We start from the raw sequence: 144,179 nt of genomic DNA on the forward strand, positions 1-144,179 counted from the left end.
GTTGTCTTCACCTTTATAGGAGTTATGAGATTGATCACTGTTCGTTGTCTTCACCTTTATAGGAGTTATGAGATTGATCACTGTTCATTGTCTTCACCTTGCATAAAGTACGCGGTAGTCCTACGGTGTCCCATTTGTACTAGAAATAAGTCATTCCCATACATCGACGACGAGAGACCTACCATGTCACTTTCTAAAATCATTGAATCACTTTGCAGGTGAAATTCTTTTTCATTTAGTAATATATATCAAATACCATGACTAGTATCCCAAAAATTTGATCCGTTTTATTACAAAAATGTTCAAAAACTCCAAAATATTCATGTGTATGTCTTGTTTTGTTAAAAGCCAGCATCATTCTGCTTGAACAAATAAGGGTATTTACTTTTGACTGCCCCTTCTGAATCCGCCACTGTTATCCACAAGATACCTTGAATTCAGCCATCCGAGACTTTATTACATAACCTGCCTGATGATGCTGAGATCCATATTGTTTATCTCGGGAAAGGGGATGTTATGATTTACACTAGGACTCCAAAATTTGGTATTTAATTGTTTTTATTTGGGGGTTGTGTTGGAATCCAGTCCTGTGTTTCCATCAATTCAAATCAAACCTTTTTCTTTTACAAACTTTATTTCTCAAGCAGCTCTACTTGGAGTTAAATTAGGAAAAACACAAAGAAATCAATACCAGCTGTCATACGCAATTTAGTCTTTAAAATGTTTGTTTACCTATATCATGATAAACTTCAGATAGCATGTATGTTATATTCTAAATTAATGCAATATATACTTCTTTCGCAAACTGAAAGAAATTCTTAATACATGACATTTGAAATTAAACATAGATCCAATCCAATATACACACAATGCAAAATGTTTGAATCAAAATATTATTTCTATATTACTCATTATTCATCCTTCACCTACAATGGAGGAACACCACATCAAAGTATAGCAATACAATAATGAAGTATTTCTTTCATTGCAAAAATGTGGATCGGAAAGACCTTCATAAGGGTTTTAAGAAGGATATTGATAGAGTAAGCATGGCTGAATGAAGTGTGCATTTATTTTAGAATTTTACCCTATTAGAATAACTGTCTCTGGATGAATTACAACGGGGGAAAACAGCACAATTTGCTATTTTCAAAATCTGTAATGTAAGTGAGTAATTCATTCATTTATAGTAACGTGATCCTTTTAAGACATTATGTAGGTAGCTTAGAATTAATTAAAAAATCTGGTGCATCAGACCTATACACCATTTTGAACACAAATCAATGCATTAATCAGTAATGTACACAGAGCTTTACCAAAATTTCACCATGCTCCTATTATAATATCGCATTGCCTAATGTCAATAAATGATAAATGACGAAAATTTGTAAACTTCACAAAAATTCATATATCTACTAAATGAAGTATCTTTGCAGGGCTTGGTGATAGACACTAATTCTACATCACTGAAAACATGTCACAATGACAAACCTTTGATATTTTTACATATATACTTTTTCACATTAATCGCCCGCCCCTATTTCTTTGAACAGGGTAATATTGGACATAGACTTAGACTATATATGGAATTTTATTATAACGCAAGACCATTAAATTCTGCAATAAACTGCAATTTTTAAATGAAAATGATGAATTTGAATAATCGAAGTATATACATTTAAATTACATTTATTTGCTCCTACTTGAAACTATTCTCGAGATCTTGAATGCACAACATTTGGAAAAATACTCACCAGATTTGTGTGCATATGTCAACTCATATTAGCTTCATTAATGTAGATATAGAATCTACAATACACGTTTTATGATAGACTCTATGTACATAGCAGAAGTCTCGAAAGCTGACACTTAAAGGTCATATGAAAGATTTGATATTAGTGGTATTTTACTTATTAATCACAAAGATGGGCGTGAAAGAAAGTTAAATCGTGGATAATAATTTGTATAATTTGCATTGATATGAAATTAAGCCGTAAACTCGTTCATTGAATGAATTTGTTATCTACTAATCGTTCTCGAAATAAACCCGGACAAACCAGCCAACACCTACATCAAAGAGACAGAAAAAGTATGGAAGATGAAGAAATCCTAAATAGTATTTGTAATGTACTTGTAAATTCTTACTCTCGAATATTATTTTACTGTTCTACACATACATGTACATAGAATATATACCAACTCTGTGAATCACAACAGAAACAAAAAATAACTAGTTCTAATTGTAACGGAGATCGTTATGGATGTTCCCCAATATACATAATGTACCATCACCACTAAAGAAGCGGTGCCATTGTGCTTCAGCACAACAAATCATTTTACATATACAGTTTTTATTGTATGAACCTATGATGTCTATATCATTCCACTTTTTCTTTCATAAGGGAATTTATCGATTATCTAAATATCTGCCAATCAAAGCAAAGCACATGCGCATGCATATTGATCATTTTGACCAATATATATATCAATATGATTAATGACCCTGTTGTTCTTGAGAAGTTTTTTATAAGATTTTTATAAGATTAATCCTATACATCACCATTGAAAAACTTTGATACGCTATTTTGGTCCCACACTACCCAAAAAACCCGATTAGGGGTCATTTTCAGATGAACTTTATGTCAGCCAATCAGCGTGTCGGCTTTGAAATCGTCGGTGTTCACAATTCAAGGAAAGTGGCTGGGATTGTTTGGTATGAAAGAAAACATATCACAGCTAGATGTGACGTCACAATGCACCGTTGACGTCGACTGGCGTTATATTCCTCGCGTTATTTAAGTAAACCATCTTGAAAACTACTCAAATCGTACCCATCCCTATTTATACATAAATCGGAATTCACAATCAATTCAATTTGGGTGTATTTCATATCGTACGTTTTGTTGTTTGTTTTAATAATAATAACATTGAGAACTGAGTCGTCTGTAGCATTATTAATTTGTATACAAGAAGTTGCCCAAGTGACGGACAAGTTTTTCAACTTCTTTTTCTGAAGAGTTCCAAAATTTTATAGTTCCGATATCTCGTATTGTTATGCCACTCTTTACATATTAATTTTGACTACGGATTACTCCATTTTTCTGGTCAAAATATAGGGTTCACGATGCGTTTGATGGGTTAACATTGGATGTTTTCTCCACCTCGGTGTCTGATTCTACCTCTGGTGTTTCCAGGGACCCGTGTCTGTATTTTAAAATCATTGTAGAAGTTTTCAGATTAATCGCTGATAACAATTCATTACATCTTGGTATTGATACAAAGTCACCTTCTGTAACATTACATTCACTTAATTAGGTTATAACAATACTAATATATATGCAAGACTTATGAGTCTGATCTTTGTTCACCATCTTTATCTTTTACATAATTGAGAGTTGTTTTGCTTTGTATCTCAGTTTTTCTATGGCTTAGAACTATCAAGGTGTTGTTCTCTTTGCAAATATGCACTGTTACGTGTGTGGCATACCTATAAGCAATTTGAATTTGGCGTTCAACGATAAAGGCATTGCAATATATCGATTTGAATTACATACATCTTTACAATTTATCTACCGTCGAAAACCAATTAAACGCACTGACAATCGTGATAAAAGGGGAGATAATATGTCATTTACAAATCCATATTGATGTACGACATACCCCTTCCATATTTTTCATTTCAATTTGTAGATTGGGGAACTTTGAATCTGACTACAGTTTCCGGATTAAAGCAGAGGGGGGAAAAGTGAAAAGACACTATAATACTTGGCGAGGCGAAAATAGTTGAAAAAGTTAAACGATGTTCAATTTTACTCTGAAATAAGTCATGTTCCATATATATCTTTGATAATTTCACCTGAAATATGCATTTAATTCCACCCTGTTCGCTGTTGAATTGCCCACATTTCCTTGAACACGAGTAAATGATAACCGTACTTAGTGATTTGTGCTGTCGTAAGTTATTCTTAAAACAGACCGAACTAAACAAAATCATCAAACGTCCTTTGTCATTTATAACTGACGTTTCACACAGCAGATTATGCGTTGATCCAGGAATTAATCCCAGGAGTCAACCTCTGTCATTTTTAGGAATGGGTTTATAAATAAGAATTCAAACATACAGTTTCTATTACATAAAATATATGCAAGACCCATCCCTTTTTGTCTATCAATAATTAACACTGTTGAGGGATAGGTTCCCATCTGGGCTAATGCTGCTCTTGTAATTAATCACAGTTTAAGAGGTGGAATAAATTGATAGTTTAGATGAAAATGACATGGAGTGATTATGGAGTACATATAATGCTGTGTGTATTTTTCAATCGAAGGAGGGGTCAGTATCTTGATCCATACTGCATCCGCTCTTGCAACACAGTAGGGGTTACATATATATGTAGATAACTATTGTTTTAAAATGAATAAAGAGGATGGTGAAGCTGAAGTCATCCCGTATGTCAAAACATTGAGTTGTTAGTTTGCTGCTGACGTCTATGCTCAATAAAATATTTAAGCATGAAGCAGATAAGGAAGACTTGGTTGTGTCTTTTATTTCCAGTACACTGAGTTGTATTAACTCGACGTATGAATGAGAATGCTATTTGTTTATAGTTTACACGTCGTCGATATAGAATGGCAAACTAACAACTCAACTTTATGACAAACGGGTTGATTTCAGATTCTCGATTATTAACTTGTGGATCACAACAAGATATTTTTCTCGAGTAGAAGCGTTTGAATAATTTCTGCTTCATGAAAATATAGAACAGGTCAGCTAAAAAAGGAGCATAATTCGTGCCCATGGGATTCAAAGACTGTTGGAAGACCTGATCACCAAAGACTACGAAGATATTGTCAATGAGAAACACCTGCATAATTATAAAGAATCCCTGATGTGTTCGTTCCTCATAATGAATTAAAAACTAGACTTTTTGATATCATAGGAGTTCAGAATCTTATGTAAGGTGACATTTTTGGTGGAAAATAACATCTAAAATTATTCAAATTCGTCATCCAAAAAAAGACTCCGATGCAGATGACTGACTTGAAACAAAACAGTAATGAAATAGTTCAGTTAAAGATTAAAATGTTAATATTGTAAATTAAAGATGAAGATAACGAACAGTGATCAATCTCATAACTCCTACAAGCAATAAAAAAATTAAGTTAAAATAAAATTGTGATTTGTTTAAGTTCATTCAACAATGAAAGAAATCTTCTCAAACATGATTTATTTGTGTATTGTAGTATGCACTTTTCAAAACATTGAATACTTATGTACCATTCGGAATAAACAAAAGGGACATATTGATGTCTTGTATGCTTAACCTACTAGGCACCTTATCCCACCTCTGGTATATCCAGAGGTTCATATTTGTCCAACACTCTATTTTGTATAGCATGTAGGAGTTATGAGATTGATCACTGTTCGTTATCTTCACCTTGCATATAGGAGTTATAAAATTGATCACTGTTCGTTTCATGCATAGGACTTTTTCCATGAACTGATTTTAACAATCTATATGCATATATTGAAGTATTTATGATTACATGTAACTACTTACGTAACATTTCTCAAGTTTGTATATCACTCAGGCGAGAAGTTGACTGCTTTATGAACAAACATTTCTATAATCTTACTGCTTACCATATATCTAATTGTTAATTTCAGTATGAGTCTCTTACCTTTTCCGAATGTTTTTCCCGCTATATCAACTATGACGTTAGTTTTCAATTGTAATACTCATTGTCACGTCATAGTCCTTTTGAGCTAGGTTGCTATGATAAATAAGCCGGACTGAAGTCATGAAATACAATTATTTCGTGCAGTTTCGCCAATAGGTATTGTCATTTTGATTTATTGTTCGTTTCATATCGAATGCAAAACAAGTAAGTCATCAATATTGTTCAACATTGAAGAAAAAACACCCACTTGGACTAACCTGGGGAAGGGGTACATGTACCTTGCTTGACTGAAATGAACCCTTAACATTAAACCCTAGGAAACGATGCTGTTACACTTTCTCATACGTGAATGTATGAATGAATGTATGAATTTATTTTGCTGATCAAATCTCTCAGAAGTTCCTATATAACGTATACATGTATCTAAATATTTGTTTATTTCGTAATATACATGTATATTCTTAAAGACAATAAATTATTTGATGTATGCATATGGCGGTTTTGTTAATTTCAGTTAAAGTACTAGTGTATCATATAGATTGATACAGCCCAGTAGCTAAGTACTTCGTTACTGGCTTGAAAATACGGATGTATATTTAATTGCTGTTATAAAATTTAGAAATTCATTTCAAAATTAAGGATTATCTCCCTCATGCATAGCTCTTATCCTTGGACGAATTTGGCTCCACTTTTTTGGCTATATTTAGCTCTAAAACTTCATAGTTATTTCGGATATCAAACATTTCGGTTGAGCATCACTGAAGAGACATTATTTGTCGAAATGCGCATCTGGTGCATCAAAATTGGTACCGTATAAGTTTTACATATGGAATATTTGTACATACTTAATGATAAAAACTTACATCTATTAGCTACAATAAATCAAAAGTATTTGACACACACTCTCCGGTTTCGAGAATCATTGCTTGATGTTTCAATTCTGTCATACCAAATGTAAAATCGTGCACAACGGCTCTCTCCCAACCGCAATATTTTGAAAGGGGAATTAATATGCGTTTCATAAATGTACACTTCCCATCCACAATAACAGGTTCTTCTTCTTCCGTGTAGTAAATATCGACATACTGAAAGTTTTGTTTTGATGTCGCAGCACAGTATGTTCGAGAAATATTCAATCCAGTCGTTGGAACCGTTGTGTTCTTCGCTATGAGCAGATCAAAAGCCCCTTCACACCTTTCCTCGCCAAATTCATTTGTTATCTTTCTGCCCTCAGGATGTTTGCCTTTTTCGAAAGGAGCATAACCCTCTACGCCATATGAAAATCGCATTTTTCGACAGGATATTGTGACAGGATAATACCCAAACAGTACAGCACCTTTGACAACTGTTAAGTCGGAATCTTGTGGCATAATGATGGTTTTCTCTGGAAAGGTTCTCTTCAATTCACTCTGTAAAAGATTTGATCCGCCATATCCACCCACCAATAGGACACTTTTCACTTTTGAATTTAGTTTGATCACATTTAATATGTGCTCCTTGATTTTTCCTATGGATTTATCGAAAAATGTTTTCATTAAAGAAGGGCTGATTTTTAATTTCCCCTTCTGTAAGGAGACTAATTCTTTGCCATAAAAGCTACTTATTTTGTTATTCAGCGTTTCGAAATCACAATTTTCCAATAAAACAGCAGGCAGTTTGAGCCTAAAGTTTTCGCAATATTCATCCGACACTATTCGCTTTTTATTTTCAAAGCCCCTACAGGTGATAAGATATTCTTCAAGGTCGTTATTTTTCAGATTTTCAATGGCCTCTTTTCCGAACAAGACCTCGAGCATTTCCAAATATTCCACATTGACACAGTCACCACCGTAAGGGCCCCCACTTGCCGAGTAAAGTTCTGTCAAATTACCATCCTCATTCACCTCGTGCACACCAAAATCCGCAGTGCCACCTGATAAAACAAAACTATTCCATTTTTAATCTGTAGTAAATAGTTGTAAAGATATCGACAAAAACATTCAATATATAACCAAGAAAAGCGTATAGTAGTAGAGGCCACCAGAGTGTCCGTTCTTTCACGCTAATTGGTGGACATTTCGATGTAAGAGGAGCTATCACATCCAAGGATGAATCTAACATAAAGATGATGAAAACCCTTACTATTCTGACGATATTTCCAGAGCATCATGCTGTTGATATGAATCTTAAGATGACGTAGCGATGCCTCGGTGGTTAGAGCGTTGACTTTGTGTCGGAGATCTTATGAGTTTTAGTCCTGCTCATACCATGGCAGTTTCAAACTCAAGACGTAAACATAGGTAGTGGCTGTTCTCTAGCCAAATGTTCGTCATTTAAGTAGTGGGGGTCTTTCAGATTAGACTTTCAAAACTGAGGTTCCTTGCTGCGGCAGGTTTTGAGAATCTTTCACCCACCAGCTTCAGAGAAATTGATATGGCGTTTGCGGGCGTAGCATGGACATTACTTTATCGTACCCACGCCTACCGTGAGACATGACCTTCAAATTCGTGTTTAAGGTTATATTCAAAAGACCCCTGAATTTCACTTATAATGCCGGACACTTGACAAAGGAACAGTTACTACCTAGTACTTAGGTTTATTAACGTCTTAAGTTTGACACAGCTTTCGTATCTACAATCGAACTCGGACCTTCCGGTTGTGAAGCGAGCGCCCTAACTACAGATGCTCATAACGTCAGGGTACCCTTGATATGCATAACACAGAAAGGCTTCTACTTCGAATTACAGCGATATGACTGGATCACAGAATCGTCCACTTCTGTTTCATACTTAGATATTTGTTTGAAAATATATATAAGCCGAAACTAGCGACTCAACTTTATGATAAACGGGATTATTTCAGCTTCTCCATCGTCAACTTCCCATATGTTTGTAGCAATTTTCCATTATAATCTGCACATGGTGTTTAAATCTCTCAATTGATTCGATACGCAAGGGATTGTTCTGGGTATGATCAGTTGTTTTTTAAATCGAGGCAGGCTACTGAAAAACAAATTGATGGTGCAGGGATTTCGACAGTCTCGTTTAAAGTCAGCATATCGCAAATTCTATAGTCGTTATAACAAACTAGTTTGCCAATACAACCTAGATTGGGTCAGATGCTGTCTGACTTGTTTCATACCGATTGTTAGGCCGTTCTTGGTCCACTGATTTTGACTACGGATAGCTCCGTTTACTCCATCAAGACATAGGGCTCACGGCGGGTGTGACCGGATGAGAGGGGATGCTTACTCCTCCTAGGCATCTGATCCCACCTCTGGTATATCCAGGGGTCCGTGTTTGCCCAAATCTCTATTTTGTATTGCTTATAGGAATTACATTGTATGAGATTGATCACTGTTCGTTATTTTCACCTTTCATCATACAGATGTAACTCCCCTCAGTGGCATTGACCTTTGACCCATGACTCCAAACATCTATATTCTTTTGATTCTTTCAAAAATCACCATCGGAAATAAGTGTGCAAACTTTGATACCTCTCAGTGCCAGAATATTCTTTGGATTTTGCCTATAATGTTACACACTTTTACCCTACATAGAAGAGCATTTGATATATACCCATCGCAACGTTGTGGGAGGATGATAAGGGCAATACAATGCAAAGTGACCAGATTTCTGAACGAATTTAGATTGTGAAAATCTGTACTCACCCCAATCTATACCCAGAATGTAAAATATAAACTGAAATATATAACAGTACACTCCAGAAACTCAACTATCTAGAAGTAGTTTATTGGTCAATTATATGTCATTAAGTTTTCATGTAATCAATAGATACCTCCTAGATCAGCAACTAAATACTGGTGACCTGGGGTTTTAATGTTTGACCCTTCACCACATGGCATGTTTTCTGCTGTAACTTTTAAGCAATACACAGAAGCAGCTTCCGGCTCTAGAGCTAACATGAGTTGATCGCTCGGTATACCAGCCTAAAAGAAAATAAAAGAACCAACTAGTTTGAAGATGTTCAGACAGCAGACACACTATCTCCTACACGGGTAACCTTCAAATATTATGTCGATCACATTGATAACCTACATTCGTACAAAGAATGGTGACCCCTAGTCCACGCTATCGATCGACGGCTTATCTTTGTCCACAACAAATCAATATTAGAAGTTGATTCGGCACAGTTGTAAATAAATATTGAAAATCAGAATGACACATTCCATAAAAAACAATCATTACTGCTAGCACTTTCTCCATGTCTACATGGTTCATCAGGCAGTTCAAATATATAGTTGCTAAACAATTTTTGTATATTTGAACTGCCTGATGAACCATATAGACAAGGAGAAAGCGCTAGCAGTAAATGATTGTTTTTATGGAATATGCCATTCTGATTTTATATATATATATATATATATATATATATATATATATATATATGAATTTGTTAACTTATTACGTTGGTTTTCACACCTTGTCTTTGTTGGTAAGGCTAATTGCAACCTCATTGTAGAAATGAATTTATTTTCACATTTGGCAATTCAATTCATACACCAAGTTCCAATTCAAAAGACGAAAATCTTCAAAATTTAAAGACGTTAAATATCACAGTCAGTGGGTTGGATGATAGTAAATTACCGTTCCTGTAGTGGATAGTGAATTCCAAAACTTCATCAAAACGCTAACAAAGAGAGATATATTGCAGAATCCAGTAAATGTTCTACCAAACCCTTATTTTTACTCCTCATGAAGATTTTAGATGCTGGAATTGAGAAACCTCAGCCATATTGTGCCACAACATATGTAACCTTTATACAAGAAGTAGTGTAAATCAAATGTAGATTCTCAGAAAGTCTAAAGAACATTTAGTAAATTTGCTGTCACAAAACTTTTCCAAAATGAACATCATCAAAATGTAGTACTTTACACCACGCTTTTTCTATCAAATTGTTTAATGACTAGGCTTTTTGAGATCATAGACACTTATACGAGTATCTTCAATAAAAATGGTATTCGGAAATATTCATATATTGATTGATTGATTGTATATTGTTTAACATTTCTCTCGAAAAATTTTCACTCTTATGGAGACGTCACCATTGCCGGTGAAGGGATGCAAAATTTAGGCCTATGCTCTTCTCTTATGGCCATTGAGCAGGGATGGGTCTTTATCGTGCCATACCTGCTGTCATACGGGGCCTCAGTTTTAATTCGGTCTCTTACGAAGTACCGCCCCATTTAGTCGCCTATTACGACAAGTAACGGGTACTGAGGACCTATTCTAACCCGGATTCCCACGGGATTTCATATATTGAAATATCAGTCACTGAGGAATAACTTTTTATCAAAACATCTCTCTGATTCTATGCGCGGATACATGTACACTGAAGATGATAAATTCAGGAAGCTGGGGTTCCTCATTCACAATATTTACATAGTCTTTGGTGATCAGATCTTCCAACAGTCTGTTGGAATTCCCATGGGCACAAATCATGTTCCACTATTAGCTGACCTAGTTTAGTATGTTGATAATGCTGAATATATTCAAAGGTTTCTCCATGAGAAGAAAACATATATTGTGGCCTTCAACTCGACATTTAGATATATCAACGACGTTTTATCTATCAACACCACGCCTTTTCATTCATGTGTCGATTCGATATCATATCTCAGTGACCTTGCAATAAAATACATCACAGAGTCTTCCAAATATGTTTCATATTTGGGTATTTTATCAAACATGGACGTCAACGACAACGGCAAACTAACAACACATCTTTATGACAAACGAGATGACTTCAGTTTCTCCGTCGTCAACTTTACGAGAGATGTCATATTTATGTAGCAATATCGGCTTCACCTCGGTCAACAATGGTTTTTCACGGGGTGTCAATTTCACATATTATCTTACAAAACGTAAAAGTTTTATAATACCTCCTGCAAATTTGTGCGAGAAGATCAAAAGCAGACGGTGTATTACGGAAGTTTTTCTAGACCACGATGTGTCAAACAATGGTAAAATGTATATGAAGACATCTTAGTTTTAATATTGTCAATATTACAACGTATATAGGATAAGCTGCAATAACCTTACAAACAATTGCCGTATCTTTAGGGAAGATACAGTTTATAAATAAAACATGACACCTATTTACTTCATGATTGTAAATACTAGTACAGTTATACAAAACTTATCATACATGCCATTTTTATTTATTCATCTATTTTTGGCACTCATATTAAACTCACCTCCTCGATCCACTCCTTTTTATATGGAAAGTATATGAAAAAGCAGCGGATCGTGAATTTCAATCCTACTGTTCTTTAAGAGTAAAATCAAATATTATATACAGCACAGCAACTACAGACAGATGTCAAGTTGTCTTGTTTTACTCTTTTGTATGTACATGTATGTACTGTTTTACTGTATGTGCATTCGCCCAGACTGTATGTTGTATTCTCAAGCACACATACAATTCATATAACACACCACAACGTTGCACACAGATGATCTATAAGCTTACCATTACGGACGCCTCTCTCATGAACTGCTTGGCGGAGTCAGTCCATATAGCAGGGATTGTCAGAATAAATTTTATGTCACCCATATCCACACCTGTCCCTCTCTCGGTTAAAGTTGATACCAATGCGTCTTTCAGATACTTTAGAGACATTGAGAACACCAAAAGGGCAGGGACGTTTCTTGTAGAAACATCTTGCAATACTGTGTCCCTCCTCACTGGCTGAATATATCAGATAATTTATTAGTAATATCTTTTACACACGTGTACTTAGAAATAATCACTAATATTGATCAAAGAACAAGTTTTTGGCAGAAATATACCGCGTTTTTTAAACTCCATAAAACTTAATTGCGTTAAAAGCCTAGGATCTGCTCAATTCAATGGTATATAATCTATGTACATTCAGATTAATAAATAGAACTCCTACGCTGAAAACGACGGCCATATTTGCAAAGCAATATGTTTTTCTAACCCGACGTCATAGTATGTACGGGTACGGCAGCGCATTCGCAATTGTCATTAATTTTAAAATGGATTTACTACCTTTGTTATGTATTTGGCATCGCGTTTAATCAGTTAAAAAAACTAACATGAAGTAGATAGAAAAGTAAATGGATAACTTCACGAAAATGATTTATACAACATTGATTAAAGCGGATTTTGTTGAAAGGCACGGTTTATCTCGAAGATAAGAAGAGCGCACTCATTAGGCAAGGTTGATTTAATTTAGGTTTTCGGCGACGTTTTTCTGTTTATCCCGGACTAATGAAGGTTGAAAATTTACCACTATTAATTTTACAACTATTATTACACTCCCTGTATAAAAATGAACAGGCATAATCTACGTCCTGAATATGCAGGCTATGTCTGTCCGCTTTTCTAAAGAGAATAGTATTAATAGTGTGGATTTTTTCTTCCGAACTGAAGACCCCGTAAAAATAAGACCATATTTTGATATCTCTTGTATACATTATATAAACATCATTGAATATATATGTTATTAAGGTGCGCAATTTCATTTTTTCATAAGCGAACGTGCACATAGGATTTTGCTACATGTAATAGATAGCAAACAAAGCGTTATAGTTGTGAAAGATTTGATCATGATAACAATATAAAAGGATATTTTAAAGTAAAAAAAAAATACGCAAATTGCTGCGACGTATTCATTGAAAATGTCATTGTGTTTATGAAATACATTATTCATGCAAGTGTATCAAAGGAAGCGAATTAATGAGATTTTCATAAACAAAAATGGTAATATGAAACAAATTCGCAAAAAATGAAATCTTCTCACGACGGGTATGACAGGTCCACGGGGGGGTGTTTACTCCTCCTAGGCACCTGATTCCACCTCTGGTATATCCAGGGGTACGTGTTTGCCCTATTCTTTATTGTGTATTTCTTATAGAAGTTCGTTGTTCGTTGTCTTCACCTTTCACCCCATTAAACTTACTTCGAAGCTGTAATGCTAAACACTCATCCCCTATAAACAACTTTTAGAAAAGAATGCCGGAGGAGAAGTATGATAAAATGAAATGCAGATAAAGGAAGAAACAAATGAGAACCAGAGTAAGCAATTTGTTTGTCACCGGATTTTAAGAGAAAGGGAATTCGATGACCATGTCCGCTTGCACAATCGATCCGTTTCGCATTCGCGTTAAATTCAAACTGATATATGTTCAACGAACTCCAGATCCTCATTCAAACACTCACCCATCCCAAATCGTCCCTCTACTCGTGTTTTTAAGTGTGAAATCATGATCGATAACTGTGAAGCGTTTCTTCGTTATTTAGTAACTTTAGCATTTTCTTTGTAAATATCATTGGTATTTGTTTACTTTATCACACTAGGCAAGTGGCTGGCATATCTGTATATTTTGCATTCATCATTGTTTAACACTGTAAGATTCGGGCAAACCTAATCTCGGCTGAAATTCGGCTCAGCTGGATATTTGGAAGCGAACAGCAGTGTCACCTAAGTGCACATTAATTGCTAGAACCGGCCGAAGCTGGAAGTAAATTCGTAGGCATGAATTATGATGGACTGCTCCGAGATTCGGTGAAGGCGTCAGTCCAAATATTCAGCCGAGTCGAATCTCAGTCGAGATTAAGGCAAACCAAGTACGATCCCGTTTGATAATAGACCGCTCGGTTTTCGCACGTTAAAGTACGTAATTGAAGTCATGCAATGTGCCATTATGTGGGAGGGTAATGTTAAGGACTTTATATAGTCTTCTATTGGTCGATTCTTGGGCTTATAAAGCTCTATCAAAACTGGCAAAGACATTTTTGAAAGCATGGGATGGGACTCTATTTGTATTGTCTAGCCATTTGAAAAGAAAAATAACTTTCAAAATATGTATTAACATAACTTCAAGGTAAATTAATGTTTGCAATAATTTCATGTTTTAGCATTCATAAAGAAATGCTTTTTTCAAACTTTTCTATGATTATACTGTTTGCAAAATACATGCTTTAAAAAATATTATATTGTACATGTATATGAAATGTAAAGCATACTGAAATATGTTCTATTTCAATGTCAGATATACAACTGTTCATATCTTATTTTTATTACTTTTATAAGGTTTTTAGAATATTGATTTTAAGTAAGTTGTCTCAAAATACTTGATGAAAGCATATTGATAACCAATCAATCAACCAATCAATCAATCACTGCTTTATTCTCATAAATGTACAGCAATACATTACAGAGAGGAGGTTGGAAAATGCAGAATACTGCATATATATAAACAAAATGTACAGGAATAAATATTTTATATTACTATGTATAAAGTGGAGAAAGATTTATTCAACCTGTTTCAATAACTTTTCAGGTGTGATTCTAAGGAAGTACAATGTAACCGAGAGGGAGGTGCAGGACAAGGTGGTTAGCGACCTTAAGTTTGCCCCAGCAAGATTAGGTGGAGGAAGGGAAAAAGCATTTGAAAAACTTTTAAACACGGATATTTGATTTATACATTCCATGTGTATAGGCAGGAAAAATAAAGTTACATATCTGATTATATATGGGTGAGGTTTTTATTTTGTTGATTAAAAGAGTTCTACACACTCCATCAATAAAGGCTTTACTGTTGTCAATTTACAGGAATTCTGTCATGCGTGTTGTGTCATAGTAAATGAAAGTACTCTTCATTTCCCACCATTTGTACTTAGACAAGTTATTTGTTTCAGGATTTATTGTAGATCTTCAACAGAATCAATTCAAAAAGCTATAATTGTAATGTTTATCAAATATTGAAACTTCAACATTCAACATTGAAATGACAACGTTTATTCATTGTTAAACTTCAACGTTTAATCAATGTTGAATTTAAATGTTTATTCAAAGTTGAACTTCAACGTTGATTAAATGTTGAACTTACATGTAAAGTCAACGTTGATTCAACGTTTATTCAACATTTAGTGCCTGCTGGGTTTGTGCTTTGCTTCTTAACGTCAATATCATGAATATTTTTGATGAAACATCTATTTTACAAAGACTTATAGGGGGTAAAACTACCACTACCATCTGTCTCCTATAGCCTTCAAATATGACGAAAGTACAGTCTTTTGAAGTGTTTTATAAAACTGTCCTAAATTTGAATAATCAAACATTTTGCGTCGTTTTATGTTTTGGGCACCTATGGACGGCAAAAGAGGCAAAAATACCAAGTACAGTATGAATAAAAGAAAATTAACACTTTTAAAATTTCAATGATTACAAAAGCTTAATGAATATGTCATTAAATGCATGATCAACAGACCTTTATGCGATACAAATATACATAAAAGCAAAATTAATATCTGGTACGTAACGAACAGGCCCAAGTGCAGAACGACCGGTTATCTTTGCAGAGGGACTATAATGGGGTTAAGGTTAGGTAAGGAGTAGCTGCAGTGTTGTAGCTCTCGGACAAAATATTGTGACGGAACAATATTTTTTTCCAGAGAGGTACAGTTCTGCAGCTTGATAAGTGATTGCAACAACCAGGAAGCCGTTGTAGAAATACAGAAGTTTACTCGTAATTGTTGAATATCCCTCATTTTTTAAATGTTCATGGAACAATGAACATAGTTATTTCCCTTTACCAAGAATGTCAGATCTTCCAATGCTTCCGGGTTGAAAACTGTAAAAGGCTACTGATAGAGACGGACCAGAGAAACAGACCGACGATGAGGAACGTGTAACTCTGATTAAGAAAGCTGTCTTCATTGCTTACCTTATTATACAACTCCATTTTAAATTTTTCAAAATAGTAAAACTCGTGATGTGTCTCGTCGGTACACAACTCAGCGTACTTATTCTCTGCTTTAAATCCAAATGAATGAAAGGTTCTGTCTGGATTGAGAAGTAAGCAAGTCGGTGTCCGATAAGACGCCAAGTTTGAATCCCCAGTGTACCAAACACCGGGAGAGTTAATCTTCAGGGGGTCATTCCGAAAGGAATATGCGAATCCGCTGTAGGTGGTGCCGAAATCTATAGCAGCAACCACTAAATAGTTTCTCTCAGAATCTGATCCCATGTGTAACACTGCAATATACTGTCAGTTTATCTCCCTGTTATTCATTCCGTTTTTGTCCTAGGCCTTTGATAAGAAACTACCAAGCATGTTGTGTATGCACTATATAAATAAAACGCTACGAGACATTTATTAAAATCGGGTACATACACAGGTAAAAGCTGCAGAACGCATAACTTATGTTTTCTAGATTGTGTTGCACCGAGGCGTGTCTATTCTGATGTATGTTCTTTTCTTTTTACACAGAAACTATTTTCCTTTTGTATGTTACTGACTGCATAACAGAAATTCAATCCCCCGCCATCTACACAGTACAATGGTGAAGTATCTATCCGCGTAAAGGCCATGCAGGCGGGTATATTCTCCAATATTTGGCCAATCAGGTTTTTTTGTATAACATTGCTTTTTCGAATGTTACATGTATTCATAGTTTTAGAAGTGTACATAAGTTAGTTTTTCTGGTAGCAGACGAAGTATTTAATTTTGCCATTAATCTTTTTCAAACAATTGTGAAGTCAAAATATTATGCAAGTAAAGTTGGTTTGAATGTTGTTTTACGTTTTTCACTAAAATAGAGACGTCACCACCTTGAGCGAAATGCATCACATTTTGACCAGGATGCATTGGGTTTACGGTCGTAGTTGTGATGTTTCTCAACCGCGCCAACACTTGCTGTAACACAGGTTGGTAGTGTGGTCGAAGAACAAAGAACACGTTCGTGCGCACATGTTCTCGTCGTTCGCGACTCTAAGAACGGAGCACGAGAGCAACGGGAACGGCGACCTCGAACGCACTCTGAGTTAGTATGAAGGGTAGCAGAGTTAGCCAAGGATTGCCGATTGCGACCGGTCAATTTATAGCATTAGTGAGATTCGCGTATTCGGCTCGGCTGAACAAATGGACTGACATCGTCACGGAATCTCGGAGCGGTCTTTCAAAATTTGCTTTCAGCTTCGTCCGGTTCTAGCAATCAATGTGCACTTAGGTGCTGTTCGCTTATAGATTGTAGTTCCCGCGGACTCTTACAATGTAGGTTGCTGTTGGCTTAATATAGATTGTAGTTCCCGCGGACTCCTACACAGTGTAGTTTTTATGACTCAGTAAACCCGGATACTCTCTTTAGAATTTAAAGAAAGAATTAAAAAGATGAAAGGCGAACATCACTGTCATGATCGTGTGCAGGATTGGACAAAACAAGATGGCAGACGGCATTTCCAAACAAAGGTAGGCTCTTAAAACTCTTCATTTTACCGACTTATTAGACGACGAATTTATGAATTTAAAACACTGCCTGGCCAGGGAGGCATCATTAAGTTGATTGGTTGTTGGAATTCTTACTCATGTACACGTACAACTCTAAAATTAAAATTCATTGATCGAAGTTGACGATGTTGCCTCGATAGAATTCGAAGCGGGCGAAGATGTTTCTAATCATGTTTTCAGGCATTTTAAGAAAGATACTTTCGGTAAAATAGACTCTGCACATATCTTTTGATGAAAACTTGAACCAGTGTATGAGATTTGTCCCTTAAATTGCCTTGGTTAGATAGATATCTTGACTTGAACATTTGCTAATGTGCAGGATTGGACTGTGGTCGTTTCCACGATAAACATGCCGGATTGGACCTCGATTTTGGTTCAGGATTGGACCCTTTCTTAAATACATGCATTTTTTTTCTTACAGATCCAGTCAGGAGCGGACTTCTTAAAGCATAAAAGCTGCAAGTGAATGAAGTGTGTTCTATTTTTTGTCTCCTACTAAAACCATGGTTTTGACAAACCTAAGAGAGCACGTGGAGCAAGGAACTATCAGTAAGCCGGAAGAGCCAGCTCGAAAATCATTAAGTGTTTGAGAATTTCACCGCGCACATGAATCTAAAATTCTGCCACACGTTAGAAGGAGCCTTGTTCTCGAAGATCAACATGTTGAAAAGTCTTCATTTTGCAGAAGCAAATACATTTATATTGTATATACACATGTACCGTATAAGTTTTACATGTAGACCATGTTCGATTCCCAACCACTTAACATTTGTGATATCTGCATGGAATTATTAAAACTGAGCATGGTTTGACGTATAATAATCTCTTCAGGCATGATGGTTTACATTTCACAAAGCTGTTCAATGACAATAAAGACTATAAGATGTTGAGATGTTCATGTTTTCAATACTTAATCATCTGTCCACATGCACTTGTTCCTTTCATATGTATGCTTCTGCTGGAACCAGTTTTGATTGTTAAAGCGGGATTTATTATCTTTTGAAAAATGTCCCTATCATTTTAATTCTAATAATCTTGAGTGCGTATGTCGTGCAAGATATCGAGGCCAACTCACTTACAAGGATAATTACTTACGGTAAAAGTGTTTGTTGGAATGTAGTAAATATCAGTATTTTTGTATTTAAAAACCTTTCGTTTCTTGTAATTACATTGAATTCAACCTTAGAGTGCATATACTGATGAAAGAAAATAAAAAGGATATTTTCTCAGAAATTCGCAATATCACTCCTGTAGCTGAAATATGAACCTAAATGAAAAGCAGTTTTGTCCATGATGTTTTTTCTTCTTCAATATTTGCTGCTCAGATGAGAGGTTACTCTTCAATACAAATTTTTCACTAGTTGTTATCAGTTCAATACAAACGCAATAACATTGAATATATTTAATAACAAGTAAAAATTAAGAACACTTCTGGTTCAATGAAATAACAAATCAACATGTGTAAAATGCAATGCAAAAGATTAGAAGTATCTCTGTAAAACAAAACATAATACCGTAAAAATAATAATCGTTTCATAATGTACATAAATGGATATATAAAACTGCTGCCATGGTATATGTATGCACTTTGTGTATTCAGAAAACAATGTAATTTTTTTCACTTCATGTTTCTTTTATAATGTGCAAAAGCGTGTGTTGCACTGGTCACAAACGAAGACAATTTCTCTGATTGATGTTTCCTTTTTACATGCCTACGAAATTCAGAATTGGTCTTGAATTCCTCACCACCAATTTCGCACATTCGAAGTGTACCCATCTCATGGAATGAAGTTCTAGGGCTTGATACCTGAAACAAAGGAGAAAATTTATATAACAGAGTTTGGAAATAGGGAATATGTAAGCGGGTTAATTGAATTCAGGAAACGTCGAATTTATATTGTTACAGAGGATTATAAAGTTATGATAATTTCTCACGTGTTTTATAGGTCAAAATGGTCTTATATATCCTTGATACGAACAGTCAACGTTACATCTGTCGTAAGCAAAGATTGATGATTCATGTATAGATCTGTTATATTGGTTCAATTTGAAGGAGATAGCGAATGAATATTTTTACAGTAGCAATTGTCGTCGTTGGGAACTTAAACGACGATGTAATTTGATAACAGTAAAAAAAAAAATTCAAAATACACCATGGTCATGTTGGAAATGTCTGAGAATCTAATAACTACATTAATCAAACTAAAATATGATAAAGTGAAGTCGAGATTCGAAAATATAAAGGATTTTGAAAATAAAGATAAAAAGAAGGTCCAATCCTGAACCAAAATCGAGGTCCAATCCGGCACGTTTATCGTGGAAACGACCACAGTCCAATCCTGCACATTAGCAAATGTTCAAGTCAAGATATCTATCTAACCAAGGCAATTTAAGGGACAAATCGCATACACTGGTTCAAGTTTTCATCAAAAGATATGTGCAGAGTCTATTTTACCGAAAGTATCTTTCTTAAAATGCCTGAAAACATGATTAGAAACATCTTCGCCCGCTTCGAATTCTATCGAGGCAACATCGTCAACTTCGATCAATGAATTTTAATTTTAGAGTTGTACGTGTACATGAGTAAGAATTCCAACAACCAATCAACTTAATGATGCCTCCCTGGCCGGACAGTGTTTTAAATTCATAAATTCGTCGTCTAATAAGTCGGTAAAATGAAGAGTTTTAAGAGCCTACCTTTGTTTGGAAATGCCGTCTGCCATCTTGTTTTGTCCAATCCTGCACACGATCATGACAGTGTTTTAGGTCACTTGAGTTTACTCAGGTGACCTAAAAATCAACAGCGTAGTGTAAGAGAGGTGCATGAAAGGTGACAATAACGAACAGTGATCAATCTCGTAACTCCTATAAAGGTGAAGATAACGAACAGTGATCAATCTCATAACTCCTATAAAGAAGATAGCGAACAGTGATCAATCTCATAACTCCTATAAAGGTGAAGATAACGAACAGTGATCAATCTCATAGCTCCTACAAAGGTGGATATAACGAACAGTGATCAATCTAATAACTCTTACAAAGGTGAATATAATGAACAGTGGTCAATCTGATAACTCCTATAAAGGTGAACATAACGAACAGTGATCAATCTCATAACTCCTATAAAGGTGAAGATAACGAACAGTGATCAATCTCATAACTCCTATAAGCAATACAAATAGAGAGTTGGGGAAACACTGGCCCCTGGATATACCAGAGGTGGGATCAGGTGCAAGCTCTAATGATATATATACATGTAGTTACTGCGTAGTCAGGGATTTACCAAGTTGTTTTTATTATTATTATTATTACATTGTATTATTATCGTTATTCTTCAAGAAAAATTATATTCGTTGAGAGCAACACTGGAATGTCATCTTTCAAAAATGGTTATAGCTTCTGAATACTTTTTTTTTTATTTGTTTGCTATCTGATGGGTTGAAATATTGATGTTTAAATACCCAGTATCCTGCAACCCCGAATTTGCTCCACTACCAAGTTCTGCAAACCCCCTTTTACACAGATGGTGGTAGGTACAATGCCATTAATAGATTCTAAGAATGAACTTTTGAAGTGCATTATAAAACAGATTGTTAAAACATTTTAAAAGTGTGCGTTAACTTTGTTACAGATATCATCAGTAAGTTGGACATCAAAATAGTAAAAAATATCATTGAATAAGTTTAAATAACAAATATATATCTATCAAGTTGTGACTACATAATATTGGTCATCATTTTCACTGAAAGTCTGCATAGTCTTATTTTTAAATCAGTCGATTAATATTATTTACCATACATCTAGAAAAGATACATGTACATTGGAAATAATCATTCTTCCCTGCCCTAATTCAAGTCATTTTCACTACTGTACATGCAAAGATCGAAATGAAAACCTCTCATTACTTTTGGATTCGGAAAAAAACCTTTGATACGATTAAATTTATGATACCAACACCACGCTAGGAAAGATTGATCTTGAGCTAGATTTTTACGTTGGGTTAAATCTAATACACATCAAAAGGATTGGAAACAAGTTTTGTTTACTTACCAGATTCTTTCCTCAAATAAAACAATTTATTGCCGTGCATATAAATCATTACAAAGTTAAATGACATACGTGGTGTAACAGTGAAGAATGTTACATGAACGATTTCAATCTATAGGATTCATCTATAAATTTGTGTACAGAAGCAAACATGTCGAAGTTTGAATTTTCTTTACTTCAAAGAACAAGGTTTGGATCTAAAACATTTAAGTCAAGTACAAATTGACGGTTGAAAATATATTTCGAACATAACAATGCTTTTTACATAAGAGCAAAGTGATGGTATGCATCTTCCATAAGAACAGAAAGAACTATCCATAATATTTGGCCTAAATAAAGCACAATGAAGTGCACAGCTGCGTTCGAGCTCTCAATTTGGAGTGAATTATTTTTAGAATACGTTTGTCAAATGAAAAGTAAGACGGTGATTGTGGGAACCACTAAGGAAAAGTTTGCAATACGTTAGATCCCAGAATACCATTAAACTGCATACGAATCGATCTGCAATGTGTAGTGGCTAAATTTTACAGTTCTATTAAAAATATTCAAAACAATGGACTTTTGACATTCTTAGAGAATCAAGAGTTTCTGAAAAGACAGATCATGTCTAAATAATGTGTTTAATTTAAACAGTGTGACCCAGAATAGAAAGTGTACATTTGTGGCATCTTTTTTTTTTTTTTTTTTTACTTACAGAGCATTTGATTCGGTTGACAGAGAGGTACTATATAATATAGGTGTTTAACTAGTAGAAATGAACGGATGGTAATTTCTACCACGCAGTCAAATCGTTACACAAAAACACGATCAAGTGTCAGCTTAGTCGAAGGATACACGAACTGGTTCAGTTGCAGTACAGGGGTGGGGCAGGGTGACAATTTATCCCCCACTTTATTCGCGCTTTATATTCATGTAAACAATCTTGCTGTTCTGCTAACGTAAGGAGTCCAAATGGATGTTTATAGTTTGAGTATTTCAATGTAAGCAGACGACATCGCTTTAATATCTCAAACTGAGACTGGTCGACAGGACGCACTGGATACTGTTGACTCTTGGTGTCAGAAATTGCGCCTCCAAATAAACCCGGACAAATAAAAAAAGAACCATTCTTTAGTTTAAGAAAAATTAAACGATAAGAAGCAACTATGCATTTAATCTTAGAGATAAACATTTGGAATTTGAATCATCTTGGGAGTAATATTTGATGAAAGACATGACTCTAAATTGAATGCTGGAAATCTTGCAAAATCCGTAGGGCGTGCATTGGGATCTGTAATTTCAAAAATACATCCTACGATAGACGTTAGATTTAAAACATAAAAATATCCCTGTGACGTACTAGTTCTAGATTATTGTAGTGAAGTATGGGGTTATACAAATGATCATGGTCCAAAACAGAGCAATTCGATCTTTCCTCGATTTACACCGACCCTCCAAGGAGAAATTGAATGGTCAGCATCGTTCTGTCGACATCAACTGAACATGATAGTCAGATACGTTTTTAGAACCATATATTGACGATGGACGAACCATTAAAAAGGTGTTTACCTGGGATCCAACCCGGCTAAATCGGTCAAACTTGACCACCCTTATTAAAGCCTTAAACGATTCATTAGATATGAAGCAACACTAATCAAGTCGCCGACGCCAAATTACGTCAGAATCCTCGATTTATATTAAAAAACTCAGAACATACATTCTCTGTAAAACTCAATACACTTAAAAATATGTGGAGGTAGACTTCCCCAAAATCGTGTGACCAACTATGGATGTGGAGTTTTACCACCAACATGACCGAGAATCAAAACCGGTAAATATAAATTGAGAACAGGTTATGTGTTCCGTGTGATTGAAATGAAATAGAGAGAAACACATTTGGTTACACTGTACTTGATATAATAGGTTAAGAATGGGTCCTTCAAAAGAATACAAGTACCTCAATTGATAGTATCGTTTATCTACAAGACACACCAAATCTCAATATTTAATTCCTACAAAATCAGACTATATCTTATGTCCAGAGATGATTGACCTTTGACCTCAAAATCAATAAGCTATCTACTTCTTATGTTGAACCAGTGAACCGCGTTTGACGTCTGTCAAGTAAAAGGTTTAAAGGTATTGAGCAGACAATGTCTTACCATGTCCAGTTTGTCCTTGACCTTTTACACCTTGACCTACAAATCGATAGGGGTTATCTACTTCTAAAGAGAAGTCAGTGTACCAAGTTTTATGTCTTTTAAGCAAATAGTTCTCAACATATTCAGCAAACAATACTAGTATTTTATTGTGTCTTGTTTGACCTTGATGTGCTCTCTAGGGGCAACCACTGTACGAAGTTTGGTAACTGTCAAGTAAATGATTTAGATATTGAGTCATTAAGACTTGGGTCTTCAGATTGACATACCAACTGACAGGTGTTAAACAATATTCTCCCTCCTTTTGAAAGGGGACATAAAACATATGAATTGATGATTAAGCAAAACATAAAAACATCAGACATTTTTAATGAGCTAAAGCTATGCTTTATGAGTTATAATTTACTTCAGAAAATAATAGCATTGAGATATAAATAACATATACTAGTAAAACACAATCATTTATACATTAATTCTTGCAAAGAATCTAGCAACCCATTTTACCACTCCTGAAGTTAAGTATATAGATAAATATAGATATAATGTAAAACATGTAATAATGTGTACATACAATGTACGGAACAGAAGAGAGGAACACAAGACAGACCATATCAAGGTTCAGACCTAGGCCCCTTAAAATCTTGTAAGTTTTATAACATAGTGTGCTAAATCCGGCCCTTTACTAATCGATCCTGGCAGGCTGCCAAATCCCTCCCGTTCTTCTCTCTGTTCCGTTTATTTGAATAGGACTGATTCATGAGAAAAAAATGTAATAAGAAATACCAGGTGGGTTACACATGCATCCAAAACCAGTGTCTCTTGATCACACTATAGTCAAACATTCTATAAACTCGGCCACCTGGTGGAGAAACCCACTCCCGTCACATTAATCAATTACACCCTAATTATACAATCATTTCATCCCTCACATTAATCAATTACACCCTAATTGTACAATCATTCCATTCTATTAACAACAAGTATCATAGAAATTTTTTGTTACAAAGCTTGCCATCTTTAGAATAACCTTACACAATAAAACGGACATGAATGTGTCATATGCTTTAAGTATTTGCATCTCATTTTTTCAATAGGACACAAAATTTTAATTTCTAAAATGGTAAATCTCATAGAAAATAATTTTACAAAAAAGTATCTAGAAACTTTTTACGAGTATGACCTTGATGTGGGCGGGGTATTTGTACTGAGAATCAGCAGCATCGTTTCTTCCTGACATTAATACTTCAACCTCAAGAAAACAGTGAAAAGCAGATGTTTAGTGTGTTGAATAAAATAGATGTCACACAGTAAAGAACAAATAAACTAATTCGCTTTGAATTATCCAAATTCTCAGAAAAAATACACTAAGTTTACTTTGGATGACTAGTAGCTACAATCAAATTTATTGTAATATGTGTAGCAAAATGCTTATCAATGAAAGAATAATTTGCCAACATATTCAGGAATCAATCAAGGTTCATTTTATTATCAGTAAAAGGCACCTTTCCCCTTTTGACAAAACTGAATATTTCTTTACTTCAACTCATCTTCCAAGGGAAAAAACTGTTAATAAATGACAATGAACATTCATTTTTAATATGACCAGCATATGTAAAAATATAATATATATAATTTGACATCATATAATGGGTTACCTTGTAACTCACTCCACTATATACCCGATCTTACACATCCTTTTCTTCTGACTTTGTCAATGTAACCAAATTTCTACTGTATCTCACATGTAAGGTCACACCTAGTACTTGATATTTTCAAAAATAAAATACTGTATATTGACATTGTTATATTCCTTTCATATAAACTTTTGAATTTTAAAAGTTTATAACTTTTCAGCCTTCAGTTTTCTTCTGGTCCATTTGAACAGATATATATATATATATATATATATATATATATATATATAAAAAATTTCTTTTATATTCCTCAAATTTGTAGCTACTGAACATTCTCTTCATATCTTTTTATGTGTCTGGAACACTTCCAAGTTCAGCTCACACTCTTTTCTCTCCCCCCCCCCCCCCCCCCCCCCCTCCTCCTAGTGAACACTGTTAAAATGATACTTATTGCATCTCATGAAGAAAGACAACTTTTCTAAGTATAATATTTTTTATAACTCCTCCTTCGAGCCCGTGTCTTCCTCTTTATCATTTTCCTCCTCAATCCCATCATCTGTTTCATCCTCTCCCCCCTCCTCTTCCTTTTCTTTATCTTTCACTTCCTGTGATTCCTGCACTGGCCCCGGCTCTGGCATGGGAGTGTTCAGATCTTCCTCCGAGCAGTATTCTGTGAGGAGTTGTGAAACATTAGACACACGTTCATATAAATTCAGACTACGAATCATTGTCGGATATCCACGGCTGATCACATCTACTGATGAATAGAAAACAAGATCAGCCGTGGGTATCCGAAGATCACTTTGAATATAAGTGTTTATTATATACCCATTTATAATCCGTGATTTGATACTGTTAAATTCACGGTGTGGTTCGACTTTCTGGATCACCACACTGTAGTTGCATAATCTGATTCCAAGACATGTTTCTCTGAGATTAATGATGTCATAATGAATTAACAGTCACGTTTCTTTATGGAAAATGATTGACCACATCACAAACAAAATTGCGTAGACAAAAATAATTTCACTGTATGTTTGGAAAACATTCAGTATCTTATAAAAATGTTGTAAAACTACATATTAAAGGGGGTATATGATAAATTTATCATTACTACAGTAACTTGATCCGAAGAGTTGAATCATGTCTTGTTGACAGGCGCGGATCATCAGATCAAATGAGTTTGATCGGGTGATCCACGCCTGTGAATTTAACGTGATCTGACTCTTGGATCAACTTACTGCAGTAATACAGAATACCGGAACCATTATTTCGACTCCGATTCTGGCGAGGATTGAATATTTAGTATGTCCAACGAGATCACATTTTCTGCATTAACTTGGGCTACTTTTCATGAAACAAGTACATGTACATGATACTATCAGATATAGTGAGTCTAGGCACTTTGCATCATTTTTCAAAGTTGTGAGGTGGGGAGCAAGTTTTTCAAAGTTGTGAGGTGGGGAGCAAATGGAGAAAAAAGTTGCTGTCATATCTGTATGAGAATTCTTTGTTACATGTACCAAGAAAAGTAGTTCTGCCTTAAAAAAAAAAAGGGGGGGGGTGTGTCACAATTCATCGATTCATACTTGCTTTTTCACTATTGTACGTGTCCAGAGATTTATGCATAAATTGTGATTATTTTTTATACATCAAAGATTTGTATCATTTCATAGCAGTCGGTTGTTCAAAAAAATCTCGCTAAGTAAATACCTACATACGGTAGAGGAAATATAAAATGGTTTTGTGAATTGTTTGTTTCGTCTCCAGTACCAAATCAAAAATTTAAAGTATGTTTTTGGTACTAGGGTATTCGCTAGCGACATTCTGAAACAAGAGTACCGCAAATGGTACATAATACGCCCGTGAAATGCTTACATAGGGTGTTTTTCTTGAGCTATAATTTGTATAACTTTGCCTCAGATAGTATCAGCCATCATGAGGCTGTGACAAACTTTCATATGAACAAAGGGTCTTAGCTTAAAAATCGAGATTTCCTCAAAATGGACCAAGTTCAACAACCTGTAATTTTTTCAAAAATGAAAGAAAATCAAAATCTTTCCCCAGATGCACATCTTCAATACCCATACAAACACTCCACAAAATGAGATGGTCCTTACTTGAAAACTGTGGGTGGAGTTGGGCGGACATATTATGTACCCTCCATAGAATATTACCAAATAGACTAAGTTCAACAACCTGTAATTTTCTCAAAAATTGTAGAAAATCAAAATCCATCCCACATGCATATCTTCAGTACCTATACAAACACTACACAAAAAAAGAAGGTCCTCATTTGAAAACTGGGGGAGGAGTAGGGCTGACAAATTATGTACCCTCCATAGAATATTAATTTCCAAATAGACTAAGTTCAACAACCTGTAATTTTCTCAAAAATTGTAGAAAATCAAAATCCATCCCACATGCACATCTTCAATACCCATACAAATACTCCACAAAATAAGAAGGCTTTCACTTGAAAACTGTGGGAGGAGTAGGGCGGACAAATTATGTACCCTCCATATAATAATTATTTCCAAATAAAGCGGCAAAACTCCTGGGAAAAAGGTCGAAATGGATCAAAATTGCAGTATGATCTAGAGTGACCCACAAAGAAGGTACACAGCAAGTTTCAGCATGATATGTGAAAGGGAAATGAAATTATAAAGAGAAAACCCCAAACGGACAGACATCGCTGTACCATAATACGTCCCGTCTAAAGACGGGCGTATAAAAATAGAAATGAATTGTCTTTAGCATTACTAATTTGTATGTAAAAGAATTGCCCCAGTAACGCATCATTTTCGTAACTTCTTTTTCTGAAGAGTTCCAAATTGTTATAGTTCCGATATTCCATATCATATATATTTATCTGGAAAATGTGTTACTATTTGCTGTGTAAACAGCACAAAATGTTATAAAATCATCAATCGAGCAGAAATCTTTCACACAGCAAAACAATGACAATAAACAAGATGTAGAACTGAAGTTGCATTCCCTTCTACATGTACATATGTACGTACCTGCCAACTCTCCACAGACTTTCCGTTCCACTTCCTCAAGTTCACCATGTCGGAAGGCTCTAATTATCTGGTCTTCATATTCCTCTGCTATTGTTTCACACTGAAATAATGACGACGAGGTCAGAAATTATTCTACGAGTCGGTTCACACTACAAAGTTAATCCTGATTGGTTAGGTAATACTGAATAAACTCACAACATGTTCACTCTGGGTAAACTTAACCCACATTGAAAGTGGATGAGGTTAACCATCATTGTTAGCCAAGGGTTTTCGGTCCCCTACACTCCCGCGCAGAGTGGACCAAAAACCCTTGGCTACCGAAGATGTAGGTTAACCTACTTTAGCAGTTATTTAGGCCTGAAGTGGGTTAACTAAAATTGGATCAAGAGCAGTGTGAACTGTAGTGAGGTGAGAAAAACATACACTGTACAATACATCAAAGATGAACTTCTACTGCATGCTCACATACTAGAGCATTAATTCATTATGTCTTTGTTGCAAGAAACTAATTTTCTACCAACTAAGTAATGAGAATGAATTCATCACATACAAATCAGTGTTAGAGGGAAACCATGCACACTTCCGTAACAAAGACTAGAGATACCACTGATTCCCTTACTGTGTGTGTTAGGAGTTTCATGCCCTCCATCGTTATATGAATATCTTTCAGCACCAAAGGTTTGCCGTCCCTGGACACCATTCTCACGATACCTTTCTTTCCCAGTGCATTTTTGGTATTTCCATATGATCTGAATTTTTCACAGATTGTTTCAAAAACTTCTGTCAAATGCACTTCCGATCTCGCTAATGGTACCTACATGTATATCATGTATATGATGAAAAATACAAATAGCAAATTAAACACAAGGTTTCATCACTGCATCATTTCTCAACTATAAAATCTGGTGGGACAATACATTGACGTTTTACCTCCACTACTTTCTGGTTTCCTTTCGAGTCCACTCTAAAGCTGCCCACTTGAACTTTCTGTTTCGAGTTGACCGTGGAAATACTGTAGTTGACCTCATCTACCAGTGCTCTACACACTGTAAGTACCAATACATGTACCAATCTAATTAAAATTAGATGTTAGATCCGCTCACATACTCGCTACACTTAGTGTAGCGAGTATGTGAGCGGATCTAACATCTAATTTTAATTAGATTGAGTTCAAACTAACAAATTATCAGATAAAATATATAGGTCATCACACTTTTTAAGATGCAAGACATACCTAAACAGAATCATATATCACCGTCAGAAAATTACAATTTTCCTTAAACAGCGTTATCAAAATTTGATAAAAACTGGTTATGACGATATAATAGCATTCATAACAATTTCATAAAACCGTTCCCTCACAAAAATATACAAAATGTCTGTTAAAATAAAGGAAATCTATTGCATAATAGACTTGATAGAGAAATCAATAAAAACAGAGTTATTGCCCTTGGATTCAATATTTTGAAACTTATCATTGATAGAGTTGACCGTGGAAATACTGTAGATTCTTAATCTATAACTTAGATTTTTAAAATATTTTATTTTTAACAAGATTTTTTACAATAACTATTGAAAAAGACTCCAACAAAAGGTATGCTCCTATCATGCATAAATCTAAATAAATCATTGATTTTGCAAAATATGATGACATCACAGGAGGGTGGAATTACTTTAATTTGTTACAACTGTTTATCAGATAGTAAAAATAATGACATGTACCTGCACAGTACAGCTCATCGTCTCTTTTTGATTCCACTGTCAGGAAGGATATAAGGGATATAAAAAGGAGATGCAGGTCCATTTGATTTTCTGTAAAACCAGTTTCAATAAGTACAGATCTATGGAGGTATATCAGTGCCACTTCAATTTTAGCACTTCTGTTTTACATAACATTTTTGGTTCTGTTCTTAATTTCAATTCAATATTTTTGTTTTTACAATCTTATTTTAATATTTCTGTTTTTATTTTCATTCTATACTTTTTTAAAACATGTAATATTTGTGGTTTTCATTTCTACATTGTATTACAGTCTCTGTAACCAAGACAAAGACTTATGGAGAGAGGAGGTTTGACATGGCAGCAGCGACACCCTGGAACATTCTGCCATGTGGACTTAGAAATGTAAAGAAACTTGACTATTTTAAAAGAAATTTAAAGACCCACCTATTTCGTCTTGCTTTTAATGTGTGATCTGTGATTCTGTTTTTATGTGTATTTATTACTTTTTCCCTAGAACATTTATGCCAATAGTGTTTTAGCTTTTGACTTAACATTTTAGAGTACTTTTTTTTTTTTTAGATACTTAGCATTGTGTTCTACAAAAAAAAAAAAAAAAAAACAAACAAAAAAACAACAACAAAAACTATCGATCTGAATAATATTGTTTTATTTTGCTAATTTTATAGATGTAAGATTTTGTCATACTGAGACTGATACTGTCATTTAATTTCATTTCATTGTTTTTATTATTGTTGCTTTCCTCACCGCTATCCTTGCAAAGCGCCTTAGAGCAATTTGTTTTAAATAAGGTGCTATATAAATTTTATCTATTATTATTTCAATTTCAATTCAACAATCTTAACATTTTTGTTTCTGTTTTCTGTTTTTACACTTTCATTAAAAGACTTTCGTTTCTATTTCTATCTTCATTCTATATTTTTGATTCTGTTCAAGTGTTGTTTTTTTTAACAATTTTTAAAATATTCATTTATATAATTTTTTTCACACATTTGATTCTGATTTTAAATTTTTGTTTCAGCAATAATGCCATTTCATTTTTTTCCCTCTGACTTTACATTTTTGTTTTACTATTTCATTTATTAATAATAGCATTTTTGCTTCTGTTAATAATTTCTACTTTTTTGTTTCCTAATCCAAGTTCTTAAAAGTTATTTCTAAAATGTTTTTGTAAAGTGATTTCTAAAATGTTATTTTTAAAACCCTTTTAAAGTTATAATAGTTCTCAATCAGAAAATTTTTTTTATTATAAAAATGTGCTAATACAATTATAGTTTTGTATGTAACTTTAACTATAGTCATCGATGAAATTAAATTTATCAAAATAAAGATTTTGGTTCTATTGGATATAACATTATATAGAAATCAATACGAGAAGACAATAATATATATTTTACTTCATTCAAAGCCTCTGGATAGGTTTACTAACACAATATCAACCACAAAAGTTTATAAATCTTTTTTTTTTTTTCGGTCAATGAAATAGTAAATCACTGCAACAAAAACTTTCGACACAAAAAATGAGAGCTCTTATAACTTTATTCTGAAAAGGTTAATCCATTTGGTCATTTTTAAAATTGACAGGGAGAGATCAAGGGCATAGCATTAATTGCACCTTATCTCTGAGAATGGGTGTAATGTAAAATGACTAGTTACAGTAGCTGTTGATATACTGACCTCTGCAAAAATTAACCCGTTGTTATCAAAATTTATTTGTAAACTAAGACATTTAACAGCAGCTATTAGTTTTTATGATGGACTGCTTTAAATGTAGTTTAATACATGTATCTAATTGATATATAATTTCTTTATAAGTTTACCCCCCCCCCCCCAAATACAAATCTGTTAGATAGTTCAGAAGAATTAAATAGAAAAAAATAATACATGTAATATATATTTTATCCAATATTTCTGTCATGTATTCAGGTTTATTTATTAGATTTAGTAAGTATCGTAAAGTTGAGTTTTGTCTGATGACTGATGTGGTCAATTTTGATTGGTGAATTTAAGAAACTTTCCCACAGACCTATCTGCAACATGTAGTGCAAGTTTATCTGCTAATTGATAAAGTTAATTTCACAAGTCACATCACACGTTTAAATGAATACACCATCCTGAACAAAATTCACTTACAAAACACAGTGGACTGCCTACCGGTCTTACCGTCGCGTGTTTGTGCTAGCTTCCACTTTTATTTGTTTGTGCCGCTTAAATCATCAAAGTATATCCCAATCTTATACATAAAGTCATAGTCATCGAATGTCTTAACAGATAGATTCTTGTTTCATGATAAAGATTTTGATACAGGAAAATTATTTTCATTTTCAAAGTGAAGATTTTAAAAATAGATATATTTGACTTCTTAAGCGGCTTCAATTTTTGTACTTTCAGTTTGTCCTCGTAAGGTACAAAGGCAAGTAAGACCATGTGCACCTAACAATGTTTGAGTCGTAATGACTTGCTAACAGTCAATAGACTGGTCAATGTACCTGTATATATCGACAATAAAATGTATTTTCGTCATAGCAGTTTCTTTTTACAGTCAAAGTGAAAAACAGTTAAAATATACCTGTGTTCTATTCTCCAGGTATTCCTATCTGCACAATGTAACAGGACTGCGAAGAAACAAATGTTTAAAATGAAAGGAAATTTCACGTATTGCATTTACCATGCAGCAAAAGCACGTTCTGTGTTTTCAAATATACACTCCAGATTTGCTGTCATTAACAAGCAAACAAAACGGGGCAAGTTCAGGTAAGTGTCATTAACAGATTAAGTTCAAGTTCATTTATTTTCACTCACACAATCCATCGGTGGTACAACGAATAATAAAAGATAATGGTAAGTCCTCTTAATTGATCGTGAATACACAAAAAACTAATAAAAGAAAAAACGAGCAAACAAAGGGGGGGGGGGTTCCTATAGGTAAGTGTCATTAACAAGCAAGTTCAGGTATGTGTGCCTTTTTTCATGAGAAATGCAAGTTTTGAAAAGTTTCAGTGATATCCATGGCAGTAAGGTATTCTAATACACTTGGCCACCAATACGTCAATGACTGCATTAATACATGTATACTTAAAACATCCAATGCTGGTTGTCTAGCAGAACTTGATAGACTACCACTTTGGTCCAAAATTTCATTCTCAAGTATCAACCTTTCATCAAACATAAAACAAAGAATCATTGACAGTGCACCCAGGAGCAATCATAAAAAATCTTTGGTTTAAAAAAAACTTGAATTTTATAAAAAAAAATTATATACAAGAAAAAGAAGTCCATATGTTGATTTACTCAGAAAAAGATATGAGAGATCCTCTCTTAGTAGAATTAGATTAAGTGCACATAAACTTGCAATAGAAAGTGGTAGATATAATTCCACATCAAGGAATGAAAGATGCTGTAATGCTTGCAATACTGGTGTGATCAAGGATAAAATTCATTTTCTTTTTCAATGTAAATCTAAGCTAAGAAACACCTACCTTAGAAACATTTATGATACAACACAGAAAAATATTACTCTGTGCAATGAAAGATACATGCTACAAATATATTTTAACAGTGATATACATATTAAAGTCTTAAAAATTACTGTGAAATTTATTATAGACTGTTTTGAATACAGAAATACTTTCGACTACATAAAAATTATGTAAACATTATGTATTGATGTTCAATGGGCCTTTGCCAATTATTGTAATTGTGTTTGTGCCAATAAATATTTGTATTTGTATCTAGATCAGTTCTGCGACATGGTCCATTGCAAGGCATGATGCATATTTTTATTTCTTAACGTTTACAGTTTTGTCCTGCCCCATAAGACGACACATTCAAGATTAGTACCAGAATTTATACAAAAACCACCATATGCAGTCAATGGAGTGGTGAGCCCGAGGCCCTTAGAAATTGAAATCAAAACCAAGGAACAAATTGCTGTGATGAGAAATACATGTCGACTGGCAAGAAAAATTCTAGATTGTGCAGGAAGACAGTTAAAGGCAAGTGGAAATCAAAATCAGTTTGTTCAATATTGTAAAAGAACATGCTAGTGTAGGAAGTGTATTTTTTGGGATGATGAACCTACAAATTCAAATTATGAATGTGATTTCAACAAAACATCATCTTTAATCTTTTTAGTCCCTTTAGAAATTGAACCAGCAAACATTTGACTATAAGGAAATGGATAATTTCAATTTTGCAGTACATGCATAATTTCAAATTAAGTACCTAAATGTCTCAGTATTACCATCTGTTGTATGTAAACACAAATTAACATCTAGTACATGTACCTAGACATTTATTGTATGTAAACACAATTTGACATCTAGTACATGTACTTAGACATAGGATGTGAATGGTAACTGTATGATCATGGCCATTTATTGATTTAGTTTGATTAAATTGATAAATCATAAGAAAATTTAGAAAAGAAAGTATAAATACCAAGATAGACTGATAGAAAGTACAAAAACAATGTCTGGAAGAGTGGAGACATTATAAGAAAATGAGAAAGTAAATCAAAAGATTTAAATTTTGGATGTTAAATTCTTTTTCTTCTTTATGACATTCAGCAAGCCTTGAATGCCTTTTCAAGATGTAAAGTGATAGATTTAAACTGAAAATCATGTATAGATAATACTGGTATTTTAACAGGTTGGAATGACAACAGATGAAATTGACGAGTTTGTTCATCAGATGTGTGTAGACAATGAGGCGTATCCATCCCCTCTAATGTACCACAACTTCCCCAAATCAATTTGTACATCAGTCAACAATGTAGCTTGTCATGGTATACCTGACCTCCGACCTCTTGAGGATGGGGACATCGTCAATGTTGATGTCACGGTGAGAGTAGCAACCATGACACACCTCGGCTAATCTGTCCGTCTGTCATTCTGGCGCTTTGTTTTTGTCATGCTTGATTTGATATTTGGTACTTTGCTTTATTATTAACACAACAAGTTACAGAACAAGTTGAAATTTTGTTCTGGTCCATGAAAGTTTTTTTGAGTATCATCAAGGACTATATCCTTGGACTTGAAAATAAATGCAAATACTCAGTTTTTACTACTTGTGAATCTGGAAAATGAATGTGTCATATATGGCTTTTATTTCATGGGACCTGGTTATTCTTTATGTACGAATATTCACACAGAATATCAAAATTCACACCGAATATTAAAATTCACACAGAGTATTAAAATTCACACAAAATACTAAAATTCATACAGAATATTAAAATTCACATAGAATATTAAAATTCACACAGAAAATAAATTAAGATTCACACAGATTATTACGTATGACTGATGAGGGACATGTATTGCTATGCAATACTTACAGAGTTTTGATTACTTTTGCAGTTTTGAATTTCTTGGCTGTCAGGTGAGCTGATAATTATTTTTTGAAAATTCAAGGAAGCATTTTGATTTTGATTTGGCAGATTTATCTATGAACATATTTGATTTGCAAACATCTCCAAGCAGTGTATATTCATGTTTGTTTTAAACAAACAGGTATACCCCCACCCTGGCCTGGTCATTGATTTTGTGTTTCAGAAACACATCATGTTTGATTATGAAAACATACAACTATATAATTTTAACCCCCCCTAAAATAAGTACTGCATGTTTGTAACTTGTAATTCTTGTAATGCAGATCTTTAAGGATGGCATGCACGGTGATGTCTCTAAGACCTACATGATTGGCTCAGTGGATGAGGATGCCAGAGAGTTGGTAGAAGTAACAGAACAATGTCTGAATGCTGGCATATCTCAGTGCAGACCAGGACAAAAAATAATAGCCATTGGAACCGCCATCAGGTAAACATGATTAAGGTATTCCCATCCAGCTGGAAGATTTCCTCAGGGTTGTGTTGAAGAATCTGAAAGTTTTCTTACAGTTAATCATAACACTTTTATGTGCATATTGAATACATTAACATCTATCTGCATAAAGTTATTGTGATCATAAGAAAGGGTTTAAATGGGATATATTTCGGATTCAATATGTTTAAATCATGGCTTTTGATCAAGATTCAGGTCCAGAATAATTGAATTTGATATTGATTCTTTTTTATAAAACCAAAGCTGCTCTGACATGTGACCCAATGGCCTTGTGGCTTTTTAGCATAACTGAGCTGAAAGCTCAAAAGAGCATGTCTGTTGTTTGTCCATCCATATGCCTGTAAACATCTTTTTCTCCAGAAACACTAGGCCAATTTCAGTCAAACTTGGCATAAGTCATCCTTGGGAAGGGGGATTTACGTTTTTGAAATGAAGGGCCTTGTCCCCTTCAAAGGGGAGCTAATAGATAAAATGCAAAACTAGGATTAGGAAATATTCTCAAGAATCACTGAGAGAGAAAAGTTATATAGATGAAAGCTTCCTAGCAGAATAGATTCAAGTTTGTTTCAATCATAGTCCCCAGTGGTAGGGTGGGACCACAATAGGGGATTAAAGATTTATATGCAGACATACTGCATTCTTCTCAAAAAAAATATTTTTATGAATCCCGGCCCTGGGCCAGAAAAGTTGAAATTTACGTGAAAGCTTCTTGACATGGTATAGATTCAAATTTGTTCAAATATTTATAATCTTCTTTTCAAGAACAACAGTACCATGATTAATAATGTTAGTACAGATTCAAATTTGTTTAAATTGTGGCCCCTTGAAACCACAAAAGAAGAATAAAGTTTTAAATGGGAAGATACAGAATATTAATTTAATCAAATTATTTTCAACTAACAGTGCCACATTAAATCATATCAAATTGCAAATGTTTCCAAGTTGTGTAGATTTTAGGACTTCTGCACCTCTAGGGCATTAGGAGTAGGACAAAAACTACCAAATATTGACCAAATTTTAAAAAATCTTCTTCTCTACAATTGCATGTCTTTAAGAAAATCTAAATGCATAGTGATGTAGAGCAGGAAATCCTCAACCAAAATTATGAATTTCATGATCCCTTGGGTAGAGGTTCTGACTCCAGGATGGTGCAAAACTTGGTATATGTACTGTATATTTGTAAAACGTGTGATAAATAATATCTTCTTTAATTCTCTTGGTACTAAATTGAAACTAATTATATATTTAGAAGGAGTAGATAGTCCTGTATCAAAATTGTAAATTTCGTGATCCTAGGTGTAAGGATTTGGTTCCAGGGGCCAAAACTATTAGAGTGATTATTGTCTTTATCATTTGAAAGACTTCCTCAAGTTAGCTGATACGGTATAAAAACTAAATGCATATTATGGATATGCAGAAAAGGATATACATGTACTAAAATTGTGATTTTCACAACCTAAGGGTTTTGACCATAGGATGGGTTCAAATTAGTCATATTGTGTTTTAATCTTACACATATTATGTAAAGCCTTTCATTAGTATAGGCAATTTTGGGGATGATTGATTTTGATTATCCTCTTCTTGTTAGGTAACACATAAGGCTTCCAACAGGGTCCGACAACCAGCTCTGTCCTTTGCCTTTCTTTCTAATTCACCCCAACTGTATCCCAACTCTTTCATCTCCCTTTCAAGTGTCCTCCTCCATGTACCCTTTGGCCTTCCTGGTTTCCTCTTGCCAGCCGGTGTCCACCTCAGTGCTCTTTTTACATGCCTGGTGTTATCCATTCTTATTATATGTCCTGTAAATCTTCACCTTCTCTTCTTAATTTCATCATTGATGTTGTTGATTCCTGTTCTTTCTGCGAGTTCGATGTTCGATACTCTGTCTGTCCATTTGATGTTCATAATCTTCCTTAGTAGCCCGCCTTCTACTCCTCTCAGTTTCCTTTCAATTTCCCTGTTTGTTCTCCATGTTTCTGTGCCGTATAGCAAAACTGATCTTATGTTGCTTTTATGTAATCTTATCTTTGTCTTGTAGAATATTTTTATCGACTTCCAGATGTTGGACAGTTTATTAAAGGCTGATGTTGCTTTTCCTATTCTAATAATATTCACTTCCTTCATCACTTCTCCATCACTATTAAGAGTGCTGCCAAGATAAAAATTTTGGGGATACAATGTATTTAAGTCTGAACACCATATCTTGTTTTATGCTTTTGTTGAATACATGTATTAGAATTTAGCTAGATATTCAGAACAGGAATTTTGTTTAGATTTCATAGCGCTTTGGACTACTGATACTTTTAACTAATACTCTTGTGACTGATGCCCTATCACTAGTGGACTAGTGATACTTTTAACTAATACTCAGGTGACTGATAAGGCCTGTAGGTCTCTTGTTTTATAGCCCCATTACTGTGTTGGGGGCATATTGTTTTGTCATGTTTATCTGTCTGAAACTTTAACCTTGTTCACAACTTTTGAATGGTGAGTAATAGGGCGATCATATTTTAAATATGTATTCCTTGTGTCAAGTCTTTTCTTTAGGTCTTTGTAACTCTGTGACTTTGACCTTGGAGTTTGACCTACAATAAAGAAAACATATTCAAAGTTCCATGAACTATTTAACATAGGGTTTTCATACTTTTTATATGGATTCTCCAGCACAGCAAGTTTGTAGTTGAGGCATATCTCTATGTTTTGTGAGTTTAAAGTTGAGACATCTCCATATTGTGTGAGTTTGGAGTTGAGGTATCTCTATGTTGTGTGAGTTTGGAGTTGAGGTATCTCTATGTTATGTGAGTTTTGAGTTGAGGTATCTCTCTGTTATGTGAATTTTGAGTTGAGGTATCTCTATGTTGTGTGAGTTTGGAGTTGAGGCACCTCAATATTGTGTGAGTTTGGAGTTGAGATACCTCTATATTGTATGAGTTTGGAATTGAGACATCTCTAGGTTTTGTGAGTTTGGAGTTGAAACATCTCTATGTTGTGTGAGTTTGGAGTTGAGGCATCTTTATGTTGTTTGAGTTTGGAGTTGAAACATCTCTATGTTTTGTAAGTTTAAAGTTGAGACATCTCAATATTGTGTGAGTTTGGAGTTGAGGTATTTCTATGTTGTGCGAGTTTAAAGTTGAGGCATCTTTATATTGTGTGAGTTTAAAGTTGATACATCTCTATATTGTTTGAGTTTGGAGTTGAAACATCTCTGTGTTGTGTGAGTTTGGAGTTGAGGTATCTCTATGTCATTTGAGTTTTGAGTTGAAACATCTCTGTGTTGTGTGAGTTTGGAGTTGAGACATCTCTATGTCGTTTGAGTTTGGAGTTGAGGCATCTCTATGTTGTGTGAGTTTGGAGTTGAGACATCTCTAGGTTGTGTGAGTTTGGAGTTGAGGTATATCTATGTTATGTGAGTTTTGAGTTGAGGCATCTCTATGTTGTGTGAGTTTGGAGTTGAGGCATCTCTATGTTGTGTGAGTTTAGAGTTGAGGCATCTCTATGTTGTTTGAGTTTGGAGTTGAGGTATATCTATGTTATGTGAGTTTTGAGTTGAGGCATATCTATGTTGTGTGAGTTTGGAGTTGAGGCATCTCTATGTTGTGTGAGTTTAGAGTTGAGGCATCTCTAGGTTGTTTGAGTTTGGAGTTGAGGTATATCTATGTTATGTGAGTTTGGAGTTGAGGCATCTCTATGTTTTGTGAGTTTGGAGTTGAGGCATCTCTATATTGTGTGAATTTGGAGTTCAAACATCTCTGTGTTGTTTGAGTTCTGAGTTGAGGCATCTCTATATTGTTTGAGTTTAGCATTGAGGTATCTCTATATTGTGTGAGTTTGGAGTTAAGGCATCTCTGTATTGTGTGAGTTTTGAGTTGAGGCATCTCTATGTTGTGCGAGTTTGGAGTTGAGGTATCTCTATGTTGTGTGAGTTTAGAGTTGAGGCATCTCTATATTGTGCGAGTTTAACGTTGAGACATCTCTATGTTGTGTGAGTTAGTACATATACAACTGCTTTATTCATGTTAGTATATACATGTTTACAACTGCTTTGTTCATGTTAGTACATATACAACTGCTTTGTTTTTGTTAGTACATATACAACTGCTTTATTCGTGTTAGTACATATACAACTGCTTTATTCATGTGAGTACATATACAACTGCTTTATTCATGTGAGTACATATACAACTTCTTTATTTCTGTTAGTACACATCGGTGATCTGTTAGTGACCGAGTATAACTACTTGTAAGTGTAGATATGGACACTTCGTTGTAAAGTCGTTATCAAACGGTTTATGATTCGCAACAAAGAGCTGATAAACGTTCCTTCTTCCGTTCCCCAGCCTGAAAGTGTCTGTTGGGGTCTACACAGAGAAGTTAAAACCCAGTGGAATGATTAGATGATTTCTATTTGATCAGTCTATATTGTGGGTCTGGTTTTCAAATCATTTCATTTGACATCTTTTTTCGAAATTAGAGCTATCTATCATTCACATTACTCACAATTAAGACAAGATTCTGGCAATATGCTGTCACAGAAAAACTGTGTTGTATTAATACATGTACACCTCCTTTGTTACAGAAATTTAGCAGAATCTCGCGGGTTTTCCGTCCTCCCAGCGTTCTGTGGACACGGAATTGGGTCAGACTTCCACGCACCTCCAGAAATCATGCATATCCGTAAGCTCTTCATTTATTCTATAAGAAATATGTCTGTGGATTACACTGCACGGGATATGCTTACTTTCATTTCATTTAGTTCTTTATTATGTAATATACATGTATTGCTTCATAAACTTCTCTGTTATGATGAATTGATTTCTATTATTAGCTTTAAAGGAGTACCAATCCCATCACGTCATAATTGATTTCTATTATTAACTTTAACGCAGTACCAATCCCATCACGTCATAATTAATTTCTATTATTAGCTTTAACGGAGTATCAATCCCATCACGTCATAATTAATTTCTATTATTAGCTTTAACGGAGTACGAATCCCAGCACGTGACGATGAAGGAGGGAATGACATTTACAATAGGTAATGGGTTACACTTATTTTGCTTGCTTAGACTGCCCAGAGCAAAGTTCATAATTAAGTAGATTATATGCCCTCATATACTGAAGAACATGATTTTAGCTGTTCCTTTCACCCTGCAATTGAATCAGTACTTCGTAAATGTAATTTTGTTGTCTTGGATAATTTCAAATGCAATGAATGCTACCGTATACTTTTTTCCAGAGCCCATTCTGTCAGAGGGAACCGACATGGTAAATATTTTGGAGGACGATGGATGGACGGCGGTAACAGAGGACGGAAGTCGGTCCGTGCAGTTCGAGCACACTGTTTTAGTAACCACTGACGGGTGTGAAATATTAACATTGTCTGAGGAAGAATTGTAACGAGACAATCTAAATAATGATCATGTAAAATGAATTCCGTAAATCTGAACAGAGAGACAGTTGCTCAACATCAGTATCAAGTGGCATACTGTCAGTACTGCTTTACTTCAGTATTAAGAATGTTTTTTACAATTTCAAAAGATGCTGTCGATTTGCTTTTTAAATGAAGAATTTATCTGTATTTAGAATATTTTATAAAATTTACGGATATTTTTCGAAAACAAAGTATGATATGTGTGTAAATGATAGATTTAACGAAAACAACAAAGGGCAATACATGTCACTCATGGAAAGAATTTTTTTAATGATTTTAAAAAGATATTAATTCAGATCATTACACAGAAATCAATAGAAAGGTTTTGAAATGGTCTACCCATTTCAAAACCTTTCTATTGATTTCTGTGTAATGATCTGAATTAATATCTTTTTAAAATCATTAAAAATATTTCCTTCCATGAATTACATGAACACATGGTAAAATCCCTTTAAAGTGAATACTTTTATAATGAATTCACGCTTACAAAGAAGCAATTTGCACCGTGTACAGGTCGATGACCGTCTTATGCATGTTTATCACGCCTCAGTCAAAATGGTTGAAATCTAATTGGTCAGATCTTGGTCACATGACGCCGCAAAAAAAAAAAAAAAAAAAAAAAAGCCGTATCATGCGAGAAAAATCCGTATTGAGCAAGTAAATCATTGTCGGGTTCGACTTGCAGCCGTGACAAAATTTTGGAAAGTAATGACCCTGCAAAACATTAATTAATCACGACCTTAGAAATATACATGATACAGCAAATGTTTAGATTGGAGTCAATATAATGATATAATTATGATCTTCATAACACGTATCTATACGTATTCTCTTAATATAAAATATCTGAAACATAAATTGAATTCATAAAGTGACCTCTGCTGAACCTTTCTAACAATTAGAATTAAGCTATAACGTTAAAACTATTTACACTTCATATTTACACTAATTATAATAAAAGTATTTAACTTACCGAAATTATGGACTTGGGGTCGTTTTGATGTTTTACATCTATTACATGTGTGTACTGTGCTAATCTAAATTGAACATGCAAATTGTTAGCTATAAGCAACCTGGATAGAATTACTAAATGAACCTCCAAAGGAAGACAGCGCAATATAAATGAAAGTCAAACACACCCTAATGCTGAATACATTAAGTCCACCAAACTCCTGTTAGACCACTACTACTTTTCTATCAAGTGGCACGGGACAAAGTGTCTACTCCCTAAGAAAACTAGTAAAACCTGTCCACCAGTCCAAGTCATGTGAACCAATCGCTCACCATGATTTGGGCGGGAAAATAGTTAATTAAAGAGACACTACAGCTCATTTTGCGCAAAAATCATGAAATGACAATTTTCCTAGCGCTTTCTCAATTTTTGTTGCATTGTTGAAAGTATGAACTTTGCGAAAATAACACTTATCTAAAGTTAAAAATTATCGTTTTAACGTAAAAATTAATACTTTTTGATGGCCTATACAAAAAATATCGAGTCTCCTCCTTTCAGTCTTCAGACGCATGCGCATAGACAGTAAACAGTGCAGCATGTCGTCCAGTGAGAGAAAGTGTAGTTGATAGATCTAGAATTTTGACAGATTCTGTGAGAAAAGAGGTAAAAATAGAATGAGATAAAACTCATACGTGAAATAAAATTTACCATGGTATCAGTTTGACCGTTGGAAAACAAAGAGTTCGGAGAAACCCATGTAACTCAGTGGCGGATCTAGGAATTCCGAACGGGGTGTGAAAGTCAAAGATTAGCCACAGTAATCGGCCATTCTGGTGCAAAATTTGGATTTTCATTCAAAATCTGTGGCGTAAAATGGGAGGGGGGATCCTGCCCCCCCCCCCCCCTAAAAATATAGAATAGATAATTCAACACAGGCACTTTTAATAACTTTCTAATTAAAGATATTTATAAAACTTTTATCAATGCACATACTTTGCATAATTACACATGTATGAATGAAGATAAGATCAAAAATTGTAAAACTTTGTACATGAGATTTCTGCTTTTTTACATTTACACCTACACACTCACCTGTAAAACACGTATTTCGACAGAAGCGAGAGCGAATACACAAGAAGGAATGTCACGCTATGCGCATGTGCAGAAATCGTCCAGTGTTTCTCAGAAGCGAGTCTCGTTTTGTGTGTACACATGCATGAAAGATGGAGTCTTATTTAGCGTACAAGACATAACTTGTGCACTGGTTGCTGTGATCTAAGTATAAAAGGTAGGTTCTACGCTGATTGCTGCGTTTCCCAAACAAACGGTGGGTTCTTGATGACTTGGGATGACCAACAGCGCCTTATCCCCAATTATTGCTGTACAACTTTTGTTAAACTGTTGCAGATATTTTGATATTGCTGGAATCCCAATTTTTTCCAATGAAACCACCTTTTTTTGCATTATTCACACATCTTTACTTGAATATTCAATGAAAAAACCTTACGCACAAAATGAAATATTTTCAAATGTACATCTTTTTATAAGGATGAGACCCGCAAAAACGAGGTCCCGTGTCACAGCAGCAGGTGTGGCACGATAAAGATCCCTTCCAGCTCAAAGGCCTTAAGCGCCGAGCATAGGCCTACATTTTGCAGCCTTTCACGGGCAGTGGTGACGTCTCCATATGAGTGAAAAATTCTCGAGAGGGACGTTAAAACAATATAAAATCAATCTTTTTTTTTTTTTTTTTTTTTTTTTGGTGTATGAATTGCATATTTACTTTTTTTGTTTAATGAAATATTAGAAAATTCCACAGAAACACAGCAAAATCATTTGCTGAGTCAAAAATTTTGGGTAGCCTACACTTTATGTCCTTTAAAAACAATTGAAGATCCCATGCCGCGGTAGGCGTTGGAACGCTAAAGAATCCTCACTGACACGACTGTAAGCGCTAAGAATAGGTCTAAATCTGTGGTACTTCACCTAGTACAACCGAGGACGTCTCAATATGAGTGAAAATTTCTTGAGAGGTTGTAAAACTACAAAACAAGCTGAAGTACTAGTATGTCTACGATTATTTTTTGCTGTTTGGTAACGGTATTATTATCATGAAATTTGTGACTCTAGAATGAAGGTCAGGGTTAGGTTTAATTCCCCACGGGAGAATATCTCATAGTCCTAGATATCAAGCAGGCAAACTGTATGATTATGATTAGCAATGTGAAATGTATGACCTCAGAATTCAGGTCCCAGGGTAGGGCTTAGTTGATCATATGTTGACAATGAAATATATTTTAGAATATCTTTACTCCTGAATATCGGGCAGCCTGTTGCGTGATTACCGAATGACCAATGCTTGATTGATTGTATCTTGTTTAACGTCCCACTTGAGAATTTTTCACTCATATGAAGACGTTACCATTGCCGGTGAAGGGCTGCAAAATTTAGGCCTATGCTCGGCCCTTACGGCCTTTGAGCAGGGAGGGATCTTTATCGTGACAAACTGCTGTGACACGGGGCCTAGGATTTTGCGGTCTCATCCGAAGGTCCGTCCCATTTAGTCGCCTTTTACGACAAGTAATGGGTACTACGGACCTATTCTAACCCGGATCCCTACGGGAGAAGGATCAATGGACCTTCTTTGAAAACTGTAAAACTACAAAACAATATTTGACCGTTTAGAACTTGAATAGAAAATCTTATTTTGCTGTGTTAAGTTGTACAGGGTCTATGGTAGAATTATCAGTTGTGTATAGTAGTTATAGTACTGAGTATAAACATGGAGTATACACGCCCACTGTCCTGAAATAGAATAATGGTCGATATATACACATGTAATACTGTATGTTATCGTCACGGTCTCGTTAGGTCATGCCATTTAAGATAAGAAATCTCGAATATTAAGAAATCTCGAATATTCTATCCAGTGGAGCTCTAGCAGTGCTACTTACAACAGGGAAATCGGATACAGCAATGACAACTCTTGGGCTAATTTCTGTTCTTGTCTGGTAAATTAGATGACTTGTCAATTTAGATCTGATATTCGCATGCAGGCATCTGGTAAAATTAAGACAATTTTAATGAAAAGGGGTTTGTGACATTCTCTTGTAAATCAAATTATGTCATAAATATATGAAATAGTAGTGTGTTGGATTAATATGTAAATTTGCAATGTGGGTGATTAATATGTAAATTTGCAATGTGGCTGATTAATATTTAAATTTGCTGTTTGGCTGATTAATATGTAAATTTGCGATGTGGCTGATTAATATGTAAATTTGTAGTGTGGCTGATTAATATGTGGCTAGTTGATATATAAATTTGCAGTGTGGCTGATTGATATGTGAATTTGCAGTATGGCTAATTAATATGTAAATTTGCAGTGTGACTGATTTATATATATTTTGCTGTGTAGCTCATTAATATGTAAATTTGCAATGTGGCTGATTTATATGTAAATTTGCAGTGTGGCTGATTAATATGTAAATTTGCAATGTGGCTGATTAATATGTAAATTTGTAGTGTGGCTGATTAATATGTAAATTTGCAGTGTGGCTAGTTGATATATAAATTTGCATTGTGGCTGATTAATATGTGAATTTGCAGTATGGCTGATTAATATGTAAATTTGCAGTGTGGCTGATTTATATGTAAATTTGCAGTGTGGCTGATTGATATGTAAATTTGCAGTGTGGCTACAGTTTTGGGTAATACTGATTACAAAGTGCGACTGTTTGGCCATTTTCATCACAATGTACAAGCTGGGTCTCAAACCGTTGGAGTCCTAAACCAAGCCGACTTTCAGCGATTGTTTCATAGTCTTGGATCGAATAGTTAGTAAACAAATGTTTTTTAGATATACAAAATGCCCATGATAATTCTCTCCTCCATATGTACCGAGCTTTGATATATTACATGTAGTGCATTATATACTAAAACTTAAACTATTGAATCTATTTATCTCTAGTGCATGATTTTGAGACAGCATGGAGGTCCCAACGCCTGCCTTGTGATAATGGCGCTAGACTTTTCTTCTCAGAGATGGACGGAGACAAAAGTGGACACATCGATACTAACGAGATCACATATTTCTTTAATTTGTTTGATGCTAATGGTAGGTGTGCTGTTCTTTTCTGTTTAGGTAATATGATAGCGTAGCCTGGATACTAGTTTAGCCAGCCTATTGAAAAAAACCCAGTATTTTTAAAGGTCGTAGTACTATAGTAAAAAGTATTGTCAAAGGTCGTAGTACTAGTACTATATAGTAAAATGTATTGTCAAAAATTGTAGTACTATAGTAAAAAGTATAGTCAAAAGTCGTAGTACTATAGTAAAAAGTATTGTCAAAGGTCGTAGTACTAGTACTATATAGTAAAATGTATTGTCAAAGGTGGTAGTACTATAGTAAAAAGTATTGTCAAAAGTCATAGTACTATAGTAAATAGAATTGTCAAAGGTCATAGTACTGGTGCTATAGTAAAAAGTATTGTCAAAGGCCGTAGTACTAGCTTAATTCCACGTGGTTGGGTTAGGGTGACCTAATTCCACGTGGTTGGGTTAGGGTGATCCAATTCCAAGTGGTTGGGTTAGGGTGACCTAATTCCACGTTGTTGGGTTGAGGTGACCTAATTCCACGTTGTTGTTCTATTTTTCAGAGGACCAGGAGGTTACCCAGGACGAGTTCACAGCGGCCTGGTCAGTGTTGTTTGACGAGTACCTGCATACCCATCAGGTAAAGTGCTCGCATCACGGTGGAGACGACGACGACAGAAAGTGATTCCATTGTACAAAAAGCTGAAATAAAGCCTGGGAACTATTATCAGTATACAGTGTGATAACAACAAAAGACTCACGGGCCTTATTGGTCACCCGAGTATAAGCGAAAAATTATCACTACCCCCAAGGGCTATGAAATCTAGAAAAAAAATTACTGATCTGAATATCTAATCTAAATTTAAACATTCACCTAAAGTATAAAACAACAAGATGTGTTCTTACAACTTCAATGCCCTCATAAGTGCATACACTGATGAAAGGCTTCATGTAATATAATAGGTGTATTAACATTACAAGATATGACTAATTTGGACCCATCCTAGAGTCAAAACCCTGGGTTGTGAAATTCACCATTTTTTTTTTTTTTACATCTTTTTCTGCTATTCCTTAGTATGCATTTAGATTTTATACAGTGTCAGCAAACTTACACATAAACACTATATACTAAGTTTGGCCCCACCTTGGGGTCAGAACCCCTACCCCTGGGATAATGAAATTTACAATTTTGGTATAAGCCTTCCTGCTTTACATCTTAATCATTTAGGTTTTCTTAAACATGTCCGGTTTTAGAGGAAAAGGTTTTTGAAGATTGGTCAATTTTGGGCAGTTTTTGCCCTGTCCCTAAGGTTCCAGGGGTGCAGGAATCCTGAAATTTACAATTTATGTCCCCCTTTTTCCAAAGATGCTTCTTACCAAATTTGAAAAGAATTGGTATCGGAGTTATCAAGAAGTTAAAAATGTCTATAGTTCACACATTTGATAACTGACCATTTGACCCCACCCTAATACCCATGGGATAATCAAATTGACAATTTTGGTAAAAGACTACCTGCTCTTTTTAAATACCCATTTAGTTTCAATATAGTGTAGCGTTTTCGCTACTGCGAGGGTTTTTCAATTTCAACACTCAACTCCTGGTAGCGGAGTTATATCCAAAGGATCGACAAAAGTTTCACTCTGGTAGCGAGGAAAAGTTTAACTCTCGTAGCGAGTTAGATCTATAGTGACCTGGGCTCGGTCATATAAATTACCTAGTAATAAAATGACACAACACAAGTGTAAAAGTTTCATTACTTTCATTTGAATTAAACATTGATTTTCTCATAACTTTGAAATACAACAATATTTCTAAAATAGTCACTTGCTAGAATATATAACTATATAAGATTTCAGGTAAATTCCAATAAATATAAATTATAATTCCAACTATTTCCAATTAAGAATTTCTATAAAGTTTACCTGGACATTTCTCTTTTCTAAAAACAACACGTCCAAATAGTTCGAATGAAAAGCCAAAAAGTGAATTGTCTTGTTACCGTTGACCCAACCGGACGTCAACCCGACCTATAGAGGAAGTATTTGGTCGACTCAAATATGTACAAATTATCGCGTCACCGGAACAAGACAATGTGAAAGTACAAGTAATAAACAAACAAAGTAAAACAATACCGCAGAAAGAAATGATCACATACGAGTACAAGCATTTGAATAATTGTCACTACAGTTCTTGGTACCTGTAAAAAGAGAAACTTTATATATATACATATATAAGTATTCTAGGAAATATAACAAGCACATTCGTAGATCGACAATAGGAAATTCGTTACAATAGTATCAAAAGTACTAAAGATGGTTTTTTTTTTGTTTTTTTTTTTAACACATAAACACTATATTGTAAGTTTGGCCCCGCTCTGGGAACAGATCCCCTACCCTAGAGATCATGAAATTTACAATTTTGGTAGAGGCCTTCCTACTCTACATCACTAAGCATTTAGGTTTTCTTAAACATGTGCGGTTCTTGAGAAGAAGACTTTTGAAAATTGGTCAATTTTGGACAGTTTTTGCCTTGCCCCTAAGGCCCCAGAGTGACACGAATCCTGAAATTTACAATTTATGTCCCCCCTGTTCCAAAGATCCTTCATACCAAATTTGAAAAGAATTGGTATCGGAGTTATCAAGAGGTAAAAAATGTTTATAGTTCACACATTTGATAACTGACCAATTTGGCCCCACCCTAATACCAAAACCCCTACTCATGGGATCATCAAATTGACAATTTGGTAAAAGACTACCTGCTCTTTTTAAATACCCATTTAGTTTCAATATAGTATCAACAATACTAAAGATGTTTTTTTACACATAAACACTATATTGTAAGTTTGGCCCCGCTCTGGGATCAGATCCCCTACCCCAGAGATCATGAAATTTACAAGTTTGGTAGAGGCCTTCCTACTCTACATCACTAAGCATTTAGGTTTTCTTAAACATGTGCGGTTCTTGAGAAGAAGATTTTTGAAAATTGGTCAATTTTGGGCAGTTTTTGCCTCGCCCCTAAGGCCCCAGAGTTGCAGGAATCCCACAATTTACAATGTATGTCCCCCTTGTTCCAAAGATGCTTCATACCAAATTTGAAAAGAATTGGAATGATAGTTATCAAGAAGAAGTTAAAAATGTCTATTGTTCACACATTTTAAAATAACTGATCATTTTGGCCCCTCCGGATATCAAAACCCCTACCCCTGGGATCATCAAATTTACAATTTTGGTAGAGGCTGTCCTGCTCTACATCAGCATGCATTTAATTTTTCTTACGCATGTGAGGTTCATGAGAAGAAGATTTTTGAAAATTGGTAAATTTTGGGCAGTTTTTGCCGCGTCCCTAAGGCCCCAGGGATGCTGAAGTCCTGAAATTTACATTTTATGTTCCCCTTGTCCCGAAGATGCTACATACCAAATTTGAAAAGAATTGGACTGGTAGTTATCAAGAAGTTAAAAATGTTCAATTGTCAACGCACGACGGACGACAACCAATTGCAATAGTCACCTGAGTCTACTCTCTTACACAACGCTGTTGATTTTTAGGTCACTTGAGTTTACTCAGGTGACCTAAAAATCAACAGCGTAGTGTAAGAGAGGTGCATGAAAGGTGACAATAACGAACAGTGATCAATCTCGTAACTCCTATAAAGGTGAAGATAACGAATAGTGATCAATCTCATAACTCCTATAAAGGTGAAGATAACAAACAGTGATCAATCTCATAACTCCTATAAAGGTGAAGATAAATAACAGTGATCAATCTCATAACTCCTATAAAGGTGAACATAACGAACAGTGGTCAATCTGATAACTCCTATAAAGGTGAATATAACGAACAGTGATTAATCTCAAAACTCGTATAAAGGTGACAATAACGAACAGTGATCAATCTAATAACTCTTACAAAGGTGAATATAATGAACAGTGCTTAATCTGATAACTCCTATAAAGGGGGAAATAACGAACAGTGATCAATCTCATAACTCCTATAAGCAACACAAAATGGAGATATATTGTTGATATCGAGCCACGGTCGTTTTACTTAAGGTAGTGTTTACATGCTGTGTAGACTAAAACTACTAGTTCAAACACATTCAAAATAGAAATTGTCGATATCGATACGATATCGTTGTGAGCATGTCAATATCGACATCGTGGGCAGACATTATGATGAGTTTACTAAGACTATTCATTCAAAAACACTTAATAGAAATTGTCGATACGATATCGTTGTGAGAATGTTGATATCGACATCGTAGGAAGACATTATACATTTATTGCATGATAGTGAGGGAGATATGAAGATTTATTCATCCAAGAAAAATCATATTCCCCGAGGCCAACGCCCGAGGGGAATATGATTTTTCTTGGGTGAATAAATCCTCATATCTCCCGAACATTCATGCAATAAATTGTTTATTATACCGAAACAAAGCAAGACCACAAAATTGCATTTGAGATTGGAGTCCGCTCATTTATACATTGTACATTTATGTAACTGAGATTGCCCTAACGGTAACACCGCGCCTCAACGAATTAGAAGGTACAAACAGCGAAATACAGTGATATGATAACCAGTTTTTGTTTTACCATTCTCCTTAAATGCTGATTTACTTGCTTGTTTTTGTATCAACCCAAACCAAGCGATTTAACTGTGTATCAAAGACCTGTATATTTTGTGCCTTACGAACTATGGAAGTAGAATGACTAGGACTTATTGTGACGTCACAATACATTTCGTCGTCTTTGACGTTAAATTTATGGAAAATGCACGAGGCTGCCCAAGCGGTAAATATGATAGGGAAATCAAACTCCCCGTCGAGGCCTCATTACGTCACCTACGAATAGACCTCTCCTATGTGACGCACCACAATATACAGATTTGTATATTGTGAGTCCGCGATTATCACGCAGACAAATTACACTAAAGAAGTAGTTCGCAGTTAAAAGTTTGAAGATATTAATATTAAGAGCATTAATATAAAAGTATGGATTTTATTTTAAACATAAAATGATCAAAAGATCATTAAAAATTAGGGAGACTCTGTTCAAATTATTGTGTACAGTAATGAACTTGATGTTTACGTTCTTGTTTTGAAAGTTGTTTACGTTTGACGTTATGTTTTTTCGTCATTCTACAGTGACGTCACCGTATACGCGGCCTAAGAAATCGCTATCCCATAATGCCTAAGTGGAAGAGTTTGGTTTGTGAGCAAACGAACTCTGGTGGAAGTTTGATAGGGAAATATGATGTTTGAGAGGGAGATGTGAAGTTTTGTTATCCCTGTCATGTGACCGTCCAGACCAATCAGATTTCGCGTTGCATAGAATTCTCATACTGAGGTATAATAATAAGTTTTGTCATCCCTGGCATGTGACCGTCTAGACCAATCAGATTACGCGTTGCATAGAATTCTCATACTGAGGTTTAATAATATGTTGTGTATACTTAAAACATTAATTCAAACACATTTAAATTGAAATAGAAATTGACGACATCGATACGATATCGTTGTGAGAATGTCGATATCGACGATATTGAAATCGGATTAAATCTTGGACATGAATGTGATTTACCTGACCAGTCGACAAGGGGTGTTTCCTCCTCCTATGCACTTGATCCCATCTCTGGTATATCCAGCGGTTACCCTACTATTAATTTCGTATTCTTTATAGGAGTTATGCGATTGATCACCGTTTGGTATTTTCACCTTTTCAAAGTGTTAGCGACTTACAACTTCATAGTGTTTACTGCGAGTACTATCCCAGTGTATAATTAATTTGTTAGTGAGTCGTTTGATGTTCCATTTGAGGATTAAGACGTCACCAGCTATATATTTATAATATGTTGACGGTGCTACCGTTTGAGCGAGCTCAGCTTCAAGTCATGTATGTATATACAATGTATTTTGTAATGTGCATGCTCTGATCAGGTTCAATTTAAGCAATACATATTTGCCAAATACTCATGATATGAATTTTCTCTTGGGGTTTTACACTAAAAATCATTAAAACATGAATGTGATTGAAATATTTTTATGTTATATATACATTTTATTTCTACTGCTTTCACTGTGACTTGCTTAACCTTTGATGCACGATACTGTTCTGAACTGTATGGTCTCAGCAGTCGACTGCCTCTACTTTCCTTTTTTATCTCTCAATCTTTTCAAGTTACTAATTGTATGATAAAAATGCCAAAACCTTTCAAGTTTCTAAAACTGTGTTTAAACAGCACTACATGTACCTTTGAACATAAAACGCATTTCAATATAATGATAATTTAAAAATAAATCGATAAATTCAACTAATGGGCTGTATGGTTATCATGAGGGAGGGGGGGTCATCATGGTTTGCATTACCGGACATGTTAAAAGGAAATGGATTCAATCACTCATTATATTTTTAGTCAAAACAAAAACAACAAACAAACAAACAAAACAGAAAAACCAGATTTTTAAAAAATGTTTTCAATCCGACCGAATTCCTTTGATTTTTTTGTAATTTTTTCAATTTTTTAAATAGCACTAATTCAGTACCTGTGCTCCCTCACATATTCTAACCATTTAAGTTAGTCTCCCTTTTTTATTGTTAGAATAATAAATTCATATTGAGAATTTAGTATTTTAATCAGATTTGTGGTTTGCAGTCGATTATACACAATTTGTATTCGATACCATATTACGTATGCCTAATGTTAACGTATATTCAATATTGTCCCGGTAGTATGACTTTTACAGATGGAAATAACAAGTACGTATTTAGATCCGCCACTGTCAGTCTTATTATGACGTACGTCAAAACGTAGACATGACGTCACACATCATCTTAGCCTGCCTTTTATAAACATTGCACTTCGTTAAACATTTCGCCTAATGGTGCACTGAATTTTGGAGCTAGGAGGCCACAAGATTAAGATGATAATCCACGTAAGTTCACAATCATATTCCAAGATGTGACTCTGCGAGATCTCAACCATTTTTGACAAGGGACTTTTGGGATTGGCGTCAAAAAGTTTTCCTTGTTAGAGGTTTGGATTAACTCGGATTATTTCCCGTGCTCTAGTCATTAAAGCTCCCAGTATGAGCCAGTGCTTCGCGCTGGCTCGCTGCGCTCGCTATTACGTGTCAAATTTTTACCTATGCACTCAATGTCGTAACACGACACTGAACTCCGCTTTAAATGTCATATCCGAAAGGTTAGGGAGCTTAATGTGTAGTGTAGTGTACTATGTTCGATATGTACAACACTGTGAAAGATGTACACTACAGTAACGAACTGACATCGATTTCATAACTCCTATAAGGTAAACAAACGTAAACGTAGGGTAATCACAGACTCCTGGACACATCAGGGGTTGGGTCAGGGGCCTAGGAGGAGCAAGTTTACCCTGTTGACCCGTCACACCCACTTTGAGCCCTATATCTTGATCAATTAAATAAAACGGAGAAATCCTTAGTCGAAATCATTATGTAAAGAACAGGTAAGCCTTTTGATTTTACACTCCTCCTAATATTACATAAAATATTTTCCGTTCCTTTTTCTGTTTCCCGTTTTAGCTACACCCCGAATATATGATTTTATATCTATATTGATTCCATATTAATTAAAATTTATAATAATATATATCTTACCGAATGGTATTCGTGAAAGGTGAAGATAACGAACAATAATCAATCTCATAACTCCTATAAGCTCGTATGATAAGGTACTAAATCTAATTTTTTCATCATTGAAAGTTCTCACACCTCAGCAGTCAGAGATAGAATGAGATGTTTAAAAACCCAACAAAAATATCGTATGGTTTCTTCACGGATCACTGGATGTGGACGGAGCTCATCTATGGCTATTGTTATTTACCTGGAATTTACCTTACCAAGACGTCAGGGTGTAGTGTATACAGTTTTGATACACACAAGACCTGTCTCGGGGACCTCTGCAAAGTTTCTGTGGTCATAGTGTTTGAATAATAGTTGTATTCCTAAGGGTAGCTGACACACAGTCTATACTCACCCTCCTCTCTCTCTCTCTCTCTCTCGGTCTTTGACTCAATGAATAATTTCTGTTATAAATATAGAGGTATCATAAATTGATGACATAAATTATTTCAATAAGTTACTAGTTTTAGAAATTAATGTGCAAACTATTGTTTAATTTCTGATTGTGTGATTTATAATACATGTTTAGAGAGGGGGAAATACAATTATATTAAGATTGCATCGTTCAGGGGTCTTTTTAAAAACAATTGAATTACGAGAATATAGCAGTTGTGGACAGGTCAATGCTATCAAACTCTAGAATACAGGGCTTCCCCAAGATCCAAAGAATACATGTAGGTACTGGCTGTTATTGTTATCAAACACCTCCCTGGGCTCCCTCCAGACCAAAGTTTTTGCAGATGTCAGTCCACCTGAGATCTATTGTTAAATGTTTGATTGACAGGTGGCTTGTAATTTGGAGGTGTTAATTCAAAATTGGGTCTTTAACGTCTTCCAGCTTTCAACCTTCTCAGACACCAGCTTTTTGAAACACTATTTGATGCTAACCGATTGACCTGAAGGACCACATCAATAGGGAGGCGAATTTCATTCATATGTGACAACTTTCACATGGGGTTTGAGATGCTTGCCAATTATACAATTTATTAGCATCATAATTAAAGAGTTCGGTTATGCAATGTTTCGTTCTATTCGTCCTATTTCGTTATATTTTGTTCTAATTTGATTTCAGTAGGTTTCGGTAGGTTTCGTTTTGTTTGATGTAGTTTCATTTCGAATTTTACAGGCTCCCGTAACGAATGACCAAACAATAGCTATGAAACACGTCAGGCAACATTCGACCCAAAGATAGATTGTGTTTGCAAATTAGATCATCATGACATTCAACTATCTAGGCTTTTGAATCCCTTTTAACGCCAACTTATTTGTCAGTAGCCTGCCTTAATTTGAAAATTGATCATACGCAGAGTGTGCTCTCGATGTAAGAGATGTACATGTAAACACTGCATAATTAAAGTGAGATATAATTCCACGGTGTGTTATAAGTGGTTGCAACCTAACTATGTGTTATATAAGTTAGTTAAAACTTAACAGTGTTTCGAGTAAGTGATGTACAGCTCCACGGTTTATACTGCGAGTAAGATAAAACCCCAAAGTGTAAACTGTAAGAGAGTTCAACCCTACAGTATATAGTATAAAGTGAAGTATGTACTCACACTGTGTAGTGTTAATGGAGTACGACTCCATAGCACCTGTACGGTACTTAGTATAAATGGGGTGTCCTATATAGCACTGAGGAGTACCGGTATTAAGTTGAACACCAACCTAATACAACTACAGTAGTGGAATTATCCCATTCATCTAGCTTGGTAGAGTGGAATAACCTTGATATTTTCATACGGACGATTACATTGTATATATTATGACAGGTTCTAGACAGTGTATAGTTGAAATGAGATAGAATTCCAGTGTATAATGATGAACGATTTTACTCAGGATAGGTTGTAGAAAACCACAAATAATTATAAAGAAGAACTTGATACATTGTCAGAATGGGTTAAAAGCATAAGAGGGATATTAAAATCCCGCATTAGACACATGAAAACAAAAGTACGTACCATCTATCCTTCTGTGTTTAGTAAACCAGAAGTGATAAAAGAATTAGATAAGTTACATGAGGAATATGTTTTGGTTCCACCTGACAAAGCTAGAACAACATTGTCTTTGTTTGTAAGGCTCATTATTACAACTGTATTTTAAACGAACTTGGCATTAATTCCACTTTTGGTAATCATACTTATACTCCAACTACCCTTTCAAAAGACGAAATTCTTCAAAACCATGCTTCAGTTTTAGACACATTTAATATTCCAGTCAATGGGTCGAATGAATATGAGTTACCGTACCTATACCGGATTCCTAAACTACATAAACACCCTTACAAACAAAGATACATTGCTGGATCCAGTAAGTGCTCTACCAAGCCCCTATCTTTGCTCCTTACGAAAATGTTAAGAGCTGTGAAGGAGAAACTTCAAACTTACTGTGCGACTACATATGCCAGAAGTGGTGTTAATCAAATGTGGATTCTAAAAAATTCTAAAGAACTTTTAGTAAACTTGAAATCACAGAATTTTTCCCAAATCAATAGCATTAAAACCTATGACTTTTCAACACTATACACGACCATTCCTCACGATGAATTAAAGACTAGACGTTTTGACATCATAGACAGTTGCTTCTTCAACAAAAACGGAAAACGGAAATATTCATATCTAGTGATCAGTCATTCAAAAACTTACTTTGTTAAACACCACTCTGATTCCACGCACAAGTACTCTGAAGTTGAAATAAAAAATATGCTAGAGTTCCTCATTGACAATATCTTCGTGGTCTTTGGTGATCGGGTCTTCCAACAGTCTGTTGGAATTCCCATGGGCACGAATTATGCTCCTTTGTTAGCTGACCTGTTTTTATATTCATATGAATCAGAATTTATTCAAAAACTTCTACGTGAGAAGAAAAAAATATCTCGCTGTGACCTACAACTCGACTTTTAGATATATCGGTGACGTTTTGTCTATTAACAATGACAGCTTTCATTCATATGTCGATTTGATATACATGTATCCCTGTGAGCTCGAAATAAAGGACACCACAGAGTCGTCCACTTCTGCTTCATACTTAGATATTTTATTGAAAGTAGACATTAACGGCAAACTGACAACTCAACTGTATGACAAACGGGATGATTTCAGCTTCTCCATCGTCAACTTCCCACATTTATGTAGTAATATTCCATTATCACCTGCATATGGTGTTTATAAATCTCAACTGATTCGATATGCAAGAGCTTGTTCTGGGTATAGTCAGTTTTTAAATCGAGGTAAGCTACTGACAAACAGGTTGATGGTACAGGGGTTTCAACAGTCTCGATTGAAGTCAGCATTTCGCAATTTCTATGGCCGTTATAACGACCTAGTTTGTCAATACAACCTATCATTGGGTCAAATGCTGTCCGACGTGTTTCATACCGACTGTTAAGCCGTTTTGGCACACTGATATTGACTGCGGATAACTCTGTTTACCTGGTCAGGATATAGGGCTCACGGCGAGTGTGACCGGTCAACAGGGGATGCTTACTCCTCCTAGACACCTGATCCCACCTCTGGTGTGTCCAGGGGTCCGTATTTGCCCAACTATCTGTTTTGTATTGCTTGTAGGAGTTATGAGATTGATCAATGTTTGTTATCTTCACCTTGCATACAACACAGTGCGTGCTAAGCGTACCAACAATTTGGAATTACATGTGCATCTGCATTAATGCATATCTGCAGCTCTTTTGGAAAATATTTGGTCATACCAGAGAGCTACAGATCCATCCCTTTTACAAACCTTCGATTTACGGCGCAGGTCACTGTATTCTGGCATCATAATATCACAAAATTCCTTGCATATTTTCCTAGTATATTTTTGTCCAAACATTTATCAAATTCCCATATGAACCGAATAGTCGCAAATTCAAATGATTTCGTTTTTAAAGATACCCATGTTACGTAGCAGTGAATTCGAACCCCGTTGATTTTTATATCTATTCATGCTATCCAATATGAAGTACGTATTCGGTCTTCATTTATAATAAACACGAATATCGGACGTAAATATTGAAAAGTAATCCTAGTACGTTATGAAAGCTATCAGTCTGGCCCCTTTTCCCGATGATATTTTTCAATACTGACATATAAAAACAGAACTTAGCGGAGATGGATCAGGAATTATTTCATCTAAATATTTAACTAACAAGAGGCCCACGGCATAGCATTAAAGAAGATCTATGCTATCAATAACATTTTAAAAGACATTCAAAAATGGTTTCCACATAAACATTATATATACCAAGTTTGGCGCCGCCCTGGAGTCAGTACGTTTACCCCGGAGATCATTTTCAATTTACAATTTCGGTAGAGGCCTAGATCTTTATTACAGACGTGAGGTTGTAGGGAAGATGCTTTAACATTGATCAATATTTGTTCCATCCTTAAGGCTCCGGGGGTGCAGGATTGATGAATTGATTGAATATTGTTTAACGTCCCTCGAGAGAAAACGTCACCATTGTCGGTGAAGGGCTGCAAAATTGAGGCCTATGCTCGGCGCTTATGGCCTTTGACAGGGACGGATATTACTCGTGCCACACCTGCTGCGACATGGGGCCTCGGTTTTTGCGGTCTCATCCAAAGGACCGCCCTATTTAATCGCCTTCTACGACAAGCAAGGGGTACTGAGGACCTATTCTATCCCGGATCCCCATGGGAGCTGGGGTGCAGGAGGAATATATGGGGATATTAGATCACATCGACTTTACTGTAACAGAAATAGCACAGACACTCGACGTTTTAATTAGATATATATAATTTAAAAAATTGTCTTCCTGTAAACATAATATTCACAAGGTATATTACGCCGCCATCTTGATTTTCTGTTTTACCAGCTGCATCGCTTGAAAATTTTGGCGAAAAGTTCGAATTAATATGATAATTAGACCCCTACCGTTTTAGGCAACTATGTCAAGGTCCTACCTCTCGCATCGTCATGGTGAACTGGAAATAAAGTCCATTTATCGGCTATAATCAACCGTCAAATATCGTCTACTGCTTCTCAAATGCCTGTGAGAAATAGTACGAGTATGGAAAGGAACCGGAACAACTCAATACTCTTTGGACAACTAACATTTCTGTACATTGCCTCGGTTCATCGCTTATTCATGTATGTACAGATATGTCACGAAAAGGTTTCCGTATATCAAGCTTGTGTCAAAGTCAGCCGTAAATTGTAAACGTCAGCCCTTCTCGCAAAAGTCCACTACTAATATGTCATTGAAATATACCGTACTGACGGCGACATTTTTCCGGAAGCATTATGGGTAGTCTCCATAATTTTTCAGCTGTTGAAGAGCAAATCACGTGACTCAATTGCGTAATCATTGGAGCGAGCTCGTCGCGACGCGAGCTTCGCTCGCTACTAATTTGGGCAATTTGTCTTTCTTAGTTGTCGCATCTTTCTTTGGGGATTCGGAACTGGGAAGTGCGTTGGGGTAGTTGTTCACTAATTCTGCGCCAAAGCCGGCTCTTCTCCCACCTGGTACTAAAGCAGGGGGCAGGTATTTCAAGGGTCAGTGGATATTCATAGAAAATAATAAGTTGCTAAAGATTAATTCGTGGGGCTCCCAGGTAGTTCATAGCCGGGGCTACATCCACCTCTTACATGTACTAAGGGAGGGGATGCTACAGGCTGGTGCATGTTGGACAAATGTAAGAGGGTCCACTTGCTCTTTAAACCAGATAGCACGCAGGATATATGTGACATGCGCAGAGATCTATACCCCCTTAGAACGTGGTCACTCGTTCAGGTTCGGACACCTATGTCCACATAGGACTCCCTGATGTTGCCCCTACTTTGGTAGTCAAACTGGCACACTGGCCGCCTCCCCAGTTCCCCACAAAAAAATACATGCGACCCTTTCCACCATATATGTAAATTTGCATGCTGTTACTGATTACAATTAATAAATATTAAACTTGTATCACTCTTGTTATTCCAGCTGCTAATCAGCCTATGAGGGATTACAGGGCAGCCAGCTAAGCTTCGACATACCTACTGGGTTTATTCAGACATTAGACCAAGATCAACTATTCAATTGCGACTGGTTGTGCTGTACATTAAAGTCTAATTTTAGCAGAATACCTCCTCTAGTTACATTTAACATACCCTAGATAAGGTCATGGTCATGAAGCCAATTCTTTTATTAATTACTTACTTTCTTGGACACTACGGTGTATAAAGGAAAGCTAATTGAAGCAACTCGCATCCTGCATTATAAAACGTACATGTACATCAAACCGAAAAACATGTTCCAGTATTTGAAATGCAAAATTGCAATAGTCCTTAATTTTTATAGGATGTACTAAAGGTGAAACCATAGGCCATGTAAAAAAAAACCCCAGAGAGATGGAGAAGTACATGTAAAAGAAAACCTTGGAAAACTACATGTACAAGAAAGCCTTAAAAACTTTAAAACAAACCTTAAAGAGGGACTAAAGCGATAATGAAATAAATCAAAACATACAAGTGGTATTCAGTTAATTGTGCCACGCTTTTATCAGATGCAAATAAAAGCAAAAAGCAGGGAAAACCCCTTGTGTTTGTCACCAAATACAACCCTAGCATTCAAAAAATAAAACAAAAGCTTTTGAAATATTCGCACATCCTCCAGAGAGACAAAGACGTTTTCTTTTCTTCTGATCTGCCTATTGTTTCATAAGCGCAATATAAATTTAATGGATATGCTCAAACCATCAATTATAGAATCATCAAATTGCATAATAATTGTAAAGTGCAAATGGACTCATGATGAGGTGGATTTGCATGCAGCTAAGATTCTATCTATTCCACAATCATATCAATTATTTCAATATCATAACCTCGTATCACACCGCCAAAACCTTTAATTGGTGTAGAATCAAGTGATTGTCGAGGTACGTGGCTGATTGGGGTCATATATTATCTTACTTTATAAGGTAAGATCATTTTAATTCTTGATGAAAATATTGCAATACATATCGCAATACAGTTTAAAATATCGCAATATGTCGTAATACGAAATTTCCAGACAATACCCAGCCCTACTGATCAAGATATAGGGCCCACGGTGGATGTGACCGGTCGACAGGGGATGGTTACTCTTCCTAGGCACCTGATCCCACCTCTGGTGTGTCCAGGATGTCTGTGTTTGCCCAGCTCTGTGTCTTGTGTTGCTTGATTTATGAGATTGATCAAAAGTGAAGATAACAAACATTGATCGATTTCATAACTCCTATAAAGCATACAGAATTAAGAGTGGGCCAAACACGATATCCCGTGGACAGCAGAAGTGGAATCAGATACATATGATCAATGAAAGTGAACTAAAATGCTGTTTCACCTTTAGAGAAAACCAATTGAATTCCGATTTTCTGAGTATTATAATGCTGAGATAATTAGAGCTGTTAAAATGCCTCGCTTTGGAAACATTGGTAGAGACAGGGGAATTTTGCAACATTCTTTACATTGTGAGGAGAGTGATTACATAAACTGTTTCTAAGTTATAAATAAAACCAAGGAAAAGTGACACAAAATTGGTACAAAGATTAAAAGGTATAAATATATTTATTTGCTTTAGAAATCCATAACTTAGAAAACCCTACACAGAGACGGAAGCGGTACAACATTCGACACAAGTTTTGCAGTAAATGTACATGTGACGCACGGAAATTCTCAACTCATTTCTCACCTGAAAAATAAATTCATGCTTATGAAACATGCAGAATAAATCGTGATATATTTTAAATGTTTATGAAACGCTTTTGAAATATCCTCATACAGCGTGCTTCCAAGAATTCCAAACTCTCCTATAGTTTCCCCAGTATTTCTCAACTTTTGTGATCGTATATCATTTTAATGAGAAAGAAGGGAGCATGTATTGAATATTACTGAAAAACATTTTATATATACATGTATCATCAATTGTCATTCATGTGCCCTTATTATTTATCTATTATCTACAATAATTAAAACTGTCAATTTTAATTATCTCAGTAGTCTTTTGTTATTACCTTCTTATATCAATTATTATATATACATATTACCAATACATTTAGTACTTTTTGCTCCAAAAATAATTTAAGTTTTCCATGAACATAAGCCGTAGAAAGAGTCTCTAGAACTAACATCATCTGCCATATTTCTCAAATATCACGCAGTTATGAATACATTATACTGGTTCAACACTTCAGAAGAGGCCCAAAGGCCTTAGCGGTCGCCTGGATACTAGTGAAAAGTATCACTGCTCCCAAGGGCTATGAAATCTAGAGAGAAAAAATCCTGTTCTGAATATTTAAGCTAAATTCTAATGTTCAGCAAAAGTATATATAAAACAAGATGTGTTCTTAAAACTTCAATGTCCTCAAAAGTGCATACACTGATGAAAGGTTTTACGTAAAATAATATGTGTATTAACATTAGAAGATATGATTGATCTGCACCCATCCTAAAGTCGAAACCCTGGGTTGTGAAATTCACCATTTTTTGTAAATCCTTTTCTACTCTTCCTAAGTATGCATTTAGATTTTAAACAGTATCAGCAAATTTGAATAAGTCCTTCAAATCATCATTAAAATTTCCCAACCTCCCTGAAACAAACCCTTTACCCCTAGAATCATGCAATTTACAATTTTGGTAGAGGACTATATACTTCTTCTCAATATTTATTTAATTTTAATTCAGTATCAATAGCACTAAAGAGGATGTTAATTAAATGTTTTACATATTTTATACACTATATAGTAAGTTTGGCCCTACCCTGGGATCAAAACACCTACCCCGGGGATCATGAATTTATAATTTTGGTAGAGGTCTCTCCTGCTTTACAATTTTATGCATTTAGGTTTTCTTAAACATGTGAGGTTCTAGAGAAGAACACTTTTGAAAATTGGTCAATTTGGGGCATTTTTAGCCCCGCCCCTAAGGCCCCGAAAGTGCAGGAATCCTGACATTTACAATTCATATCCCCCTTGTTCCGAAGATGCTTCATACCAAATTTAAAATGAATTGGAATGGTAGTTATCAAGAAGAAGTTAAAAAATTATATTGTTCACACATTTAATGACCGACCATTTTGGCTCCACTCTAATACGAAAAACCCTACCCCTGGGATCATCAAATTTACAATTTTGGTAAAGGATTACCTGCTCTTTCTAAACATCCATTTAGTTTCAATGTAGTATCAATAGTACTAAAGAAGATGCTATTTGTAAACACTATATATTAAGTTTAGCCCCAATCTAATTAAAATCAGATCCTAGGATATGCTCACAATCGCTGTAATACTTACGCAGAGTATACGGCGCGGATCTAAGAAGTCTGATTTTAATTAGATTGGTTTAGCCCCGCCCTGGGATCAAAACCCCTACTCCGGGGATCATGAAATTTACAATTTTGGTAGAGGCCTTCCTGACTCTACATCATTATGCATTTAGATTTTCTGATACATGTGCGGTTCTAGAGAAGACGATCTTTGAAAATTGGTCAATTTTGGGCAGTTTTTGCCCCGCCCCTATGGCCCTAGATATGCAGGAGTCCTGAAGTTTAGTTGAAAATGTTCAATTGTTAACACATGATGGACGATGACGGACGTCAACCAATTGCAATAGGTCACCTTTGTTTACTCAGGTGACCTAAAAATACTCTTTATATGCGATTTTGAGGAAATGTATAATAATTTATTTCGATCAATAACAAATAGATAGCTATCGCACATGTTTACCAATCTTGTGATATTCTTGAGTACATGTTATCGGACTATGCATCTTTAAATTAATTATAGAATGGAATATTCTATGTACGTTTTGGATTAATTTGACTACATGCATTACATAGGAGATAAGAATTCTTCCAGAGTTCTTGAACTTCTTGACTTTGCACAAATAACAACCACACGTGTCCTCGGAAGTTCTTATTTCAATCACAGAAATGGCTGAGTAGTAACGGTAGGATTTTAAGCAAATGTTGAATTGTATAGGTGAGTCTTGATCTATCAACACTATCTTGGTGGGTTGGGGTTGCGGACATGATTAAGTGCATACTTCGTGAAATGGTTACCCTACTATCGGTGGACCAGCTTGTAAATGTATGTCATCTATCGCAAGGTCACTGCTGTAGTGGTGCGCTGCAGTGGCCTCGAACACCAACTGCAAAACAGAGAATAAAAAGAAATTGATGGACTCTTTTTCGTTTAAAGAGTTTGTGGTACATGAGGTAGACTATTAAACGATTTCATTGTTGTATCAATGTAAGGAATCACAGACAGGTCTAGTTTGTTGGGTATTTGAGGTGAATAATAACAATAGAAACTTGATAACTTGCATAGCGGCGAGGTCGTTATATATGAATTATTATCACACTTTCCACTTTTTGACTACTGTTAACTCTGTTTACCTGATCAAGATATAAAAATGTAGGGCTCGTGGCGGGTGTGACCGATCGACAGGGGATACTTACCACTATTAAGCACTTCATCCCACCTATGGTATATCCAGGGGTCCGTGTTTGCTCATCTCTCTATTTTGTATTGCTTATATGTATTTTATAGTTATAATACATTATGACCCCTGGGTCTAGGCCTCTGCTGGTGGACTGTTAGTCCCCGAGGGTCTCTACAGCCCAGTAGCTAAGTACTTCGTTACTAGCTTGAAAATACGGATGTATATTTAATTGCTGTTATAAAATTTAGAAATGCATTTCAAAATTAAGGATTATCTCCCTCACGCATAGCTCTTATCCTTAGACGAATTTGACTCCACTTTTTTGGCACACTGTTTTCCCCTATATAGCTCTGAAACTTCATAGTTATTTCGGATTTCAAACATTTCGGTTGAGCATCACTGAAGAGACATTACTTGTCGAAATGCGCATCTGGTGCATCAAAATTGGTACCGTATAAGTTTTACATCATGACCCCTGGGTCTAGACCTCTGCTAGTGGACTGTTAGTCCCCGAGGGTCTCTACAGATCAGTAGCTAAGTACTTCGTTACTAGCTTGAAAATACGGATGTATATTTAATTGCTGTTATAAAATTTAGAAATTCATTTCAAAATTAAGGATTATCTCCTTCACGCATAGCTCTTATCCTTAGAAGAATTTGACTCCACTTTTTTGGCACACTGTTTTCCCCTATATAGCTCTGAAACTTCATAGTTATTTCGGATTTCAAACATTTCGGTTGAGCATCACTGAAGAGACATTATTTGTCGAAATGCGCATCTGGTGCATCAAAATTGGTACCGTATAAGTTTTACATCATGACCCCTGGGTCTAGACCTCTGCTAGTGGACTGTTAGTCCCCGAGGGTCTCTACAGATCAGTAGCTAAGTACTTCGTTACTAGCTTGAAAATACGGATGTATATTTAATTGCTGTTATAAAATTTAGAAATTCATTTCAAAATTAAGGATTATCTCCTTCACGCATAGCTCTTATCCTTAGAAGAATTTGACTCCACTTTTTTGGCACACTGTTTTTCCCTATAATAGCTCTAAAACTTCATTGTTATTTCGGATTTCAAACATTTCGGTTGAGCATCACTGAAGAGACATTATTTGTCGAAATGCGCATCTGGTGCATCAAAATTGGTACCGTATAAGTTTTACATTATAGGAGTTATGAGATTGATCACTGTTCGTTATCTTCACCCTTCGTTGTAGTTAATCATCGCACATACCCAACGAACTAGACAGTGGTTCCTTATCATGTTTCAGTAAATATTAAAGGTATAAAATTGACATATAAAAATGCTGCCTGATACAGCACATGGCATGCATGTAAGTGATATATTTACATGCAGTTGTGTATATGGAGAAATCAACATATTGGAATGTCAGGGTTACTTTTATCATAAAGAAAAACATTGGAATCGTACAAGCTAATGTATCAAAAGTAAATTTAAAACATATGTAAATCCTGCTTCACCTTCTAACGTTGCTAAAATGTTTAACATCTACAGCTTTTTGAGATTAAGGCATTCTGTAAATTGTAATTGTGACACTGATGTAGCCATGACGCTTTCTATGAAAAGTGAAGATAACGAACAATATCAGTAATCTTTCATGTACTGTGGTCAAAATAAGAATTTTGTGTCTGTGTCTGCTTTATTCTCAAGTGAGTGCAACTATGACCTGAATAAGAACGCCAGTTGTATATATATATATATATATATATATATATATTGGGATAAATCTCCGATATAATCTTCTAGAGTGCTCGATGTGGCCTCACGGAACTACATAAATTCTCTCTCTCTCTCTCTCTCTCTCTCTCTCTCTCTCTCTCTATATATATATATATATATATTAGAAGTTGATTCGGCACAGTTGTAAATAAATATTGAAAATCAGAATGACACATTCCATAAAAAACAATCATTTACTGCTAGCGCTTTCTCCATGTCTGCAAATATTTGAACTGCCTGATGAACCATGCAGACATGGAGAAAGTGCTAGCAGTAAATGATTGTTTTTTACGGAATGTGTCATTCTGATTTTCAATATTTATATATATATATATATATATATATATATATGTGTGTGTGTGTGTGTGTGTGTGTGTGTGTGTGTGTGTGTGTTTTACTCATTCAGAAATACATATATTTGAGTGAAGATTACTCGTATAAAAGAATGACAGTGTTTTAAATGTTTTTGTGAGAGCGGCCGCAGTATTTCGTCGTCAGCGTCACGAAGATATCAAAATATTAACATTTCTATACATGTTTGAATCGGTTGATTTCATGCTTTGGAGAAAGACACATTATGCATCTTTCATCACAAAATATTCATATTGTTGGCAAAGAAGCACCACAAGAAATCACAATATTAAAATCATTTGTTATGGCATTTGGTGTAGTAATTGACGTTAATCGCAAATATGTTTAAAGTAAAGCTGCATATTTTGTATATTGATTTAATTTGAAATACACAATTTTCGATTTGCGTAACTGAACGAAATATTTCACCATTTCAGCGACACCAGTATTGTCTGATAAGAACTTATGATTTACACTTTATGGACTGTTTAAAAATCTATTTACTGAAACATCAAGACATTCTACCAACTAAATGAATTATAAATCTAGGCAAAAAATACGAACCTTGTAAAAACCAACCGGAAGCGTTACACTGACTTGTTTCCAAGACGAGGTTTGGCGCCCTGACCTTATAAACAGTTGTTTCTTGGAGCCGTCAGCGTTCTCTCTGTATAATGTGAGGTTTCCTATTCCGGCTCCATTCATATGATACCAGAATGTTAAATTTCTAGGCTTAGTGACCGTGATGTGTGGACTGAAGAGACTGGCTACCCAGCTGCTGTTGAGGGATTCATGACCCTTCAGTAATAGATAGTAATCAGCTGAAGAAAACAATTAAAACAATATGAACAAATAATGAATAGCTCACAGGCAGTTATATCGCTTGTGTGCGAATTAATTATTATTAAAAATTAAATTTATAGAATTCTAAATATAGGGTACCCAAGTTTGCCGATGAAACAAATAACAAACGTAATAGTATAACATTCTACTTGGTATTTTACCTGTCCCTGGCACTGTACCACTAAACAGGAAGTTTGTGAATTACAACAAGCAATTACATAGAATGTGCATCATTCTTACCCCGATTCATAAATTGATGTCCGTAATAGCTCCAAGTGACTGAAAATTGCAAACTTATCTGCACTTTCACTTTACACAGCCATTTTGAAAGGTGACCGGTGCCAATAATTATCCAAAAGAACTAACGCCAAACATCTGTGTTAATGTGCTTAGGATGAAAGTAGACATGAATGGTTTTTCAAATCCCCATGGGCACGAATTCTGCTCTTCTATCATCTGATCTCTTGTTATAGTCCTACATGTATGAGGCAGGATTCATTCTAAAACTACTTAAGAAGGAAAATCTCTTATCATGACCTTCAACTCGACATTTAGATATACCGACGACGTTTTATATATTAACAATAATCATTTTCTACGGAGAAGACTTGTATAGGCAAAGTCTGATCCTATCATGAATTATCATCATAAAATACTGTTTACATTGATAATCATTTTCATTCATATGTCGATTCAATATATCCCAATGAACTCGAAATAAGACACCACAGAGTCCTCTACATCTGCTTCGTACTTAGATATTCATAGAAAATATATATTAACGGCAAACTAACAAATCAACTTCATGACAAACGGGATGACTTCATCGTCAATTCCTCATATCTATGTAGCAACATTTCATTATCATCTGCATACTTTGTTTATAATTCTCAACTGATTCGATACACAAGAGCTTGTTCTGTGTATGATCAGTTTTTAAATCGAGGCAGGCTACTGACAAACAGGTTGATGTTACAGGGGATTCAACAGTCTCGTTTAATGTAAGCTTTTCACAAGTTATATGGTCAACTCTTAATTTTGTAGTTCTTATTGGAGTTATGAGATTGAGACTTGTTAATAGCAGAATTAATGCATTATATTTAATTATCATTTATCAAATTAATATTTGAGTCTCTGAAGTATTTTGGGTCCTCTCATAGAGGAACCGGTCAAAATGGACGTGATAAAATGTCGGGTGTGACCGGTCGACAGGAGATGCTTACTCCTCCTAGATACCTGACCCCACCTCTGATGTGTCCAGGGGTTCGTGTTTGCTCAAGTATCTATTTTGTATTGCTTATAGAAGTTATGAGATTGATCACTGTTCGTTATCTTCATTTTTCATGTATGTTGAAGTGCAGACCGTTTTACAATTTTCAGTCTCTTGGAACTATTACGAAGTTCAGGTAAAAAATTCAACTCAAAATGATATATAATGTTGCACATACTATGCAATTACTTGTTGCAATTCACAAACATTCTGTTTAGTGGTACAGTATCAAGACCCAGCTATACATCAAGCAAGAAATAGTAGGATTTTCCGAATTAATTTCGTCATACAGTATCCTGGGAAGCACAGGGAATTTTGGGATGAACTTGGGTAGCAACGTAGAATGCTTATGTACGACTATACTAGATTACAGATTTGAAATTTATACCATTTGGTTTATTACTTTTTTAATGGGCGAACTTGGGTACCCTATATTTAGAGTTCTTTACCTTTACTCTTTAATAATAAATTCAAACCCAAGTGATATGATTACCTGTGAGTCAGGCCAAATACACTGTATGAAAATTTCTGTTGAATACATATGAAAGGTGAAAAAGTGATCAATTTTATAACTCCTATAAGGAATACAAAATAGTTGGGCAAACACGGACCCCTAGACATACCAGATGTGGGATCAGGTGCCTAGGAGGAGTAAACATATCCCTGTCGACCGGTCACACCCGCCATGAGCCCTATGACTTGATCAGGTAAACGGAGTAATCCGTAGTCCTGGTGATCAATGAAACCAAAATATATATCAGCATGTAGTCATTTCCTTACTTGCATTTTTATGGTCAAATTCTGGACCGGAAGTTAAATCCGGAGATCGTCCATACCATCTGTGCCAGTCAAAATCGTCACCTTTAGCTTGCTGCCATGAACACATGCTTGTGCTAAAGGTACAGTCAATTGTTAAAGCTATAACGGGAGAAAAAAACAATGTGCAATAATTCTCAGTGATTTTGTATCCCTTTCATCGTAGGCACTGCAATAATGATATAGATAACAAAAAGGCTAAACTAATTTTGTTCAAAGAAATGACGATCTATACATACTTGGTAATTGGAAAATATGTATTGATGTAGTGGATGGTTTCATCGAAGTCGTTGTTGTAAACCATGGACTGTGTGTTAATTCTAAAATTACGATTATGTTTTGAAAATATTTCCTTTTTATGAAGAAGTTTTAAATCAAATTCTGTTATTCTAAATTATCCCAAATTAAAAACATCCATGAGTTATTCTTTACCATATGGCTCCATGGAGACTGATATATCATCAATTGCTATGTCAGAGGAATAGTGAAGCCTGGTTGTTCCTTGAAATATAACCTGCATCAAAACGAAGCTCGAAGTACAATGCGGGTGATAAGGAAAATGATTGACTTGGTTGGATTTTAATGATACTAGTAATCAATGCTTTTTAGAAAACTGTTTTAGACATACATGTACATAGCATAAAGTTGTTTTGATAGGAGGAACTTTAAAGATAATGACGAATTTGGAATGAAATAACTACTATACATGTATGTACAAACGTTTTAATCTACTTTGTGTAGCGATATTGTACTTTCCTATTATCGGTCTTTCTTTTGTTTTTCTTTCTTTCTCCTTTTGGAAGGAAGTCCTTTGGTTATTTCCCTTTACTTTTCGATTACAAAGTGCACTTTCTTAGTGCATCTTCTAGAGATAAACAGAGTTGTTTTTGAGAATGAATAGTGGAATGATATACCATAATGAATAAAATATAAAATAAATAATTTTTCTTTGTATTAGGATTTGCAGTCTCGACATCATATATAAATTCAAGTTTAGGATTGGCTCTGAATAACTACATTGTATTTTCATGCTGTGAAATAAACGTGATATGTACCCAATGACATCATTATTTACAGAGAGGGCAGAGAAATACAATGTCTTGGCTCTGTTCATCAAATAGAAACGCAACCTTTCCTCATTAAGCAACTACCCCCATTTGTTGATATAAAGAAATAAAGCAAAACATACAAGGAAGCTATAAAATTAATTCAATGTTATTTTAGATAAAGAAGAAAAGGTCACTGGATCTTAACAACAGACGTCTGTTTATGTGTAGGATTTAATTAATCACAAAATAAATATTTCTGTAAAACCACAAAAGCGTCGTAATTAGCAATTTGTCAACACTTTTACCGCAATTTCTTCTTCAAATCTTTTTAACTTTTACCTTGGAGTTTTCTGTAAATTCGTTATGTCATGAAAGAAATTTACCATTTTGTGTGTAAGAAATTGAAACAGGTGTTTATCTAAAAGGGACTTCTCAAATTCAAAATTATTTCTGTGAACTTTTGGCGTCATTGCATTGCACTGGTACACTATTAAGTGCGTCTTGTTCATAGCACGTCGACAAGTAAAAAGTCATTATAATAGTTATACGTACAATGTTGGGAAGTTTCAAGAATCTAGATCGAACATCAACCACAAAACCTTCTTTAACAAGAGGCCCATGGGCCACATAGCTCACCTGAGTCACCTTGGCCCACATTTAAAGATTTTCCCTATATATTCGCATATGGAACTTTGTTCCCTATATTGTGGCCCCAACCTACATCAGGGGGGCCATCATACTAGTAAACTTAAATCTGCACTATATCAGGAAGTTTCCATGTAAATTTGTTTACTTTTCTAGCCCAGTGGTTCATGAGAGGATTTTAAAAGATTTTCCCTATTTATTCCTTTGTGAAACTGATCCCTTATTGTGGCCCAACCTACCCCCGGGAGCCATGATTTGAACAGACTGGAATCTGCACTATGTCAGGAAGTTTTCATGTAAATTTGTTTACTTTTCTAGCCCAGTGGTTCATGAGAGGATTTTAAAAGATTTTCCCTATTTATTCCCATATGAAACTTTGATCCCTTATTGTGGCCCAACCTAACCTCGGGAGCCATGATTTGGACTAACTTCAATCTGCACGATGTCAGGAAGCTTTCGTGTAAATCTCAGCTCTTCTGGCCCAGTGGTTCTTGAGAAGAAGACTTTTTAAACGATTTTCCCAATTTAATCCCATGTGAAATTTTGATTCCTATTGTGGCCCCAACCTACTCCCGGGGACCATGATTTGAACAAACTTGAATCTGCACTATGTCAGGAAGCTTTTATGTGAATTTCAGCTCCTCTGGCTCAGTGATTCTTGAGAAAAAGATTTTCAAATGACCCAACCCTATTTCTGCATTTTTGTGATTATCTCCACTTTGAAGGGGGGTATGATCCTTCATTTGAACAAACATGAAATCCCTTCACGCAAGGGTGCTTTTGGCTAAGTTTGGTCGGAGTTGGCCCAGTGGTTCTGGAAAAGAAGTCGAAAATGTGAAAAGTTTACAGACGGATAGACGGACAGACGACGGACAACAGGCGATCAGAAAAGCTCAATTGAGCTTTCAGCTCAGGTGTGCTAAAACCATGTTCAATGGAAACAGTTGCTTGTCAGGTGACCTACTGGTTCAGTTTATATCAAAGTGTCGAAAGGACACGAATATACTACACACGATGAGACTTTACAATAAAATGTTGATTTGGAAGAATGTTGAACTTTTGGTGGATTTGAATCTCTTCCAACACTGAAGCACTTGTGTTGAAATTTGGTAATCGAAATGTGAAAAATTTCTAGAGTTCTTTACAATTGGTCTGGATTTTTTCTATGAAAAAAAAATATTGATGATTTGGAAGAAAGCCAAAAGTTTGGGGCCGTGCACAATTTAAAAAACAATATTCTCAGATAAATCTACCATATCCAAAGCAGGAAATTATACCATGTACTACATTCCTTGACGTTTCAGGAAAATCCAAGAGATCACTATCTTCATAATTCAAAACAACCTTTTACATATATACATCTTGCCATACAAGTGATGCATTAACCTTTAGAAAAATATCTTTTACATATCTGGGTAAATTTTTAAGCATTTAGATACGTCAACAGCTTTAGATCAATCGCCGACAAATTTTGACCTTTCACGTTTGATATCGAGCGCTTGGTAACGTAACGTATGCACCTGATCCCATCTCTGTTGTCTCCAGAGTTGGTGGGTCCGTGTTTGTAGCGTACAAAAAGTTCCTTCAATATTTTATCCCACAAGAATTAAAAATTTACGTATTAGAATTCTTTTTTAGAGATTCCTACAGTATTACACGCACTTCTCTTTCCAATATTAAACCTTTCCGTACAATTTTCGTAAATTCAAGTAAAAATATTGGATATTTATGGTTTCAGAGATGGAGTTCCACATAAGTCAGGTGAGAAAAGGTAAAGATAACGATCAGTGATCAATTTCATAACTACCACAAGGAATAAAAAATTCATAATTGGACAAACACGGACCTCTGGTCATACCAGAGGCGGGGTCAGGTGCCAATGAGGAGTAAGCATCCTCTGTCGACCGGTCACTACATCAAAGGTAATATTGAAGGCTTTAGATGAAGGTCTATTAACTTTCATTGTCTATAGAAATAAATGGTCAAATAGAGCAATTCTGCATCGGCCATTGGTTGCTTCCCTTTGTTAAATCTTCTATGCATTGAATAAACATGGTTTGTTTGAATTTTGTTTGAGAACTTCCTCCCTTCTGTAGATACACCGCCACCTCTAGGTGACAGTCATACACGCTGATGGGTACAAATGTTTATAATGACATTTACATATTGCAAAGAATATCATCTATCGAAATGTAACACCCTCACACGAAAATAGAAAATTCAAGAGCATTAGGGATATGGTAGATCAAATATCTCTTGATTGATATCAAGGGATAATGTTATTGAAGGATTTTATCTTCTATCGGGTTGTATACATTTAGATAACATTTTGACACATTCATCAATATGTAATACACATGCAATACACATACTCCGCGATATGCCACGTAAAGTTTTGTAAATTTATCAGAGAATGCGTTTGAACAACTTATGTTTCAAGGTTTAAGTCAAAGTATTCACTTGATATACTGCAAAATAGAATTTGAACGTATGAAATTGGACCCATCGCAAAAAGGTTTATATCAAAAGTTAATGTCATCGATTGCTGAACTCTTTATGAAGTTGAAAATAATGGGGTAAAATGGAATCTTGAGCATTGTGATTTTGAACTTTTCGGGGGAAAGTCTACATGAAATATTTGAGGATGGGCACCTTTCAATGCTTGACTACTCAATGTATGTTTGATGTCTGAAGTCAAATTATGAAAAAATTATAATAGATACGTAGACACGTGATACTATTAAACGTGTGTGGTGGACGACCGTAGAACCTCGAGAAGATAAAAATAGTTGATAACAAAACTAAATATCATCTTACTCTGCGGGTTATCAGTCGTAACAGATCTCACAATATGATCTCCACTACATGTAAATCACACTTTCCAGTTTTGTGTTGCTTAGAACAACAAATCTAGTTCATAAAGATTTTCGATAGTTATATACATGTAGCAATATTAGTAAACCAGTACATATAGAAACAAAATGCATTCTTTTGTCACCAACTGTACCAAAAAGACAGGTCAATAGGAACAGAAAGAAACAGCTGACACCACACAGAGTAATGGTTCTGTACTTACATAAGCTGTGAGGTCCTCCAAACTAACATGACCCAAACACCACCCTGGTCCTTGTCTACCAGATTTCACCCAGGCTATCTTTCTGTTTTGGTATCGGTCTACTAAAACGACCCTTAGATCTCCAACTCCCACTCCATTCATGTGGTACCAGAAAGATAATGTGGTGTTACTGAGGATATACAATTCTGGACTTCTTATTTCAGCTGCTAGTGATGTATTTAAAAATTCATGACCATCGATGTACAGGTACTGACCATCTGCAATAACATAAACAAATTAATAAAAATAGTATAATATTCTGTGGAATGCGATCGCCAACACATATCAAGGTCATGGTTCAGATTAGATTCATTCCATTTAAAAATGTTTGCAGTCAGATCAAATACTCGTATTTCTCCATTTTGGTGGATGTGTGAGACACTATTCAGTCCAATTACTTGCATTTCAGATGAAGTTTGATAAATATTCCAAAATAACTATGTCAGTATCATACTGAACCAAAAATTAATGTCGCTTGGTACATGGTGCATTTTCAAAATAATGCAAATATATAAATGCGCACTATTGTCTACGCAATTTTATTTGATCACTTATAACATGAATATCTGAGGAGTAATTCGTTCTAACTATGAATAGAGACAAGCTTCACCTCCTGCCGGAGAATGGTCACCGCCGGGTCCTGAGGAAGGGTCCTGGGTGCTCCCTGTTCCGAGTTTCCATTGAACTAAATTGTTTGGAATAGGGTACCATTCACACAGACCATCGTCAAAACTACATGTCAGACTCCCAACGCCTGATATACAGAAATCAAAAGCTCTCATTATATCCTAGAGTGAACTATCACCTGCCTTTTTCTCTATATGTGTACTACGCCGCTCGCCAAGAATCCTGAACATGGACCTTTGATTGAGGAATACAAACCAATTATCCATGTAATGATATACACGAAAAGAACCCTCTCTTTTGCTTTGTGTTTGACACAAAGAAAATAGAAATGTACAGGTACTTAAAACTACATCTGCAATTTGCACCGTCATAATTTAAAACAATCTTGTCGTGACACATTCAAACAAGAACATGGAAATGGGGAAACCAGATTTAGCACATGTACTCCCGTTTCATCATCACATTTTTTGGTACCAAAGATATCTAAATTTAACAAAACACATTGTGTCTAGACTTAACGTTGAATTTCATGAAAATAATACTTACCAATAACAAAACTGAAAAACAGCCCTGAAGCATACATCGTGCTTGATAAACTTGTCGCATTTCAAGACTTTTGGCGAGCCATCTCGTGTCGTAAGATCAGACGACCAAAAGGTCATTAAAGAGTGATAAGGGAATTATATAATTTAACATGGGGCTGAAATTCCCTTAATGCCGTTACTGTAAATGCCTTATACAGGTACGTTGTATGGTAAGCTATTGCTAGTCATACGATCTTGGAAAGAACTGCATGTATAATATAATAATGGGTGTTGACGGTCACCCACGTTTTATATAAATCCTACATTCTCAAAAATAAAGATATCCCCTTGCTCACAGGCCGTAAGCGTCGAGCAGGGGCTTAAATTTTACAACCCTTCGCCGGCAAGGGTGACGTCAGCACATGAGTAAATGATTATCGAGGGGGGCGTTAAACAATATAAAACCAACCAACCAACCAAAAAATATAACAATAGATGGTTATGAGATTGATCACTGTTTGTTATCTTCACCTTGCATGGTAAATACTGACACAGAAATCTATATAACGTGAGATGAGGATACACATAACACGCATCATCATCATCATCATCACACCCTTCCTCAACTCTAAATACGTAAATCGACATGTTTTCTTAAAAGTCAATAAAAGCCTTATTGAAGGGAGCACTAATAAAAGGCTATGATGATGAGTGAACGATATGTGATATAGTGTTTAACATAATGTAAGTTTTTGTGAATTCAAGCTATGGATATAACACCTATAGTGGCTTTCATAATTATCTACTGATGAAGTTATCTCTCTTTTAAAATATTTCAGAAATCTCAAAATGATATCCTCAGAGTGACCTTCCATGAACTGGAGACTGACTTCCCATTACTATCATAATGACCTCACATCAATCAGAATATAACATTTTCCAATACATGTAGTTTTGTTTTTGATATCTTTATATGATGTAAAGACATCCATTTCCTTGTAAATGCACTGCAATTGTGAACAATACGCTTACAAATCTTGATAAATTTAGTACATCTATTTCAAAGGCTTTGCATTCCGACAAAAATGAAAGTCAAATATGAAAATAATAAGGGTTTGAACTGCAACGCTTCACGCTTCATTTCATATCCTCATTTTTTTTTCAAGAATGACCTCTCATAAATCCTACAATGAACCTCCAGGAATGACTCTAAAGGAATCCAAAAATGACATCATAGGAATCTCAGAATGGTCTCCCAGGAATCAAAGTGACCTCCCAGGAATTCTAGCATGATCTCCCAGAAAGCTCAGAATGACATCCCAACAATTCTTAAATATCCTCCCAAGAATAGAATGGCCTTCCAGGACACCCAATGAAACATGAAGATGAAGTAGGTGAAGTACAACATATCTAGACCTATGTTTAGCGCTTAGGGTCATAGCAGTGAGGCCTCTTTAACGCACCAACGCCTGCCGCGACACAGGACCTCCGTTCTTAAGGTCATATATAAAAGGCCCGTTATTCTCACCTCTAAATTCTGAGTGTTTAGTGAAGGAGCAATCACTACCTATGTATATGTCTTAGGTTTGACGCAACTCACCAGACCAGAACTCGAACTCACGACCTCCCGGTTGTGAAGCAAATCTTCTATCATTCAGCTACCACGACCGGTAGATTATAATAAAATATTGCCACACAAATGCAGGAAGTTGCCGATGGAGAAGCTGAAGCCAACTCGATTGTTTGTTATAAAGTTGTGTTGTAAGTTTGTCGTTGACATCTATGATCACCTGCATATGGTGTTTATGTCTCAGCTGATTCAATTCTAAATTGAAGCGCCAGTGCAAAATTATTTCATGTATGTGATGTAACATGGGGACTTCCGGACTGGGGACAATTTGCTGTAAACATCATTATACATTATACGGTATTGACGTACAATGCTCCGTTTACCAGATCGAGATATAGGGCTCACGGCGGTGTGACACGTCGACAGGGGATTCTTACTCCTCCTAAACACCTGATCCCACCTCTGGTACATCCAGGAGTACGTGTTTATGGTATTACGACCAAAGAATTTGAGAAAAGCTGACTTTGGACGACGAGACTGTTGATACCCTGTAACATTAACTTGTTTGTCAGAAGTCTGTCTTGATTTTAAAAATGATCATACGCAGAACAAGATTTTGCGTATCGAATCAGTTGAGAGAAACTCCATATGCAGGGGATAATGGAATATCGCTACATAAACATGGGAAGTTGACGATGAAGAAACTGAATTAATGTCATCCCATTTGTCATAAAGTTGAATTGTAAGTTTGCCTCAAACATACCGTAAAAGTTGTTATTTACTCGGGACTGACGTACGCGTACTTCCACGTCCAACATTACACGTTGGGGGGATACGTGGTAACTGAATATAACATACTTATAACTGTACGCATTGGGGTTTACACCCTTATCATGTGATCGCGTAATCAATGTAAATATACCCCATACGTAAATACCCACTTTTACAGTATATGTTCAATAAAATAGCTAAGTATAAAGCAGATGTGAAAGTTCCCTTCCAGTTCAGTGGGATATATTGAATCGACATATGAATGAAATTTAATACTATTATTAATAGATAAAAGGTTTGAATAAATTTTGCCTTGTGAGAATATGAAAACAGGTTAGCCAATAAAGGAGCACAATTTGTGTCCATGGGAATTCCAATAAACTGTTCAGTGTTGGAGGACGTGATCAACAAAGACTATGTACAAAGATATTGCCAATGAGGAACTACATCATATTGTTAAAGTTGGTCCCTAACTTTAGTCCAAATCTAATTAACCCCAGGGTGCATAATTTGAAAAAAATTAAAGCCACTTGCGAATTTTTCATACTAATATGTCTTAAGGGCAATGAATAGTAAAAAAGTCAGATTATGTCAGGAAAATTTCATATACGATTATGGTGTTTTTGTCTCAACTGATTCTATATGCAAGAGCTTGTTCTGTGTGTGATCATTTTTTAAATCGAGACAGGCTACTGAAAAACAAGTTGATATTACAGTGTTTTCAACAGTCTCATTTAACGTAAGCAATTTGCAAATTTTATTATCGTTAAAACGATCTAATTTACCGATACAATCTGTCATTGGGTAATGTGCTTTCTGGAGTGGACGTATTTATGCCAATTCTTAGGCCGTTCTTTACACTGTGATTTTGACTACGGATTTCTCCGTTATCCTGATCAAAATATAGGGCTCTTTTTTAGGCACCTGATTGCACCCCTGATATGTCTAGTGGTCTGTGTTTACCCTACTCGTGATTTTGTATTCTTTATAGGAGCTATGAGATTGATCACTGTTCGTTATCTTCACCATTGTATACATGGATACAGAGAAAAAATCATTAATTTTCTTATTGTATCATCCTTATGCTGTTAGAATTCTAGTTCGATTACATAAAGATCCCGTGGGACTAGGGTTGAGTCGTAATAGGGGGTGGACAATTTTATTGGGAATAAAGAAAACAATTGGTCTTTCTAAAAATAACTAAGCAGGGCCAAGGTGACTCAAGTGAGCATTTGGTCTATGAGCCCCTTGTTGTACATAGAATGGTGGGATCCAATTTTTCTGTATGCTTTGAAAAGGATAATAAGTTATATTTGTTCAATTTGAAATAAAATGGAATTGAAATGAATCCAAATGACTCGTACAATCCATTTCATGTAAATAATAATAATTTTATGCATTTTTTCTCAAGTTTTAACAATCATAATCTTCAAAATAAGTCCTCAGAATTATTTACAACGTGGATGAAAAAATCAATCTGATAATATAGTGTAACATTTGACGAACATGCTGTCATTTCAAAGTGGATGGATAACATTTATTGATCGCTTTTATGATATTAGAAAGGAATCTGATGATTTGGAGCGAGAGAGAAAAACTTACCAAAATGAGCTACAATATCCCTTCAGAATTTGATTATTTCAAAAAATAAACACTGCTATCATCACAGGACATATTTTAGAGTGATTCCCCTTGTCACAATGAAGTGTCAGGTAATGAACCTTTCAGCAGTCGCAATATTTCCGGATAAACAGAGAAATCCGAAATTAGCAACTTAAAGTTATTTGAAAGCGGAATGGCATTAATAAAGGAATTTGCATGCATTACAAACATACTGACTTAGTCTAAATAGGAATTCCAACAGTTTAAATTGAAATTCCACTTGGTTCTTGGGAATTATGGATCCAATGTGGTTGATGAATCAATAAATGAATTGAACTTAATTGAAATTTCAATTTTCATAAGGAGGACCATGGGTATTAATGGATTCAAACATCCACTAAGGTTATACTGCGTCCTACTGACTTTCAATTCCTAAATCTTAATGGATTCCAATTTCCATCAGGAGGACCACAAAAATGTACAACCTGTAACTTCCGAGAGGCCCCGGTTCAATTATATACAGATCCCGGACCCGCATCAAACCCAAGATGTTTAACATGATAGATAGTGACTGTTCCTTCGCTGAACGCTACCACAGGTGAAAGTCACGAGTCTTTCGGATATGACCTTTAGAATTGTGGGGACCACCATTTTAAGGTGTCGCAGTAGGTGTTTCCATGATAAAGAAACCTTACCACTACGGCCGTGAACTCTAGTATGCATGCATCAAACTTTGTGGTACTTCATCTACAGCTGTTGACATCTCGACAGGAGTGAAACGTTCTTGAAGGGAACGTTATACAACATACCAACAATGTTTCGACATTTAATTTATATTGGTGATTTTCAACTATGCATGACCTATGCTGTTTCAAAAACGAGCTTCGGCCCCTTGACACGTAAACTAGGGATTGATTGATTGATTTTTGCCGTATCGAAAACGTAAACTAAGGAACGTGAAATTGTTTTAATGCACAATTCCCAGCCGGATAAAACACTACAGTCCTTACATACACGGTTGTACGAGCTACAACAGGGAATACCCTTTTACTGAAACCCACGAATATAAAAAAAAAAAAAAGGTTTCTTTAACTGTTTCTTATAGATACAAAATATTTTACAACAAAGAGATCTGATACTGAATGGGCTCAAAAAGTAATCTTACCCATCGCACATGTATGAAAATACTTGTTGATTATAATCGTATTTGTTTTCATAAGTGCAAAAAATAATACCGCTGGTTTTGCGCTTTTCAGACACAGAAAACACACATTTTAGCCTGACGAGACAACGAAAATATACGAGATTTATCACCAATATTTGATATTTAGAACGAGCACCTGTTTGTGTCCCATATCTTCATTTCCTACACTCATGGATTTAAAATGGCCTATCCTCGCTTTGTTGGTGACCCTTGTGGTCTGTTCCTCTGAGCGGCTGCAAAAAGTATCCTCTCTACAATTCCTCGTCACTGTTAACACGACCTTCAAGTAAGTCATCCAAATTAATTCAATGAAAACCCGCCAGTGTCAAAAATTAACGCACGTATTACTGTCATGTGTAATGAACTTCTAGAATAATCTTAAGTAAATTAAAGTGAACTGTAAATGATTTATTTGTCTGTGATAGCCTGCAGTTTTAGCGTCTATGAAACTCGATGGTATATAAGAAGGGAAAAAAAATCTGATACTTGCAGTTTATTTAGCAGCTTGCTACATATTTTTAAAAGTAAAAAGAGAGCATGTTAAAGCTACATGTAAAAACGTTTAATATCAGTTGGTATGTTTATAACTGTAACGCATTGTGTATATGTGTGTCGGTATGAGAAATTAGTAAATGAGGCCAGTTTATGTTGATATAAACTTCACGTTTTATGATTGATTGAGTTTGTATCTATCTACTGAAGTTAAGGTGAAACTCGTATCAACTTCAAAACAATTCAAATATTTACTTATAGACGCAATATAATACACCACACATTGACTGTTTATCACATTACATAAATCGCTAACTCATTCTTCGTTTTATTACATGTAAATCATCGCATAGTTTTGAATAATTCTTCTTGACTGTTGCTATTTTCATTTCATCTATATTTGAATTTGTCAATCCAATGATTGGAATTAATATTAATGAAGGTAGATGTTGGTTTACTTCTTATTAATATTATCTATATTGATTATGCATATCTTGGAATTTTTTATTTAATGTATATTTTAATGATCTGCAGCTAATTTGTACTTTTAATTGAATTGAGAGGGATCTTCAGTTTGATATTTTCGAGATAAGACGAAACATGTCGAGAAGATTTATGCTCCTGTAAAATAATTAGATAAGAAAAGGGAAGGGGTAAACCATGTGAAATATGCTTGTTATTTTAAGTACACGTAAAAAAAAATCAATTAAATAAAGTATTAGACACATTGTAATCTTGAATTTTGAAATAAAAAATGATTGTAAATTGCGTCGAAACACTGTATACGGGGTTATTTTGGACCCGTGATATTTTCGCCTTTCTGCAATTGCTAACGGTTTCGTCCTGTTTTAAATTCGTCCACACACAGTTGTGTTAAAAGAGATATAATGGAAAGAACAGTTTCACCCGAACAGTTTTGAATTCATTCACTGACAACAAGGACGAAAGGAACGAAAATAAAACAGGGGCAAATATTTCCCTGTAGATATAATACATGAATTTTGCTTGCTCTCTCTCTCTTATTGATGTTTTCCGCCACACTCATCAATTTTTCAGTTATCTGGCGGCGCCCAGTTTTTATTGGTGGAAGAGAGAACCCAGATACAATGTACCTGGGAAGAGACCACCGACATTCCGAAAGTAAACTGAGAAACTTTCTCACTTACCGACGCGAGCGGGATTCGAACCCGTGCTGACAGAGTTGAGAGAGGCCGTGTGATTTTGAGCGTGATGCCCTAACCACTCGGCCACGGAGGCCCCTATTTTGCTTGCTCCTCATGAAGCAAATTGAAATAGTTCAAAAGTAATTTTGAACATGAACGGAATATATGAAATACAATTTTCTTCTCAAATGTGCCTGTCATGATATATTATATCTACGTTTTCTGTGTACTTATTTCATCCAATTGTTTTGAAAATCTGATACAGAATAAAAACAAACAAAAGGAAATAAATCAAATAAGAGATCTCCAATGCAACATTTCAGTGAAACGATTTCTCCATGTTCTATAGTGGGATGGGATCTCTATACTCCTCTATTTTTTGGTAATTATATATATATATATATATATATATAAGCACGAAAACTCAACAACACCCTACTTTCTTAAAGTGTCGGATCTAAGAAGATGCAAGGCCGGTAGAGAAATTTATAAAAGCACTGAAAAGGCTTGTCGTGTTTTCGTGGTGTGTGATATTTGTTTATGTAATATATGTCTCTTGATAAAGACGCGGGTTGCGTCGAAAATTTGAGTTTTAAATAACCATCAGTGTCGTGGCCTTTTCAGCGCGTTTATATATAAAATATATGAATATATATATATATATATATATATATATATATATATATATATATATATATATATATATATATATCTCCAGGCATTGCGGTTACGGGGGGGGGGGGGCACTTATTGAGACTGGGGACCACCTTGAGGGCCCAGGGGGCAAAGCCCCCGGAAGCTCCTCGATTTTACAGATTTTATATAGCTTGAGATATGTCTCCTATTTAAGTCATTTGTACTATTTTCTATCATTTTTAATGTAGTGAAATTAGTAAAATGACAATATTTTAAGGGGGGTTTTTTTGGAGAAAAATTAAGTTCTCCCAATATAGAAATTCAAGAAATCAAAAGATTTTGTCATTTATTTCACAAGGAAAGGAAGACATTATTGCTTCTTTTATCGTTTAGTACATTTTTCTAAACAAGATACCACGATTTACATTAAATTAATCACCGAACTCGAATGAATTCGTTAATGCAACATTTATCGTAAGTGGGTATAATGAGAATCAGTGACAGAAATGGTGACTTGTTGGAGTAAAGTTCTTTAGGTATTCAGAATGACTATGATACAGCACGTGACACTAAGTTACCTAACGTATTTGATTTCATATTACACAGGGTAGATAACTGTATCTTACAAAAAAATATACCATCAATTATTCAAAGGAATATAATTACCAAGAATTAATTACGGAGGGGTGAAATGTAAATGCACTAACAACTCTGCTAACCCGACGCGCTCAACGTGTTTATCTCCATATTGAAATGTAGAAGTAAGATGCCTTCAGCTGGAATAGATGGACATTATTTATTCTTGACATATTTTAAAACTTCAAAAATTATGAATAAAGATGAGGTAGATTGTCTGTGATGTTTACTAGGGGGCTAGGGGGCCTTGACATACATCGTTTATGATTCGCGATCCATGCCAAATGTTTTTGATAGACATTTACTTTGAGATGTGTTGACAGTCCATTAATGCAAGAATTCTCTTGAAAATGAACAATTGAAAAACACATTTTAATTAACTAAATTTCTGATTTTCAATCGGGCATATGAATAATATTTTACCATCTCTGTGAAATCTACTTAGTGTACACTTGGAGATCGGAATAATAAATCTACTGATAGTGGGCAGAATAACACAAGACTGGTGAGACCCAATAGTCCACATTTAATGCACACACACGCGCGCGCGCGGAATTTGAGGAGTTAGATCTTAACAAGTAATGTTTAAGTGATTGATTGTATATTGTTTAACGTCCCACTCGAGAATGCTTCACTCATATGGAGGTCTACGTCACCATTGCCGGTGAAGGGCTGTAAAATTTAGGCTTATGCTCAGCGCTTACGAATAATGTATGTCCATTACAAATAACATCAGTACTATGTCATCCATTACAATTTTCTATCAGTGACTGCATAGCGACCATTAAGACCCCATGGCTGAAGCCTGGTTCAAAGGGAGAGAAAATCTACGTGGGAGGATGTGACGAGGGGCCGCTGAATGTCAGTGTTGGCCCCGAGGAAACGGACAGCAATTCTATGGTACGTAAACAGTGGTGTCTAAAAGTACTGTCTTTCTAGATCATTTACATACATGAACAAACATTTTCCTCTAACTACAACAAAAGTGTACTTTGTGCATTATTTCTCTATATTTACATTCACTACGCTTCACCCTTATCCTTCTTGTAATAAACATTTAGAAATTGGATAACCACTGGCTATGAATACCATTGACCCAATCTACATGTAGGCTGACGAACATCTTCAAAACATAATTAGAATGATTAGAATGTAGATATAAGAAATTTTATGTGAGATTATAAACCTCGATCTACGTCATATCGGTGTATATATGCAAGTGTGAAGAGGCTCGAGAAAAGACATTCCTTAAATGTACATTCATACACCAGCGCCATTTGGATTTCCGTAAAAATATAGTTCCGATGTGCATCATCAACATATAGAAGTAAGAAAGGAATGTCTGATCGTCAATTAAATCAAAATTCTAAGAATTGAAATCGGAAATTCAAAATAATAATGTGTCATTTATGGGTCTCCCATCACTGAAAGTAGGAATGCATGAATTGCAGCAACTGTACTCTGATAGTTTTTGCAAAATAGAATATAATCTCTCAAAATACAATTTTAGAATGTTGAAGAATCAATATGTTGATACAGGTAATTATAGCCTTTGTATCATTGCTGCATGATTCTTAGAAACATAAAATATGCACGTCAATCTAACAAAAGTGAATTAATTTCATCTATAAAAACATAAATAATTTTTCATTTTCATCATTTTTGAAATAGAGAAAGTGGTTGGTTGGTTGAATATTGTTTAACGTCTTTCTCTCACATGGAGACATCACCAATGCAGTCCTTCACCTGCAAAATTTAGGCCTATGCTCGGCGCTTATGGCCATTGAGCAGGGAGGGATTTTTATCGTGTCACACCTGCTGTGACACGGGGCCTCGGTTTTGCGGTCTCATCCGAAGAACCGTCCCATTTAGTCACCTCATAAGACAAGCAAGGGGTCCTGAGGACCTATTCTACATGTAACTTGGATCCCCACGGAAAGGGTCGTTGAGTAGACATACAATTTAACACAAAGGCAGTTGTAACGTCACGTGATGTCAATTACCTTACGATTCAAACGAAAAACATTAATCATATTTCGTAGAAAATACCTTACAAGAATAATAAGATATTGTATTACAAAGCAAACATAATTCAGCTATCTCAAATATTATAACGTACGGCAAACTAACAACTCAAATTTAGGACAAACGGGATGAAGATAGGTGTTCACAGCAAAATAACAACTCAACTGTATGACAAACGGGATGATTTCAGCTTCTCCATTGTCAACTTCCCATATTGATGTAGCAATATTCCATTATCACCTGCATATGGTGTTTATATATATCAACTGATTCGATACGCAAGAACTTGTTCTGCGTATGATCAGTTTTTGAATCGAGGCAGGCTACTGACAAACAAGTTAATGTTACACTGATTTCAACAGTCTTGTTTACAATGTTTCAGATCGTTCACTTAACATTTTATTCGTCTGTGATAATTGATGCATCTCCTCCTTCGTGTGAAATCCTCTTCACGGGTTCCTATCTCGTGCCAACGGCCAAAGAAATGGGGATGTCCCTTCTTCCAAACTGCTTTACAGGAGATTCCCGGGAGGGTTATCACATGACCTATTATTGGTTCAAAATATTCGACTGGAAATTCGGATGAAGATGTTGTTTATGAATTTCTGGCATAAAAATATTTGTCATTCGCCTTTGAAATGTTTTTTTCAATACACGTCTATCTGATCTGGTCTGATTATTTCATGAGGCTGATCAACATTTTCTCTCGTACTTTTACAAAATTAGGTAGATTCTTTGAAACACTAGTACTACTATTGCGTATATCAATGTAGAGTTGTAATTGCATTTGAAATGAAAAGGTGAAGATTTAATCTCAAAACTCTTATAAAGAATACAAATTTAAGAGTAAGTATAGTCATGGACACATTAGAAGTGGAATCAGGTGTCTAGGAGGATTTGAAATAGTTTTAAAATAGAAAAGTGAGAGGGCCGAGTGGTTAGAGCATCGCGCTCAAAGAAAATATGAATAAGTTAATGCACACCGGAGAGAAAAAGCACCGGAATTTATCTTTGAGAATATTCTAAAGTACTTATATATTCGACTGAAATATGATTTATTTTTTCGTGGTGCATTCCCTTGCAGTTCGTCGATACAAATTTTGTGTTACACATATTTGCACGATATCAAATGAAATAGAATTTCTGCTCTTTATCAAAAGGTAGGGGGAAAAAAGAAATTTATTAAACTTACTTGATAATTACCAAGTAGAATTACTTGACAATACAACATATCTTTGGATCAAATGCTGTGTTTCATACCGATTGTTAGGCCATTCTTGGCACACTGATTTTGACTACGGATAACTCCGTTTACCTGATCAAAATATAGGGCTCACGGCGGATGTGACCGCTTGACAGGGGATGCTTACTCTGCCAAGGCACCTGATCCCACCTTTGGTATATCCAGGGATCTGTACTTACCCAACTCTTTATTTTTTATTGGTTATAGGAATTATGAGATTGATCACTGTTCGTAATCTTCGCCTTTCATCTGTTCTCTAAAATCATTTTGTATTTGCAGTATGTTCACTTGACTTTCCACTCGTCAGTGATAGAAGATGCCTCTCCCCCGTCATGCATTATCCCCTTTAATGGGACATACCTTGTTCCCACGGCCATCCATCCTGGAATGTCACTGCTCCCCAACTGTTTTGTTATGGACTCAAGAGAGGGATACCATATGACGTATTACTGGTTCAAAATCTTCGACTGGAACTTGGGATGAGCACATATCGCATACAGAAAGTGTTTCACGTGATACGCTTACGCGCGTGATTATTATATATTTGATTGATTAAAAGGTATTTGTTTATCATACATGTAGATATACAGGCTTCAATACATATGTTGTAAGTTCATGTACATAGTTCCTAATTACCGATTGTGTATTTATATACATTTCATAGACCATTCGACAGGGGATGGTTACTCCTCCTAGGCACCTGATCCCACCTCTGGTGTGTCCAGTGATCCGTGTTTGCCCAACTCTCTATTTTGTATTGCTTATAGGAGATTGGTCACTGTTCGTTATTTTCGCCTTTCATTTCATAAACCATACATGTAGCATTCTTCAAAAATACCAGGTAGAAGCGATGTGAATTGAAATTTTCGAACCCTGGTTCTGTTGGTATAGCAATTATAGAAACATGATACAATGTTAAATGGCGGAGGGTTGTAAAAGAAATAGATAATGGCTGTTCTTGCTTGGTTTAAATGTTCACACAATTTGATATAGAAAAAAAAAGTTTTACCTTTCTGACGAAATTACTGTCACCTGTCTATAGTAAGACATATACTGCGTTGAATTTAAAAGAATTACACATTTTATATTCATAAAGCATATTTTTGTTTTATGTAAAGGTCTTATTCTGTAAATAAGAGTTTTGCACTAACAGCGGCACAATGCAAATGTAAATTATGGTTGAATAAAATAAGGAAGTAATGATAAAAACTAGACGAGACAACAAAACCTCTTTGAACCACCCGGGTCATTGAACTGTACAAGAATTAGTCAGAAAATAATATGTCTAAGATATCTTTGAATATACATTGTGTGTATAACGTAAATGCATTTAATTGATACATTTAGTATTTTAATTGTTTTTTTTTTATCCTGCTTAAAACCTAATATTTTTCCCCAGAAATTAACCATCCAAAGACATCATTCTTTTTAGCACTTCATGCTCTATATCAAAACGTTAGCATAATATTACATTTTAAAATTAGCAATTAAATAATAATTATTGTCGTCAGACGAAACCCAATGAAGTATTGAAATTATGCATATAATCTTAATTGCAGTATTCTGGAAGATATTATTTTGGAAAAATGTGCAATTCAAATTTGTATATTTGCAAAAAAAAACAAAAAAAAAACCCCACCAAACAACAACACCAGTATAACACCCCGCTAGTATTAGTAACTGTGAGATATAATTATCAGTCCCCTACCGATTTGTAAAACCGAAGGAGACTATGGCTTTCCTCTCAATCTGTCCCTCTGTCTGACTATCAGTCTTTCCCATGTTGGTTTTCCAGATTTTATTCCCATTATGTTTGCGTGGATTCATTTGACAGTGAAGTTTCAGGGTAGTAAACTAGTTCGAATTTCGTAACGTTTTAAAGAAATTAAGTTTTATATTTTGCGGTTTTTTTATTAATCGGGATCATAAGCGCCGAGCATAGGCCTAAATTTTGCAGCCCTTCGCCGGCAATGGCTACGTCTCCATATAAGTGAAAAAAATCTCTAACGAGACGCTAAACACTATACAACCAAACAAGTGTCCTACATTGGAAGCGCTTCAAGTCACGAATTTTGTCGGATGTGACCTTAAAAACGGAGGTCCCGTGTCAAGGCAGATGTTGGCACGACAAAGAAACCTCACTGCTACGGCCATATAGCGAGTACTCCATGTCCTATATCAAAGCGTCATGCATACATGTAGGCCAAAATTCGTGGCACTCCACGTCTAGTGACGTCTCGACATGAGTGAACAATTCTTGAATGCGACTTAAAACAACAAAACATGATCTATCATTTTCTTTAAAACATCTTTATCAGTTTTCGGATATGATTTCAAATATTTTTATATAATCGTTGTAGCATTGACTGTTAAATGACCTAAATGACAAACTATTTCCATACACCCGTTTTTGAGACAGTTGATGGCATCATAGGGAGAATGTGTGTCGGGAACCAAAAGTAGATTAATATGGCCTCATTTTGGAATTTTATGGTTATACATACAAACATCGCGTTAGGATTATGTTATGCACACTGTGAGACCTAGAACCATCGAACTTGGTCAGTTGATCTTGGAGGGAATGTGTGTTACGATCAAAACGTAGAACACTCTGTCCTTATTTTGGAATTGCGATTTACAAACCCAAAGTATGTGCTTTGGTGCCTTTTATCTAACATATAACGACATATTTCAAGCATGACGCATTTTTATTTAGAGTAAATGAAATGGTGACCGTGAAGATAAGGAACACTTATCAATCTCCTAACTTCTATCAGGAATACAAAATTAAATGTTGGACAAACACGGACCCCTGGATATACCAGAAGTGAGATCAGGTGCCTAAGAGGAGAAAGCATCCCCTGTCGACCGGTCACACCCGCCATGAGCCCTATATCGTGACCAGGTAAACGGAATTACCTGCAATCAAAATCAATTTGCCAAGAACGGTCTAACAATCAGTATGAAACACGTCAGACAGCACCTGCCTTGCTGAATATTTGCGCTGTGTTACTGCGAAATGTACCGGGTATTCTCGCAAGCGTCGCATAACGACACTGGTATGATTTACATGCATGTCTTTCGTTCTCGTTGTGTGCAGATATTTTGTTTTACACATATGTCATTTTAACCAATATACTTTGCACTGATCAAATATCAAAGCTGTGTTTTATAAAAGTGTTCTGTTATGTTCGTGGGCCTCCTATTGATCAGTCTTTTGCCTGCCGTGGACCGGAGTCCCTCTCCCTTTCCTATACACCCTCTATCAACTAAAGAAAAATGTGTTCAGAAAGATGAAGATAACGAACAGTCTCATAGCTCATATAAGGAATACAAAATAAAGAGTTGGGCAACACAGGCCTCAGAGGTGTGATTAGGTGCCTAGGAGGAGTAAGCATCCCCTGTCGACCGGACACAACCCTCTGTGGTCCTATATATAGACATGCAGACTTATGTATGAAAGGTGAAGACAACGATCAGTGATCAATCTCATAACTCCTATAAGCAATACAAAATAGCTAGCTGGGCAAACACGGACCCCTGGACACACCAGAGGTGGGATCAGGTGCCCAGGAGGAGCAAGCATCTCTCGTCGACCGGTCACATCCGCTGTGAGCCCTATGCACAGCTGTAAGAGTAAACAAAATAAGATAATGACAATTAGATTGAACTATTGTATCAAGCCGATCTAGCGGTAGTGGATTCAAAATAGCTAATTTTAATTAGATTGGTATCAAACTTGTTGAAATACTGCTTATTGGATAAATTTGCAACTTATGTACATGTATAAGTTATACATCATGAATCCGTTCTGTGTGTATGATAAGTGTGAAATCTAAAAAACTAAAAGTAAAAGTTAATATTAACTCTCCCGAGTACGAAAGTTTTCAGAAAATGTTTACGACAAGTATTTTTATCATCTGCACGTATGACAAATTGTAAAATAAATGTGAGTATATGAAGATTTACTCGTACATTAATTAACCAGATGACATATGATATGACCTTTCTGCACTTAAATTCAACTTTATAAGCTCTCCATGATTTGCCTAATTCAATGTACATGACAAATGCGTTGTAATATAAAGTAGAATAGTCTAATTAAGCAAACATTATGATGAAATATTGTATAATACATATTTTGTACCAGGTGTGATTAATCTGCATTTTACACGTTGTTAAACTTTGAATATTATCAAACTCCTGTCTTATTATAAAAACATCTTACATTTATTGAAATTGAATAAGAATTTATTGGATCCCATGTCATCATCGAAACAGAGAACTGTCATTGCAATTTATAGATGAAATATAAGTGAAGCTATACCAGATAAAGGATGAACGCAAAAATTATAACCCTATCAGATGGAGATATGGGTAAAGATTGCAACAATATCAGCTGAAGCGGTGAGGAAGACCTCGGAAGGTCATAACAGTATTTCCAGCAATAACAAATCCGGATTAGATTAGGTCCTTAGTACCCGTTGCTTGTTGTAAGAGGCGACTAAATGGGGAGGCCCTTCGGATGAGATCGCAAAAACCGAAGCGTCATGTCACAGAAGGTGTGGCAAGATAAAAAAAAAAAACCCCTCCCTGCTCAAAGGCCATAAGCGCCGAGCATTGGCTTAAGTTCTGAAGCCCATGAACTACAACAGTGGCATCTCCATATCTGTGAAAAATTATCGAGCTGGACGTTAAACAATATATAATCAACCCGCAATATCCTAAACGCAAAGTCTTCTCGCCAACACATCTAGTGATTTAAACTTGTGAATTTCAGTCAATTGTATCCATGTGTCAATATTCTTAATGTTTTATGTTGCAAATTCTGTCCTTTGCAGTTTTTCCTTTTGCCATGTTACTAATTCCTATAAAACCCAAACCTTGACATCTAATGAATTAATTTTAGATTGGTCGGTTATTTTCATCTTTCTATATTTACAGATAATAAATATCTTGCTTGTTAAAGGTTTCTACATGTAAACTGTTTCAAAAGGTAGTTGCCAAATGCTTTGGTAATACATTTCTGTACACATTAATTGTACATGCGTAATTTTTTCTCATTGAATGATAAAGCAAAGCTCTACCTGTCAGCTAGACACTTGTAAATAAGGCGACGATCACCTCAGACGTAAAAACTTTATTTACGTTTACTTATGTTCTCCAATCAAAGATTTTGAACCAGAAGTACGTCAGGTAGGCCCCTTCCCTGGAGTCTTCGACATAACAATTGGGCAGGAGTTCATCATCGTAGCCGTCAGGACCGGGGACCAGGAAGGTTCCATTAAATGGAATCTGGCACCTTGGAGGGTCAACGTCCTCAACGTCAGAGGAGTAAAATGTCGCGTTCACGTTCTGCAAGACAAATATTAAGAGAAACTCACGTAATAAGTTCTTGGAGAGTAAAGATAATTAAATTAATCCTTTTTAGAGATGTGTATGATCGTTATATCAAAGTTTTAATGTAAGACTCACTAGAGAGAAATGTTAAGCTCATAAGCTCATTTTCGTAACTGACATTTCACTTGAACCATAACACAGTTTGAAACAGATATGTTGAAACATTCTGTGATAATGAAAAATGGGAATTATTACACATGGGATATATGAAATGGAAATGTATGGTTAAACTGGCTTAAAACAAGTGAAACCCCAATTCATTCAACTTCTAGACATCATATCATTATATAAGATGTTAACTCAAAAGCATAAACCTGTCGACTTCCAGACAACTAACACAACCCATTAAATTTCGTATTACAAACCCACATACTTTTTTGTACATAGTCAAGCAAACGTCTTATTAAGATATCCATTTTTGCACGAAGTAAATTAGTTTTCATCAGAAAGATGTGTATACCTTAATATAACATACAGATTGTATTTACTATAAAAAAAAACACACACGTAACATTCATATACCAACTTGACATAGATTTATATCATATAGTCGCCTTAGTAAAAAAAAAAACAAACAGGTACAGTATCATGAACTCAATAACGTTTCTGAATACATTTAATGAAAGGTGAATATAACAGTGATCGATCTCATTGCTGCCATCAGGGATACAAAAAAGAGAGTTGGGCAAACACGGAGCCTTGGATATACCAGAGGTGGGATCAGCTGCCTTGGACGAGTTAGCATCCCCTGTCGACCGGTCATACCCGTCATGAGCCCTATATCTGGATCAGGTAAACGGAGTAATCCGTAGTCAAATTCAGTGTGCTAAGAACGACCTACCAATCGGTATGAAACACGTCAGACACTGTTTGACCTAAATATATCTCCCCTATTTCTTATATCACATTTATTGGGCGATATAAAGCTTAATAGCAGATCTTAATGTGTATCAGTAATTGAATACTACATCGTAAATTACTGTTCTTTGCCTGCACTTCCTCCCAACCATTGTCGTTCTGAAACTGCAAGTTCATTTGACAGATCGTGAGTAGCTAATTCAAAATGATATCATTATAATTGTATCCAACTGCCTATCTGTTAAACAACCTAATTCAATCTCATGGAATAATTCTCAAATTTGAGTATGCTGTAAACTACATGCCATCTGTTTATGTTCATTATCAGGGAAATTGTGCACATTAAAGTTGTTAGAATAATGACAACTAACATATAAATGACAATTGTTACTTTAGAATACTTTATGGATACCTGGTGTTTTCTGCTTCTATTTGAAAATAGATATAAGATAAATTCAGAATCTTAGATTAAACACTATATTGACAAGGTAAGATCATTAGTAGGCAGTTTGGGTTTTATCACAATGAGGATACATTCTATTTTTCTTACTACTATGCTTTTTCCGTCAGTTGCTGGAGTTATTTGGTACGTTGCTGGTCCTTTATCACAGTTCCCCACTCGAATCGGCTGGGTTTCATTCCAGCTCTTTCCTGGTGGTAGCCAGGGTGTTAAAACGTAAGCAATGCAGCCACTGAAAGACCATAAGAGAGGGTAATGAACGCGGAAACATTTCCCCTGTTAACCTCGCTTCCCAGACAGTAACATGAACTGTTTTCATGTGGTTTCCGCACAAAAATAAGCAGACAAACAAGGTTGCTGTAAATTAAAAAATTATGAGGAAGAGCATGTCAGTTTATTCCACAGAAAACCCTTCATGTTTCCTTTCTTAGCAATTTGTAATTAGTGTAATCCTCGCAACATTTAGTTAAGAATAACACGTGTCATTTCCCTAGACGATAAACAAAGACAGACACTTTATTATGATAATGAATTACTTTTATCCTCTGCTGAAAGAACGTTATGTAACAAAAATACTCACTTGTCCTCTTTCCAGGTTGCATTTACTGCAATCATGAATCGAATTCCTGTAATGTTCAATTTATTTGCTCCAACATAACGAGAACTCTCCCTGTTGTTTTGACCAGTTACCAACAAAGTTGAAATGTTTAAGGAGAGATAGACGAAGATTAAGCAAATTACCTTCATGGTGAATTGGAAATATATCAGGTGACCACTGTCAATTTGAGGTCATTGCTGAGATAAGACTGTAGTGAACAAAATACCAGTTATTGGCATCGTGAATAAATATTGAAACAGATCAAAAACAAATAAAGGACAATTGACATTCTTTAAGATGTATAATTGTATTGCCCTGCTTCATCAGCATTGGCTGGTGGAAGATAATTACTATTGTTATGTTCATATTTAAAACACACCTTTAAAAAGTACGACAATAATGCTATCCAATATATTTTTGAAATACTAATCATTTCTATTACGTACTCCTTCTCCTTAGTAAATAATTGTCTGCAGTTTAAAAAAATATTAGCAGTTAAATCCCAATTTAATTCATCGTTTGCGGTTTTACGCTATTTGTATAATAACCTGTTACATCAATTCATCAAAATTACCTGGAATTAAAATATTGACTTCAACTCGTCATGAGCAGCAAGTAAAGTTAAATTCAATTCATGCCGACTAACAATTCATTTCACCTTGAGACAATTAGGAGATTTTTATGTAACATTAATTGAGTCTCCGATCTGTCACATTTGTTTCCGCAATAGACCAGCCTTCTTACGGGGTTTGATGTCAAATGACTATATGTGTACTCTACCATTGCTAAATTTATTGTCATCCTCAGTCCTGGAATATAAAACCAGCCGCCCTCTCCGGTCATTGCATGTGTACAGTGTGAGCTATCACTAGGTAAGGAAAATATTACTTCCCTTGTCATCTTCTATCTTGTCATCAATTTTTATTATTATTCACAAAACAAAACAGAGGATTTTATAGCTTTCTTTCAAGCATATTTTGTGACATTTTAACTAAGAATGACACAATCAAATTAAAAGGACACCTGCTCAGACCGTTTTAGGTTCTAGTATTGCATGCAGAATAGCGGACGTCCATATAGTTGACAGTTTTGAAATCTGTATTATTTGTATCGTACATGCATTTTTAATTCATGAATTCATTAGTATTCATTCGTTAGGATATTTATTAATCATATGCTAGCACCACCACAAAGTCCCTTGAATGCAGTACCCCCCTACGTAACATCATCTTTAGTCTTGCAACTCTTATCATCTGAGCATAAGAATTTTGTTTCATCTTTCAATATTTATCAAATATATATATATGACCTTGTTTTCTTGACATGAGCATTGTAATCAAATTGTATTTCAACTTCAAACCAAGAAATAATGTACCAAATGTATGAAATAAGTAGGTTAGGAGGTATATTAGATTTGTTTCTTCTGGATAATATATATATATATATATATATATATATATATATATATAGCTAGAATCAGGCCAACTAGCATAGGTGAAAATGATATATTGGATGCAATTAATTCATCTGAAACGTATAAGCATAAACTATTTAAAAACTTGAAAAATTACATCCTCTCAAAAATTTCACTCCCCACGTTTGAAAGTACTTTTGGTGTAAAGTTTGCTTATAATACATGTATATTTCGGACAAAATTTTGTCAAAACATACTGGGTTTTCTTTACAGTCATTAGAGTAAAATTGATTTATGTTTTTGAAATGCATCTAATTACCGTCTATACAGTATCTAAATGTTAATATCTGAATATTGTGCTTTCTTTACAAATACAATATATCTCACGCGATTAATATTTATCTTTTTTAATCTATTTTAAGGTCCATTTATATAAGCATGATTGAAATATATGCAAATTTAAACAACCACGCCCTTTTCTAGGCTTTTGAATACTGAAGCTGAGAATTAAAGGACGTTTTATATTTTTGTTTTGGTGTAATGCGTAATGCGTGGGGTATTTTGTGAATCCAAGAGGTATCCATAACAGAACATGTACAAAGTCCTTTCTGTTTATTCTATAGATTTTAAGAGGCATGTATTATCCCAACCATAACTAGTATATGAAAGGTGAAGATAACGAACAGTGGTCCATCTCACATACACAGTTATGTTACTACACAGTCTATTAGTTCAATCTCGCATGCAGATGAATAAAGTATTCCTGCAATGACGATCACTTGTTGGTGATCATTACATAAGTGATATAAGATGAAATTTGAATATCAGATTTTTAAGGTCGAGCGCTGGAGATAATTAAAATGTGAAGATAAGCAAGAGTGATCAACACAATTCCTGTAAAGAATACAAAATTAATGGTAAGACAAACATGGATCCCTGGACAAACGAGAGAGTGGGATCAGATGTCCAGGAGGAGTAAGCATCCCTGTTGATTAATCACACCCGAATTGAGCCTTATGCCGTGATCAGATCAACGAAGTAGTAGTCAAAATCAGTGTGAAAAGAACGGCCAAACAATTGGTATGTTACACGTCAGACCTTTTTATTCGTAAATTAGATCGTTATAACGACCATAGACTTTGAACAAGGCTATTGAAACCCCTGTAACATCAACTTGTTTGTCAGCAGCCAGAATAGATTAAAATTGATCATACAGAGAACATGCTCTTGTGAGAAACATAAACACCATGTGCAGATGACAATGGGATATTGCTACATAAATAAGGGAAGATTTCGTCATCCCGTTTGTCATAACGTTGAGTTGTTAATTTTCTGTTTACATTTATAAAATATTAAAGAATGAAGCAGATGTGGAAGAATATGTGATGTCTTTTATTTCGAGTCCATTTGGGATACATATGCATATCGAATTAGGATACGAATGAAAATGAATAGTTTTAATAGGTAAAGCGTCGTCAATAGATCTAAATGTTGAGTTAAAGACCACAGCAATATATTTTTTCTCATGTGGAAGCTTTTAAATAAATTCTACCTCATAAGAATATAAAAACAGGTCAGCTAATAAAGGATCAGACTTAGTGTTCATGGGAATCCCGACAAATTGTTGGAACCCTAATTACCAAAGACTACGAAGATGTTGTCATAGAGCATCTTTTTAATACCAATGTCAGCGTACCTACACGTAGAATCAGATTGGTGTTCAACAAGTTAATGTTTTAAATGACTGATCACAAGATACAACTGTATGACTATTTCCTTCCCCATTTTTATTGAAGAAGCAACTGTCTATGATGCAAAACAGCCTAGTCTTTAATTTTTCGCGAAGAATGGTCTCGTAAAGAGTGAAAAAGTCATGCGCTTTGATGTTGCCGATTTGAGACAGGTTTGGTGATTCAAAATATACTAAAAGTTCTTTAGTGTGTTGTGTGCACGAAATAATAATGTCAAGCGCACTAAATAAAATTTCGAGCTCACGAGATAAACATAGCGAGCGCAAGAGATAATATTTCGAGCGCACGAGATAATCATGTTGATCCTCGCCATCATATTTGTCGAGTAAAGATATTTGTGTGCCATAAATATACCACCGTGGACACATGACATATGTGTGTTTCGAATCAAAATACAGACACGGCTTTCCATAGATGTCCTAAACACGGACGGAGTATCTGTTCATATATTTTTTCTATTAAGAACCCTGTCTTTGTAAGAATATATTAAATTTTGCTCAAATACATGATAGCTGTATTTCGCGGCGGGTGTGACCTGTCAACAGAGAATGCTTACTCCTCAGAGACATCTGATCCCACCTCTACGTTGTCCAGGGGTTCGTGTTTGTCTGATCCCACCTCTACGTTGTCCAGGGGTTCGTGTTTGTCTGATCCCACCTCTACGTTGTCCAGGGGTTCGTGTTTGTCTGATCCCACCTCTACGTTGTCCAGGGGTTCGTGTTTGTCTGATCCCACCTCTACGTTGTCCAGGGGTTCGTGTTTGTCTGATCCCACCTCTACGTTGTCCAGGGGTTCGTGTTTGTCTGATCCCACCTCTACGTTGTCCAGGGGTTCGTGTTTGTCTGATCCCACCTCTACGTTGTCCAGGGGTTCGTGTTTGTCTGATCCCACCTCTACGTTGTCCAGGGGTTCGTGTTTGTCTGATCCCACCTCTACGTTGTCCAGGGGTTCGTGTTTGTCTGATCCCACCTCTACGTTGTCCAGGGGTTCGTGTTTGTCTGATCCCACCTCTACGTTGTCCAGGGGTTCGTGTTTGTCTGATCCCACCTCTACGTTGTCCAGGGGTTCGTGTTTACCCTACCCTTGATTTTGTTTCCTTTATATAATTTATGAAACTGGCCATTGTTTATTATCTTCAATTGTTCAAGTTGAAATATATAAATATCAAAGGACTAAATCAAGTGGTTATGTATATATGTGAGTATTTCTTGACACGAATTCTTGATCACTTCACATGGATAGTATGGAGGAAATACTAACGTTACAAAAACAACACAAATTGCAAATAATTGGTATTTAAAACATTTGTGTACTAAATAAATATAAAGCTTTATACTTGTTATATCAAAATTTCCCATTTTGTCTTCTTATATGGACATTATATCTATTTAGTTTTTGCCTGAAAAATATTAATTATGAGACATTGTAATTTCGCATTTCAACATTGATTTTAATAATTGATTCCTATTAAAAATTCTTCAAAAAAAAAAAATACTAGCCAACATTTGTATGAATTATTTCATGAATTGTATGAATAATGACTTCAATGAATTCCAACATATATCCCCTGGTCATGTTTCATGCAATATATTTAAATATGGATGTGCCGAAGTATGTGTGAAATCTTTTTGGAAAATTTAGAAAGATAAACAAATTCTAAATGCAAATTACATATATGAGAAACAAGAAATATTCAAAGAGTGAATGTGTAGCTTTACATTTATTTCCTCCGTATCACAACCAATTAAAAACAGCGGTATTTTAAAAAAAAATGCTTCGTAATGATTGAAGATAGCGTGAAAAGTTCTCACGTTTCCTGCACATATGTATAGTATTTCTAAACTTTACATACACATACTGAATATAATCGGTATTAAGAATCCATTTGCATCAACAGACAAGTGAGTCAGAATTATTGAAAGAACAAAATTAATGCAAGAATATTTTATACGCTATCCGATTTATTTTTGCAACTTTCAATAGACGTTATATTAGGAATTAATTTCTGGAGAATGCAGTTTTAAATGACGTCGATCTGGAATATTCAACGTGCTTGAGAAAAACCCAAGCTTAAATACAATTCATTTTTAGTATGATAATTTAGCATAATTCAGAAACATTGACGTCATTAGTGAAGTAATGGACGTATTTAAGATACATGCAACTTCCCCTTTTTTCCCATATTAAGTCTTTTTAAAAGATAAGGACATTTTTGCATTAATTTCTAAAATAAAACTACACTTTAATTGCATTAATATTGCACAAGAATGATTTGAATATTTTCATACAAATTGAGTTTATTTCATGAAGATTCCTTTATTAGTTAGTATTCATACTTAATTTACTTTTAATTTCACAACAGAAAAGATAAAAACGTATGTTAATTAAAATATTTTAACATCAATATTTTAAGTGCCATGGTCAATGAGATAATGGATTTCTGGTAACATTAAGACATGACGAATAATTAATTTACATTTGATTTTTTACATTTCTGCATGAAAAGAAAGACAATCGCAATAAGATGTAACTAATCGTTTTGTTTTACGTGTACCCTTATAAATTACTTCACAAATCCAGTGTTCGGACTGTTCGGGTCCCGTAGGGATCCGGATTAGAATAGATCCTCAGTACCCCTTGTTTGTCGTAGGAGGCGATTAAATGGGGCGGTCCTTCGGATGAGACCACAAAAACCGATGCACCGTGTCACAGCAAGTGTGGCACAATAAAGATCCCTCCCTGCTCAAAGGCCGTAAGTTCCGAGCATAGGCCTAAAGTTTGCAGCCCTTCACTGACAATGGTGACGTCTCTATATGAGTGAAAGATTCTTGAGAGGGACGTTAAACGATAGACAATCAATCAATCCATTTTCACTTTTATGTACACTGAGTGACTGCTCGGTCTCTGACAGCTCCATGTTGGACCGCCTAGTTGAGTTTCCAATAACCTGTTTGACGTCAATTCATTCATATATTTCCAATGTTTTTACTTTCAATTTCTTTACGAATTGAAATGATTGCCATTTCCTTATGAATTTGAAAAATATGTGGATGAATCTTGATACTGTAAGTATAGTACGACTGGGAATATTCCGACAAAAATCAAAGTAAAATGTAAATAAATAAAATAAATTTCAATTTTGAAATACATAGGGGCATGAACAGCAACGCTTCACGTCAGCATACTTTTCATGAAGCATAGGTACTCCGATTAACTTGAAATGTCATTACTTCAAACCCTCTAGGTTTACGTCTGCAACAAAAACAATCATATCTAATACAGAATATTCAGATGAATATATTGAAAACTTAGCTAGTTAATGATAGAGAAAGAAAACAAAGGTAATCAAAGTGGCTATTCTGCGGATTTTGGTTCCGAGAAAAATGTAGATCCACCATCGACATGGGTTTTTGTAATGGAAAATCAAATTCTTCTCGAGGGATGTAAATTTACATGGGGATAACAAAACATTTATAGGCTCGGTCTCGAGCAGTTTGTGTTTTGTTGAATGCTTGGACAAAAATGTTGCCTAAGGTTTCACGTAACATTTTGATCTCCAGGTCTAACCAAACACAAGTTGCCCTCGACCTCAGTCAAAAATTGTATAATATTCACTGATAATAGTGAAAAGTCTAAAATAAACCTCGTCATGCAGACACCTGATTCCACCTCTGGTATGTCCAGGTGTACGTGTTAATTTTGTACTCTTTGCAGGATTTATGAGATTGATCACTGTTCGTTATCTTTACGTTTTCATATAAAGTTTTACTATCCCCACCCCGCTTTTTCAAATATCCATGTACAGGTAATATCATGTCCGTATCATTAAAAGGTTTGCCTTCCATTCAAAACCATGTTTCAAATTAATTTTGAAAGGAACAATTTTCGTGCATAACAGGAAAGTCGTAGATCCATTAGTGCTAGGGTGTTTTATTTTAAAAACAATGGTCACCTTATCGCATTTCATGGGGAACAACCTCCATTGTCGAAGCTTGAATTTTTATATTTTTCTAAAAACAATATCGAGATCAAGAAGGTTGTTTCCCGTCAATTACAATGTTAGAGACGTTATTTTGATTATCTCACGAATTAAACGAAGCATGTCTTTAGGAATATGCTTCCTCGCTTCTAGAATGAAACGAACAAGGTCGACGAGTACACTTTAGACAATGCTTTTGATTGTCCTTGAGGTCTGAATTCGGCTAGATTTTGAGCGAGACAGCTATCAAATATTTGTAAACATTAACGAAATTCCGTACGCGTGTGATAAAATTGAGATCGAATTAGACCAATTATTAATGTCTCAGTCGTGTTGACTTTGCAGTCTGCGGAATTACTGGATGGCGGGTGTGACCGGTCAACAGAGGATGTTTACTCCCAGGCACCTGATCCCACCTCTGGTGTATCCAGGGGTCCGTGATTGACTACTCTTTATTTGGTATTCTTTATGGGATTTATTACGATCTTCACTTTTCATTCTTTCCGTTTACTATAGTCATGGCAGAAAATTCTATGGCATATTGTGCACATGAATTCCATGAAAATTGAACCCCCAAGAAAAATTAATATCCTCATATATGTGAAGGACCCCCTACCGGTGCGTTGTCTATCACCTCATCAGAGTATGTATGATTGGAAGATCAGAATGTGCATCCCAAAAACATACAGTTTACTTTTAAAATCAGCAACATACTATGTAACTAGTGAAGTTGAAATACTATTTTGATATTCATTTATTGAACCTACTTTCTAAAATACAATTTGCAAAATACATACAAGTAACACATCTGTTTGAAAGGAATACGAACAACCATTAGGATAAAACAATACATAGATTGTGTCGGTTTACCTTTATGTACCGAGAAGGGGTAATTTGAAATGCTGAAATGCATATCCTTTGAAAGAAGTATAAGTAGCTGGATTTCCGTAATATCATATGAATTAATCTTGCTGTGGTGACTTATCCTTTTACTTCATATATACCAGATGAAAGCTACATGTGCACGTAACCTGTATAGGATACATCTATCATGTTAGCCCCTCAGGTATTCACAGTAATTTATAGGAAGTTTAAAAGCATACCTTACATTACATTGAAATTTACTACAATATTTTCGTTCCCTCATTTCATGAGAATTATATGCTTACTCCTCCTAGGCACTTGATCCCATCCGCGTTTGCCCAACGCATTATTTTGTATTCCTTATAGGAGTTATGAGATTGATCACTGTTCGTTATCTTCGCCTTTCATGCAGATATACACATTATTATCGAAATAATTATATACTGAATAGGTAGATACTGGGCGAGAGCGGTAGTGAAAAGGACAGGTAAAATCAATGAAGTCGCTACGTAATGAATTCGATCTAAGATATGCACGCATTTGCCAAACATGAATATCAGGGTCTTTGCAATTGTGCTGTATCTAAGATTTGAAATTGACATTGTTGTAATCATCGACGATGAAATTCGATCCGGTTTTTCGAGCCACCTGTCCGCTTAATCATTACCAAATCTGGAGTGTCGTCAACGTCAAAAATGTATTTGCTGTTCCGTTTTTAGAAACGAATGCGTCAACGACATGATGTTTTAGTACATAATTCTAGTTTATATTTTTAGAAAAGACATAAGAATATAAATAAAAACAATGAAATGTATTTCGTTATCGTTTTTATCGGCTTATGAAGGTAGCAATAATTGCAACAACAAAATATGCATACCCCGCGGTACAAAAGTTATGCTGACATTGTTTACTATTGAAAGGTGAAGATAGCGAACAGTGATCAATCTCATAACTCCTTTAAGGAAAACAAAATAGAGAGATGCCCAAACACGGACCCCTGGATATGCCAGAGGGGGAATCAAGTGTCTAGAAGGAGTAAGGATCCCTGTTGACCGGTCACACCCGCTGTGAGCCTTATATTTTCATCAGGTAAACGGAATTTTCCGTAATCAGAATCAACCTGCCAAGAACGGTGTAACAATCGGTATGAAACACGTCAGACAGCATTTGACCCAATGATAGTTTGTATTGGCAATGTAGACCATTATAATGACCATTTAAGTTGTGAAATGCGGACTTTACAAGAGATAGTTAAAACCCCTATACATGTAACATCAATTTGTGTGTCAGTAGCCTGTCTCGATTAAAAAACTGATCATACGAAGAGCACGCTCATGCGTATCAAATCGTTTGAGAGATATGAACACCGTATGCAGGTGATAATGGAATATTGCTACATAAATATGGGAAGTTGACGATAAAGAAACTGAAATCATCCCGTTTGTCATACAATTGAATTGTTAGTTTGTCGTTAGTATTTATTTTCAATAAAATATCCAAGTACGAAGCCGGTGTGGAGGACTCTCTGGTGTCTTCTATATCGAATAGATATATGAATGAAAATGATTATTTTTGATAAAACGTTTTCGATACATCTAAATGTCATACAAAACTTATATTTCATCAAAATAATTGGTGGTGCTACATATCTGTTCATGTAACTCATGTATCCATGGCAATAAAAGTTTGATGCAAAGCATCAAATCAGTTGCATAGAAATTAGGTATTCTAAATATTTCCAAGGAAACATACAGGAACTGTAAAATGGAAACAGAAGAAACAAAGCCAAATACTCATGTTAAAAGTATCTGTGCTATATTTATGTAAAGGCAGTAGTTTTCGTTAATTATAACTGTATGAAATATCATTCAAACATGTAAATAAATTAATGCAATATGGAAGTTTTAAGCACATTAAAATAAACATTATACCAGATGAAAACATATTAATTAGAATTAGATATATAAAGGCAGGTGTTTAGAAATTCAAGTGGGATTAATATAGCTACTCACTTAGTGAAAGCGAAAGAAAGTAAAGTTTTAAACAAATGAAAAATCCTCATCAGATTGGGGGGGGGGGGGGGTATGTGCTCTGCATAGGTCTTAGTCAGGTTTTAGGTCACCTTGTGGTGTTTCTATGACAATTGCCATTTACGAAACTGGGGTGCATTTTACAAAAGAACTTACGACCCACAACCAACTTTACATACTGAAATTCTCCTGTTTATTGTAAGATAAATCACTTCAATGTAAAATAGTGAAAAAAATAATGTTGAAAATTAAGTTTCAGAAACGTTTTAATTCCCTCATTTCAACCAATAAGTGTGTAATACAATTTAAGACTTGCGACTTTGTCGTAAGATGTTTTGTACAACGGGACCCTGAACTGGTTCATATAATGTTAAAGTGCCATGGTATGCCAATAAAGCAAACTATCAATCAAATGTTTGCATTACAATGGATTGCAGAAACTAAACATGCTTCAAAAATGTGCTTAATGTGTCGAAAGTTTATAAATAGAATGGAATGGCAAGAAAACTAACATACGGAAATATTCGTATCTTGTTATCAGCTATTATTGGAATACTTCGTTAAACATCACTCTGATCCTACACACAAACACTTTGAAGTTATTAAACAGATGTTGGGGGTTTTCATTGACAATATTTACGTAGTCTTTGGTGATCAGGTCTTTCATCTGTCTGTTGGAATTCCCATGGTTACGAATTCTGATCGTTTATTAGGTGATACTTCTGTTCTCTTCTACGGCAAAATTTACTATAAAGCTCCTACAAGAAAAGAAAAATATCTTACTGTGACCCTCAACTCACCACTTAGATATATTGACGACGTTTTATTCATTAACTATGTTCATTTTCATTCATACGTTGATTCGATGTATCTAAGTGAATTCGAAATAAGACACCATAGAGTTTTCCACATCTGCTTCATACTTGGGTATTCTATTGAACATTGATGTTAACAACAACCTGACAAGTCAACTTTATGACATACTCAGCTTCTCCGTTGTCAACATCCCACATGTATGTAGCAATACTCCATTATCACTTGAATACCGTGTCTATATCTCTCAGTTGATTCAATATTCGAAACCGTGTTCTTCTTATGATCACTTTTTAAATCGAGGCAAACTACTGACAAATAGGTTGCTGTTACAGGATTTCAAACGTCTCGTTTGAAGTCGGCAGTTCAATGGTCGTAATAATAATCTTATTTGCAAATACAACCTGACGTTAGATTGAATGTACTCTCATGTGTTTCACGCTATGTCGTTTTTACATACTAATTTTGACTACGAATTACTCCGTTTATCTGATCAAGATAGAAGGGCCCATGATAGATGTTACGGGTCAACAGGGGATGCTTACTTCTCCCAGGCAACTGATCCTACTACTGGTGTGTCCAGTATTTATTTATTCTGTAAATACTAACAAACATTCATACACATGGTTATGGTTTTTCTTACAACTTTAAATGGGGGTATATTTCGGGCATTTCGAGTGTTAACGTCCAACAGTTCATTTGAATACCTGTTGAATACAATTTCATGTCGTTGAACACATATTATGACCAAACTCTCAGGGGTCGTTTTGAAAACAATCCTTTAAGAGCAGAAAGCATCGGTACCGCTAAATTTACTTGAAAATGATGTATATTTAAGAAATAAATTTCAGGTTTGAAAATGCATGTGATCATGAATGAAAGGTGAAGATAACGGACCCCTGAATATACCAGAGGTGGGACCAGGTGCCTAGGAGGAGTAAGCATCCCCTGTCCACCGGTCACACCCCCTTTATGCCATTCATACTTCACGAAGCGCATTAACATTGCATGAAAAATATAGGCTGGCGTGAAGCGTTACTGTTGACACCCTCATGTATTTTCAAAAATGATTTTTATTCTATATATTTACGTTCACTTCTGTCGGAGTATTACCAAGCCGATCAAATGGCCTTACGATATTTATCAAGATTCACACGCACAATGGTCACATTTATGAGGAAATGGCTATCATTTCATTAGATAGAGATATCGGTAAATACATCGGAAATGTAAATATAATAATTGTTAATACGATCACACTCCTCCTCATATATATATATATATATATATATATATATATATATCGGAGTACAGAGAATTATTAATAAAGGATTTGTTACAGAAATGTTGGGGACTATATTTTGTGACCGGAATTGACAGAGCGCCGGAGTACTCAGAGGACGGTTTTGACAAATTATACTATATATATATATTACCCCTCTCTTGTCGTAAGAGGCTAAATGGGGCGGTCCTTCGGATGAGATCGCAAAAACCGAGGTCCCGTGTCACAGCAGGTTTGGCTCAAAGGCCGTAAGCGTCGATCATAGGCCTATATTTTGCAGCCCTTCATCGGCAGTGTTAACGTCTCCATATGAGTGAAAGATACTCGAGAGGGACGTTAAACAACATTAAATCAATCAATAAATATATATATGTATGTACCATGAAAACACCATTCCTGTACAACTATTTAGGACACCTACACCGTGTATACATTATACATTTTTAGCTAGTCAATTCAATTATTTGGACGCACTGTGAAGAGTACATATATAAAAGCATTTGTCTATCATGAATTTGAATGCAGGGTTTAGAACACATGCGGAATTCATGCAAAACAACACTGCTGTATACCATACATTTACGCCATGACATAATCTGGACACGGCCGACCTGATGAAATCGCTGTTATTTTTTTAAAATGCATATTCAAAATTAGTAGTCAGTCATTATCTGTGAAGTTGATCTATAAAGGGAGAGCCTCACCAAAAATAGACTGGAATTAAGAGGTATTCCTAATTAATGTCTGTGAGGATATTATCATAATTCTATTCTAAATCAACAATATGACCTTCAGGAGTGCGCAGTACGTGGTGCCAGGTATTGCCCTCCTTTTGTAATCGTTATCATCAATTTAATTCTAATTTCCGCATTTTTAACGTTTTTTGTTCAAGAAAAATAATTACAAAATAGGAAATGTTTTGAATAATTTCAGATCGATGTCATACAAAATAGTTCATAGTTTCATAGTGCGTAAAAGGCACTGCATAAGCGGAGTGATATCGAGGAATCGACCTATGTTCCTTGGCATATTCCGGTGCTGTATTCATTTCTTACACGATTGCTGACCTGCGACTAATGATATTCTATTTACGTTTCATTTCACGTTTGCTCATAACCGGAATTGTGAACATCATAAGATACGTCAGATAATTGCAATGCCTCTGAATCAAAAACCAAATGGTAGATGTTCGGGTTTTAGAAAATATTTGAAAACACCAAGAACAGGAACTTGACTTTTGAAAAATATCTATTTGTAGATACGGATTGTATACTCTGTTTCATGCACTACAAAGTATTGCAGAAAAATAGCAGTACATGTTTACGTTTCAACAACATGCAGTGTCTGTTATTTTTACAAATTGAAATACCAACCCATTGTAATTTTGATAAGCCTAGAAAAACACTAATTTAGTGTCAGTATATAAAATCAAAATCAAATTTTGATTAATCATGCTCGTCAAATCGAGAATTGATGGTATATCTAATATATCTTATTTACTCACGATAATACACAAGGATTTTGATTTTAAGTTTATTAATAAATTTTCAATGATTTCATCATTCCAGGGTTAAAGGATGTCAATCTGTTTAGACAAATAAATAGCAACGGTGCATCAATCATTGTTATGTCATCATGCGCCTATGTGACATTGATTTCTTGTTGAGCAATAATACATACAGATGCTTCTCCGAATGCTGACAGGTAAGAGTTAATCAGAATCCACGCACTACCGCACCTTAAACACTTACTAATGTACTTTATCTATTGATCTGTATGCCAAAGAAATAAGTTAAAATCTGTGTAAAAACAAAAATATCAACTGTTTAGTATCGATTGTATGAAGTTGATGAATAACATTCAATTATTATTATTATTATTATTATTATTTGTATTTGTTAACTAACGTCGGAGAATAATTCATTGTGACGTCTTCAAAGGCACCACTCATTCCGCATATACATGTAGAAGTATAATACTGATCTACTGCACTGGCCGATACCGTAGCTTTACTGCTTTTCGTCACGTTGTAATTCTATAAAGTACAGTTCTTTAAGTATGCTGACGATGCAGTGTTAATTATTGCATTCATGAAAAGAACGAAATGAATAAAACTATCAACCTTCCTTGTTTTCTTTTCATTTAATGACCTCTGTCACAAATTGCACGAGAACCGGACAGCAAAGGTTTATATTAGGAGGCTCGTATCCGGAAATCAAACAATTCTGTCAAACAAATTCAGCCCTGCTTCCTACAAGCATAATGACATTGAAATGCATGTTATTTTGACAAGTTAGATTTTAGTATTGTTCGACGTGTTCTATTTTCATGTCAACTGCTTCTTGTATGTATAGACAAATCCCTGGTTTTTCAATTCAAACAACCATTGATTTTTTATTTAAAATTCAGTAACTTCCCCGTTGAGATAATCAGAAAATAAAATTACGATTATATTTTTCCTAGAAACGACTTCTTCTTTTGGAATATGACGCCACAGAATTGGGGATACTTTTTTATTTATATTTTGTATTTACTTTTTATTACTATTATTGCATTATCCTATACCATATTTAAAAATCTCAACACTTTGGGCTTATCATTTACATAGGAACAATCGGTCGCATGGTCGATCGAAACTAGTCTCATGCATGTGAAATATATGGATGTGGTCCATACTCTCTGAAACCAATTTTGGTTATTCTAAAGAGAAGATAACAGAGGGAAATCGGTGTGTTTGTCATGCTACACATCTTACATGCACTACTAAAATTGTAATTAGTTTTGTAAATCTTACCTACATAGTAACAAATTATGCAAACAATTTTGTTATTTATGTAGTTTTAAATTACGGTCAAAATAAGGACAGAATACTATGTAAGATAATAAAAATAATATCCGTTATTTATACAGGATTGCACAATTAGTTATATTAACTAGTTTACATTGTGGTCCTGTCTATAACATATATACATATCGAGAACATATATCACAAAATATGGAAATATCAGTTTATATACATACGGATAAAAACTAAATGAAAAGAAACATTAAACATATTTCACCTTCCATTGAGTATCATTGAGGATCAAAATAATGTTTGAGATAAGCTGATTTAAAAGATGTGGTACATATGTAGTTGTGCATTTTCTTATAAAATCTGGTAATGAGTTCCATAAAATTGCTGCTGAAATGATAAAAGATCTTTTAAAATATTCTGTTTTGGCTCTTGTAACATAAATAAAATTAGTAGAGCTAAGGTTAATCCTTTATTTCTTTTCTCTATCTAGATGTACTTATAATACTAAATTAACAAATTCATCAAGAAAATGCGCAGAGACAGACTTTCAGTAAACTTGATATATGAGCCATTCGTTACTGGTATGACATTGCATCTTTTTGAGCAAGTAAATGAAACTGAATTGTAATTAATAAGCAATAATTTTTGTTTTCTAAATTTAAAAGGGTTTTATACAAACGGAACAAAAGTGTGAATAAACAAAGGTGTAACAACTTTTATCTTGCAAATTCAAGACTTCCAAAAAAAAATTTGCTTTTTTCTTTCTTACTTATTTTTTGTTTTGTTCAAAGATGTTCTTGAGGTATACTTGTATATAAAAATTGCATAATGCATAAAACGAAATCTAGAAAATATTAACAACAATGTTTTTAAAGAAATACGTCGGAAAAACTTTTTGTATTTTTTTTTTTTTTGGCATACAATGACTAACATGAAGACGGTGGTTGCACTTTTATCCGTGGTTCCTGTTTACTACGACCGTAACTATCACCACAGATGTTGAGGTTTCCGCTGATCATTAAACCTTGATAACTAACTTGAATAAATTTATATGAGTCGATAGAAAGGTGTAACATTTATGTGATTATCGTATGCACTTCCACTGGCGTTTAAGATGGTTAGGTTATTTGCAAAATCATTCAAAACGCCGTAAATCTGTAAGTCCTAATTGCTCTTTTTAAGTTTTCTCATTTTTTGAAAATTATATATGTTGATTTCTTAGTGAAATTCAGTCTTCATACATCGGACGTGGTATGTATAATGAAACCAAAGCGATAACTTTATTTGAATACAAATGAAATCAGATTCAAAGTATGACACGCTTTATGACTTTACGTTGTGCAGTCACTAATTAGAATGGCAGTGATTGTAAAATGCTCTCCCGTTCATTTCTATGAAGCGTATATTAAGATGTCATGATCTTACATGAAATATCTATTTCATAGGAGCAAATGATTATGTGACAATTCATTTCAGAAACGATGACAGTGTACAGATACCTACAGCCAGCGTGTCCAGTGTTATTTGTCGTTGTGATTTTGACGTACTACCCTACAGATGGAAACCACCAAGGCTGGCTTACCCAGGCCGCTTGTCCGTGCAAACCCACAGGACCTTTAGCAAGAACTATTCTAAAACTTTATAAAGGGCTTTTTGTCCAGCCACAGGAAGTCACAGATCTTCCGGTTGTGAAGCCCGTTGGTGGCAGAGATGAACATTTTCAGGACGGAAATGTAACTTCCTACGTAGGCAACACGGTGAATAGTCTGAATAAGCAACCTTCTTGTTGCAACACGTAAGTATCCATACTTTATCTTATTGACGCGTACGTGCTCCAGATAATTCCGAAAATATACATATTATCCTGTAACTTGGAGTTTTATGTAGACATACTAGAGGCTCTGACGGAGTATCGTAACATTTTTAGTTTATTCATCGTTATTATAACACACAGTAAAAATATGAAAAATGAATATACTCACATTGTGTAAATGACACGTGCATTTCTGTGGTAATACTTGCGATCAATTTCAGAATTTATTTTTTCCATGCTGAATTAGTTTTCTAACATTTGTGATGCTTCAAATAAAAACTTAAAAATCGTTTCCATGATTACTACATTCCCAGTGCAATTGCGGGGATTTTAAAAGAAACGGTGGGAAAAGCTATAATAAACAAAAGATTCAATATTTGTTAGTTATATACTGAATTTTTTTACTCGTAAAACTGTTGTTTTTAAACTCGTGTATTAGTATTTGACTGTATTTACAATGGGTTTGGACACGGGTTCTCAATACGTAAAACGAATAGGTTGCCCAAAGATACATGTATAATATGCATAATCAAGGGTCAAATATTGCTTAATATGATTATTGGAGTATATTATGTAGTTATAGATGCTCGATGTAAATTCATTTCCTCGTGTGTTGAATATATATTTATATATATACATATATATACACCTATTGTCTCCCATTTTAGTAAATCTCAATTCGTGTATCCGAAATAGTGTTCACACTGATTTAAATCGAAGGAAATAAAAAAAAATAATAATTCTTTTACTGATTGCTTATATATCTAATTTCAGAGAGTATGCCTTCGAAATATTCAACAAGACCGTGTACGACGGGAGAAGGTTGACAGTGGTTCATTTTCAGAATGCCTATCAGTTTGTTCCTACAGGAATTTGTCCGTAAGTATCGCATTGTAAAATACGTTAACCAAAGTTTGTCTTTCGTCGTTCCGACTGTCAATTTGTCCGTAACACCTTTTAATTATGGTCGTTTATTACGCTAATTTTTTAATTCCTCGTTAAAAAATTCGTGTAAAGTATGATTTCACCATCGGAAAAGTAATACACGTACACGCTCTTTATTATTTTCTGATTTTTTCTTCCCGGAATTATAACAAGGGGTGTTTTATTTGCCAATAATAGATTTTATAGTCAAATGGCTCTGTGATATGCTGTATGGTATGAATACCTTGTAAAATATTACTATAAGACTTAGATAGAGGTTTTAATTTTTTAAATGAAAATATTTATAAAAATAGAAAACGTTATTTGTCAAATTTTTAAATATACGGCTAAAAAAACAAAACAAAAAAAAAAACATGTTAATTAGGAAAACAAATGTATTTTCAAAAATATTGAAATGAAATGGCCAAAATTCAGAAATATTGTTATTTCTCAAATATGAACCAAGCCGGAACAGAATTATCAAAAACAAAGTTGTCATAGAGAATATTGTAATCAGAAAACAATATTTTCTTGATGCAAAATGATTTACAAATTGGATGAATTTATAAAGGAAACTAATTTCTTGATAAAAGAGCATAAAATGAGCAATAATATGATCAATTTGATCGGGATCGGTACTTTTTTCTCTGGTTTGATTCGAATCTAAAAGATTATAAGACTCTCTTATGAGTAGCCATGAAATATAAGGTGATTCCACCCGAGGGTTGCAAAAAAGCTGTGAAACCCGAGGCTTTGCCGAGGGTTTTACCGCTTTTTTGCAACCCCGAGGGTGGAATCACCTTAATATTTCATGGCAACTCATAAGAGAGTATTTTTCTCTCATATTTCTAGAGTTTTCCGTTTTCCTTGTGCCAAGCGACGCCATTTTGAGAATTTTCCAATTAATTAATTTTTCGCTGTACATCAAAAATAACACCAGAATTGAATTCTACGACCTTAATTTTGGCAACTACGTTGCCGACAAAAACTCGGCGACGAGTGTATAAGTGAATGATATTAGAGTTATTCCTCTTTGAATAAATCAATAATCAGGGTGATGCGTGACGTAACTCGACAGTCCATCAGCGCGAAACATTTTGACAGACCTAATCAGAATATGAATCCACAACTGCACATTTTTTTTCTTAGAGGAGCATTAATATTGATATTAATTGAGCAGTTATTTAATGACGAGTGTGTGAAGAGAGATTCCAAGTGGTTTTTGTTGGTGAATATGGGCATGGCTAGACTTTCGTTTTCCACGCGTGCAAGGACTCGAGTCTCATAGACATTGGAGGCACTTATTTCACCTGAGACACATATAGGGACAGTAGACGTTGACAGAGTGAATGTGGAGGTAGGCCTAGTACTAATAGACCGTGTGGGCTGGGTTTCTGTGAACTGGCATAATGCACCGAATGACATAGGTGTATGAGGAATTTGTGACTGTTGTTGAGTGTGCGGTAGTTGTTCAAGGAATGTGTAATTTTGTGTCCGGTCACATACACCTGGAGATTATCAGGGACATTACAATCTGTCATTTTTTGTACAAGAGCTTTGCAGACGCTAGTGTTCGTCAATCGAGGCGAGGCAAGTTACAAGCTAGTTGTGTATTGATTATGACGTCACGGGATATGTAAGATAAACGTCACGTGATATGAAAGATTAATAGAATCCTTCATTAGTACGAGTGTGGGATAGGGAAATTCCACCGAGGGGACAAGATTCGCAGTCTTGGACGAGGCTTTACCGAGTCCTAGACAGCGAATCTTGTTCCAGAGGTGGAATTTCCTTATCCCACACGAGTAAATAATGAAGGATTATTTTTCTCACATTTTAACTACAGTTTAGTGCATAAAATTAGCAGCTTTCAGAAAATTTTAGATTATCAGAATCCTCATTTGAACTTCGATGCAAAAACTAATTAGATAGGCAGAAAGAGCATACCCGAAAATGGTTTACACTGTAAGTGTAAACTAAAAAACCCAAGGTTGTCCACCAGAAAGCTATACTACATTAAAATTTAAAGATAACAATGCAAAATATTTTTACTTCACTGTGTAATGTAAATCTTCACCGTGTAACGTAAATCATAGAAAATATATGACGTCACAATCAAATGACGTCGCAGCAGTGTGAGACAGAAAAATCTCACATGGCTGTCTCACATCGGTAAAGTCGATCTCACACTGGTGATAATGTGAGAAAGAAATATCTTACATACCTTTCTTTCATAGAATATCTGTATCTTACATACGTAGATATGAGAGAAAAAGATATTTCTGAAATTTAGTAATATTTCAATTTCTTTTTAAAATATGTTATATATTTCTGTGATACATCTTTTTTTCCAAATGACATGTTTCTTCAAGATTTTAGAATACCTGATCAAAAACAAATTTTTCATAAATATTTTTTATTCAAAATATTAAAACATTTATATGAAAAACAAACATAACGAACAGTGATTAATCTCATAACTCCTACAAGCAATACAAACCAGAGAGTTGGGCAAACACGTACCCCTGGATATACCAGAGGTGGGATCAGGTGCCTAGGAGTTTATTGAAAAGTTTCAGCATGCGAGGAAAAAATATCTTGCTGTGGTCTTCAACTGGGCATTTAGATATATCGACGACGTTATATCTATTAACAATGGTAATTTTCATTCATATTTCGATTCGATATATCCCTGTGAACTCGAAATAAAAGACACAACCGAGTCCTCCACATCTGCTTCGAACTTAGATATTTCTATGAAAATAAATAGTAACGGCAAACTAACAACTCAACTTTATGACAAACGAGATGATTTCAGCCTCTCCATCGTCAACTTATATTTATGTAACAATGTTCCATTATGAACCGCTGAGGTGGTATAGAGATTAGAGTGTTCGCCCCGCATGCGGAAGACCGGGGTTCGAATTCCTGCCGCGACAAACCTAAGTCGTTAAAACAGGTTGTGACAGTTCCATCGCCAAACGCTCGACATCAGGTGTGAATGTCACGGATCCTCGGAGGTGACCATAAAAACGGATGTACCGTGTCACAGTTGGTGTGGCACGCTAAAGAACCCTCACTGCTAAATGGCCGTATGCGCCGAGTAATAGCCTAAATTTGAAGACCTTCACCGGTCTTGGTGATGTATCCATATGAGTGAAAAAATCTCGAGTGAGACGTTAAACAAGATGCAATCAATCAATCCATTATGACCTGCATGAAAAGTGAAGAATCTCATAACTCTTATACGCAATACAAAATAAAGAGTTGGGCAAACACGAACCCCTAGATATACCACAGGCTGGATCAGGTGCCTAGGAGAAGTAAGCATCCCCCTGTCGACCAGTCACACCCGCCGTGAGCCCTGTATCTTCCTTTGGGTAAACGGAGTTATCCGTAGTCAAAATCAGTGTGCCAAGAACGGCGTAACAATCGGTATGAAACAAGTCAGACAGCATTTGATCCAATGATTGGTTGTAATGGCAAACTAGATTATTATAGCGACCATAGAATTTCCGAAATTGACTTTAAACGAGACTGTTGAAATCCCTGCACCATCAACTTCTTAGTAGCCTGCTTCAAATTAAAACACTGATCATACACAGAACAAGCTCTTTCTCTCTCGTATCGAATCAATTGACATATGAAAACAATATACAGGTGATAATGGAATATTGCTACATAAATATGGGAAGTTGACGATGGAGAAGGTAAAATCAACACGTTTATTATAAAGTTGAGTTGTTACTTTGCTGTTAATATTCATTTCCAATAAAATATCTAAGTATGAAGAAGAAGTCGACGACTCTGTAGTGTCTTGTATTTCGTATTCTCATGATGTTTATCTCTCTCAGTTGATTCGATATGAAAGAGCTGTTCTGTATATGATGAGTTTCTAAATTGAGGCAGGTTACTGACTAACAAGATTACATTACAGTGGTTTCAACAGTTTCGTTTAAAATCAACATTTTGCAAATTCTGTAGTTGTTATAATGAATCTAACCTAGTTTGTTAAGCTAACCTGTCACTATTTCAAATGCTGTCTTACATGTTTCATGCCGATTATTAGGCCGTTCCTGACAGACTGATATTGACTAAGGATAATTCTGTTTACCTGAACAATATATAGGGTTCAAGGCAGGTGTGAACGGTCGACAGGGGGTGCTTATCCCTCCTAGGCACCTGATCCCATCTGTGGTATATCCAGGGGTGCGTGTTTGCCCACACTCTATTTTGTATTCCTTATAGGAGTTATGAGATTGATCACTGTTATCTTCACCTTTAAGCTTATATAGTTGTTTTGATTTCATACGAAGTGCTTAATCGATCCATTAAATGAAAGTTTAATGTAATGAGCTAAATGTGGACTTCAATTCCTGAGTTACTACTAAAATCGTTGCTAAAATAATCCTAGAGATATAATCTTTGTGATAATGAAATACCATATAGTGGGTTTATTTCGCGGGTCTAAAATTTTGCGATTTGTTGGCTCAAAGGTATGCTAATAACTTAGCGGAATAATTTTTGGGGGACAGGGAAGAGATTTCTCTTTCAAATACTGTAGTCTCAATTGGGTGCATATTTGGCGAAAAGCTATCTAATCGCTAAAATAAGCAAAATTAATAACCCCTCGAAAAAATCCCGCTATACGGTATTGTAAAAGAATTTGAAAATATATAAGAATAACCCAGAAGAATTTATGTTCAATATACAAAGTACCCATGAATATCATTAAAAGAATTCCAAACTGACGACGCTTAATCTGTACAGTCTAATCACAAATCTTAACATCCTAAATCAAAGCATTGTGAAAGTTCATTCAACCACAAAACTACATATGTTAGTCTTATAAATTTTGTTAGAATAAGTCAACCGTACAAAAGTAAAACTTAATCTGAATCTACGCATAAGGTAACCAGATATCAAATTTCAGATATCTAAGTTGAAAGTGGAAAAAAGTCCGAAAAAGTACATATGGCACCAATATATTTCTTAAAAGCGAAATTCAAATTCCATCTGTAAAGATAGAAATCAAATTGTACAAATTTCTTAAATCGAAGTAGGATCAAATAGGTATGGAAACTAAGTTGTGAAAGACTTGCAGGACAAACATACGGAAAGCAAACTATTAGTACCCTTCGGCTCCGCCGCTAGGGCTAATAAGACAAAAACCTGAATGAGAAACATTTATTATAACAATGCACTATAAGAGTTCTTAATTCGCTTAAAATATAATTTTAATCAAACTCTGTAAAAAGAAATTAACCGACTTTTGACTAATACATTTGTCTACAGACGGAAAGAGGAAAATTTTCATTGCATGAAGTATTCAAAAGCTTAAATGAAAAATAACAGAGTAAGATGCTTTCAGAATATATCTACAAAAGACTTAGTGACTACATTCAAAATAAGATATCAATATCTGACCAAATTGTTTCGTTACAATATTAGAATAACAGCATAGCAATAATGTCTTTAGATTAAAGATACCGAGGAGCAAATTGTACCCATCTTTGCGTTACTTTTCAGTAAAATCAAATGTGCCATTAGGTAGATCATTATTTACATACTTCATAATTACCTTCGTCACACGTGACACTGATTTGACAGGTGGGAAATGAACCTTGAGAAAGAGTATGTAATAAGATAAATCTATTTCCTGTTGGATGTTAACAAAATTCCTTATAATTTTGACATTTTCAGAGTTTTCTAATTCCTAAATAGTTTCTTCTAAGGTAAATGAAGAATTCTTAAATGAAAATTAACATATGGTAACGTTTCAAAAAGTTTATTGAATTTACAATCATATAGCACATTCACCAATCTTAAGGAATTCCCATTCATCTAGGATGTTCATAAACCGAAAGGATTGATAATCACCAACAGTGTTCCACATTCACAAAATGTTAAGTGTTTCATAATCACCTAACACATTCACAAATCATATGGGAACTTAACAGAGATTATCTCACCCGCCCTATGCTGTGTCCATTATCTCACCTGCAGTATGCGATACACCTACGGCATAAACTCTTCTTCATATTGTAATAATGATGCACTTTTCGACCTGAATGAATTTTCTTAAAACTTAATGCATGGTGAGATTTAATTCGGAACTTAGAACAGAGAATAACCAGATTTATCCGGGAAAGTGTTACGGATTAATCCGTTTACCTGTTCAAGATATAAAGCTCATGGCGGGTGTGACCGGTCAACAGGAGATGCTTACTTCTCCTAGGTACTTGATCTCACCTCTGGTGCGTCCAGGGGTCCATGTTTGTCTTTCTCTCAATTTTGTATTCTTTATAGGATTTATTAATTGATCACCGTTCGTTGTCCTCACTTGTTCATGTACATGTATATAAATATAGATATCATTTTATTTTAAGGAAAGATGGAAAATGTGGACAAGGGAAATGTATCCAGAGATATAGGCACCATTGGCTTCTCGTCTGGGACGAGAGTTTGCAGCACTACCCACCGGTGACGTTTCTTCCAGTAGAAATCCCCTCACATTGCGAATGTGTCAATATAGGGACTAGATGATAGCTCTAGACACCGCGACTTATCTTACATGTACATGTAGGAACAGATTTTTAATTCTTAGGTTTCCCTAAACTTGCTATGTGTCTTGCCAAAGGACGATAAATGTGAAGCAAGAACAGCTGTAAGACGAAGTGTTTTTTTGAAATTTGTTTATTTATTTTCTTTGTGATGTATATGATGGACACTTTGATTGTGACAGTCATGTTGTTTTCTCAAGATTCAAGCATATATCGTGATTGAAATGAATTAAATATAGTTTTATCTATATGTACTTACAGAATTTGTGTTACACTTAATGACCGTCGGCATTTTTAAAATATTTTCATTTAAAATACATGAGGTTTATGATAATTTGCAATCGAGGTCAAACTTATCATATTCAATATGCATGCCAAATTCTAATGAACATAAATATATCAGATCAAATGATGAACGTAAAACTCTTATAAATTCATCAAAGGACACGCCTTCCTTCACAAAAGGCCTCTTGATGAAATAGCTTAACTTGTGTTACAGGGATCTCAACTTATTTTTGTGATTTTAAACATATGCAGTAATTTGGCCCCATATAAATTTTAGTTCAATCTAATTAAGTGTCTATACGCATTTTGTTCAATGCTAATTTTTCTTCCACACTATTCAATACGTTTGACGATTACCAAAATGTCCTGACCTCCAGACCTTAAACCGAGAATACACTTAAATCAAAAGTTTGATTAATTATATCTTAATTCTTTTTTTTTTTAATCCTGTTATATATTTAAACAAATTAAATGCAAATATACACTGAAACTTTTATTTGTTGATGACGATTATTTCAAAATTTAGTTAAATTCGAAATTAGACTCAAGTTTGTGTTCATTTGATGGTCTTGGTCTAATACACTATCATTGGCATGATAAGAAGCAGACCCCGGCCAAAGATACTGTAGATTCCTAAATATACGCGAGGAAGTTATTTTCACGAAATTTCGCGAGAGGCATCACTCGTGATACAAAAGTGCTTTTAATTTTCTATTGCTAAAATACATGCAAGAACTCTTGATTAACAGACGACAAGCGAATACATGTTGACGTGATTTGACGTATACGAGTCATTTCTAGAGTATAAAATCGTTTGTTACTTGTATTTACAACAGAAACAACACGGACGAAAACATGCATGTATATACGTGTATCATCATTGAAAACAAGCTTAGTTTAGATGTACTGAAATGTGTCATCATTTTTCATTCGTATTTCCTTTATAATGATTAGCTCGTCTGAGCCTCCATCTTAAAGGGAGCTTTTCTGATCAATATTTTAGTTCTTCACAATTGCAACCAAACTTGGCATAAAGAATGCTTCGGTGAAAAGAATTGAAGACTGCTCTAATGATGGATCAAACCCACTTGCAAAGATAGATATTTACGCAATAGTAAAAAGAAGGTGGTTGATTATAATCAAATCTTCTCAAACACCACCAAAGCAGAGGAGCCATCATTTTTTTTATTATATAATGAGGATTCGTGTTCCTTCGATACCTGGATGATCTACAATGGGGATTTGAAAGTGTTAAAGTTATCAGAAAACCCCTTTTAAAAAATCCTCAAGAACCACAAGAGAACAATAAATAATCAAAATCTGATATAAATATAATTTAATGAAAACTTCATGAAGGGATGTAAGACAAACAAACGAAATATCAAGAACAAAACCAGGCACCAAGAACCAAGGGAAAATGTTTTTGAGAACCATTATTGTTCGTTATTTTTACATGCAAAGTTAGTTGTTTTCACATTAGTTAGATCATTATGAAACGAAGACGATTTATCCTGGAAATGCTTGTAGGGTTGTGTACTTTTAGCGATGCATGATTTCTTTATGGAAACTTGTGATTATATGCATGTATATGACCTAAATACACCAATTTAAGATAAAGTGGGGTTTGTGCTGGTGTTTTAGTCTTATTATCATTTCATGTTTTTAAATTATTTATCTATCTTTTTAAAATTGTTTTTAAACAGAATAATGAAAGAGGTAAAGTCACAAATTGAAAAGAAATTACTTCAACTATCAAGGGCGAAGGGCAGAAAAATCCAAAACTCTATCACATTTTCCGGACGACTCATTCTTCAGTACGAATTAACGTACAAAACAAATACAATAAAACGAAATTTCTTCAACACTACAACTGAAGTACTGTGAAATGTCATTACTAGATGTGTGTGTTATGATTAATTTTTCTCTTACTTTCTATGGTGAATTTTTCACACGAATCAAGCCGTCACTAGCTGTAGATGAAGTACCACAACTTTAGACCTAGATACTAAGTTGTCAGGGTAGTAACAAGAGGCCCATGGGCCACATCGCTCACCTGAGTCACCTTGGTCCATATCAGAAGACTTTCTATATATATTTGCATGTAAAACTGTAGTCCTTATTATGGCCCCAACCTACCCCTGGAGGCCATAGTTTTTGCAAACTTGAATCTACACTATGTCAGAAAGCTTTCATGTAAATGTGAACTTCTTTGGCCCAATGGTTCACGAGAAGAAGATATTTGAAGATTTTTGCTATCTATTTGTATGTAAAACTTTGATCCCCCCCTTGTGGTCCCATCCTACCCCCCAGGGGCCATAATTTGAACAAACTTGAATCTGCACTATATCAGAGAGCTTTCATGTAAATATAAGCTTTTCTGGCTCAGTGGTTCTTGAGAAAAAGATATTTTTTTTTTTAAATTCCTATATATTTGTATGTAAAACTTTGATCCCCTATTGTGGCCCCATCCTACAACAGGGGGCCATGATTTGAACAAACTTAACTCTGCTCTATGTTAGGAAGCTGTTCATGTGAATATCAGCTTTTCTGGTTCAGTGGTTCTTGAGAAGAAGATTCTTAAAGAATGTCCCTATATATTTGTATGTAAAACTTTGATCCCCCCTTGTAGCCCCATCCAACCCCCAGGGGCCATGATTTGAACAAACTTGAATCTGCACTATGTCAGAAAGCTTTCATGTAAATATCAGCTTTTCTAGCTTAGTGGTTCTTGAGAAGAAGATTTTTAAAGATTTTTCCTATATATTTGTATGTAAAACTTTGATCCCCTATTGTGGCCCCATCCGAAACCCGGGGGCCAGGATTTTAACAATTTAGAATCTGCACTATATCAGGAAGCTTTCATATAAATCTCAGCTTTTCTGGCTCAGTGGTTCTTGAGAAGAAGATTTTTAAAGATTTTTCCTATATATTTGTATGTAAAACTTTGATCCCCTATTGTGGCCCCATCTGACCTCCGGGGGCCATGATTTTAACAATTTAGAATCTGCACTACCTAATAAAGCTTATCTATAAATTTCATCTTTTCTAGCCCAGTGGTTCTTGAGAAGAAGATTTTTTAATGACCCTACCCTATTTTTACCTTTTCTTGATTATCTCCCCTTGGAAGGTGGCCTGGCCCTTTATTTTAACAATTTAGAATTCCCTATACCTAAGAATGCTTTGTGCCAACTTTGGTTGAAATTGGTCCAGTGGTTTTTGAGAAAAAGTTAAAAATGTCAAAAGTTTACAGACGGACGGACAGACGGACGGACACCGGAATACGGGTGATCAGAAAAGCTCACTTGAGCTTTTAGCTCAGGTGAGCTAAAAATGAGGGTTCTTTAACATGCCAACGTCTGTCGTGCTGAACGCAACTAAGGTTTTCAGGTCACATCAGAAAAACCCGCTCTTTTTCAATGTCGAGTGTTTGACAAAGGAACAGTCAATACAGACTGGTTTGTGTTAAAAACGTTTCACACAAGGTATTCACAATTCTGCATGTTAAATATATTTTTCAATCCCAGAAAATAAAAAAACCGGAATTGGCATTTCAGTCCACAATTTTCAGTGCTAAATAGTAGAATAGTGTAGACTTGTTTTAATATGAAACACCTTTGATTTTATTTCCAGTTGGACCCCAACCATTATAAAGTTATGTTTCAAACATTCATTCATAATATAAATGTGAACGATTCTTATTAGAATAGTTACAAAACTTAATGTTGAATACGGTGTAAGCTCTAATTAATACATTTAGTTTCGGATTGAGATACAAAGAGTATGAAAAATAGCACCATAGCAATGCCGATGATTGTAGCATTATAAAAGGTGACCATAACAGATCTCGTAACTACTATAAGCAACACAAAATAGAAAGTTGGGCAAACACGGACCACTAGATATACCACACACAGGTAGGATCAGGTGCCTAGGAGGAGTAAGCATCCACTGTTGACCGCCCATATCTGCCATGAACCCTATATCTTGATCAGGTAAACGGATTTATGAGATTGATCACTGTTCGTTATCGTCACCTTTCATCAAAGACTACGAAGATATTGTCAATGAGGAACTCCAGCATATTTTTAATTTCAATATTAGAGGACTTGTGCGTGGAATCAGAGTGGTGTTTAACAAGGTAAGTTTTTGGATCACTAATCACTAGATATGAATATTTCCGTTTTCCATTCTTGTTGAAGAAGCAACTGCCTATAATGTCAAACTTATGCGGTACCAATTTTGATCCACCAGATGCGCATCCAATAGGTCTTGTCTTTAATTTATCGTAAGGAGTGGTCGTGTAGTGTTGAAAAGTCATACGTTTTGATGTTGTTGATTTGAGAAAAGTTTTGCGATTTCAAATTTACGAAAAGTTCTTTAGAATGTTTTAGAATCCACATTTGATTTAAAACAAGTTTGGTAAATGTAGTGGCGCAATACGCGTGTTTTTCCTTCATAGTTATTGATATTTTCGTAAGGAGCAAAGATTGAGACTTGGTAGAGCACTTACTGGATCCAGCAATGTATTTTTGTTTGTAATGGTTTTTATGTAGTTTAGGAATTCAGTATAGGTACTGTTCTAACGATATAGTTCGTCAATACAATCTACCATTGGGTAGGATGATGTCTAACATGTTTCATACCGATTTTAGGGCCGTTCTTGGTACACTGATTTTGGCTACGGATATCTCCGTTTGTCTGATCAGGATATAGGGCTCACAGCGGATGTAACCGGTCGACACGGGATGCTTGTTCCTCCTAGGCACCTGATCCCACCTCTAGTGTGTCCAGGAGTCCGTGTTTGTCCAACCATCTATTTTGTATTGCTTATAGGAGTTATGAGATTGATCACTGTTCGTTATCTTCACCTTTCATTCATCCGACCCATTGACTGCGGAATTAAAGTTTGTTTAAAATACAATTATAATAATGAGCCCTACAAAGACAGTATTGTTACAAGCTTTGCCAGATAGAACCAAAACATATTCCTCATGTAACCTATCTAATTCATTTATCACTTCTGGTTTACTAAACACAGAATGATAGATGGTGCGTACTTTTGTGTTGATGTGTCTAATGCGGGATTTGAATATACACTTTTAATTCATCTTGACAATGTACCAGGTCCTTCTTTTTTATAGTTAGCCCATCGTCTGGCATAATCTTCGACAGAATTCATAACAGGGATAAAGTTGTGTCGACAATTGAAAGACCGAGGTTCTCAGTATTTAGGCCCTTTTAGAATAAGTGATTTAAGGTCTTTATTTTCAACTATATCAACAACCAATTTATCAATGATGTACCAATAACCATTACTTTTCCAATAACCAATAATCCGATGGGGATCCGGGTTAGAATAAGTCCTCAGGAACCCTTGCTTTTCGTCAGAGGTGACTAAATGGGGCAATCCCTCGGATGAGACTGCGAAGACCGAGGCCCTGTGTTGTAGCAGGTGTGGCATGATAATGATCCCTCACCGTTCAAAAGCGGCCGTAAGAGCCTAGCATAAGCCTAAATTTTGCAGCCCTTCACCGGCAATGATGACGTCTCCATGAGTGAAAATTCTGGAAAGGAACATTAAGCGATATCCAACCAACCAACCATTGTCAACAACCATTAGATTATCAATAACCATTAGATTGTCAATAACCATTAGATTGTCAATAACCATTAGATTGTCAATAATCATTAGATTGTCAATAACCATTAGATTGTCAATAACCATTATATTGTCAATAACCATTAGATTGTCAATAACCATTAGATTGTCAATAACCATTGCATTGTCAATAACCATTATATTGTCAATAACCATTAGATTGTCAATAACCATTGCATTGTCAATAACCATTAGATTGTCAATAACCATTGCATTGTCAATAACCATTGCATTGTCATTAACCATTACATTATTTAAATAACTGACCATACATAGTAAAAACATTTCACTTCATGTATCAGGTTTATCAAACACAAGTAATGTTTAAATCAAGCTCACAACCTATACCAAAGTAGGGACTATTCTGAGATAATTGTCAATAACCATTACATTGTCATAGACCATTACGTTGATTTCTTTAACGTAATGCTCGTCTGCTTCTTGGGTTTATTGAATGAATTATCTATTGATAACAATCTGGTTCATGTCTGCCTCGACCCCTAGTTTGGAAATGTCCTACATCTCTCAGTTAAGCATATACAGAACTGATTACATGCAAAATAACGTACTCAGTTAAGTGTACACAGAGATAATTACATGTAAGAGGGCATTCTCTGTTAAGTATACACAAAGATAATTACATGTAAGATGACGGTCTCTGTTAAGTATTCACAGAGATAATTACATGTAAGATAACGTTCTCTGTCAAGTGTACACATAGATAATTACATGTAAGATACCATTCTCTGTTAAGTATACACAGAGATAATTACATGTAAGATACCGTTCTCTGTTAAGTATACACAGAGATAATTACATATAAGATATCGTTCTCTGTTAAGTGTACACATATATAAGTACATGTAAGATAACGGTCTCTGTTAAGTATACACATAGATAATTACATGTAAGATAACGTTCTCTGTTAAGTAAACACAGAGATAATTACATGTAAGATACCGTTCTCTGTTAAGTATACACAGAGATAATTACATGTAAGATACCGTTCTCTGTTAAGTATACACAGAGATAACTACATCTAAGATACCGTTCTCTCTTAAGTAAACACGGAGATAACTACATGTAAGATACCGTCCTCTGTTAAGTATACACAGAGATAATTACATGTAAGATACCGTTCTCTGTTAAGTATACACAGAGATAAATAAATGTAAGATACCGTTCTCTGTTAAGTATACACAGAGATAATTACATGTAAGATAACGTTCTCTGTTAAGTATACACAGAGATAATTGCATGCAAGATAACGGTCTCTATTAAGTATACACAGACATAATCACATGTAAGATATCGTTCTCTCTTAAGTATACACAGAGATAATTGCATGTAAGATACCGTTCTCTGTTAAGTATACACAGAGATAATTACATTTAAGATACCGTTCTCTGTTAAGTATACACAGAGATTATAACATGTAAGATACCGTTCTCTGTTAAGGATACATAGAGATTATAACATGTAAGATACCGTTCTCTGTTAAGTATACACAGAGATTATTACATGCAATAGGACGTTCTCTTTTTTAATGTACACAGAGATAATTACATGTAAGATACCGTTCTCTGTTAAGTATACACAGAGATAATTACATGTAAGAGGACGTTCTCTGTTAAGCAGATACAGAGATAATTATATGTAAGATAACGTTCTCTACTAAATGTACACAGAGATAATAACATATAGGAGGACGTTTTAAAAAACGACTTAACTTTATCACCTCACACCTGCGCCATCATCAGATTTAAATGTCAATTCTAACATATGATCTGATTTATGTAAGCAAGAGTAAATAAGTCGACTTGTTTTATGATTTATCGTTGGCTTACTGTTTGAATTGGTTTATTTATAGACATGGTTATTTAACGGTTGTTTTAGCGAGTATAAATTACAATCCTTTTAAGATGACATATGTTGAAGTGTATCAGAACCCAAAATGAAATGCTTGACTTTCCGTCACGTTACACCTTTGTGATGTGATTTTATCATGCTTCTTTCAAATTCATGCACATAATTCGAAATTCGTCGTCCCATTTGGGTATGATAACACTGATAAAGCCAGAATTCTCTAAAAGCTTACTGTTTCGTATTTATATTACAAATCGCATTTTCCTCTATGAACCAACCAATTTCATCACGCGAAACAATCCGTTCATGTTGACTATGAACGGATTATGAACTAACTTAATGCACGGGACTGAGAAAGCGTAATGATTTGAAAAAATACAACATGTGTTACAAAGATTTCGCAAGTCACACATCCGATTAAGATTGTGAACTTACGTGGATTATCATCCCAATATTGCGGTCTCCTACCTCCAAAATACAGTGCACCGTGCATTGTTGATAAAAGGCAGGGCGAGATGAAGTGTAACGTCATGTCTATGTGTTGACGTACGTCACAATACAACTGTGACAGTTTATGCAACAAAATAGAAGCAATGTAAACAAACGGCGATTTAGTAGATGAATATAAATATAAGAAATGATTATAGCGCGATTCACAGAATTTGCCTCAAATCCAAATCCGTTCATATTGACCATGAACAGCTCAAAAGTGCTGTTCATTTCTTAAATGTATCGAGTCATCATTTTCTCTTATTGCGGTTAATGAATTTTCTGTGTAAACATTGAACCGGGCGCTAAAACACGCAACCGTTATTTTTATATACAAGGAGCTGTGGCGCATTGCTTACATTGAGCACCATATTCAAAATCCATTTCCAATCTTGATTAAGAAAGTTTCCCCTTTACAATCGGTAATGGATGAATACTCCCTAATGAACAAATAACGAACAGTGATCAATCTCATAAATCCTAGAAAGAACACAAAACCAAGAGGAGGGCAGACATAATAGGTGGCCTTGGAGGAGTAAGCACCCCTGTTGACCTTTCACATCCGTAACGAGCTCTCTGTTTAACAATCAATAATAATTACTGTACTGACTGTCTGGAGAATTGGCCGTTTCAAGTACTTGTGATAGTAGCTAATTTTATGGGAGACATGTTTCACTAGAGAATGATATTATTTTTGTATATTTGGTACAACATACACGTACTTTACTTTATTTATAACATAATTTATGATAATTACTGACTACTTGCAGGTCTTTCACTACTTCCTCTTGTATTATATTTAACTTACTTAATCTATATTGAATTTAAGTACGTATATATACCTTTGTCATAGTGTATTACTACTGTCTTGTATGTGTTGTATTGTATAAGTTTTATTCATGTAGTCAGAAAATAGTTCTTAAGAGCTAGTGTTTCTGTTCGTAAACCCGACTTGAAATGAATGTTATCTTAACTTCAAGAATATCTTGATGGAAACTGGTGAGCAGTTTTGAATTGATTGTTTGGAGGGATGACCCTTTTAAGGATTTGCCTAGATGAAGCGAGAAATGTCGAATTTTATTTGGTTTTCATTGTATAATTATAGCGATTCTTGTAATTGTATATAGTGCACATTTTGTTTTCATTTTCATAATCTTTAACCTTTCTAAATACATTTAAAAATTTCAAATGTTTGAATAAAAGCATACATATTTTATAGGCCTTATTGATAAGAGACCAAGTACATGACTTTATCGGACAGTTTCAAGATAGGATCTAACATGTACTTCAAGTGTCATCATCATTTATAAGATTTTTTTATGAACACTCTCAGAAACAAAATGGACTTTTATTCCCTGAAACATTTTTATAAGTTAAGCTCAAGAGTAGGATAGATTTATTTTAATAAAGGAATTCTGACATTTCTTGTACTTGTATTGAATGTAAATGTATATATACATGTTTAGGTAATACGTGGTACATTGCAATCTCAGACATGAGTAACTAAAGCATTATTCTACCTGAATGTATTTTTCTCTATATCAAAAGATGACGATAAGCCGACTATTTTCGCCAAAATATTTGTACCTCTGCCATGTGATCGGTTCTGTGCTAAAATCACAGTGCTGTTATAAATGAATGTGCTACACGGGCAGATGAAAACAAGCGGTATTCTCGCGAGATTATACTTACTTGGGTGAAACGTCACCAATAGATAATATATTTCCGGAATAATTGTTGGCGTATAATACGCCATATTCAAATTCGAAAAATTAATCTTAATAAAATATTTTCTAATAGATATAAAATACCTTACATATCCAATTACATGACAAATTTGGCTAGGTACATTTGGAATGAAATTACACGGTATTTTTGGTAGGCTTCATATCAGAGACATATATTATTTTAGGGCTAATATTGACTATAAATCAAAATTATTTTTTTTTCAATACAATATGCAAGAAAGTTGCCAGAAATTTTACTGAACTTCCATTTTTGTTGCACATAAGAATCTTAAGAGCATCAGACAGACAGATGGCGTGGGGTTTTTTTTTCTGAAGGGGGGGGGGGGTAGCAGAGGATAACTCGCGGTCGTCTAAAATTCTTGACTATCAAACGAAAATAAAAAGGGGTCCAAAAAATCCATAACAGATGTTCTCTATTCCAAACTTCAACACCATACATGTAAATAAGGGGGCGGATTCATCCTACCATGCAATGTAAGGGGGGGGGGGTGTCAGCCAGTATATCATAATTCGCAAGGGATGATAATTTACTATGCTTGTGAATATAATGGAAAATTCAACTTTATCAAAGTTAAAAGTATCCCGTCTCTGATTTAAAGCGCATGAGAGTAAAGGATATCAAATTGGAATGGGACGGTGGTAAAACGGATTTCTTTTAGATCCAGTGGTACGGTATGTATTAATATCTCACCAGAGCTCATAGAATGTAGAACTGACTTCATAATGACTTATGAAGATGATCGGTGGGGAAATAACATATTCTGGTGATATTACTGGTTATACAGGTATATATTTTGTAGACAGTGGAGGGGTGGTGGTGTGTACACAACATCTGTACACGTACACTACCCACTTCACGTGTCTGTGCATTATGCAAGCACTAGTGTTTGCAAACCTTTATAAGACACATGAAAGACTGCATTGAAGATAATGGCAAGGATGTCACTTAGGATCAACAAGCTCCACTTTTAATTTGGTGTCTGTGCATCAAATAAAGTATTTCTCATCTCCCACAAAATCTTTAAAGAAGAACACTATAACAAGAAATGGGAGATGTCTCTCATTATTCCATGGAAATAATTGTCATTAACACTATATTCTTTTAGCCCCTTAACTGGCCCTGTGAAATGCAGAACCACATGACCTCTACCCTTGCCCTAGGTGACTAGGTATACAGACTGTTGAATAGCAGTTGACCTTTGCTGTTCACTACAACAACCTTTTTCAAGACCACCAATTCTTTTAACACAACTTCCAAGAAATGCAATAAAATGGGAAAGTCTAACAGATTGAAACACACAAGAGTCAATGTACTATAATCATGATTTTATGCTTGTTTATAAGGAACTCCTTGAAAGAAATTAAAAATATTTTTAATATTTATGATCAAGATTCCTTATAGCCAATATTCTTTCAAGCTTAACAAGGTTATTATGATGTGCATTGAAAATAGTTATTCTTAAAGGGGCATTAGCTGCCATTTTGATACCAAAAAATTAATTAAATGGCTCCATATCATACATGTATATTTCAGTGATAACACCAGTATTTAATTATTTCAAACACCTTTTAACCCCAAAACAGGCACATTAATGTGTATGAATATCACATGAATTTTGGTAATTAAATGATTATTGTCTTGCAAGACAATAATTCGTCCTTATGTATTTCTATACACTAAAAGTGACAATCTATTGTCGTTTTATTAGGTTTCTCATGTTTTTGTACAAAATAAATATTATTATTAGGCATTAATATATATTCTTATTGAGAGATTTTGAATAAAAAGGTTGCCATCACTTTCACAGCTAATGCCCCTTTGACAAACTACATAGCATATCATAATTAACTTGCTGTTAATGAATATGTAACTCTTAAATTAGGTTAAGAGAATTTGATACCAAAGTGCAGAATATTATATTGTAAAATGTACAAAGGTGCAGCCTTGAAATTTATTAAACATAACAATATGATTTCACAAAGTGTATTAATCAGTAATGGACAGTATCACTTATACCCTTCATAAATGTATTTTAACATAATGCATTTAGTACTACTGTGTGCTGGATTATTTTTCAACCCCATGTAAATAATGAATTACATTCAAGGGCAACAACTCTTCTAGACACATATTCTGTTCTGAACACAATCTCTTCCATAGTCATAAGATATACATCATCATTTAAACTAATGTGTTAACATGTGCATACCATAGGAAAAGATTTCACACACATACATCATAACCTATTATCCAATGTGGAGATGTACATGGACTCCAAAGTTTAGATATTGTATGTCTAAAAATATGTTCATTTGAAATATTAATAAGTACAAATGTACAATGTCAGATACAATATGAGTTGAGGATTTTTTTCAAGTTTTTCATAGCAAAATCATGATGGTATGTAAATCTATCCAAATACATAAGGGTCTTAGTACAGTTTCCAGCACATCCATTCATATTCCTGGTCATCCTATCTCCAACAATCTAGACATTACTTAGTTCTCTCCATGCCAAAAACACATAGGACCGAGACTCTCTCCAATCCACTCTGTTCTATTGCTACCATCTTGATCTCATTCAAGTTTCTCCATTCTGCAATCTTTCTTTCTGCTTCTACTGTTCCTCTCCAGGTTGTTTTCGGTCTCTTAAATGCCCTCTTCCCTTCTGGTGTCCAACCCAACGCCATCTCACTGTCATTGTCACCTCCCCTCTATAGCACGTGTCCTATATAGTTCCATCACCGTCTCCTCAGCTCATTGTTTATTGCATTGATGTCAGTCCTGGCTGCCACTTCCTGTTTTCCATAATTTTCTGCTACTTTATCCCCAGTATCCTCTGCAAGCATCTGATATGGTAAGCATCTATTGACTTTTCACCTATTCACCTTCCAAGACATGGACATGCAAAATTTCTGAAAAAATAAATGCAAATATACCCTATGATAAATTTTAAATACATGCGTCTTAAACAGTACAAGAGGCCAAAGAGCCACATCGCTCAACGGAGTCACCTTGGCCCTGTCATTGTACAGCTGTTGTGATTTTAAAAAGATATCCCCCCCCCCCCTTGATGTCCACTCCCCCAAATCAATGTCTACTTTCCGATTATTTGTTGGGGGTTGGACGAAAATACAATGATCATTTCGATGTAATGGAATTGTGAAACCAGTAGGATAATTTGGTTCAGACAGTGAGTTTTGCATTTCATTCATGCATAGAATAGCCCTACTTACCTGATCTCACCTCTGATATGTCCAGGGATCTATGTTTGCCCTACTTTCAGTTTTCTATTCTTCATGGGATTTATGCGATTAATCGTTGTACATTATTTTCACTGGTCTACATAACGGTAAGAAATAAATAAAGAAGTTTTTCCTTCAACGTATCCGCTTCGTTTGTTTATTGCCGCCATTGCGCACTAGCATTCCGGATAAATACTAACTACCGGATACGTCTCTTTCATTTCGCTCATTTCCGCGCGAGACCATGGGTTGTTTTCATCTGCCCGTGTAGCACATTCGTTATGAATAAATGTGCCTCTGTGCACTTCGCACCATATGACGTCACAATGAAAAAGTACGTCACAACGTATAGGTTCTTATAGTTGTATCGCGGGGAAAGTGTCATAATATTTTGTCGTTATTTACTACAGTTAACAAGTGATAAACTGTATAGGTGAAAACCTTTCTTATCAAATGATTACGTATTATTCCTTTACCTAATCACTCTCAATTTTTTTATATATAGTATGCACGAAGGTGATATTCATATTATATTGTGACCATGAAATCGTCCCCTAAAAATTCCCCTGTGCATAAATAATGTCATTCTACAGAAACAGTGGCAAAGTTCAAGTTCATCTGATATAAAAAGCAATATGAATTTTTCTGAAATATATTCTCGATATATCTATGCGTTCGAAAAGTGCAGGGACCAATTTCTGTCTTGTATATTAACGGTATGATATATATAGGAATGTGGACAACACCGGTAATTCGCTGGTGACAGTTGATATGTTGTTGAATTATAGCATACAATTGTATTTGGTTTGAGTATGCATTTGCTCCCAACACCTTTCATTTAAAGGATTTTTATTTATTTCTGAGTACATGTATATCTATAAAAATTCAGTTGGTTACCCGCATGAACCTGAACTTTTGTTCACAAGTAGGACCTCTTGCTGTTTTCCAAAAATAAAGTGTTACGTGATATTCAACTGACGTCACGGGAAATTACCATGAGGGGAATTTACGGTAGCTCAGTCACAGTCAATATATGAATAGTATCGTTTCGGTGTTTAACCGTAACAAGTGTAATGATACCTGTGAATTTGAGGTGTAATTTCACCCTAGGATTATAGTGCATTTTACTATGGAAGCCCTTAAACTAGTTGCGTATATCAAATAGACATATGGATGGAAATTATTATGGTCAATAGATAAAACGTCGTCAATGTATCTAAATGTCGAGTTGAAGACCACAGAAAAAAACGTGTTTCCTTTCATGTAGAACCTTTTGAATAAATTCTGCCTCGTAAGAATATGAAAATACATCAGTCAATAAAGGGGCATAATTCTTGCCCATGGTAATTCCAACAAACTGCTGGAAGGATCACTAAAGACTACGTAGATATTGTCAATGATGTACTCCAGCTTCTGTTTTATAATGTGAAGTGTTGATTTTGTTTTGAGAAAAAATTGTGATTTCAAACTTACTAAAATTTCTTTCGATTTTTTTTAGAATCAACATTTCATTTATAACACTCCTAGCATATGGCGTGGCACAATACGTTTGACATTTCTACATCATAGCAGTTAATATTCTCGTGAGGAGCAAAGATAAGGGAATGGTAGAATATTTAGTGGATCCAGCAAAGTATCTATGTAGGGGTTTTTGTGAAATTTGAGGATCAAGTATCAGTACTGTAACTAATAATATGTACATATATACTGGGATATTTTAAAAATGTGTCTTAAACTGTAACCTATCTAAACAAAATTATCAATTTTGGTTTATTAAATACAGAAGTATAAATGGTAGATACTTTTGTTTTGGTGTGTCAATGGTGAAGATAACGAACAGTGATCAATCTCATAACTCCTACAAGCAATACAAAATAGATAGTGGGGCAAACACGAACCCCTGGACACATCAGAGGTGAGACCAGGTGCCTCAGAGGAGTAAGCATTCCCTGTCGACCGGTCACACCGGCCGTGAGCCCTATATCTTGATCAGGTAAACGGAGTTATCTGTAGTCAAAATCAGTGTGCTAGGAACGGTCTCACAATCAGACAGCATTTGACCCAATGATAGGTTGTATTGGCAAACTAGATCGTTACAACGACCACATAATTTGCGAAATGCTAACTGACTTTAAACAACACTGTTGAAACCCCTGTACCATCAACTTGTTTGTCAGTAGCTTGCCTCGATTTAAAAACTAATCATACGCAGAACAAGCTCTTGTTTATCGAATCAGTTGAAAGGTATAAACTCCATATGCAGGTGATAATGGAATATTGCTATGTGAATATAGGAAATAGAAAAGCTGAAATCAACCTGTTTGTCATAAAGTTGAGTTGTTTGTCGTTAATATCTACTTTTAATACAACACCGGCAGTGATGACGTCTCCATATGAGTGAAATATTCTCGAGAGGGACGTTAAACAATATTCAATCAATCACTCAATCAATACAATATCTAAGTGTGAAGCAGAAGTGGACGACTTTGTGGTGTCTTTTATTTCGGGCTCGGAAGGATATATAGAATCGACATATGAATGAAAGTTATCGTTGTTAATAGATAAAACGTCGTCGATATATGAAAGGTGAAGATGACATTAGCGATCAATCTAATAAATTCCATAAGCAATGCAAATAGTTGGGCAAACACGGACCCCTGAACACACCAGTCGTGGGATCAAGTGCCTGGGAGGAGTAAGCATCCCCTATCGACTGGCCACACCCGCCATGAGCCCTATACATGAATCATGATCAGGTAAACGAAGTTATCCATAGTCAAAATCAGTGTAAACGTCGCATTGAAGGCCACAGTAAGAGGTTTGTTTCTTCTCACATAGAAGTTTTTGAATAAATTCTGTTTCATAGGAATATAAAAACAGGTAAGATAACAAAGGAACACAATTCCTGCCCATGGGAATTCCGATAGACTGTTGGAAAACCTGATCAACAGAGACCACCAAAGCTATTGTCAATGAGAAACTCTAGCATATTTTTTATTTCAACTTCAGAATACTTGTGCGTGGTATCAAAGTGGTGCTTAACAAAGTAATTTTTAGGATGACTGATCACTAGATATGAATATTTCTGTTTTCTATTTTTGTTGGAGTAGTAATCGTCTATGATTTCAAGAAGTCTAGTCTTTAATTTATCGTGAGGAATGGTCGTGTAAAGTGTTGAAATGTCATAGGTTTTGATGTTGTTGATCTGAGAAAAGCTTTGCGATTTCAATTTAGCTAAAAGTTCTTTAGAATGTTTTAGAAACCACATTCTGGCATATGCCATTGCACAGTAAGTTTGAAGTTTTCCCTTCACAGCTGTTAATATGTTCGTGAGGAGCAAAGATAGAGGCTTGGTAGAGCACTTACTGAATCCAGCGATGTATCTTTGTAAGGAATTTTATGTAGTTTGGGAATCCAGTATAGGTACATGTACGGTAACTCATATTCATTCGACCCACCGACTGGGATACCAAATGTGCCTAACACTGAGGCATGGTTTTGAAGAATTTCGTCTTTTGAAAGGGCAGTTGGAGTATAAGTACGATTACCAAAAATGTCATGTAACCTATCTCATGTAACCTATCTAATTCTTTTATCTCTTCTGGTTTACTAAACATAGAAGGGCAGATGGTATGTACTTTTGTTTTAATATGTCTAATGCGGGATTCTAATAATTCTTCTTATACTTTTAATTAATTCTGACAATTTATAAAGTGTATAATGATAATCTAATCTAATGGATCATGTGTCTAACACGTGATTTTAATTTCCCTCTTATGCTTGTTATCCAATCTAACAAGGTATAAAGTTCTTTTTCATATTTCATCCATCGTCTGGCATTATCTTCGACAGAATTCATAATAGAGATGCAGTTCTCTCGCAAACCGAAAGACCTGGGATCTATGAATTTAGGATCTTTTAAAATAAGTGCTTTTGGGTCCTCATTTTGAAATATAGGCACTGCTAGTAGAAGTATATCTGTAGGAAATACAGGGTGTTGACTTGAACTTGAAAATTGCTGGAAAAGAAGACTGAACTGAATGTTGCTTATTTTGACAGCATCTATTCCTTTGTTAGTAAATTTGAGTTTAAGGAACTGACAGCATGATTCGGTAGGATTATTTTCACTAACCCGCATTGGTAATGTTAGCATGGTATTATATGATTCATGAAACTAATGAAGGTATATGTACAGTAACTTGTAAGCAATTCATCTTGTAGTGATGTGTTTATTTGTAGCTTACTGAATGTAAGCAATATAGGCTCACAAGCCCTTGGCACAAACAGTTCGGTGGTATTCTAATAGCCTCTCGGAGGGCCGCCACAGACATTGCAGTCATAATGTGGCTAAAATATTGCTGTCTGAATTGCCAATCATTCAGTCAATATACGTAAATATATATTGTTAACACTTCTTGTTAAATTAATGTATACCAAATATTTGGTATCATACGTAGTTTATTCATAGCATATGTAGACCAATTCTAATTAGTACTCATCCCTTACGTTATTGAAAAAACGATTCGTGTACATAACACCTTATCTCTAGGAGGGCATCAACAGCAAAATGTATTTGCTCCCAAAAGTTTTTGGTTTTTTTAAATATGATAGGTATAGTACATGTATTGATAATTTAAATCATTCATAATCTGATCTTAAATTAGGGATTAGTTTTATTTCATTCTTCAATGGTATAAAAGTTCATTATTTCTGCTATTGACCACACATTTGTACGTTACCGACTTTCCTCTGTTCAGGCATTTTAAGCTCTTAATTGTACCGCGAATTAGCATTTTATTGGCTATTTTAGTGGGCGGTGGAGAGAAATTCATCAAGAATTCTACTATGTTATGATAGTTTTTCTCATAAAAGCTGTTTTTCTTGGAGCCAAATTAACACACCATAAAATTTTAATAGACGTGACAATTTGTTTATCGTTTTGTTCTCAGAGTTTTGTCAGCAGAATTTGTCCCTCGTTTAGATGCACTTTCAAGATTCTTTCACTGTCTTCTGAAACTATTAATAGCTACATAGCAGACATACAAAGCAGCAAAATTTGCATCAAGTAATTTGATGTGTCTCTCAACCCTATAAATTTAATATTTATTTGACTATAGTTATGTTGCACTGTCGGCATGAGACCGTTAGTTTTTGACGAAAGGAAGTTTCATTCAAAGTGTCCTATTCAATTATACAACTCTAGTTGCCAAAACGATTATGATATTCAATACAATCATTGTATGCTATCTAATTATAGCACCTTATACAATTGTTATATGATTTTAACTAATTAGTACACCCTGTACAATTATTGCATTCTATGCAGTAATCAGTGCATTCTATATAGCAATTATTGGATTCTATACAGTAATTATTGCATTATATATAGTAATTATTGCATTATATACAGTAATTAATGCATTCTATATTGTAATTATTGCATTCTATATAGTAATTATTGAATTGTATATAGTAATTATTGTATTCTATACAGTGATTATTGGATTCTATATAGTAATTAATGCAGTCTATATAGTAATTATTGCATTCTATACAGTAATTATTGCATTCTATATAGTAATTATTGCATTCTATACAGTAAGTTTTTAATTATGTACAGTAGTTATTGCATTCTATAGAATAATTATCACATTCTATATAGTAATCATTGCATTCTATACAGTAATTGATGCATTTTATACAGTAATTATTGCATTCTATTTCGTAATTATTGCATTCTATACAGTAATCATTGCATTCTATATAGTAATTGTTGCATTTTATACAGTAATTGTTGCATTTTATACAGTAATTGTTGCATTATATACAGTAATCATTGCATTATATACACTAATTATTGCATTCTAAACAGTAATCAATGCATTCTATTTCGTAATTATTGTATTCTATACTGTGATTATTGCATTTTATACAGTAATTATTGCATTCTATCCAGTAATTATTGTTGTATGTTCCTATCGAGCGTCAAGACAGATCTGAACTTGACGCTCGATGGGAACAGACTTTTCTATTGCCATACATTACACTCAATAATTTTAATATGTAGATGTTTTGTTTGTTATCAGCTTTTGTAGTTTAGTTGTAGTTTTAGTTTCCTTTTCTATTTAGTTTTCTTTTTTATGTAAATATTATATCGTCCTGAGGAAGGGACAGGTCCTGAAAATTTGACAATTCACTGTTGTTCGTGTCGTTGGTCATTTTTTGTGTTTGTGTGTGTGTGTGTATATATATATATATATATATATATATATATATATATATACCGTATAAAGCACAGAAATAGCAATGAACTCTTAAATGAACATAACTGCCCTAAGTGAAGAAATGTTTAATATATAGCACAGAAAATTTCACTTTATTTGGATACCCACTTCCGCCCCTACCCGGTGTTAAACTCACGACCCGCGGAACCAAATCTCCTAGCAGCATGTAACCAGCGCGCTAGACCGCTCGACCATCTAGGCAAGTATATATACATGTATATTGTTTTTAAATATAAATACTAATATAGCATATGGTTGACCCATTCGTTATGTTAAATGAGATAGGTGGTATTAAAAACTGGATTGAACTAGTTTGCAACAAACATGCATTTATTGTCAGAGTTGAAAGCAATGTCAATTTCGAAAGAAATACACGAGAAAAGATTCAGTGAATGTAAATATTTCCTCATGAACGCGCTGTAGTTGTGCACATGCGCGTATCGATTTGACAAATATTTTACAGAAATGAAAGAAGAATGTACATTGTACTTATAAAAATTAAATATCATTTTTGAAAATACATGAGGGTATGAATGGCAGTTCGTTTCATGCTGGCATGCATGTTCTTTATGAAGCGCATTTAATTAAGTAAAATTTACATAGTATTTCTGAAATCTGAATTTAGGAAGTATGGAATTACTAAGTTTGATCATAATCTGTACATTATCATATCCTCCCCTTGTATCTTAATGCGAACCAGAGGGATTCTTTTATTCATGTGTCTACTTTTTTTTCAAAATACAAGTTTAGAAACATTTATTTTAGTATGAATACTATATTCTGTGATTGTCAGTTAGGGTTTTTTGTTGGGTTTTTTGGGGGGTTGGGGTAAAAAAAAAAACCCCACATATATACAATGCAATGTTAGATGAAACAAACACTGAGAAGTGTGCATTACTGGTATAATTGGCCAAAATCAAGTTCCGTAAATTCGATAGTCAATATATTACATGCACCTCCATGTCGGCTACATGCACTTAACCAGATGAATTTACAACTTAAAGATTTTTTTTCTCCTTGCAGTTTAAAAGAAAAAATATACGTAAGTGCGCGTAAAGGAGTGCATAAATGTTAAATGAATGGTATTCAAAATTATCTAGGAGATGAGTAACAGAGGCACGATAATGATTATCACATCAATGTAAACAAACAGCGTCACTGAAATGCTACATTGTGTTGTCTTTCACAAGGACATTTCCGTAAATATGAGTGACACCGCTCTCATAAAATCAAAGCTTTCTTCCGTATAATTTCTGTGGGTGGTCTTACTCCGTAGACAAGTCTAGACATATTCAGTTCCGTGCAGTCTTTTAATTCATCGTTGCTTATTAATTCCTAATATGCTGCATGTGAGAGACCAGCTTTATATACATGAAGGGCGTGGATAATGAAATTAGCAAAATATATAAATGATTCAAATTGAACTTATCCATGAAAACGCCTTTATTTCAATTAACAATTCCCTATTTCTTTGTATGTTAATATGATTAAAGCATATGTAAACATGTTTGCATCTGATCTGACATATAATCGAAACAACTTTGCAAACAACTTAAAATTTGTTTAATTCATGCTTAAATTTTTCGACATTTTCGATATAACACTTTTTGAACAATGTTGCAAGGGGAATTTCTTAATTAGTAGTATTCCTAACTCGCACTTTTCCAATAATGTATCAGAAAATACGTTAAAAATCATACGAACATGAAGGTCGTCACAAGGGCTTTCTGAAAACTTTCACAATACTGGTATAGAAATGTTTGATTGAGATAGATATCTCTCTAACTGAACAAGGTAGATATTATGGCACAGCAAGACAAGATCGATTGTGAATTTTGTAATTTGAACGAAGTTGAGGACGAATGTCATTTTATTTTAATATGTCCTTTGTACAAAAACCTCATATCTGCATACATAAAAAAGTATTATTGGTCGCATGCATCTATGTTTAAACTGGTATAATTGATGTCAATTCATAATAGAAAACAACTCTGTAATCTGGGTAAATTTTTAAAAAGTGCTTTACTCTTACGATCTAGCCAAACTATCGTCTAATGTATATGCTGGTTTTTGTTGGTTTCTTTTTTATGTAAACTTGACTTATAACTCTCTTCATGTATGTCCATCCTCTAATATTCACTCCACTTTTCATATTGTATACATCTTTTTTGTTTATACTCTGTAATTGAATATGTATTATGCTGATGAGCCGTAAGGCTTAAAGCCAATAAACAATACAATACATTAAGAGAGATCTCTAACTGATCTTTTAGTAACAGTTTTACAAGATGTCTCTATATCAAAGAGATATCAATGTACCGATGTTTACATTTCTGATGTTTTTGCCTTTGATATCTTTACAAATTGTAATGGTTACCTTTTCATGAACGCCCTCCCCCCTTTCGTCAGAAAATTTTGCTTAAAAGGGTAAAAATAACACATTCTGAGGGTGCCATCCCCCTTTGAAAACCAAAATTAATGGCAGACATCCCCCCCCCCTCAAAATTTCTGAATCATCCCCTGTACCCTGTTTCCTGTAAACTATAGTGTCCCGTTGGGTAGCGGCTAGTTTAAGGACTATGCATGGCGGCTGATTTGTGCTATTACACTATAATCGTCTTTTGTTATTTCAAGAAGGAAAAGACCAACCGAAAAAAAACGATATTTAGCGACTTTTCGACCCGAAATAACGAAAATACTACAAAATGTCGCTGTTGTTGTTATATCACTGTTGTTGTTGTCGTTATATCGCTGTTGTTGTTGTTGTTGTTGTTGTTGTTGTTGTTGTATCGCTGTTGTTGTTATATCGCTGTTGTCACTGTTGTTGTTGTTATATCGTTGTTGTTGTTATATCGAAGTTGTTGTTATACATGTATCGCTGTTGTTGTTATATCGCTGTTGTTGTTGTCGTTATATCGCTGTTGTTGTTGTTATATCGCTGTTGTTGTTGTTGTAGTTGTTGTTATATCGCTGTTGTTGTTGTTGTCGTTATATCACTGTTGTTGTTGTTGTTATATCGCTGTTGTTGTTGTTGTTGTTATATCGCTGTTGTTGTTGTTGTTGTTATATCGCTGTTGTTGTTATACATGTATCGCTGTTGTTGTTATATCGCTGTTGTTGTTGTTGTTGTTATATCGCTGTTGTTGTTATTATATCGCTGTTGTTGTTATACATGTATCGCTGTTGTTGTAATATCGCTGTTGTTGTTGTTGTTGTTGTTGGTGGTGGTGGTGTTGTTGTTGTTGTTGTTATATCGCTGTTGTTATTATATCGCTGTTGTTGTTATACATGTATCGCTGTTGTTGTTGGTGTTGTTGGTGTTGTTATATCGCTGTTGTTGTTATACTTGTATCGCTGTTGTTGTTATATCGCTGTTACCAAAGAATCCCTCGACATGAGAAGTTTTGTCTTAGATGCAACAACAATTCAGTGGAATACGAAAAAACGTTGTTGTTTTTTATTCTCATGTAGTCATTTATCAAAAGAAAGGGTTATTATATTCCAGATGATAGACAAATCATGTAAGAATTTTGTAAAGATGGACAGTGATCAAAAGCTTATCTGGCTAATGACCAATGAAGATGAAAATATCCTCATCCAAATTAATAAGATGATTTTAAACAGTGGGATATAATACTACAAGTATTACATTTCATTGCATTTTACACATTTTCTTTCTTCATGTTTAACACTTGTAAGCCTTTAAGCTGTCTTGATTACTGGGAGTACAAGACCAACAGTCTGGTACAACAATTTATTACACTGTCCCTTGGTGCTCCCAGTAATCAAGTCAACAAATCATGCTTTCAAAAAAATTCATATAGTGCTATCATTCTCATTTATATAAGTATTCTAACCTTCCTGTTTTAGACATAAAACATTCAGAACAACTGGATCCTGCATGTACATGTGTTTTATACTTGCATACTGTACTTACTAAACTATAATTATACTGATTTGATTTCAATTTTATATGTATTTACACAACACTATCATTATCCGCTGTCTCTGAAACTGGCACTATCCTTAGATGTGTGAAGCAGTTGGGTTATTTTATTGTATATATCATTTTGTTAATTCAAATCTTGTCTGCAATCAGTATTTTATATATAATTATAGATATATGCAGTGCAGAAGTGTAAACTCTGACAGTATTAGTCCTTCTGAATGATTGTTATTTATTTTCATTGTTATAATTAATTGCTTGTTAACCTGTACATGCCCCCCGAGGGCCCTTGATTGGTGAATAAACAATATACAATATATCGCTGTTGTTGTTGTTGTTATATCGCTGTTGCTGTTTGTCGCTGTTGCTGCCACTGTTGTTGTTGTATCGCTGTTGCTGCTGTCGCTGTTGTTGTTGCTATATCGCTGTTTCTGTTGTTGCTGTTGTATCGTGTTACTGTTGTTGTTGTTGCTATATCGTTGTTGCTGTTGTTATATCGCTGTTGTTGTTACATCGCTGTTGCTGCCACTGCTGTTGTTATGTCGCTGTTGTAGTTACATGTATATATCGCTGTTTCTGCTGTTGCTGTTGTTGTTACATATATATCACTGTTGCTGTTGTAGTTACATATTTATATCGCTGTTGCTGCTGTCGCTATTGTTGTTACACATATATCGCTGTTACTGCTGTCGCTATTGTTGTACCGTTATATGTACATGGTATTGACAAGTCTCTTTGTGGATTACAGTAAATATTTTAAATTATCACTACTGTTTATAAGAAATGCTTTCTGGTTTGTAGAATTGCTAGGAATATTTTCTTCGAAAGCTCAAACAGCTAGTTTCTAAGTTTTCTAAAGCGCCTTTACATATTCTTCAATTTTACTTGATTTTATCTATTTTATTTTGCCAGAAAATATTGTTTGATGATTTACGACCCTCTGCCGTTATATCGATGTCAATATTTGAGCAGTAATTCCGCTCATTCTGGCAGCTAGGGGTATTAACCATTCCTTAATTTTATAAAAGTTAGAAATTTTCTGAAGGGTTCAGTGTCAAAAAATTGTGGAAAATTTTCCTAATATATACATAAGAGATACTGTAGTTTATTCGTGGACTGCTCTGTTCATTCCAACACAAACACAAATAAAATCTCAGATATTTCTATCTTCAATCAAAGCTTGGGGTCCAACAATAGTTGAATCGAAAACTTTCCCGAAAGGACACATTTAAAGGATTTCTTGAAATATTTACAGTTCATTGAGAGACTAGATGGTACCCTTAAAAGACAGGTTACCCACGATCCACTGACTTATTTTTTATCGATCATACGCATTTCTTTGAGCCCCGTCCATTCCGGCAAGGTTTATTGATATGCCCACAGGGGCTAAGCCCGTTCGGGCCCGAACTCTGTAAATCTATATTTATGGTATCACAGAGTTCGGGCCCAAACGGGCTTAGCCCCTGTGGATATACAATATTAATCTATTTCAAATAGTTTATATATCCTTGTATCCCTGATTTCACAGATATGGAGAAACTTTACCGAATGAAATTCTATAAAGTATTAGTGGAGATATTGCACCATTCCGGGTTTTACACTTGCCGTAAGATTTTTTTCGGAAAAAATGCGATTGGTTTGGGTTTCTTATTTATCTATTATCTCATCGAAATCTTTTAAACGCTTTTTAATGCGTTTTTACATACATCATGCATAGTTTGTGTTTCACATTGATCAATTTATATGGGAAAATGCGACTTGTTTATCCAGATAGTATGATTTTCCTTTCTTGTTATTCATTTAGCACAACATGGGTTCAAGAGAAATTGTAACATTACAGATCGGTCATTATTCAAATTTTGTTG

General features: G+C 35.0%; 8 protein-coding genes and 2 long non-coding RNA genes across 17 annotated transcripts in view; 6 read left to right on the top strand and 4 right to left on the bottom strand.

Annotated features, from left to right (window-relative positions):
* Positions 1-5,816: 5,816 nt before the first annotated feature.
* On the bottom strand, positions 5,817-16,831 carry LOC125650053 (heat shock 70 kDa protein 12A-like). 2 transcript variants are annotated; one of them, XM_048877992.2, is made up of 4 exons: positions 16,381-16,831; positions 12,155-12,373; positions 9,460-9,610; positions 5,817-7,594 (listed from the first exon to the last, which is right to left on the bottom strand). In XM_048877992.2, exons 1-4 carry the CDS (start codon positions 16,681-16,683, stop codon positions 6,555-6,557), a joined length of 1,713 nt encoding a protein of 570 aa, XP_048733949.2. In that variant the 5' UTR covers positions 16,684-16,831; the 3' UTR covers positions 5,817-6,554. The 2 variants fall into 2 exon arrangements, with proteins under 2 accessions (XP_048733949.2, XP_048733950.2); XM_048877993.2 differs by lacking the exon at positions 12,155-12,373.
* A 130-nt stretch (positions 16,832-16,961) lies between these two features.
* LOC125650067 (uncharacterized) lies at positions 16,962-18,830 on the top strand. Its single transcript, XR_007360883.2, has 2 exons — positions 16,962-17,904; positions 18,365-18,830. It is a non-coding gene; the product is annotated as an uncharacterized LOC125650067 (long non-coding RNA).
* A 739-nt stretch (positions 18,831-19,569) lies between these two features.
* Positions 19,570-20,959, bottom strand: LOC130054777 (uncharacterized). The gene is made up of 2 exons (XR_008803112.1): positions 20,641-20,959; positions 19,570-19,750 (listed from the first exon to the last, which is right to left on the bottom strand). It is a non-coding gene; the product is annotated as an uncharacterized LOC130054777 (long non-coding RNA).
* A 3,522-nt stretch (positions 20,960-24,481) lies between these two features.
* Positions 24,482-32,827, bottom strand: LOC125650060 (protein canopy homolog 2-like). Its single transcript, XM_048878002.2, has 6 exons — positions 32,659-32,827; positions 30,508-30,597; positions 29,716-29,831; positions 29,405-29,599; positions 28,786-28,885; positions 24,482-26,432 (listed from the first exon to the last, which is right to left on the bottom strand). The coding sequence occupies exons 2-6, from the start codon at positions 30,587-30,589 to the stop codon at positions 26,257-26,259; spliced, it is 669 nt and encodes a 222-aa protein (XP_048733959.2). The 5' UTR covers positions 30,590-30,597; positions 32,659-32,827; the 3' UTR covers positions 24,482-26,256.
* Positions 32,828-32,870: 43 nt separating this feature from the next.
* On the top strand, positions 32,871-41,946 carry LOC125650058 (methionine aminopeptidase 1D, mitochondrial-like). Of its 2 annotated transcripts, none has more exons than XM_048878000.2 (8): positions 32,871-32,938; positions 33,113-33,279; positions 34,325-34,520; positions 35,176-35,367; positions 36,181-36,344; positions 40,945-41,042; positions 41,344-41,403; positions 41,605-41,946. In XM_048878000.2, exons 2-8 carry the CDS (start codon positions 33,155-33,157, stop codon positions 41,763-41,765), a joined length of 996 nt encoding a protein of 331 aa, XP_048733957.1. In that variant the 5' UTR covers positions 32,871-32,938; positions 33,113-33,154; the 3' UTR covers positions 41,766-41,946. The 2 variants fall into 2 exon arrangements, with proteins under 2 accessions (XP_048733957.1, XP_056021531.1); XM_056165556.1 differs by having other exon boundaries at positions 32,895-32,942.
* A 3,670-nt stretch (positions 41,947-45,616) lies between these two features.
* Positions 45,617-47,573, top strand: LOC125650063 (uncharacterized). The gene is made up of 4 exons (XM_048878009.2): positions 45,617-45,762; positions 46,445-46,587; positions 46,722-46,868; positions 47,410-47,573. The coding sequence occupies exons 1-4, from the start codon at positions 45,728-45,730 to the stop codon at positions 47,529-47,531; spliced, it is 447 nt and encodes a 148-aa protein (XP_048733966.1). The 5' UTR covers positions 45,617-45,727; the 3' UTR covers positions 47,532-47,573.
* A 14,457-nt stretch (positions 47,574-62,030) lies between these two features.
* LOC125650056 (MAM and LDL-receptor class A domain-containing protein 1-like) lies at positions 62,031-94,746 on the bottom strand. Of its 3 annotated transcripts, XM_048877999.2 has the most exons (10): positions 94,545-94,746; positions 94,055-94,196; positions 92,438-92,601; positions 75,364-75,497; positions 74,715-74,971; positions 70,377-70,458; positions 70,184-70,264; positions 69,909-70,046; positions 67,580-67,836; positions 62,031-64,628 (listed from the first exon to the last, which is right to left on the bottom strand). In XM_048877999.2, exons 1-10 carry the CDS (start codon positions 94,709-94,711, stop codon positions 64,536-64,538), a joined length of 1,515 nt encoding a protein of 504 aa, XP_048733956.2. In that variant the 5' UTR covers positions 94,712-94,746; the 3' UTR covers positions 62,031-64,535. The 3 variants fall into 3 exon arrangements, with proteins under 3 accessions (XP_048733956.2, XP_048733955.2, XP_048733954.2); XM_048877998.2 differs by lacking the exons at positions 92,438-92,601; positions 94,055-94,196; positions 94,545-94,746 and adding an exon at positions 75,927-76,012 and having other exon boundaries at positions 62,031-62,173; positions 64,524-64,628; positions 75,364-75,507; XM_048877997.2 differs by lacking the exons at positions 92,438-92,601; positions 94,055-94,196; positions 94,545-94,746 and adding an exon at positions 75,927-76,012 and having other exon boundaries at positions 75,364-75,507.
* On the top strand, positions 80,728-87,831 carry LOC125650062 (uncharacterized). Of its 2 annotated transcripts, none has more exons than XM_048878008.2 (3): positions 80,728-81,337; positions 84,746-84,878; positions 86,386-87,831. In XM_048878008.2, the coding sequence occupies exons 1-3, from the start codon at positions 81,222-81,224 to the stop codon at positions 86,587-86,589; spliced, it is 453 nt and encodes a 150-aa protein (XP_048733965.1). In that variant the 5' UTR covers positions 80,728-81,221; the 3' UTR covers positions 86,590-87,831. The 2 variants fall into 2 exon arrangements, with proteins under 2 accessions (XP_048733965.1, XP_048733964.1); XM_048878007.2 differs by having other exon boundaries at positions 87,526-87,831.
* A 605-nt stretch (positions 94,747-95,351) lies between the features above and the next one.
* Positions 95,352-119,055, top strand: LOC125650061 (uncharacterized). Of its 3 annotated transcripts, none has more exons than XM_048878006.2 (5): positions 95,352-95,434; positions 108,264-108,399; positions 110,969-111,287; positions 112,080-112,184; positions 118,619-119,055. In XM_048878006.2, the coding sequence occupies exons 2-5, from the start codon at positions 108,378-108,380 to the stop codon at positions 118,773-118,775; spliced, it is 603 nt and encodes a 200-aa protein (XP_048733963.1). In that variant the 5' UTR covers positions 95,352-95,434; positions 108,264-108,377; the 3' UTR covers positions 118,776-119,055. The 3 variants fall into 3 exon arrangements, with proteins under 3 accessions (XP_048733963.1, XP_048733961.1, XP_048733962.1); XM_048878004.2 differs by lacking the exon at positions 95,352-95,434 and adding an exon at positions 107,254-107,513; XM_048878005.2 differs by lacking the exon at positions 95,352-95,434 and adding an exon at positions 107,263-107,422.
* Positions 119,056-144,027: 24,972 nt separating this feature from the next.
* The window catches only part of LOC125650052 (protein misato homolog 1-like), a 28,780-nt gene continuing 28,628 nt past the window's right edge, over positions 144,028-144,179 (top strand). The window contains exon 1 of the mRNA XM_048877990.2: positions 144,028-144,179. This exon is cut by the window's right edge and continues 23 nt beyond it. Coding sequence (XP_048733947.1) covers positions 144,125-144,179 — 55 coding nt within the window. The 5' untranslated portion in view covers positions 144,028-144,124.

Source organism: Ostrea edulis, chromosome 5, assembly GCF_947568905.1.
Source record: "Ostrea edulis chromosome 5, xbOstEdul1.1, whole genome shotgun sequence".
NCBI lineage: Eukaryota > Metazoa > Mollusca > Bivalvia > Ostreida > Ostreidae > Ostrea > Ostrea edulis.

Excerpts from the sequence above, each read along its gene's own strand:
- LOC125650053 (XM_048877992.2), bottom strand. The coding sequence starts at position 16,683 with ATGGGATCAGATTCTGAGAGAAACTATTTAGTGGTTGCTGCTATAGAT. Across the intron at positions 12,374-16,380 it reads AAATGGAGTTGTATAATAAG|CCAGTGAGGAGGGACACAGT; the intron begins GTAAGCAATGAA and ends TGATATATTCAG. Across the intron at positions 9,611-12,154 it reads TGAGAGAGGCGTCCGTAATG|GCTGGTATACCGAGCGATCA; the intron begins GTAAGCTTATAG and ends ATTTTCTTTTAG.
- LOC125650060 (XM_048878002.2), bottom strand. The coding sequence starts at position 30,589 with ATGGACCTGCATCTCCTTTTTATATCCCTTATATCCTTCCTGACAGTG. Across the intron at positions 29,600-29,715 it reads GAAACCAGAAAGTAGTGGAG|GTACCATTAGCGAGATCGGA; the intron begins GTAAAACGTCAA and ends ATATACATGTAG. Across the intron at positions 26,433-28,785 it reads AGTCTGTGGAGAGTTGGCAG|AATACTGCTCGGAGGAAGAT; the intron begins GTACGTACATAT and ends AACTCCTCACAG.
- LOC125650058 (XM_048878000.2), top strand. The coding sequence starts at position 33,155 with ATGTTTAAAATGAAAGGAAATTTCACGTATTGCATTTACCATGCAGCA. Across the intron at positions 33,280-34,324 it reads ACAAAACGGGGCAAGTTCAG|TTTTGTCCTGCCCCATAAGA; the intron begins GTAAGTGTCATT and ends TAACGTTTACAG. Across the intron at positions 34,521-35,175 it reads GTGCAGGAAGACAGTTAAAG|GTTGGAATGACAACAGATGA; the intron begins GCAAGTGGAAAT and ends GTATTTTAACAG.
- LOC125650063 (XM_048878009.2), top strand. The coding sequence starts at position 45,728 with ATGACAACTCTTGGGCTAATTTCTGTTCTTGTCTG. Across the intron at positions 45,763-46,444 it reads CTAATTTCTGTTCTTGTCTG|TGTGGCTACAGTTTTGGGTA; the intron begins GTAAATTAGATG and ends GTAAATTTGCAG. Across the intron at positions 46,588-46,721 it reads TCATAGTCTTGGATCGAATA|TGCATGATTTTGAGACAGCA; the intron begins GTTAGTAAACAA and ends ATTTATCTCTAG.
- LOC125650062 (XM_048878008.2), top strand. The coding sequence starts at position 81,222 with ATGGATTTAAAATGGCCTATCCTCGCTTTGTTGGTGACCCTTGTGGTC. Across the intron at positions 81,338-84,745 it reads ACTGTTAACACGACCTTCAA|TGACTGCATAGCGACCATTA; the intron begins GTAAGTCATCCA and ends ATTTTCTATCAG. Across the intron at positions 84,879-86,385 it reads AAACGGACAGCAATTCTATG|ATCGTTCACTTAACATTTTA; the intron begins GTACGTAAACAG and ends ACAATGTTTCAG.
- LOC125650056 (XM_048877999.2), bottom strand. The coding sequence starts at position 94,711 with ATGAAGGTAATTTGCTTAATCTTCGTCTATCTCTCCTTAAACATTTCA. Across the intron at positions 75,498-92,437 it reads AGGGAAGGGGCCTACCTGAC|TCTGACATGTAGTTTTGACG; the intron begins GTACTTCTGGTT and ends AGGCGTTGGGAG. Across the intron at positions 74,972-75,363 it reads TGACCATTCTCCGGCAGGAG|ATGGTCAGTACCTGTACATC; the intron begins GTGAAGCTTGTC and ends ATGTTATTGCAG.
- LOC125650061 (XM_048878006.2), top strand. The coding sequence starts at position 108,378 with ATGCTTCTCCGAATGCTGACAG. Across the intron at positions 108,400-110,968 it reads GCTTCTCCGAATGCTGACAG|AAACGATGACAGTGTACAGA; the intron begins GTAAGAGTTAAT and ends AATTCATTTCAG. Across the intron at positions 112,185-118,618 it reads GTTCCTACAGGAATTTGTCC|GAAAGATGGAAAATGTGGAC; the intron begins GTAAGTATCGCA and ends TTTTATTTTAAG.